At 40.2% G+C, this 144,179-nt stretch overlaps 1 protein-coding gene and 1 long non-coding RNA gene across 4 annotated transcripts; both read right to left on the bottom strand.

Annotated features, from left to right (window-relative positions):
- Positions 1 to 496: 496 nt before the first annotated feature.
- Positions 497 to 75,585, bottom strand: LOC105933382 (nuclear factor of activated T-cells, cytoplasmic 1). 3 transcript variants are annotated; one of them, XM_036129943.1, is made up of 10 exons: positions 75,053 to 75,585; positions 70,475 to 71,564; positions 67,943 to 68,102; positions 52,093 to 52,295; positions 47,276 to 47,448; positions 46,143 to 46,283; positions 36,511 to 36,566; positions 31,911 to 32,043; positions 23,694 to 24,338; positions 497 to 2,126 (listed from the first exon to the last, which is right to left on the bottom strand). In XM_036129943.1, the coding sequence occupies exons 1-10, from the start codon at positions 75,171 to 75,173 to the stop codon at positions 2,071 to 2,073; spliced, it is 2,778 nt and encodes a 925-aa protein (XP_035985836.1). In that variant the 5' UTR covers positions 75,174 to 75,585; the 3' UTR covers positions 497 to 2,070. The 3 variants fall into 3 exon arrangements, with proteins under 3 accessions (XP_035985836.1, XP_035985837.1, XP_035985842.1); XM_036129944.1 differs by lacking the exon at positions 75,053 to 75,585 and adding an exon at positions 72,528 to 72,699; XM_036129949.1 differs by lacking the exon at positions 23,694 to 24,338.
- A 64,962-nt stretch (positions 75,586 to 140,547) lies between these two features.
- Positions 140,548 to 140,756, bottom strand: LOC118559266. Its single transcript, XR_004928737.1, has 2 exons — positions 140,723 to 140,756; positions 140,548 to 140,648 (listed from the first exon to the last, which is right to left on the bottom strand). It is a non-coding gene; the product is annotated as an uncharacterized LOC118559266 (long non-coding RNA).
- Positions 140,757 to 144,179: the final 3,423 nt, after the last annotated feature.

Here is a 144,179-nt window from a genome sequence, read left to right on the forward strand (position 1 = left end):
CAGCCCTCTTGGGTTAAATAAAGTCTGGTTGTTTTTTTTCTAAGCAGTTTCTAATTATGCATCTTTAAAACTTCTCACTACTTTCTCTGATTATACATTTTTAATGGCACACATGGAAAAATTGACCTGGACTTCCTATAATACTAATCCTGTTTTATGAGTCCGTTGGCACATTCAGAATAACCAATCAACTAATGTATTTTCTTTTGTCAAGATTAGTATAGAAGACCTTTTTACAATACTAGTCACAAACATGGTTTGGTACATGCTGATATGTGAAAGACACTAGAACATAGACTATTTGTGGTCACCATTGTGTGATTTATTCATTCATTTTTAGAGAACACATTAATTAAAATCACTTTAAACAAATTAATTTTTTTCATAAATATGTCATATTTAAGAGAAATGTTCCACCTTGTGCCTATAGAGGAAAGCTTTACACAGTTGCAACCATTTTTAAGCCATGGAAGAGAGTAAGGCACAAAATAGAAACTTTTTTTTTTTCATACAGGTTAGTCATGCTAATACAGAATATGTCCAAAAATGTATAAGGAAGCTATTCTGGAAGCTACTATCAGCTAAATGATTCCCAGCAACAGTATGCCGTGCATGCACCATAAGACAGATAACATGAAAAAAGGCTACAGACAAGAAATTATATGCGACACACCAGAATGAATCACTCTACAATGTTTGGCCTGAAGGAAATAAAGTCTGCTGTAAAGTGCATAATATTTGATGTACGAGAAAACCGTGCCACACTCAAAGTCTCATAAAGAAGAAGAAAAAAAAAAGACTTGGGCAATAACTTCGCCAAAGATAAAATCCTTTGGTTTACAAAGATCAATTATTGCCACCTTCTAAATATGTAACAGTCCAGCCAACTCCTCTGTAAAAATCACCCAGATGCTAAACAGAACAGAGCCTGTGGTGCAATTTCAGAAAAAAAAAAAACCCTTAACCTGTTAACAGGCGCGCCTGCAGTGCAAGAAGTAGCAGACAGTTTTCTAAATGCAGCAGGTAAGCATACCGTTGTTCAACAAACTCATCTCTCAAAAAGGTTAGCTCCTGCTAATCAGGAACTTTTAGTAAAAGAGTTGCACTTCATGTTCTCTGATTGTCTTTGCATCAATATGACTTGGTGTGGGACGAGGATTGGAAGACGGAGAAAAGGTGAGTTTTTAAAACAAAAGGCACTAAGGTGAAAAGCAAACAGCAAAAAAAAAAACTGCAGATACAGGAGAGGAACAAAGTGGCTAATGTTGGCGACAGAAGCATAAGGCATACATTTTTTTTTATCAGATATGTTTATACAAAAGAATTATAATACATAACATTCAGCATACATGAAAAACATTAATAAGCATAATTATAGGAAAGCAAGTAAAAAGGGATTATCGTGTATTCAAAGACAGCCAACATAGTTTTAGAACCTTTAACTCTGTTCCTCTGTAAACAAATCGCTGAAATGATACAATAAAATGTCATATAAAAACTTTTGCTTGGGCTTTCATGAACCATATGCACATGACTGCTGCTGCAGTAGGACCGCTGTAAGGCACCAGTTTGGTTGTTGCTGAAGGAATCAAAGTGATGAAGCCTGACACTTACTACACATCTATCCCGTCCATGCATTACTGCAGACTTGAAATGAAGATTGTCACTTTTAGAGGAGTATTTCAGTCTTTTTGAACTGCTAGGTCCACTAATAAAACATCTGCTGTGAATTAAGGCAAGTGTAGTCACATACTTTGCCCCTGATATCACGTCCCTTATTTTTTTATATTTTTTAATACGACATTCACCTCGTTTATTCAAACAGAGCTTGCCGGTGATTGTCAGTTTGAGTCTGCAGAGCCATTCTGAGTAAAAAAAAAACAACAAGCTGACGATGATGACACTCAGTCATGAGATCCTCGCCAAAAACTTCTTTTCTTCATTCTCTAGCTTTTTCGTGTCATCCTTTTGGCTGATGTTTCTGCTGGAGAGTGTGTGTGTGTGTGTGTGTGTGTGTGTGTGTGTGTGTGTGTCGGTAAGGGGGTGCTGCAGCAGAACACATCTGGACGTCTACGCATGAGTGTGCACAGAAATGCTGGAGAGGTCGTTCCTGATGATCTCGTTCACTGTCAAGACAAAGAGAAAAACAGCAGAATGTTAAAAATCTGTTAAAAGTCACATAGTTGAGGCTGTGTAACAGTTATTTTAAACGGCTGGTCAATATATTAGTTTTAGTACCATAGCAAGGCAGTTGCACCGAAACCCTGGAAGCTGGAGTCAGTTTAATTTGTTTCTCCTCCGTTTTCTTTTAATATATCCATTTATAATGGAAGGTGTACTATATCTGAATACCGATTTAAACAGTCTGATTGGAGTTAAAAGGACAATTCAAAGAAAAGTCAAATTATTTCAACAGCGTGTTATAAAAAAATGCATACATAACAAATCTATTTTTCAAGTTAACAGAAATTAGATTACTTATCAATAACTACTTGATGCAGATAGCGCTGAGAAAATAATTTCTTCACATTGTGTATAAACTTGTGACTCTTACTTCGCCCACTTTCATACTTGAAAAATGTGCAGAACGAGGCGGTGTCTGGTGAACCAGGAAACATGCGGGCAGGGGTGAGGGCTGGGTGTGGTCTGGGCTAAAAGTTAAAGCTAAATATGTGCTAAATAAACTAACTGAATGCTAAGCTAAGAAATTGCTAACCTGAAAATCGATAGAAGGGACTGCAAACCTCACTATTAAAACTCCCGTCTCGCTACAGAAGCACAAGACGGAGCTGCGTTCATATCCCACAGCGGGACAGTAGCTCTGTAGGCATGTGACATCACAAAACCTTTTCAACCAATAGCAATACTGATTCGAAATTCATTGCAAGACACCTGCTAAACCTTAGGAAGGCAATCAACTGGCGGTTTTAGACACAAAAGCAGGATTCACACCTTAACTGTGGGAAATGGTATGTTTAGGCCAAGCAACACAGCCCATAACTTGCCACCTTTATCACCTTTGATTGACACACATAAAGCTCTAACACCTATAATTAGTTAATTTGTTATATTCTACCTGTTATAGCAAGTGTAAAGAATACCAGCAATTATCTGAAGCATTTAAATGTGTTTCCACTGACTGTTCACAAGGTAATAAAGAACTGTCAACTTGCCATTAAAATGTAAATTTAAACTTTCTTGGTTGAATAAAAACACCTTTAAAAAACAAATCTGTGTGGCGAGTAAACGAATTAGGGCTTAACTTCTTCAAGGGTTTACATCAGCCCCCAATTGCCTCTATTGTTTAGCGACGAGAAAACGAGTTAATCCAGCCGTCTGAATGTATTTGCAAAGGCTTTGTTCACAAGAGTCCCTGCCTTAAAAACAGCGGAGTCAATGCAAGCAAATAGATGCAAGAAAAACACATGCTCTTTTTGGAGAAAAGCTGAAGGTTTTGGCTGGGTGTGATCACATTCTCTGACACAGTGATACCATGCTAAATACTTGGCATAGGCATTTCCAAGCAGACAAACACATAGATATCAGCAGCTGCCGTCCAAAGATATTGATGTCATTACGAAAGCATATCGGCCTCGCACACACATCTGTGCTTTTAGGCCACCGTCTTGTCTTTCCTGCAACCGGTTCCTGTGCCCGCACTTTTCCCACGGTCGGACAGGCAGGGATCAGTACCCTCGTTTTATCTGCTGTGTTCTCTGGCAAAACAGAGGGAAGTGACTCGGGAAAGATGGCGAGGACCCCGAGACCCGCAAACAGGCAGCTCCGTTCGTCTCGGGGGCATCGGGGGGTGATAACGGCGGCTAAAGTAGACGCGGAGAGAGAAAGACAAACAAGCTGGGTGAGACCAGCGAGAGGAAGTCCACCCACTCTGAGGTTCAAAGGAGGCCTGCAGTTCATTATCAACAGATAGGCTTTAGAAAAACGCTGTGGCATCAGCACATTTTCAGACGAAAACAGCACCAACGCAGTCTGAGTCTGTGTTAATTCAGACTTAGCGCACAGAAATGTCCAACTATCTGTTGCATGAGAATAAATGATATCTAAAAACCTCAAATGAGCTATAATTAAAGGATGTTACTACAAATGAAACCAATCACGGGGTACGGAAGGAAATGTAAAAAAAGAAATAATCTGTGGCATCTAAAAGAGGTGGGTCTCATGCACTTTGCTTTGAATGCAGGCATCCACCTATTTACACACACACACACACACACACATACACACACACACACACACACGCACACACACAGGTTAGTCGGGACTCACCTCCCTCAACGGGAGGAACTCCCTTCGGAAAAATCCAACATGTGCCAACACCGCTAGCTGTTTTCAACCCTGTTCCACTCCGAGGCTAAGCAGGCATTTACACGCTGAGGTTATTTTTAGCTGCACCATTACGGGACATAAAGGAAGTAACAAGCATATGCAACAATGAAATGATCCAGCTTTAGTGCTGCTGCTCAGGTCTGTTTGCAGAGGTGAGAAAACAGCTCCAGGTAACTCTGCACAAAGGCTGGGAAAACCCAACTGTGCAAGAAAGAAACAAAACAAAAAAAAAAGAGCCACAAATGTTCCCCTTTCTTTTTCTCACAACGAACTCCGTTGCTTCCTTTCTTCTTTTCACTCACATTCTTTTTTTAAAAATATGTGACGTCTCGTCCGCCCACGTATTAACGGCGGTGTTATTTTCGAGTTTTATCAACTAATATTTTCCATTGGCAAGTAGTGTGATGTTCCACTCTGAAAAAAAAAAAACAAAAAGAGCCGCATAGAGCTGCTGAAGGTACAACACTGGCCTCTGTGTTGTCATCTTTGTACTCTGTCACCGATGTGAGAATTTTAGAAACAGGATGTGGCCAACTGTGGCACCGCAAGACAACACCGCCGAGCTATTTATAGCTGCTTAATGATGCATCGCGCGTATACTGCTTAGTTGCAACAATTTATGGGAAACTGAGAAATTTTGAAGAACCTGAATGTGTGATCCTCAGGGTTCTTACCTGAACAAAATCTCATCACTGAAAAGGAACCAGCGGGTTTTCTATTTCAATAAATCGTTCATTATCGTTTTTCACTTTTTCCGAAGACTAGATGACAACAAAACTGCTTTTAGACGGACGATAAGCTGAAGAGTAGAGAAAGATTCTTGCTTTTTGCATAATGCGTACGGGCGTAACCTTTGCCCATCACGATGTAAGAGTTTTATGAAAACGGCATTCTGTTTTGTGTCTATTTGCAGCTCTGGAAACTTGTTTTTTCTTTTTCTATTTATTTATTTCTTTTTCTTTCGGGCCAGGTTATTAATGGAAACCTGTAACTGGGAGGGTACGCTCTTGTGAATAAACAAAAAACAGCGGAAAACCGAGCTCCAAATAATCCCCTGCTGAAAAAGGAAAGAAGAAAAAAAAAAAAAAAAGAAACACGTGTCCCGTGAAGCACTAGTTAAACAGAGTGACATCCTTTTATTAGCTGCAATCAGTAAACCGCAGCCCGGACCTGTCAGGACCTATACGTAAGGCTGGGCAGCGGGGAGGTTTATTTTTGGGGCCAGGTAAGAGAGTGACATGAAAATTAAGACTGCACTTTAACTGTGATGCCATCTAAGCTTAACGGCTCAATGGACAATGAGTCTCTTTTGTGTGGCTTTTCTTGGCAGAGAGCTAGAGGCCTGTCCCCACTGGGCGTGACGGCAGGCTGAGTAAATGTTGACCGCGCTAGAATTACCCGTCTGCATCAGCTGTGATGGAAGACGATTTGCTTCAACCTGCCGCGAAGGAAATCAGTGTGCATGCTTCCAAAACACAAGGGGGCAACTGCTGACTTGCAGGGCTGCAGATTCTCGAGTGTAAGAGATGCAAGAGCAAAGATTTGCACCATGCAAATGACCGCAAAATATGTTTAACCATCCAACGGAGGGCAGATAACCCTTATTATTGTAGATTACATATAAGGTTACAGTGGAAAGAAACATTTACTCTCCTGTTTGATGATTTGGACATCTGAACCGAAATTTAGAAGAGCTCTGAATTGAGCTTGTAGACAACCAATAACTCATATCTGTCATACAATCCTCTGCAAAAGTATGCACTCCACTTAAAGGTTTGTGGTTGTGATCACAAACCTTGCTTAGTTTAACGGTATTGTATGTGACAAACCTGGAGTTGTGCACGAGAAATGCCCGAACTTGGTGAGACTGGATGGATTTTCAACTAATGCAACAGGTTCAAACTGATTGAGGTGACTGGATCATTCTAACTTGATCATTCTAACACCAGAGTGTAGTTTTATCTAAACCCATTGTAGCTCTGGAAGTATGCTTATGTTTGCTCGCCCTGCTGCATGGTGAACCTCCCCAGTCTCCAATCTACTGCTGCCTCTAACAGGTTTTCTTCCAGAATCTCCTTGCATGCAAACGTGTATATCTTCACATCAACCCTGATCAGCTTCACTGTCCCTGTACCTGCTGAAGAAAAGCACCACCGCAGCATAATGCTGCCAAGTCCATGTTTTAAGGTGGGGATGGTGTGTTCAGGATGGAGTATACACAGCTAATAGTTGTCCTGTCAACAGATTCCCAGATTTGCAGATTAATTGTATGTTTACCTGAACTTCAGGCACTGGATTTTAATCAGGGGTGTCATAGAAAATCATGGCACACAATTTTACTTTTAAAGCGGAATTAAAAGCCATGTACCTTGCTTCCACTTCACAAATACTATTAAAATGCACAAAATAAGTTGCAGAAATGTGTAGAAATTCAAAGTGATTGCACATTCATTCTAGGTTATAGCATTCAAAGAGGTAAGCATTTACAAAAATAACAATATTAATCATCCATCCATCCATCCTTCCATCCATACATATCTTTTTTAAGCCTATAGGTGGGCACTAAATAAAAGTAAATAAAGATCTGATTATATGAAGAATTTTAGTTTAGCTTCCTAATTTTGATATTGCACTATTAGGGAAGTATCTGAGGGTTGCCAAATTTACTTTACTGTATGAAAACCACTCAGATGCTTCCAACAACCTTTGCTGTCATCGCGACTTTTGAAATGCACTACTAAAAGTAGAATGAGATTTGAATTAGCTTTTTACACATCTCTGTATCTCAATACAGTATTTTTTTCGATTGTGGGGCAAAGGGATTTCAGTCTAGTCCCCAGTTTTAAAAACACTTTTGGATAGTTTTTTGCAAAGATGTATATGTTCTGTATACAGGATGTTTTCTTTTACACAGGAGCAAAGAGATTGCGGTGTTATATTTTCCTCCTTCTTTATACGGTAATGCAGGTAAGGGCATTATGACTTCATTTAGTTACTTTCAGCATGAACCTGACCTGCACTGGGGATTTAGTTAGCATTGGTAGAGGCGGGCGCTGTGCATTGGGGTTCGATAACAGCTGGCTTCCTCAGGGAGCATAGGATGCCCTGTGGTCTGAGATGCCGAGCCCCAAGGCCTGAGAGCCTCTTGGAGGATCAAGCTGTCGTAACACAATCCCCTCGCGTTGGAAGCAGGCCTGACCGGCACACGCCCGGCTGAGACCGACTTCAGCTCCACCCAGGCTTCCCTCAGCCCGCGATCCAAAATGTGACCTCTGAACTTGCGTTTGTAACGGCGGCTTTTGGCCCGCAACTCCTGTTCCCAGCCGTGGTCTCTTGACACTGAAGTAGAGAAGGGCAGCTTCCTGGTTCTTCTCTTACTTTACCAACATGTATTAACCGCAGTTATCCTCAGGTCAAGGACCTTCACAATGAAGCAAAGGGAAATATTTCCTATGCTTACATGTACCACGTCGGCTCTGTGAGAAATAGGAGAGCGCTTCCTTCTATTGTGGCAATCAGAGTTTCTGCTGCATGAGGAAGTTCATCTGAGTCACTGCAATTCTTTCATGTAAACACCAAACACACACACACGCACACACACATCTGTGCAGAGAACAGAAGAGACTAACTGCAAGGTGGACTCAGTAATAAACCTAATCTGAACTCGTGCTTTCATGTGAAATTGATTCGGTTGGGAAGCCGAACCAAAGCTGCAACTTGCTGGAGGGAGACAATTGAATTTCCGGCTGCATATTACTTTTGTTTCCCCCACTATATCAAATCTTCCCTCGGCCTCTGCTCAAACACTTAATGGACAATTTGCCGCCTCCCACACGCGGCTCAAGTGGCTCAGACTGCGTCAGTTATCTTCTGCTCATAAGCAGCGGTGTCAAAAATAGGGAGGGGGTCAGAGGTCAACGCACGTACGCGTGACACAGCACGACACGGGCAAGGGGGATCAAGATGCGGCGGGCGACAGAGAGCGAGCGCAGCGGCAGGCGACGCAGTCATTATTCACGCGGATAAACGCGAATGGAAGGAGACAAAGCGTTCCACTCATTCTTCATCCTGATAAAGTGCTTCATAAATTCATCCGAGCCTCACAGGTCGACAGCTTCTAATCCATAGCAGGGCTCCCTTTGGGCCTAATGATGTGATGATATGTGCAGACAGTATATTTCATCTACACGGCGAGGCTGAAAGTGTGAAGCCTCAGGCTTTCCCATGTGGAACCATCCAGTCTGCAAAACTGACAGATAGGATTAGGAAAAAAAAAAGGCAGCAGAGCTGGAGTTTGTTTTGAGAAACGGTGGGTCTACCTCAAAATGTGAGGTATTACAACAACCTGCAGCAGCCATGCGGGGCTGTCAGTAAACCTTTCACCTTGCTGCGAAGAATGACGACGCTTTGAAACTTGTGAATAAAGACCCGCTGAAGCTGAAGAGTGTGTGTGATGGTAGGTAAGCGTCGACACTCCAAACCGTGCTTGTTCATTCTCTAAGTGCAACAAACAACTAGCCAGTTTTCATTTGGCAAATAAACGCACGGTCAGAGACTTTATTCTTTCTAGACATGCCCTGGGGTTTGATAAAACTGCAACAGAATTGCTGGGCTATATTTAGTAAAGCTACATTTAAAAGAAACATGGGTAAAATTTGCACATAATCATGCAGAGTGGATGTTTGGTTGCAGGAGGGACGGGTGCACTTCACAAAGTGGATTACACCTTGAAGAAAAGACATTAGGTGGAAATCTAAAGAGATCTGGACGGAAATCGAAACCTTGACAATAACCAGTTTGACCCAGTTTTTCAGGTGAAATGGGTAATAAAAATTAAGCAAATGATTGTTTTAGTCATCCCATCTGTCCATCCATCCATTTTCTAACCCGCTTAATCCCTCATGGGGGTGTTTTCAAAATATTCGTAAACTTCTGAATTAGTGGAACGTAAGAAAAAAAAAAAAACATTTAGAAAACAGAAATAACTTTAATTCCAAAACTGAAACCGGAAATGTTTTCGGTCTGATTTGATGTCAGATAAGATAAGGTGCATCATTTTACACAGTGTACATAAATATCTGCTTTCAGCTGTAACCGCAAGTGCATAATGTAAGCTATCTAAGAACCAGCGCGCTTTTTTCATCACTGATGTTAAATAGTCTAAGGCCTTACTGTCACAAAAAAGTCTGCGTAATACAAGGATAAGGTTTGGACAGTATCCACATCATTGCAATAAAAAAAATGCTTCAATCTGTTCTTTAAAAAAAAACTCAGCTTTGCTGTACAGTGATTAAATATTTTGTAGTATGCTCCAAAAACAACAAACAGTTCTCATATTCTTACAACTGCAATCTCAGTTCCCTCATCCGCCATCAGAGGGAGAGCTGGATGGGACTGCTAAAGGTCCTTTCAGAAATCAAACACAGAGGAATGGAGGCATCTAAGTCGCAGAATTCTGAACCGGAACAGAGATACTTCAGTTGTTTACAGACTTGACCAACACAGGAGATGGTTGTTGTACTCATTCTCTTTTAGGCATGGAGTTTCAGGTCAAAAACTGGCAAAACCTCTTCAAATTCCTGTACCTTCACAGATTTGGTTGTTTCACGTCCAACTTTTAACGGACATTTTTTACCGGCCATGTCAATTTTTACCTGACTTTACGTACTCACGTTGTCAAACAATGATGTAAAGAAATCATCTAAAAGCTCCTTCAACTCTGCTGTGAGGAAATTAGGTTACACGACTCCAAGAAATAATTTCTACCTGCAGGTGTTTAATAACGCTCATTTTGGCTTGATTATGGATGATGACTGGCGATTTTACAAAAGAGTCAAACAGTGGTGATCAGAACCATAATCAACGGATACAGGCCATAAGTCTTCTGAATAATAAGTAGTTTAATTCAATGATATGTAAGATTTTGAATGACTATTTAGCTCCATACTTTAATAAAACACTAGACTCAACACAAAAAAGAAACTCATATGTACAAGTCTACGGCCGGCTTTATCTTTTGGATGTTGTGGACGAATCAGATCTGTTACCAAAACAAAATGGCACGAAACCAGCAGTTTCATTGTGTGCCTCACCTGTTCCCCTTAAACAGAGGCAGGTTTTCTAGAAAGGTCAGAGAGCAGTAAAACAGTGGTATCCCAAATTAGAACCATAAAGACAACAACTTTTACTGAAAGCCCCACCACTGATGAGCTTACTTTGGCGCACCACCTTTCCCTTTGATCTTAGGTGGTATGTTCTGCCTCTCCCTATCACTCCACAGTCTGTCTCTCTTTGTGGGCCCGCCGCACGGCCCTCTCCACCTCCTCCTCCTCTCATTTCCTCCCGGGCCCAGTGGGCCACGGGTGTGTGCGCTTGAGGTCGGTCTCCAGGGAGGAAGAAGGGGGAGGTGTTTACATGGAGGTGATCTCCAGCGCCCTTAACAATGACTCTTCTGAATTCATTCTGCGGTCGTCAGAGACCGGATAACTAGCAGTATTTGAAATCCAATTTCATTTTGCAGGGTTTTGAATCGAAATGCTTCACACGTAGTGAATTTCACAGATATCCACAGCGTGGTGCCCTGCAACGTAACGCAGACGGGCAAGAAAAAAGTCACCAAATATAGTGCAGATGTTCCAATTCTCGGTTTGCACATGTTGCGTCAAAAATTTGTGCCTCAGATTTTCGGTTTTACGGAGTTCAGCCCGATGGGCTTAAGTTGTACTCACGCAGCTAAAGAGCGAGAATACCACAACAGAGCTCAACAATCAAAGCGTTTATCAAAAGCACACTCAGAAGTTCGAAGCGAAAGAGCTTCTGTGCGCGCGGATGATGGCTTGATGAAAACAAAAGCTCGGTTTCACACAGCCAGCGAAGCGTAAAGCAAACACGGCACCATTAAAAAGCATCAAACCGAGCAAAATGCACACATCTTAGTGATTGAGATATGAAAGGAGACATTAAAACTCTTTGCACGCCTCATTACCGGTGGCTTTATGGTAAAATAACTCAGGCATCTGATAAAGCTGCAGCGAAGGAGTCTGGACTACGAGTGCTCCTTCGGAGACTGATGTAGACAGCTCGAGATTTTACTGGTTTGGAAGTCTGCACACAATGTGAAAAAAAAAACAAAAAACCCAAAACAGGAGCATACTGAAGCAATCATATTGCTGTAGGCTGCGGTCATTTGGCTGAAATTTGGCTGTGCACCTGTACAGAACACAATTTACTACTGCACTAGTAGCAGGGAGCTTTAAATCAACTTTTGCCTGTTTTAAATTATTTCCCTTTATTTTTTACATAGTTAAGCGATTGTCTCTCTGTCCAAAAAAGGGGTTACGTCATTGCATGCTTTATTGTTCACTATCCATCACACGTAGGTGGTTCCACATAAGCGGCTCCTTCCTGTTTTTTTCGTCCTTTGTTGCTGGTGATGGGTGAATGTAAGGGCATGTCATGGCCTATGGGCAACCCCTCTGTTTTGCCATGCATGAAAATACAAAAACTCCCCACACTGTCATCTGCAGGATACCCATGCATGTTATTTGTCCTTGCTAAAAATAAAATAATAAAAATAAAAATCGGGCCAGCTGTAACAAAAAGCCACTCGTGGCTGTGAGACAATTTTCCATCCAAATCCACAGAGTAAAAAAAACTGCCTAAAGGGGTAGTTCTGATATTTTGAAGTGATGCTCTGTGAAGTTATCAGTAAAATGTACCTTACCTGTGCTATAAAAATGCGATAAAAATGTGATATCGCTGTGATTTTGTAGTAAGGTGAGGAAATAAATTCGAGTAGTAGATGAATGGATAACAGCTTAGCCAGACTGACCCCGCATTTCAGCTGATTCTAATAATTCTATATCCAAGGCATTAAACGTTTTATTGGAAAATATTCAACACTACAATTTGCAACTCTTTTCTTCATCAAACAAGACCCGTGTTAAAATGCTAAAGTTACATTTGTTAAAGCTGCCGGCTGTATGGATCCATCTGATGACCTCTGGATGATCAATTGAAATTTGAAAATAATCCCAAATTATCAGGCAAACTAAAATATCTTGACAGGATAAGGACAGGAAGACAAACTTAAAGGTGCATGTTGCAAGTTTTGAAGTTAAATATTATTTATTTTCTTTCCCATACATACACTTACAATTGCCCGACATCTAAAATGAGTTATCCTCTATTTACCGCAGTGGCTTCTATAGGTCGCTCCGTTAGTCAGTTCATGAGAGAGTGATTCGGGCCAAATGTTGTAGGCGTGCACCTGGGTGTGATGTACTGCGTGCTCTCGTTCACCTGGCTGCTTTGAGGTGCATTAGCGAAAGAACATGGACTAATTTCAATATTTATACATTTTTTACAGCAGAAGAAATTATGCCTCGAAACACAAGAGCTGTGCAGTCGCAGCAGCAGGTGCTTTTCCTCTTCTCCCATTAATATGTGCACAACACTGGTGTCATTACGACTTGTCACCAGAGGGGGCGGGCGTCTACAAAAATCCTGGAACTTACGGTATGCTCCTTTAAAGTTTTATGATTAACATTTTTAATACAGCTTTGTATTCCATAGTTACGAACATTTTCAGATTGAGTTGCCGGAATTGTCTGAGGTCACTGAGCAGATCCAAGTTCAATATCCAATATGGTGGCCATGCCAATAACATGTATTAAAAGCTGCAAATATAAACTATTTATTAGCACTTGTGATAATTTGTACCACATCAAAACAAGCACACAAATAATGCTGCATAAACATTTTTTTTTTCTGCTTAAAATGTGACTTTATTCTAAGTCACATTTCTACTTATCCAGGATGTCAGCTCAACCTTGCGAGTAAACAAGACGTTACTAACTAAGAATGTGTTCTCTCAGTTTACCCTGCAAGTGCACTAGAGCTCCAACTCAATGCTGAAGCCAAGAACCATCTGATTAAGTCTTTCTGCAGAGCGCAGCTTTCACTCGTCAGAGTCTGCAGGGATTGAGAAACACATGGAGAAGGTCTCTTCAGGGCACATCATCAAACTTCTTTGCACACTGGAGGATGGAAGGTGGAGAGAGGCCACTTATCTCCTCTCCAATGTGCTCAACCTCACTTTGATTTCCACAGAGAGCCAGAGCTACCTGCATCTGGACCCTGTTTAGTTCCAGACTGTACGAGTCAGAGGTAAAGAAAGAGCTGCTTTCTCAGACACAGCAGGTTAGACAGAGATGTTTGCTGCCAACTGTATATCAAAAGGATCACATTTTCACCTGCCTTTGTTCGACCTGTTACAAATCCCAGAAATTTAACGGATACTGTAGCTCAGGGGTTGAACTTGCCATGTGTGCACTTTCACAGAAAAAGACCTCCGCTACCGTGCCATGATCCAATTAAAATGCATTAGACATTTTAACATAGATTTAAAGTGTGCAACGCAAGAGCATGTTCTAATGTAATACAGCTTTAAATCAACAGTATCACTGCCTTCAGGGAATCTGTTCAGGAAGTGTTGATAAATTATTTACCAGTGTCTTCTGATCAATTGTAAGCAATCGATACCAGACAAATGGGTTACTTACATATCCCAAAAGCTGCTCTTATTAATAGCTTAAAACCTATAAAATATTAGTAAAAGACTATAGGAAGACATCAGAAAGGCATTGGAAACTTAATGAAATAGCCAAGCCAAAGTATTTCTGTGCTAAATTAGTTATTGTTTCTTTTGCTATTGGCAATTGCCAATTAGACAAATGTGAAATATAGCGTTTATGCGCAGAGCCAAAGTTTAGAACTCTATTCTCCACAACACACTTTAACGCTTAGTTTAGTTCCCTTAAATAAGAGAAACTTTAACAAAAGAAAAATAATGAAATATCACAACTAACTCTTGCAACATCAGATTTTAATTGATGGGACAGTAAATCAAAAAAACCTTAACAGATCTACTCATTAATATAACTGTATTTATCAAAAAAGACATTTTGATTAATAAGGAGTAGGAGGGCGGGTTTACCTGCTACACAAGTGTTCATATCTGTGTCTTACTACAATTTCTGTGTAATATTTCCTTTAATTTCAGTATTCCTCATAGAAACAGTTTTTCCATATTTGATGGCATGTTATTCGAGCTAATCTGAGCTCAGCTGAGTGCAATCAGCGAGTCGAGGGACCAGTTGAAGTTTATACCTGCCATGGGTCATATGTCAACAGTTGGACACTTACAGTTCAGCGGTTCTGTGGATTCCCTCTCCTAACGTAAAACTGTTCACCCACTGTTTGCTAAGTCTCCACGCTGCAAGCGGCCAATAGTGGGAGAGGAAGAAAATGTGATCTTTAACTCCGGCAGTGTTTTTCTTTCTTTGACTTTTGCCGTTTTAGTTTTAACAGCTTTAGGTAAGGAAGAAGTACGTAGGGTCTGTGGGTTTCTCTGTGTGTGTGTGTGTGTGTGTGTGATAGAGAGAGAGAGAGAGAGAGAGAGAGAGAGAGAGAGAGAGAGAAGCACATTTGTTAAGCGCTGCCAGGGAAAATCACTAAGATTGTATGCTACTTTCTTCCACCTCAGATTTTCCTCTCTTTTTCTCTCAGTCTGTCTGTGTCTCTGTCTTCTTTATTTCTATGGCTGACCTGTTTCTCCTCATGCTCACTGAATATTCCTGGATGTGAGGAAAGAATGAGAATCCTCTGATCCCAATATATATATAAAAAAAGATACTTTGACATACAGGACTTTGTGAATTCCTCACCATTTAACTCACCATACACAGACTATAGTTTCACTCTATCTATTTTACATTCTTCATTTTACAGTCTATATATATTCAAAGTCGTCAATGAAGTTTACCTATGTGAAGTTGACCTATGTGAAAAAAAATCTGTAGGTGGTGTGGGTATCAACACAAAAAAGGGTGATATTTACATTATGACTGATTCCATTTTCACTTCTCCAGAGCTCCGTTTTTGTTTCACTCACTTACACTTTCCATCTCTACTTTCTGAGGTATTCCGTACACTGAGCAGACCGTTAGCCCTGCCAACAGCTCCAAAAAACCCAACGGCTTTCCCCATCCCACCAAGCTGGATCAGACCTCTATGTTGACATCCGTCGCTGCAGGATACTGTTTCACTGAGCTAACGAATTTCAGATGGGGAGCTGTTATTAAGTGGTCTGGGCTGGAGACCCACTCCTGTTTACTGTTGCCACAGGTATTTATGCGCTGTAAATACAACAGCTAGAAACAGGAACCTTAGTTTGGTAACCATTCTAATAGAGAATCGCCTCTATGAACCACATTCAACTTTTATAACTGCTTTGTTGTCCATGTTCTAGACACTTCATCAGGAAAAAAAAATATGAGTACTGACCTCGCTATGAAAAGTGCCTTTCATCAAAATAACGGTGCTTATTTTGTACTTTAGGAAAAGACTTGAATTTCCCCACTGAGGGACAATAGAGGATATTTTCCATACAGTGCCATGCAAAAGTATTCATTCCCTTTTTATTACAGTACAACCACAACTTCAATATATTTTAGTAGGATTTCATGATATAGGCGAACACGAAGAAGTTAAGTAAGAGAAAAATGATACATGATTTTCATGTTTGTTTTTTTACAATCCAATATCTGAAATGTGTGGGTAGTTGTAAACAGCAATCATCAACTCAAGCCAACTTTTCCAGGATTGCCTCTGACACGCTTCACTATTCTTGGTGAAGCAAGGCACCCACACTGCATTATGCAACCACCACCATGTATTATAATTGAAATCGTGGGCTCAAAGATTTTTGTTGCCATGCAGGCCAAGAACTTCAGTTTTGGTTCAGCACTGCTTTGTGATAGTCCTTTACATTGAAAATTGTTGTTATGTGACAAAATGTGAAAAAAGTTCACGGGGGTGTGAATACTTTGGCATGATGCTAAAATGGCAGTTGAAATATATATTTATGATTACCGGGAAAATTTCTCTATAGAGAAACATCGATTCAGGCTGCAGCTGCAGCTAATGCATGCAGTAAGTAGTTTAAAAAAGACTAATTTGGTCTGAGACTAAAAACAAATGAATCCAATCCTTTCCAAAGCAACATTTGCAGCCACATGGCTGGCCGTATAAAAGAAATAAAATTGTATAATTTGAACTAGAAAGTGAGCAGATAACTTTCGGAGCTGCGTAGAAAACGAAGCTTGGGCGTCTCTTCTTCCAAGGCGCAGATAACCTCCGAGCTTTGTTGGGAAGAACACTCAGTGATGATTTTGTCAGAACAACGCTGACATTTGTCATAATGTGATTCAGTAATAAGACTGTCTGGCATCACGCGGTCACTCCATGATCACAGATACACAGAGGAAGCTCCCGGCCAAGCCGCAGGCTGTGATTTAGTCCTGACCCGCTGTGATCCACGCGGCTTGGTGGCTTTTCAACGCGTGTCGCCCTAACCTCAGAATGCGAGCCACATAAACCGAGCCTCTAAACGGCTGTGTCAGGAGAAACTATAAGACAAACATTATTTATGATGAGGCAAAGTTATAAAGTTTAAATGAATAGACTTAAATGTGTCTGCGCCACAGGAGAGTTTTATATTTAAGTTCATTTTTTTCTACTATTTATGTATCTTGAATAATGGGGGAAGATCGCTGGATAAAAGTATCTTTATGGCGATTCTCCTTCATACATTTTGTGGCTGTTTGGAAATACAGAGCCCATTTAAAAACTGGTTCAAAGTCTCTCAACTAAGTGTCTCCGTGTGTGGACCTCAGACACAAATGAAACCCAATTTGTTTAGATAATCTCACGGCAGCTTTTCAGCAGACGCATTCTTTCACAGTGACTCTGGATATTATGACGGAGCGACTGAAACCAGACCAGATCTCCTGGCTGAGCCGCCAAGGTCTTTGGTGTGCAGACACATGCAAAAAAAAAAAAAAAAAAAAAAAAAAAAAGGAACAACCTGCCAGAGTGAATGAATCTAATTCTTCCAGATTCATGGTGCTTAACTTTTTAAAACCAATAATGTTCAGAACGGTTTTTACAAAGCTTTAAAATTTAAAGACATGGACCTCAATTCTAGTGCTATCTCTAACTACAAAATCAAATTATTTGCTAAACTGCAAGCGATTTGAGGCAATGTCATCAACAATTGAGTGGATTTTATAATATGTAACAGATAGCTGTGATCAGAACCAGAACCTGAGATGCTCTTATGTTAAGTCACGGGGACAGAGAGAAAGGAATTGGAAAAGGAAACAGAGTGTGCAAAGGTAATTCAGAGGACTTCCGCTAAACAGCAAAGGTATTTTTCCCCTAATGTGAAGACATCACGTAATCTCTTGGTTCCATTAATGTACTTCAGCTGCATCCTCCATCCTTTATATTGCAAATGAATATAGTTTTAAACCACACCAATACTCGCTTTATGGGAATGTTTCCCAACTGAGAGCTTTTAAGTTGTACAAAGGGTTTTTTTTTCCTTCCAGGGAGGTAATGATCCTGATCCCCTTGCTACCTGACAACAATTAACAAGTTTGGGCGATCCAGTAAACACAAGGTGCCTAAAATGCAATAAGCTAATTGATTACTTTGCACAAATAACATCAAAATATCTGCATTGATCTGCATGCTGAATATCTAGCTTCACCACTTCAAGTGTTCATTGAAGTCTGTAGAATTGGATAATGGGCAATAAGAGCCAAAGCTGCTCAATTCACACAGAAGGAGTAATGGTTTTTAATCTCAACGAGAGGAAATTGAAACAAATCTATTGCCAATCCCCGAAGCATAATTGTTGATCCATATTGTTGGCAGTCAACGACTCTCAAAGGCTAACACATGAGTGCACCTACCAATTAATTCTTCCCATGGCTATAAAACTTCCTTCAAGAAGCTCAAACTTTTACTTATACCTCTCCATGAGACGTGCTGCCAGGAAAGCAGATTCCTAATATGAGAAGGCAGTAATAACAACAACAGTAAAATATCCGCATCCTGTCTGAGGTCATAAATAATAAAGAAGCCATCGCGTTTTTTTTCTTGTACCTGTCAATATGTCTACATGTGGAAGGAGACTATGTTCTAGGCATTGCACTTAACCACAAGACGGCGTCTCTTTCCCTACACTATTAGCAGGACTTTGACCTGCTCCGCTCCCTAAAGGCTGGGGGTTCAGAGGTTGAGTGGACTGAAAGTGCACTGTCCCTTACAGTGCTTCTGCATCTAGCCGACTGTTGTATCTTAAAGAGAGACACACACACACCGTCTGCATCCAGGAGCAGCCCTGCTTTTGTAAGTCCCATTAGACACTTCAAACTCCTCTCTAATGAACGCCCTTTGCCCAAAAATCCTCTCATTCTGTTGCCCCCCCCCGCCCCCCCTCCAATCCTGCCTTGCGGCACTCTTCAATGTTAGCTACTCAGCATGTTTTTCAGCGTGTTGTGGATGCGCTTTCAATCATCATTAGGGGTTTTGCGGAGTCCTGGGGTCCAGGCAACTTGCCAGAATGTGTAAAAGTTTCCATGAGGAATGCCTTGAGTTGCCCTCGGAGGCATCAGAACCCGAGTGAAGAGTTTCGAGAAAGTTGGAATCCTGTCTTTGGTGTTGTTGTTGTTGGGAGGAAGGAAAGAGGAAAGGACATATTAACAATATTGCTTCCAGTTTGAGAAAACAAGCCTCTCGGAGTCTCAAATGCGCCGGCTCTGAATTTAACAGGAAACAATCACAAGGAAAACTACATCGTAACACGGGGCAATCAGAGCACATATGTCAAATGTCAAAAAAGTCGGCAGAGGCTGTATTGTGCTTTGTGTTTTTTTTTCTTATTTTGGGGGAATAAGGGCCCTCTGTTTCCTGGAGAGGCAGCTGGTAGAAATCTAGCTCACTGATTAGCTCACGTTCCTTTGCTGTCTGCTGCAAATAACTGCATTTCATGACATCACCCTTCACCAAAGCAGCTAATGAGACAGGACAAACAGTGGCTACCTATTCTAGCTGTTTGAGCCTTACGCTGTTTCTGTGCTCCCCACACCCACACGCACTTGAACACCTATTACCACAGAAATACGTGTTTCTTTTTTGTTTGTTTCATGAGAAAGTAAGACTACAGTACTTTGCAAAATGACCTATCGTTGCGACATTTTTATTGCAAGTTTACGCATCACAGGGATACGGTTTGAGACGTGTCGGGTCCCATCAGAACAACCCTGTCAGACACCAGAACATGTGCAGTCGTTTAAATTGTCTTTTTTTAGACCTAATTAGCACAACTCAACTGTTAATGGTGCATACTCATGTACACTGATGTCAGTTGTCTGCCATTTTTCCAAGTCGTGTGCCTTGTAAAGCACAGATAGTGGGCTGTGAGTAAATAAGCAATGTCTAAAAATTGGTTTTTATGTGAGCCTGACCGTGAGTTGTTTACGACGTTGAGTCAACAATGCAACCAAGCATAGTCTTCTGGCAGCGGGTGTTTCACACTCCTTTGCTTCAGTCTACTAAAGCATGCTGATCTGTGGGTGTACCTCCAGCTAGGAGAAGTAAAACTGTGGTGGAGTGAGCGCCAAGATGCCACTGAGTGAAAGAGTTGAAGCTTAATGCCAATAGGAATCTTCCTCTAGCTCCTCCCTTGCTGCATCGCACAAGTATAATCACCTCCTGCTTTGTGGTGCTTCTATCACAGAGCAGGGAAGACTTTAACAGTTTATGACAGAGAAAGTCTACGGCAGTCTGGGGGCTTTACACCTCCCTGCACACTAACCCTGGTCCTTGCGGTACAGTAGCTCACTGTTGATAACTTGAGGGATTTCTCGGGGGCTGTGTAAAACCCGGACCAGGCCAGAGAGACACATTTCCTCTGGCTGATGAGAGCCGGAGGCCTCAGCGTTCAAGCGTGGGTGGTGCGCCACTCTTGGGGAAGATCAAGTTTGCTCCCGCAGACTCCAAATCACTGGCCTCCCGATTGCTGAGGAGGAGAGCTATTCCACACGGCTGGCGTTAAATCACCGCTACTGTGGTGAGGTCATCCGCCTGTCTTGCTTCACTAATGGAGCACTGACTCGCTAATATAGGGCGGTAATGCGTGTGAACCGGGAGCGGGGCGCCCTGCAAGCCGCCTTCCGATCTTATTTATTTTAGCTTAGGGCTCATTTAAGGGGTTTGGGATGGGGCCAGGCCTGCGAGCAGCAGATGCCATGGCAGGATGGTGTTACCACCGCACACTTACCGGGACTCCAGCAGCTCACCACAGATGCTTGCTCAGACATTAGGTGATGTGAAAAGGCAGCTCACTGAGGTTTTTCAAGGAGCTCCCTCCCTGTCCTTGTTCAATCAAAGCACATTCTGGTGCATCACTAATGCAACGTTGATCACTGGCTGAATATATTTGGCCACCATGCTTGAGAAGGATTGCTAAAGTGACAGAGTTTGAACTTGTGGGGAGACAAAGTACATTTACATGACTTCACTAGTCATGTAGATTTAGTAGATTTGATGTAAGGTCATCCTTTTTCTGAACTGACACAGGTCTGGTCGGATCTTTACAATACTTATCATGAGCATGACTGTCAGAGTGGACCGATACCCTAAATAACTTCATGGAAAAAAAAAAAAGAATTGAGTTCAAAAGTTGGGAACTACATAAGCTACTATTGACATAGTTTTTGAATATTTATACAGAAAACTATAGTAACAAATTCAAGCCTGCATCTTATCTTGAATGTGTCACTTTTCTGAGGGTCTATGTTGAACTTGTTCCTGGTTCCTGGTTATTCTTGAAAACTCTAGCAAATTTCTTTCCTTCAGAAGGTGTTTGTTTGACTTAGGCTGAAACATGGAAAGAAGTTGGTGTTCCATCAGTTTCTGTTAAGATCAGTCTTCACGATTCAACAAAAACTATGAGACTAGGCAAAAATGACATGTATGATAGAGATCCAAGGTGATAACCACTATTGTACAAAAACATTTCAGAAAAAAAGTGTGATGGTCTGCAGTTTCTTTGTTTCTTCAGCAGGACAATAATTCAACATACAACATCATATCTAATTGTCTATTATATGTCTTGAAAAAAATCTATACATTTTGGAGCGGCCTAATGAAAGTCCAAGCTTGAATCTAATTCACAATGGCATGATTTTAAACAGTCTCGTTTTGCTTTAAAACTTTCCAGTTTTGCTGAATTGAAACATTTCTGCAAAGATAAATGGTCCATTATTCCCCCACAGCTACGTAAACTACAAATTTTCATTTTATTGTAAATGCTCGATGGCATTTATTGATGCCACAGGTGGGAAAACCAGTTATTAAGTGTGCTATTTCACATAGGGTCAGGTTGGTTTGGATAGCTTTTTTCCATTAATGAATAAAATCATCATTTGAAAACAATTTTGTGTTTACCCAGTTTAATTCTGCCTGATATTAAATAGATCTGATTATCTAAAACATTTAGGTGTGAAATACGTAAGGGGGCAAAAAAATTGCACTGTAAACACCTTACCAAAATGAAGGATAATAAAAAAAATTTAAATTTACCCAGAAAATGCTCTAATTAAAACATATAATATATATGCCATAGCTATTTAATAAAGAGAAGAAGGATTTAATTTGGATGGTACAATTTAATATTACCAAGAACTGATCTGAATATTCAGGAGTATAAAACAAGGCACATGGGGTTGAAAAGTTTAACACGAGAAAACAGAGCAGTCTTTGTATAGTTTGTTGATGAACTGAGGACTAACGGGACTCATCAGTGCCGACAGAAATGCTGAGCACTGAATTTAATCTCAATTACAGTCCTACAGCAAAACTCCCATGGTCCCCTCATGCCTATCACCCCTCCGGTCCCAGAGCTGTTGAGTGGGGAGTGGATAAAGTGGACGAGCCTGCTCAACAACCACATACACAAACACAATCAGGCAGGATCGGCTCACTTAACAAAAGGTACGCAGGAAGAGCGGTATTCCTGAGTTTAATGAGATGGTGTCTTTGCCCAACCTCCACAAGGATGCAAACGTTTTGGTTTTACTATTCCAGACTGGCATGATGCCAGCGTTACGCTATATGGATATAAATCAAAACAAGTGCAGCTTCTGTTAACATAGATAACAGGTTGCTGACCTGAGAGACCTAATGTGAAATGGACACAAGAGGCAATGAAGCCAACACGGTCCCTTGGGTGTGACTAGTTTCATTTCTAGAGAGAGCGTAGTGACCCCACAGTCTCCCTTGATGACGACAGCCACACTGTGTCGACTCCATGGGGAAAAGACGGGAAAACAAAGCCTCTGCCTTCTGCCTCTCGGCGTCGCTCCCAGAAACGTATGGGGGGGGGGGGGGAGCAGTTCAGTTCAGGAAGCCCCTACCCATTGTTTTGCTTCCTTCATTAGTCGTCGTGTCAACAGTTTGGCTCGTTATGCGTGTGCCACTGTTTTTGTTCTGCTGCACCCCGGCTGACCTTGGTGTTCAGATGTTTTGACAGATTGTTTCAAAATCCCATCAAGGCAGTTTAGCGTTTTGAAGCAAAGCAGCCACTCGGGCCGCTATGAGCTGGGCTGACCGTTCCACCAAAAGCAAATAAATCTGCCGGGTCTAAAATTAAACAAATGTGACGCAAATCTGCTGCCAGAGTTTCATCAGGAAATACTGAGAGGTGCAGCAGGGTGTGGCTATGTGTGAGGACTGGCAGATAAGCGGCCATTTCTGACGGGATTATTAGACTCAGTAAGATAAGGTCTCATTAAAAGTTACTATCCAGTCATTGTGTTCAAAGTATACAAGTTAGGGTCACATATTAACAGATCCAGGAGGAAAACCATCTCAATCCGAGGGATTCGAAGGTATTCACACGCCCTCCTAGTATGTTCTGGGGCTGCCCTGGGTGCTCCATCCACTGTGACATATTCCAAGAGAAGGCACCTAGGAGGCATCTTAATCAGATACCTGAACCTCCTCAACTGATTCCTTTTGATGCAACTGGCAGTGGCTCCAACTTGAGCTCCACCTGGGTCTGGAGCTTCTCACCCTGTCTCAAAGGTTGAGTCCAGCCACCCTACAGTGGATGCTTATTTCTGGTTCTTGTATCCTGAATCTCATTCTTCTGGTCATGATCCATATCACCCAACCATGGGTGAGGGGCAGGTAAATCAAGAAGTTTGCTTTTTGGCTAAAAAAAAACTGATTATAGCAGAGGAGGGACATTTTTCTTTATTTACCGCCCACTCTGTCCCGGTATACCTTGTGAAAAAGATACCAAGATACCATACCTCTACCATTTGAGCCAAACTCTGCCCCCAGAGCCAGGGGGAGAAATCTACCTTGTTCATCGATCATGACATTTACTGTTTTATTTTTTTAGAATAGGTAACTTAGTAGCAACTTACCATCATCAAGATACATCTGATCCAGTTCCTGGGGCTCTTGCTTGATGGTGATGGCCGTTGATGGTGGACTGGTGTCTTCAGTTAGCAGGCTCGCTGGACTCCCTGCAGCCTGGGCTGAGATGCCTGATGCCTCTGCCTGGCTGGGGCTGTATGCTTGAAAAAACGGTGTCTCTGCTGGCCCACCAGGTGTGGAAGGGTCAGAAACCGGGGAAGATGAAGAACTACTGTTGGCATAGACGGAATGGTGGTAACCAAGGGGGCCCGGGCTGCCCTGGGAGTGGAGCATTCCCAGGGAAGAGTTGTGATCTGGTGACGTCGGATGGGGAAGATTAGAGCAGCAAGGAGTCTCCTGAATGGGTGCTACTACATTGCCTGGTGGTACGGTATGAGTTGGGCTGTTGGGGAGGCATTTGTTGAATGTAACGTTGGAAAGATCATGCAGGGTAGGACTTGAGCTGGGAGACAAAGGTGGCATGGCAGCATGGTGAGGTGGGCAAGGAGGGTAGCCACCAACCAGACAGGGGTCAGGTTCAGCAACGGGCATGATGGAGGTCAGCCTGGGCTGCCCATAGTAGGGCTTTGAATGGCGGCCAACACTCCCGACAGAATCAAACTCATCAGCGGGTTCGGTTTTTATTATTGGCACTGGAAAGAAAAAGCAGAAGGAAAGTGGAGACATTAAAAAATAAAAAAGATAGCTCGTGGTGCAGTGAGTGCATGGATAATAACTGTGAGCAAATACAGATTTTGACCCAATACTCTCCCTAATGCCAAACAACTAGTTGATCTCGGCTCAGTATCAACTTGGCTGCGTCTTTTAACGGAGAAATCCTGATCCCCCCCTCCTCCTCCTCCTCAACCGCCATCCTTACCACACCATGAAAAAAGTAACAGAACAGGGAGAAACAAAAATGGATGAGTCATCAGTGTGGAAAGCCACAGCTGGCTCTAATAATGAGTAAGACCTATTTTCCTTGGAATCTCCTCCAACTCTGATATCCAATAAAAGTCCTTTAAGGCACTGGACTGCTGCTGCTCTAGGAGCCCAGGACCCCCAGGTTTTGTCCACACTTTAGAAGTAATTGATTCTCATAGGACCAAAAGATAGGCAGGAAGTGAAAAAAAAAGAGTTGATTTGATTTGGATTAGACTGCCTGAGCAGCATTAGAAGCTGCAGAGCTGAGCCTGTGGTTTCAAGAGCTTCAGACCTCAGCTAATGCAGGAAAGTGCTGTGACCCCACTCGATCATCCTGCTTTCACTATTCAAATTTCGTATGCAGTGCAGTGTGTCTAAACTGCTTCCTGTGAGCCTCTGAGTGACAGGTATCAGGTGTATCACTACACTATAGAGAATAGATTTGTTTTGTTAGTTGAAACTTTGAAGGTCTAACAGAGGTGCGTACTGTACATAGACTAAGCAGAAGGATGGAGCGAGATCAACGTTAGCAGGCTCTCTGCTGAGCTATTATGTAAGCACATATGCACAGACTCTGCCAGGACCAAACTAATTGGCTAGTGTTAAGATACCCTTAAGCATAACAAAGTCTTCATAGCCACAATAGACATACTGTTTGTATTCCTACACATTGCTGAAACATACTAAGGGGTGTGGTGTCAGTCATTAAATGTTTTTGGCTATACACTTGTCACAATGAATAGGGTGTCTGTTTCCAGTGTATGAGATTGTAAACAACAGAACATAAAAGTGATAGTAGCAAGTAAAAGGTACAAGTGAAGTCTTAGTGTGCCACATGACATGTGGCTGTTTTTTATGTTGTTATGATTTTTTTTCTACTATATTCGAAAAGACCTTAATCACATATCCAGCCTCTGGGGTGATAAGCAATAACGCAGAAGGGAACACATTTACGTCATCTCTCTGGGTTTTAAAGGCCAAGGGACCAGGCTTGGTGTGTTGGGGAAAATCGTAAGGCACGTCCCGTGATGCATATGCCTCCTCCCCACAGCTTTGGGAGTAACAAATAAGTCACACGGTCACACTACATCTAAGTCTTCCTCTTCTCTGCCAATTCTTAGTCTGAATGGGTGTTAAAATGTTATTGTGGTTTTTTTTTATATAATTTAGCTTCATCAAAGCAGACACTGGATAACTGATGTGAATTTGATCTTTAGACAATTTAAAACTTGTAAAGTTTAGTAAGGAAAAACTTTTATTTTTTTTGTTCAAATCACTAATCTAGTCCTTAGTTTAAAACCCTGAAATGCTGATCAGAGCAAAGGACAATAATTTTTACCAGCCCTTCCAGTTGGGGAGAATTTATGATAGAAAACCAACTTCAGGAATGACTCAACTTTGTCTATTACAGGCTAAGTTTCTTCCATTGCAACCGACACAAACAAAATTTTCTTCCCCCTGAATTATCTCTGCATTTCCTTTCAACTAAAAAAGATTTCACCAGACAGCTGGCGACTACACTCACCGACAAAAACAGGCAAGCACCCAGGGAAGCATGGTTCAGTTTGGTTTTAATTTGGAGCACATGCAGTTTAGTGATAGGTCTGTAAATTATTCAAATTATAAGGAGGCACATCTAGAAAGGGCACATCCAAAAGCTTCAGATGGCATAAGCACTGGCATCACAAGTGGCAATTGTTGGAGTTTCCATTAGAAGCGAGAGAAGCTCCTTGTAGACGATGCTTTGTGTAGGCATAGATAGCATTGTTAGAAGTTTGATAGAGGTTGAGATGTGGGTTTACTAGAAGCCGGTCAACATGTAGGGTTACATGACGCTAGAGTGGGTAGATGTTACAGCCAGAGGGTATCCACACATGTTGTGAAGGTTCTGGTCACCAAAGAAAGACTATACCAAGTGAGGGTTGTTATATTGTGTGTCAAGCATTATATATCCCTATAATATCTGCACCTGTTATCCTGACCTGCATCCTTTACAACAGCGATTGTTGTCTCACATAATTGTATGCCAGACAACAGGTTCATCAATCTGTCACTACCACCAGAGTAGTTTGCACTTAAAATTGCACCACAACTGGGAGGGTTGGAATAATGCCCACTGGTACCAAATATGGTATAAAAATACACAGCACTCTATGTACTGCACAGCGACCATTGTGTGCATATATTTTTGCACTGAAAAGAACAGACCAATTTTCCACAGGTTCTGGACAGACACATAGCTTCCAAGAAGTGGAAATCCATTGTTTAGCTGACATCTATAGTCAAATTAGGGATCTTGACGGGATAGTGCAACCTATGACCACATGTTTTAAGCTGTCCTGAGCAGCAAATTCTACTTTGGTTCAATTCAATTTTACAACACATGCAGTTTCATTTTATTTGCAACGCTCTATCTGGGTGCATAACGTTATTTGGCAATGAGTGTGTTTCTTCGAAGCCAGTGGGTTATGGCTTGGAGACAATAATACTAATAAGTTTTTCTCCTTCCCTGGTAGGGTTTCCTACTGTCTGCCTGTATTAAACTCATTGGTATGCACTTGTTACTTTACAGAGCCCTTGTTTACTAGAAAACAATAATAGTTAAGATAGACAATTGTCTTTTAAAACCAACTTGGAATTGCAATTCCAGTACTATAATATACCCAAAAAAGGGAAATAATAAGGTCATATTGTTTTAAGGGCAAGGATCTGTGATAATATTAGTAGTGGAGCAGGTGGCAGTTTGTTAACTTGAAGGTCTTTGGCACAACAACAAAGAAATCTGGTCATCCAACTTACTCTGGGGCTTTTAAAAATGTAGGTGGGTCTGACAAAATGTAGCACAGAAGAAATTTCTAAAACAGCTATGTCCTTGTGCACATTTTGGAAAACTGTGACTCTACAAATACTTATAAAAAAGAACAATGTGTAGTTCAGCAACTTTTCCTGTGTATGTGTGTTTGTGTGTGTGTTTGTGTGTGTGTGTTTGAGTGTGTGTGTGTGTGTGTGTGTGAGTGTGTGTGTGTAAGAGAACGTGTTTGTGGCAGTCTTCTCTCCTGCTCCCACCACAAAGCACTGGGGTGGGGTGAAGGCAACTGTTTGCGTTCAGAATAGAACTTGATATTTTAAAAGAATCTCCAAATGGCCTGTAAAAATAAAGGGGTTCCGAGAAGCTCTTTGTCCGAGCCTCGGTTGTTGCCAGCATTTTTCTGGCATTTGTTGTTTAGTGTGGTTGGTGAAAACTGTTTCTTGTTTGAAGACCACCACGTCACATCTCTGCTCAGGCAAGAATGATTGGAAGGGAGCTTGAAATAGAAATGCTCACTAACAGAACCAGACAAGGACAGTTGCATGACATCTCAGCATCATGGACAAATACATGTGCTTGAACTCATATGCTGCTGAGGATATATATGAGCTGAAAATGCCTTTTAGATTTACTGAATGGTAATTTCTGGCATCCTATTTTTATAAAGTCTCCTGTAATAAATCTCCACATATTCAACTTCATTTACTGCTAAATTAAACACGGTCCCTTAAAGAAATATTTCACCAGTTTTTACTTTCCCATACATTTGTTTGTCACTATTCCACAATAACAACAAAGCTTCTGTCATACTTTTTCCCATCTTGTTATGAACACTATCATATCCAAAAATGTTGCATGTAATGTAATATCTATGTGGTGTGTGTGCATTTCGGGATAATGGGGGGAAACTCCCAAGTGTTCTACAGTGTCAAAAATAGGTAGGTAACTTTTTCTATGACACAACGTTTCACAGCTAAACTAGTTTTATTTTCTTACTTAATTATCTGGAGATGAAAGATCAACACCTCTATACACATTCTATGAGGGGTCCTATGTGGTCAAATAATAATCAACTGATTTAATCACAAATTAGGTTGGGCCAGTGGCTGCTTGAGCCATCATAGTTCAACATTCTGAGGTGAGGGGATCTTCATTTGTGCTGACTGAGCATCTGTATGGTGTAGCATGAGCTAAAATTACGTTATTATTAGACAATTACTGCAAAATTTGAATAGCACTTGTTGCAGTTATGAAGTGTGGCAAATATGTGACATCCTGTATACGGAGTATCGGAATTTGCAATGTCCATTGTCGTTTTTTGACACGTCACATTAGGTTGCATAAAGGATCAAATGTGTTGGATTCACCTAGGGCAGTGAATATTCCTATGGCCTTGAAGTGCAGAGCAGACACAGAGTGTGATAGGAGTTTAAAGTTTTCTTTACAACATACTTCTGACTGTACTACTTCACTATCCACAGAGCAGGCAGTGTGAGGCTGAAGAGCTGATGCAATCTGCTGACATCTCCTACACATAATCTCTAGAAGCACTATGTATCAGCAGACAAACTCAACATTTCATTGGCTTTTGCCTTTAATTTTTGACATGTTAAGTTGTTCAAAAGCAGCGGCTGCTGCATTTTCATTAGTGTCAAAGAACAACAAGTGGTCACATGACCTGAATGGAAAATACAGGTGGTTTTTAGCATCTGCGGCCCCGAGAGGGTTAGCTCCATGCTTCCGTTGTTTCAAACAACGGGGTCTATTTTAAGGCTCGGTTTTGCCTTTTTATAGCTGAATAGACACCAGGGTGTGAAAGAAATGTTCTCTCTAAACAACGTCACTGGCCACAACTGTGCTTGAAGTGGGACCATAGGCCGGAAGACTCTTTTCATATGCGCGAGCGAAAAGTGTTGACAAATGTTTGTGTGTGAGTGTGTGAATGTGTGGGTGTCTTCCCTCCCAGCCCACCCGAGTACCTGGCCGCAACGTTGCTTGTTTCACTCACTGTTGACACACAAGCACATACTGAAACCCTCAAAAGCAAACAGCTTCACTCGGATTTCCTCTTTCAGTGTAGCTGTATTGAAACTCTTACAGTCATCATGACTACAAAGGGTCTTCTTTGGCTGATTATAACCTTTATACACGATTCTTTTAAATTAAATATATGGTTTAGGTGTGCTTCTGAGGGGGTATCAGTTTATATTTTAGTAATCTCAAAAACAATTCAGTATATGATAGGTTTCAGTAGTAAAGCAACTTCAAATCAGATGCTATTTGCTATTGAGCTTAATTCAAAGATTTTTTCTTTTATAATTGGCAGTTTTGCAGTATCAAGTGTGACTTCAAAGGAGTGGCAAATCTCTAAATACAATTTGTGATTCATTGGTTATTTGGCTGTAACTCCTATGAGTTAATTATGCATCTTTGAGAATGCACTTGCTCTGCTTGTGTGGTCCACAGCGTGTTTGTGGTTTACTTGGCATCAAAAGGGCAAACACAAAGAGTCTCCTTTTAATAAGAGTTGTGTTTATGCTTAGGGAAATGAATTAGAGGTGCTTGGAGAAGAAGACACAGATCTGTCTTTTGGTGTCAGCCAGTGACTTATATAGTGGCTGGTTTTGTTATCCATAATGTACTTTAGCATCTTTGCCATTTGAGACATTGCGGCCGGAAACTTCAATTTATTAACAAGATTTTATGTAACACAACAACACAAAGTAGTGTATAATTCTGAAGGGGTAAGCATGCTTTTTTTCCAAAAACAAAAACATAAAATATTTAATTAAAAGTGTTTTTTATATATATATATATATAGCCCCCTTTTCTCTGATACCCCCAAATAAAATCCAGTGCAGGCAATTGGCTTTAGAAGTTGCAGAAGCCATCCAAAAATGGAATGAGGTTGTCATAGTTGCAACCACACCAAGACATGGCGAAGCATGAAAACTGATCAAAGAAGCAAATATGAGGTCAATGGTAACTGTAGAGAACATGCACAGATTCACAACTCAGGTGTAATAATCCCTTTACAGAACAACTATAAGTGGGCCGAATTTGAAGATGTTGGTCAACATGCAAAATTCCATGTGTGGTTGGAAATTAACATTGCACATAACCCATTATCATGTTGTTGGGATGCTTTTTTTTTCAGCAGGGACAGGGTCCAACTTGATGTGAAGATGGATGAAGCTAAATATTGGGCAATCTCGAAACAACACCTTTTGGAGACTGCACCAGTCTGAGACAGGTGTTCAGATTACAGAAGGGCAATTGTCATGAACATACAGCTACAATGGAATAGTTTCGATCAACATATAATTCCATAAGTGCTGGAATAGCCCAGTCATTCTAGACCGACACCAAAACCAAATAGCAAATTTAGGGAAGGATTTGAAATTTTATGTTCAAATACATTTACTGTCCAATCTGACCAAGCTTGACCTATTTTGTAGTAAAACTAAAAAGGTTTTCTGTTACTTGATTTGTATCACTGGTCGAGACCCTGTGCAGATAACCTGGTTCTATGTCGTACTGACTCAGGGGGAACTAAATACAAATGCACACACCATTCTGATTTTTATCTGTAAAAAAACCATTCATCTTTTTCACGACAATAACTATTTATCAACCTCTTTGTGATCTCCAGGACCACACTCCACCTGTTCTAAGGGCTCTATTCCTGTTTGCTTATCTCCCATGGCCATCAAATATCTGCTGATAATGTAAATGTCACATCTTATTAACAGCCGCGGACCTAAAACCTGCTGCAGGCTATCTCAGAGGCTTTGGATCCATTAAGCACTGATCAATGAAAATAAGATATCCAGGTTTGGATCTAATGGATTCCACTGGTAATCACGATGTGGCTGTATGTCTAACACAGTCAGTATCTACTCTTCAGCGTTGTCCGGGCACATTTAAGGATACATTGTATAGTTAAAACCTTAAACCTGATATTTTGCCTGTTTTTTGCCTACATCCTAATTATGTCATAAATTCCATCATGAGAGCTTCTGATGCCTACCACACAAGTTAAGCACACAGAGGGGTATTGGTAACCTTTCCGCTCACTACATGAATGACAGGCTTGTGGAGTGCTAGAATGTGTGTGTGTGTGTGTGTTTACATGCATCTATAAGATCATTCCTTTGTTGGGGAACCATGGGGTTATTGTGTGAGGCGGGGTGTAAAAGTCAGGTCCCTGGGAGGTTGAGTCAACTACACTGACAGTACTTGGAGGCTCTGTCACTCAGTGGGTAGAACTCACTGCTGCAGAGCACCACTTCTCTACTGAATAAACACCCCTCTCATCTTCTGTTCAAATGCAATGGCTCAGGCTAACTGTTCCCAGACAGGATGTCATAAAACCCCAGCAATAATGGGCCTCAAATTCTTCATGGCACATTGACAGCTAAAGACAAACTACAGATTATAGATGTCAAGACAGAGATATGTGTTTCTTTAAGAGGATCAGGCTGATGGTTACCGTTTGCAGGCATGTAGGTGAAGCGTTGGTACTGGCTCCTCTTCCTCTTGCCGTTGCAGACGTAGAAGTTAACTTGCACTGGACTGGATATTCTCTGATTCCTGTAGGGTGGTATTTCCACAACAATAGTATTCTAAAAATGCAAACAAGACACAATAAAGTTTTTTTAAATGTACCATCTTTAAACCCTTATCATACCATTGCATATCATTCTTAGGTTTCAAGGAGCATAGGAAGACATGATGACACAGGAACATAATGTTCCTGCTAATCCTAACCCTACACATTTTACATTATAGAATACATAATTTGATAACCAGCTAACCCAGACTGCCAATCATTTTTTAGACAAGTAAAAATGTCATGAGTGCAGCATCTCCCATGTGACATGTATACTGCACATGTGCACTGATGCAAAAGAATCAGTGCAAACACAACACAAACCTTGCAGTAGTAACCGAAAAATAAGATCCCTTTATTTCAAACTACGCTATCCTAATGTGTGACTCACCTCGGCATGCCAGTTGCTTGAAAATGAAAGGCAAACCAATGGCATGACTTGCTTTAAGAGTAATTCAGCAAATAAATATCTGACCACATGGAAGCCCCTATAGAAAAGTGAATTTCTGTTCTGTTATTAAAAAAAAAAGAATCATGTCACAGCAAAAATAATGTTCCCTGTAGTGGAATAACAGTAGGAATTCTACACCTTTGAAACCAGTAAACAAACTATTCAGAACTGGAGTGAATGAAAAGCAACACACATACTTTAGGACATGACAAAACTTGATGTTCCAAAAAATCCATTTAATTTCTTTATATTTAGAAGCATGTAATATGGATTTTTTAAATATACAAGCAAACATGCAAGACTTAAAATATGTATATAAAGTATTTTTAAAAAGTATCTTCTATTGTTTAGAGTGGTAATGGATCATGAGATAATAGTTTTAATTTTGAAAATTTCAGTGGTTAATTAACAGGTATGTATATTTTTTTCCATTTGGCTGCATTTAGGACAGTATTTCCAAGGCACTGGAAAGGGACCTGGTCTAAATAAGAAAGCATGGACTTTGCAGAGGGAACAGTTGGGTCCATGAGGCTCGTCCAAGGCCTGTGTTTCTGAGGAAAACCCTGGGGCTTTGGCTTTTTCCCTGCATATCAGAGCAGAACAGAAACATCAGCTTATTTGTTTGCAGTGCCAAGTCACCTGTAACCTGTAACCTCTCCGGTCACCTAATCTGTTAGATCACAGCAAGTCTGGACGGATATGAACTTTTGACTGCTTTAATTCTGACCGGGAAACATGGAGAAATCTGTCAGGGTGTTTCTGTCTAATTCCTAGGATAGTTGTCACTCTCGTGTGGGTTTCACAGGCAGGAAAACTGACAGGAAGCAGGCTTTTGTCAGTCATCGCTGTGCATGGAGGGAGGGAGGAGGCACAGAGCTGTGTAGAATGGGTAGTTGAACGTAAGATCAGCATTGGTTTGCCTTCCGTGTGATGACAGAGAAGACATGAAGGTGGCTGGCTGAGTGTGTTAAATGCATGCATGCGCACTGCTTTTCCTCTCAATCCCAAGCAACCAAAGTTAGCACGCTCTGGACAGCAATAAAATTACAGTCAGCCAGGCAGACTAGTGCACTTAAAAGTAGTCTGGTTGCAACACATATAACAAGGCCAGTGCTCTCATCCAGTCTTTCTCTGTTTGCAAATATGATAGGCTTTGCAAAAGCATTCAAAATCTTTTAACCTTTTTACTTTTGTCAAATCACAACAGCAGACGCAAATGTAATTTATTCTGAATTTGATGGCATAGGCCAACACAAGTAGTACATAATTGTCAAGTTAAATGACAATCATTTTGTGTCAACTAAAAATTGTGTGCTGTGCATGTTCAGAACTCTTGAAACAAGTCGCAAAATGTAAGGCGTATGGCATAAATGCGAACCTAATAAGACATTACCATCCACTGCTGATCAACTCTGGGGAAGCAGCAGAGATGACTGGTTTGAAGCGAATAAGCCAGGCTACAGTATGAGGTGGACCCCTCGATGATTACAAGTTTCAGCACATCGGCTCTTACAACAAAACATTGCGGGTTACATCCCGGAGAAGAAGAGCCCCAAATCCTGCCCTCAGGTCTATTTTCTAAACTCAGACACACCTCTAATCTTTGAATCTTTGAATCTTTTAAAAGTGTGTCCAAGATTGCTTTCTGCGTGTCTGTTAATGTATGAATAGAAACAGTTAAGCTTTCAATGTTAGTGATGAAGCTTGTTACAGTGAGACTAAATAAGTCTGGTCAATGATTTACTTAGCTTATTCCTTTGTTAATGTAATCTTTTATTTTCCTATGTAATAATTTCCTGTGTAATGTTTTTTTTTCTTTTCATGTACAGCACTTTGAATCGTCATGTTACTGAAAAGTGCTGAATAAATAAAACTGCCCAAAAAGGGGCTCTCCTCACATGATATCTGAAGAAAGAAAGTGTTGTCATGGAGACGTCATCTGTTTTACGACATGTGAATTAGTGTGTGCCTTAAAGCCCTAGTTGGTAATCTTGTTCAGAAACACTTTTTGTTATACTGTGTGAAATTGTCCTTCCATCCTGATGGTAGTCAATACATTATGTATTCAGAAAAAGGAGGTTAACAAATTAGGTCTCTGGGAGAGCTGCAGGCCTGTAAAAACTGTGACCAATCCTGTCATTTGAGCTGAATGGCAGGGATTGGTCAGAGGATTGGTTTTGGGGGTATCGCCTTACCTATTGGTTGTGACATATGGCAATCATTCTGACTTAATACCAATATGTGTGCACGTTCCGTGTTAGTTTGCGCTTGCTGGCTGCGCATGCGCACTTCTAGTGTTTATGTATCCAGTTAGGTTAGAGGTTAGCTTCGGTTTTAGTCATTCATTGTAATTCCGCTGCTCTGACTATATACTTGGAACATGGTTTAGAGTCGCAAGAAGCAAACTGCGTACAAGTTTAGGAAAGAAAGAGGAAGCCCTCAGTAGAAAAAAATAAGACCAAAGTGGATATGGGAGATTTTTTTCACACGATTCCCCTGAGAAGCAGAAAAGCAGTTACTCAAAAAGGGACTCTTTGAATAACTGGCTATATTCTAAATATTCCAAGCATTTAGAATACAGTACCATGATTAAGCAATGTAATGGAATATGTTACAAAGTACATTTTAAAGCAGGTATTCAGTATTCTGTGACTAAATAGATTTAGAAAGTATTCTCCCCAACAATGGTGATGTTACATTCTATTTCGAGAAAGAAATACAATTTTATGCGCGTCATGGGAATATCTGGGAATACGCTGACAGCGGAAGCAGCTGATCAGTCCTGTGAGGTAAACGTTTACTACATTAGAACTTTTTTCGGCAAATGCGTTTTAAACTTATTCTGTAAATTTCCTTTTTTGCACCTTAACTCTTTTTTTTTTTGCAAAATCAGTGAATTTGTGGATGTAAAGTGAACAAAATGTGAACATGTTCAAAGGGTATGAATACTTTTGAAAGGCATTCAGGAATTAGAAACACAGTGGTACTTTGTTTTATCCATATTGCGTCCTTACATCATCACCTCCAGCCTGTCCTTGAGCACCCACATTTTGTCCAGCATCTGGGACTCGGAGTTAAAACACAATTAGCTCTAGGAGTCCATATTTACCCTGCTGATGCAACCCCATCATTTGCTGGCGTGAAATCACAACTGCATGTGAAACCAAATCCTCCAGCAGCTGCATTTAGATACAAGCGCATTAGCTATTTATTTATTTTTATGCATTTTTTTTTCTGTTGGTTTATAAAAAAAATAAAAAAATAGGTAGAGGTCCCACAGATGAAAGGCAACAGCAGTTACAAACATACTATCATCACGGCTGAGCAAACAAGTTTTCCACTCCCCTCCGCTCGGCCCTCCTCTCTGAAAGCAGACCTAACTAACTCGATGAAATCTTAATGAACTCCAGAGCACAAGAAGCTCTCTGTGACACGAAGAACAACATTTACTTCATCCCCGCTGTCGACAATTCCCTTTTGGTCCGTTTTATATTAACACAATCTGAGTATGTGACTGTGCGTCAGTGAAAACGAGCGCCCTGGTTTATTTTCTCATTACAGCCTTGGTGAAAAGCAGCAGGTAGAAACGGGGGTGTGATCCGCTCCTGGCTGCACGCTCACAAGCACAGACGAGGTGTTTAAGCTCAGCTCACCACAACACTTTGCTGTGAACTAAACGTCTGGCTATGCACAGTGGGCTGCTGTGATGGGTGTGTGTGTGTGTATTTGAGCACGTTTCTGCCCGTCTTGATTTAAAAAGAAAAAAAAAAAATGTATGCAACACCACGAGAGAACGCGTTACCTCCAGGACGGCGCAGTGATTTTGTGAAAATTCCATTCAGGATTGCATGGACTAATCAGCGCTGTCTCTGTTTTTCATTTTGTAACACCTTAGCAAAGGTTACATCATTACGAGGGACAAATGAGGAGGAGACCAAAGAAAGGAGAACGTCTCAGAGGGGGGGGGGGGGAGGGAGGCTGAAGAGACAGAGGCATTTCTTGTAGATCATCTCCTTGATGGGTACTTACAGATTTGACGGAGTCCTTGTCGACCTTGGCTTCTGTCTCCCACAAATGGTGGCCATCTATTTGACACAATAAAAAAGACATCTTAAACGGCTATATCATTGTACAATACAAGAGAACGTAAAAAAGCGGGCGACAGAGAGTTGCAGAAGTTAGTCAGAGAAGAAAGTTATTGTGTTTTGGAGATAATAGGATGATTAGTTTGCACTTCAAGATTTGGGTTTGCCTCTAGGCCTAACTCTAGGACTAAGAAAGAGGGCGGAAGACAGTTTGGGACTAAATGGCACATTGACAGCTAAAGACAAACTACAGATTATAGATGTCAAGACAGAGATATGTGTTTCTTTAAGAGGATCAGGCTGATGGTTACCGTTTGCAGGCATGTAGGTGAAGCGTTGGTACTTCACCTACATGGTAAATCAACAAGCTGCAAATATAGATAGAGGAATAAATAAAGAATCTCAGTAACTGAGGGACTTGTCCATCCATCCATCCATCCATCCATCCATCCATCCATCCATCCATCCATCCATCCATCCATCCATCCATCCATCCATCCATCCATCCATCCATCCACCCACTATGGTCCCTCTCATTTGAGATAAAGTTATTGAAGTAAGAAGTCCAGAAGAAAACCCCATGCATCCATCTCCAATCCAGCACCCCCCCCCCCCCCCCCCACACTTTGCTGTAAATGATCCTAAGGCAATGCCGGGCCAGAGGGGACACAAAGTCCCTTTTTAACGAGTCACCCCTGCCAGGCATGTCTGCAGGAAGATGCCGCGGGCTATAAAATCCTGGCAAGCTTTCCCATTTATTTTCTGTGGCCTACAAATCACTGAGGTTTTCTAATAACTTCTTGTCTGTATCCTCTCTTGATGCCAGTTTTCCAGGGGAAACCCCATCGGTGGCGGAAGCCCTGGACAGCATAGGCACCAGGATTATAGGGGACACCGACACTCCTCCACCATGTAAAGGTGTCAATTCTGAAGGATGGATAGGTTAACTGACTTAAAATTAATTAACTTGCGTCTGCAGGTTCTTAGGAAGGTTATGCCCCCTATACATGCTCTCTCACTTGGTGTTTGATGTCAAGTTAGGAAATTATGGTTTGCTTTTTTCTTCTGCAAATAGGAGCAGCCTTTTCTCCCTCTTCTTTTTTTTAAATTTCCATCCTCACTAATAAGCACTAAAACGTCTCTGTGAGCTACTACAGTGGCTGCAAGTCTGTAAAGGTTGAGCTTGAATGCTTTGCCTTTTTTGGGGGGTTGGGGGGGATTTCATGCCACATCTCTTATGAGACGACGTCCTGGATTCTGCTGGGGCAATCAGCAATGACCACGGTGCAGAACTGATGAGTCATTATATCTGTCAGAAGTGGCAGTGAAATGGCGCGGCCTTTGTGTCAGCGACACGCTATGTGAGGTAACAGCACGCTCGCTGCAGCACTCCTGCGATAGGTTAGTGCCAAAATGAACAGAACCTGATATCGGTAGGAAATTCGGCTTTTTGCATTAGAAACAGCAAGCAGAGAGGATCTGTGTCACGTTTTCAGTGTACCGCTATCACAGGTTCGTCAGACCCGGTCAGATCTAAACGCTTTGTTCCAAGAGGACTGTGTTTTTCACATTATGAGTGTGAAATAAAGGATTGCATTCAAACTTGGATCATCATTGTTGGGACGTGGTGGTGGGGGCGGAGGGTCCGCTTTATTGTTCTGAGAGAGAAAAATCGGCCCAGAGATCTTTCCAAAAAACGGCCGTATTAAACACGGCCGACGACAAAAACAGACAGCGCTCAGATTAGATAAGAGCCTCCTCCTGCGGAACCTGGTGAAACCAGATCTGCATATGGAAAAGTGTGCTTCACTGCGATGAAGGGGAATGGTAGCAGGGTCCCGCCTGCAGCACGACCGTTGGCAAATGAAAGCTATCATGCATGTGGCAGGTGAATCAGAGGCACGTCGCAGTATGACGCTGGGAAGCTGAAAGGAGTGGAGCAGGGCAATTAGAGAGGGAGCACAGACACGGGGAAGGTCATAACAAGGGAGAGAGGCAGACAGAGATGAGCATTCCTCATGTTACGTCTAGAGGAACCAAGAGGGAATCTCACCCGCCTACGCTCTGGGAGACTCTCCAAGAGGGAAACCTTAGACTACAACGTCAAAGCGAAGCTCCGGTAGTAAACATGTTTTTCAAACCGTTCCTCTCTCAATCTCCTCGTTCATATTCCCCCCCCCCCTCCATCTGTACCTTTAAATCAGTTCGCTCAAGCACAGTTTTTTTAAAACGCTTTCTCAATCAAACCTGGAAAATCAAGAAAAGCTGCGGTCGGACAGGGACGGGGGCCACTTACTGCCGGAGAGCCGCGTACGACCGATAACCGCAGGACTTTCCATTCGCTCCTTCTTCCCTGCAACATCTGCAAAACGCCTCTGTTCCCGACAACACCTCCTCCTCCTGCAACCAACCTCCGCCCACGCTCAGTGCGCACAAACAGATGCAGACACATGCAAACATGCGACCACAATATCCTTTACCTTTGTTCTGGCTTTCAACTTAGATTATAGGAGGTGGCGAAGCGCGACACAATCGCTGTTGTATACTGAACAATCCTTTTTTTTTGTCCGGAGCTGGGTTGGGATAGTCCAGGGTCGATCTTATAAGATAAATAAATGGACACGTGTTTTTCTACGGTTTGATGCTCATAAGTAAAGCCGTATTCTTGGTTTAGCTATAAGTAACTCCCTTGAGCAAATGAGATTCACAAAGACTAACACCAGGCAGCCTTGACAACAAACTCTTTGGGCAATTAGTCCTTGCAAGGGGTGAGGCGTCTTCAACTCTTCAGCTACAACCCCTATCGACTCTTTACCCAGGCTGTGTACCTGACATTAGTTGCTCCCTCAAACAAATTGTTTTTTTCCCCCCCAGTCATCTTTAATTGAAGTTTGGACAATGATGAAGAGGTGAAGTGAATAAAAGATCTGTATATTACAGATAAACATTCCAGACAGACGCTCTGAATCGCTGCTTCGGTAGACGTGACAGCTGACTGGTGATATATTCAACCCCACGATGAACTTACAGTTTTTGACAGCCAGAGGTGAAATTGCCTTCTAAAAAGCACAGTTTTGTGCGTGGTAGCCTTCGGTGACCGAAAAGAGTTCAATTCGGGGTATTTTGAGGATGGAAAATATGATTCACAAACCTAATTGGGGAGGTTTTCTCGTGAAACAACCCAGATGTATTTTGCAGCCATGTCCTTTTTTCCTTCCCAGATTGGATTTTAAGAAGCATTTCCCCTACTTTCCTGTTTACATATCTCAAGTTTATTTTCCATTTTATTACCTTTCTGCTGCCGCCTCTGCTGCTGCTGCTGCTGCTGTCTTGAATTAAAATGCTTCAGTAATTTTGCACACACTCTCAGGGCAGTCACCTTGCTGCCCGTGGAAATGCGCAGCCAGGAGACTGTGGAGGATTCCCTCATGGCTGATTCCAGAGATGCAGCTGCAATCTCCCCCAAAGCACCTGGCTTCTGCCAGTATAAAAACTGGTCAAAACTGAAGATATAAAGGTCTGATTCAGACCAAGAAGCCTCTGTATAGATTATGGCCTGACAGTGGCTTTATGATGGTTTTAAGTCAGGAACAAAGTTATTTTAGGAGTACAAGAAGAAAGGTATGAGATGACATGACCTGAGACTATAAAGTCTGAAAGAGAGTTTGGACAAAAGTCTGTGTGGAGTTGGACAGGAAAATGATGAGAAGAGGCTGAGTGACTTGACTTGAAAGCTGGTTAGTTTGGCATTATATTTTACAGCCTCACAGGGGTCACAGCAGACTGACTGAAAAGAGAACGCTTTACTTAATTCTACTTTGGCTTTTCTGGACATTGTGTTTCAATATTGTTTGTGCTCACTGTAATAATTTAACCCTTAAGACGTCCTTCAAAATCCTAACCCAAAAATACCAGCTTGATGCAATATTGTATATTACCATAGCCTTGAATATTCTTAAACATTGGTTATATTGGGTGGTTTCAACTCTTTAAAGGCAAGACTGTTCAGTTAACTCCACAATTTTTATAAAAAAAAAAACAACATTTTAATGCATATGTTTTATGCTGACATTTTCTACACTAAAGATAACATTTTGTCAAAACCTTGTCTCGCCACTGTTATTAAGCAGGGTGGTTGCCCTGGGGAACATTCGCACAAGATCCATCCAAAACTGGCATCACAAATCACGCCCTGGTCCACTCAGTCACAGGGTGATGCCAAAGCAGAGTCTGCTGTTTAGACTTGTCCGAGGAAGCTTCTTAAGTCACGTGTGCACCAGCCTTTATATGAACTCTGACTTGTTCTCTGAACAGGAATCGTAACAACCGAGTGGTAATATGGTAAATGATGCTGTCCTAATGCAACGGCACAAACTGCGTGAAGCAGACACGGGAGACACGCCGGTCTTCTCTCTGCTGCAGACCAGGCCGTGTGGCGCTCCGGAGCTGCGGGCAACACTCCAATCCAACAGATTTAAAAACTATCCGGCTCACCAGGGAATTCCCTCCCCTCCCCTCTGAGTCAGAGAGTAGGCTTTCCCCATCGCTCCCTATCTCTCTCTCCCACTCTGTTTATCTGTCTGTGGCTCTATTTTTTTTTTCCCTGCCTCCAGCGCTCATTCCATCTGTGGAAAGCGGGGCAGGCCAGAACACACACGGCAATAGGTGTGCCAGGTATGTCTTCCGTCCCTCGTGCCAGAGGAGCGGTTTGGACAAACTGGCACAGAACAAATAATAGCAACACCATAAAAGCTGAATCCAGCTCAACAAAGCACAAGCCGGTGGAAAGTCTAACAGATGCACGAGCTGCGGCTCTGCAGAATTCCTTTTTTCATCCCAGAAAGAGGGGAAAAAGACAAATCTTGCGGGTGATGAAAAAAAAAAAAGGATTGCTTACATAGGAGCAAAAACAAAGACGTGAAGTCTGGATTTTTGGGAGTTTATCTAGCTATTAGATTCATTTGATTTATGCTCTTCTGTATATGTGGGCAGAAATGTGCTACTAAACAAGTAAGAATATTGATCAGTTGGGACGAAGGGGAAGTATTTGTCAATAATCATGTATTAATCTGATCCCCTGCATAACGTAAAAAACAGTTTTAAAACAAAAATCAGAGCAGGATGTATTCCCTTCCCTTATGCATCTAGGACAGCAATTCTTATGGAGGGAGGGCCGCCCTTTTTCTACCTTTTTCCTTCCTTCTCTTTCTTTCCAAGAGCTTAGGATCAGCTCTTTTCCGCTTCCCCCCCCCCCCCCCCCCCCCTCTACGGGGAATCCTTCGCAGATGACTCACCGAAAACACTTCCTCCTGAACAACACAAACAGGCCCGCGGGCTGGCAGCTGGAGTGGGTACCAGCGTACACAACAGCATCAGCAAACATGCACTCACAGTAGATTCTGACCGTTTGCATCAGTTATCCTGTGGGTGACGGGGGGGGAAGCAGTGGGGACGGATGGGACGTTGAAAAAGAAAGCAATTATTTTCTCATGCTGCATTAAGATTTCCTGCAGCAACAAAAAGAATAGCTCAGTTTATTTGATACTCTGGGTGTCTCAGGGGGTGGGGTGGGAGGGGAAAAACATAAAAAAAACACACACACACACACAAAGAAGGGATGATTGTAATTGTGTGGACAGTTAAAGCAGCTGGTGGTTTTTGTTTATCCCTGAACAGACTTGATTGTTACTTACAGCATCTTGTAAAATAATGCATACCCCTTGAAATGAGACTAAAAATCTAAAAAGTGGATTCTACGACACCTTCTAAAAGTGCAGTCCTGTTGGGACGTGTCTCTGCCAGATGTGTCCACCAACAAACTGACATTGTTGCTCATTCTTCCTTGAAAAAAAATAACTCAAGCTCAGTCGGACTGACCGGAGAGCTTTGTGTGAACATCAGATTTTTAAGTTACTGGATTTAGGTCTGCTCTTTGACTGGTCCATTCTAGCACATGAATGTGCTTTGAGCTATTGCAGCTATGTCTGTATATTTAGAATATATGTCCCTGTCCCAGCTGGAGGAAAAATACAAAAAAATATCTCAGCATCATACTGCCACCACCATGTTTCACAATAGGGTTAGTGCCTTCAGGGTGATGTTCACAGTTAGTTATAGATCACACAACAGGGGGGCTGTGTTCACTAATTAGGGGACCTCTGAAGGTAATTTGACTTTTACTGAGGGGCATCAGAATAAATAGAGCCGAATACAAATGCACTCAATATTTTTCAGATTTTTGGTGCAAAGAATAAAAATGTACCTTTTTTCCTGCTACTTTTCAATCATGACAATACTTTGTTTTATTGGCCTGTCTCATAGAATCCTAACAAATTGTATTAAAGTTTGCAGTTACATAAGGCACTGTAGACTGGGACTGCTTGTTATTTTACAATGATGCAACGTTTAGCACCTAGATTTAAACATTAATCATTATATCTATGTTCATCTGAATATAAATAGTAGATATTTGTTTTAGTTTTTCAATAACCCCTTCAATAAATATCGCTTCAACTATTTTGAAAAATTCTGACTTTTAAAATAAAGAAAATGGTTCAATTATTCTTGCAAGACTCGTAGACATTTGACTGTTTCTTCATTTAACCACTAATTGTTAATGGGACAATTTTGTAAACGTGTATGGCTTTTTAATTCAAATTTCAAATTGGAGCATTTAGCAAAACGCAAGCATTTATGATTTACAGTTTGCCCATTTGAGCTAATGGGCTTTTGAGCTGCCTGTGATCTTGCTCTGACTCAACCTCGATGAGTTTAACTGCGAAGGATTATTAACACGCGTTGGACAGAGACTCCCCAAAATCCGTCTGTTGCTCTTTAGGATTTGTGGAACATTCTGGAAGGTGTTTATTGGAGTCAATTTCGGAAAGTGAGCAGCCATTCTGACCTTCGATGGCAGCGGCAGTAATGGCTGTCACCACTGTGGCAAAAGCGGTGATTGCTTTCTATGCCTTCCAAGGAGTTTGGCTGCGCTCGAATGCGTGTCTCTCTTGGCGTGTAATGGTAACCGTCTGAGAGGAATAATCACTGTGGTGCGACGCTTTCAAGGGCTCATTTAATCATGAACTTTTCCAGCAGAAAATAAAACCAAACTTCTACAGAGAATCTGTAATTTAAGTATAATTTTATGGTATTCTTTAATCATTTCAATGGTGTTACTCTCAATCTAAATGAAGGAAATCTTTCTTTGAAAGTGTATAAAAATAAGATTTTTTTTTAAAGATAGAATGCCAAAATTGAGGCCAAATTTTGCTGCCCTTGCTCCCAGATCGCTGCCATTACTGAATGCGCGCTCACATGTGTGTTTAGAGTGGTTAAGTTGGTATGTCTGTAATGTGCTTTTTAACTCAGAGCAGTAAGTCATTAAAGTTACGAAAAAGAAGTCTAATTAGCAAACAGATAATCCCTCTTCTGATCTATCGCTCTTCATCGAGGGGCCTGAAAACAAACCGTAGAAATATCGAGAGCAGGCCTAAGTGAGGGGATCCCACTGGAGCACAGGACTCCACACTGGCTAATGTCTTTAGCAGGTATCGAGGATAGAGGTAAGAAAAACTGAATATTGAGGAGGGAAAAGAGAGGAACAGAAGCATCCAGGGCTGAAGTAAGAAGAGTGGGTGACAGACAGGAAACACAACCTAGAAAGGGGTCACAGGGCTTAGACAGGAGGGCATGTATGTAGGACTTTTCCTCCCCAGGGATTCCCTAACTCCAACCGCCCCCCCCCATCCCCCCTTCCATGACTAAGTAAATCCAGGAAGAAGAACACCCCATACGACCAATGTTCAATCCCTTCCACTCAACACATCATAGGTTCCTTCCTAAACTACGTTTTTGCAGAGTTGATCTTTCAAACAGGGAGAAGCTCAAATTTTAAGAATATTCAAATAACTACGATTTTTAAACTCATTATGTTCTCCTTGTAAAACCACTCATAAGTGCTGAGATGATCTACCATTATACCGAGTATAAAGGAATTATGAAATTACTTCTATAGAGTGTAATTCAGCAGAAAACCTAGTGTTATATCCTACTATAATGTGAAATACTTTTCTATTAAGTGCTGTCTTTTTCCTCAGGTATGTTTTGCTTTTGTGCTGCATGCCGGCTTGTCTGTCACAAATGGTAAATTCCTTGTACTTATATAGCACTTTATCAAGTCTGACGACCGCTAAGCACTTCCCACTACAGTTAATCACCCATTCACACACACATTCACACCCTGACGGTGGTGAGCTATGTTTATAGCCACAGCTGCCCTGAGGCAGACTGGTGGGGCCACCTGGCCCTCTGACCATCACCAGCAGGCAATGTGGGTGTCTTGCCCAAGGACAGGTGAGATGGTCGGAGCAGGGGATGTATTCTTAGAAACATTTACAAAAGAGGCAACTTTGTTTGTGTGCCTTTTTCTAGTTTAAGCTTTAGCATTAGCATTAGCAAAGTTTTAAAGATGCCTTCTCCTGGTGTTTTGATACTTTCATGACTTTAGCTTTAGATATGTAGTGGTGCTGTCTTTCTGACTCACTACAGAGAAGGCACTACTAGTGACGGAAGTCTCCTCTATAGTGCAACAGTTTACTCCCATCTGTTTGAGTATCACTTTTATTGGTGTTGGCTATAAATATAAAAATAAAAAAATCACCTGATTAAAAAAAAGAGTGCCACAGATAGGCTGTGAATTCAGGAAGAGCTGTTACACAAATATAATATTTATAGACGGTTGAACTCAGCTCTGATTAAATGGCTTGGTTTGGCTGTTGCATCAGTATTGGAGGTATATCTTAAAGCAATGGTGTCCATATGAAAGTAAATATTTGTTTAATTTTCATTAGTTTGTTTTTTTATTTGCAATCCTTATGCTATTATTGATGATTGTGTATGGATGTGTAATCGTTTGAATTCTTCATCAAAAAGGCGGCATTTCTTGACTTTTTAAGACAAATGTAGCTTAAAGGTTTTAGCTATGATAGTCAAGGACTTTAAAGTGGAGATAATGCCAGGAAGTACATGCTTGATTAGATTTTTTTGTTTTGTGTGCAATCAAAGAGTTGTTCATGATCATCACTCAGTCAGAGGCAAACCTAGTTATATGAGTTTCTGCTGTTCCCTCCACCCACCACAGGGAGAGAAAAAAACGAAAAACAAAGCGACTAGAGACGAGCAGCCAGGGTGAACGTCTGGCAAAGTGAGCGAGAGGGTTAACTGTCAGGAACAGGGCAGTAAGTGAAGACAGAACAGCCAGGCAGAAAGGAAAAGTGAGAAAAAGAGATATTGCACATGCCCTGGTTGTAATTCATTCCTTTACTTGTGGCGAGAACCAAAGAACAGGCAATGGAAACTTCAGCAAATGTAAATATGCTTTGGTTAAAAATATAGTGGCCTAATGCGCACCACATGTTGCTCTCTGGCAAGTCTTACTCTATTTTGACGGGAAGCAAAACTAAAAAAACACACGCACACAACTGGAAAAGAGAAGGGCAGAGACATTTGAAAGAGATATTCGGAAAGGGAAATTAAAATGCAGGGAACACAGTCTGGGGAGGCGTGTGTCCAGCTTACCCTGTGCCTTCTCCACGAACACCACCTTGGACTCGGGAAGGAAGTTGAGACCGCCGAGCAGCATCATCTTGCCTCCGGTGGCGGGATAACTCTCCACGCTCTGCTTCTCCACCAAGGGAAGCTCCTGGGCTGAGCGCTGGGCTGCAGAGACGCAAACATTACGCACATGCCTTTCAGCGCTGAGTTCACCATCACTTACTGATCACAATCTACCCTGAGAAGAGCATGACCAGGACACGGCCTGCGAAACAGCAGCTTTTGATTAAGAAAACCAGCTTATCAAATTTATTACGATGATTTCATAACCTCTTGCTAAGAGGTTTTCAGCCAACAGCTGCTTTGAAAAAAAAAAAAAAAAGAAAGAAAGGCGCAGGACGGTTCAGAATAATATGTTCATGGTCAGATCTTCGCTTCATTTTTTCCAGCAAGCAGCCCGTGGCCAACCACCTGTCTCTGCTTTCGTTGAAACGAGGCGAAGCCGGAGCCGACCTCAACCTCTGGAATATACTGACAGGACTCACAGCCAGATGATTAAACTGAATGCTTATTAAACGTGGATTTCATTTATGAATTTACTTCAGTACAAGTTTTCTGAAGCGCTTAAGGTCTCTAACCGTTCAGAGACGATGAAGCCGCTCTGATTAACTCTGACATTCGACCATAAACTCTAACGTCAGCTCTGTCTAAGCATCTTGCTTTGATTAGTTTCTTGGGTGCCAATCACATCACACCTATAGACAGAAATGAATGAAAAAATGAAACAGAAGTTTCTTATGATGAAATCGTTCAACCACGCCAAAACTGGGGCTGGCGAATGACCTTTTGCGGAACCTGTGCTAATGGGTTGTTTTTACCACGGTGACTTGGGCATTCATAAAATGGGAATTTGGTAAAGGTAACATGTGTTTGGCACCAGGAGCAATGCATCTTTTGCCTTGGTGAATACCTTTGATTCCATAAACCTTACTGGGTCCTGAGGTACTGAATTTGTTCCAGTAGGTAATAAAATAGTGGCCCGTTTTATTGCACTGCAACAATAGATCCTACTTTTTTCTTAAGTGGAAAGTTGTTAGACTTTGAAAGTTTGATTCTGCGTGTGTGTGTGTGTGTGTGTGTCAGTGTCTCAGACTTACAGCATTCAATGGGGTTAGAGGCAGCCTGCAGGGACACCGTCCTGCCGTTGGGCTGGTTGATGTGCACACGGAACACCAACCTCACGCGGGTGTTTTTCCGCCCGATGTCTGTTTCTCCTTTGCGCAGTTCGATGTCAGAATTGCGCAGCTTCAGGATTCCGGCACAGTCAATTCTATAGGAGAGGCGGGAGGACAGAAAAAGAGCATTGGATTGTTCATTTGTAAATGATGTTGTTTGCATATAAACAGGAGGTTCATTAGTTTTCTTTTTTCTTTTCTTCAAACTCTAACTGATGCCTCGTTTGTCTCTTGATTTGTTAACCATATGCTGGCACCTAATACTTTTTTGAATATAGTTTCTTGCAAATGTGTATATACCCCTTGCACCTTTTCACATTTTATCATGTTCCAACCACAAAGCTCAATATATTCTATTTACTTTTTTATCTGATAGACCAACACAAAGTAACACATAATAGTAGCTCAAATAAATCATACTGTTTTGAAATGTTGGCCTACATTTGGATTCTGCTACCCTGAGCCATTACTTTTTAGAACTACATTTCACTGCAATTAAACAAAACTCCATTGTTCTTTGCGAAATAGCTAAAGCTCACCATGGAAAATGGAAGAAGACTATTTTCCAGTCAACCCACAGATAACATTAACTGGATTTAATTTTACATCTTTCCATCAAGTCTGAAAGTCCAGGTTTCTGATAAAGAAATGGATCACCACGGCATGATGCCACCATTACCATGTTTCCCAGTGGAAATGGCATTTCCAGTGCAAACTGGCACTGTTACTCTTACCAGAACACGATACGTTTTCTATATGGGCCAACATATCCTGAAAATCCAATGCCCTTATACTTCCGCTTCAGAACCATCCACTACTTGTGTTGGTTCATCACAGATCGTTGTGCCAAAACAGACTTGTTTGTGGCTGTAATGTGATAAAATACAGAAAACTACAATAGGTGCGAATAATGTTTAAAGAAACTGTACAATAGTAGTTGGCATGTAGCAAAATATTATTGATTGAGAGGTAAGATTGCAACACTAAACAAAACCTCCATGCATTTAGGACTAGCAATTATAATATTGTAGTTCACACACTGGAAGATCATTTGGGCATAACTGTTTAAATATTGATTAATAGCTAATGTGCTAGTGTTTTAACTGTGCAAGGCATTGAAAGGATGATTACAATAAGACACCAGTATCACAGAAAGATCCATCAGTATCCAGAGCCACGTTGTCTTTTCAGGCCAGTGGATTTTTTAATTCTGCGTAAAACTGTTGTTAATCATTTCCAAATGCAGCAGCCAACGCTTCCCTGAGCTGTCTCTTTTTATCTATTTCATTTTTACAATTTGGGAGGTAAAGAGCTAAAGTTTCTCTCCCCTCATGTTTGGCGGGAAAAAAAATGTTTTTTTACAGGCATTTATGAATTGAAATAGAACTATTGTGGCTGGTAAAACGCAGTGAAAACAAATGGGATATGCGCTGGCATTTTATTTGCGTTACGCGGTAGACTTTTGGGCAGTACTCGTGGAACACGGCAAATGTCAGGGATTTGAACCATTTTTTTTCTTTCTTTCCGTGCTTTTGGTTTGCACAACACGAACGGGGAAAAACTGAAATGAGAAGTCTAGACAGCCGCTCCTTATCAGATTTGTACAATCTGGTGCTCTGTCAATAAAAAAAAAAAAATCATATGATAGCAATAAAACTATTCAAGTGTGTTTGTCTGAATTCAAAGACCCTAATGGGGAAATTAAATTTGAACTAATTAGACACGGATTAAAACGAAAACCTAAAACCGACTTTCTCACACAATTGCCAGACGATTTCTGCCACCTTTCTGATTAAGTTACGCCTAAGTGTTACACCATGCTCTTTCGTGCACAAACCGACTTCTTTAAAGAGGAAAGTAGGAAAATCGAAGCTTTCAGAAACCGAAGTTTTCCACCTTCTGCATCCCACACAGCAGGCAAATTATCGCTTGCACCAGAGCAGATGGGTGAAGCCTGCCTTATCGAGGTGGCTGGTAAACATCACAGTGGAAAAAGGCAGTAAAAGGCCTTTCTTTATGTTTGATTGTCAGGGGAAGGCAGAGGAAACTTTCACTTCTCTGCTTTCAGCCCTGAGTGTGAACGTCAAAGAGGAAAAGTGACTTCCTTTTCAAAGGTCTGTTTTTTATTGTTAATCAAGCCAGAAGGGACACATTAAGTCAAAGAAATAAGCAGTGCACAGGAGCAATGCAACTGTATAAAGGATACTGTGGTTCTGTTGGACTGGATAGGGGGGGACTAATATTGGTAAAAAAAAAAAAAAGAAAAGAAAACTAGTAAATATCTTTATTCTTTCTGTTATTTCGGCAAACAAAAGCTAGCTGTGGAAGAATTGTTATAACACTTTCTTAGAAAAAACAATACTAACATCTAAATGGCAAGGATAAATATAGTGAGCAGGTAATGACCTTATTTAACATCAGTGGGTTATCCCTAACACAGGCTTCTAGGAACAAGTCCAAAAAAATTCCGATCCTGCCACATGTGAAAGGAGCATTAGGAAGAGCGCTCAAACCTGGACACCACGTAGATCTCTGTTCCGACTTCTTCCCACATCCAAAAAAGTGCATGTCTGCTTATCTAGTGATTCTAAACTGTCCACAGATGTGTTTCTCTCACACAGCTTCAAATATTCAGAGGACCTTGTTATTTAACCCAGCACGTTTCATGCTGTAGGTAATATTTTCACTTTTTTCCTTGCCATCATCTCTTGGGGTAGCAGCGTCAAAGCAACTGACTAAAAGAGGCTCAGCGAGCTAATAAAGAAGGCGACTCAGTTCTGTGGATCCTCCTATAACATCTGGAGATGACAAAGATGGATTCTTCATAAAATGAAGAGCATTCTAAACGACCCTGAGCATCCTCTTCATCAGATAACATACATCCAACAGCAGAGCACCTTCAGTCAGAAGGTGTCTACTGTAGGACAGAGCGCCACAGATGATCCTTCCTGCCCACAGCCATCACCATCTACAACAACTGTTTGGAGACACCTCCATAATATGAGCTACCACATTATTTAGTTTTCCTGTCTGATTAATAAATTATTTCCCAGTTGAATTGAATTGAAATGTTTATATAATTTACAACAGTCGTGACATTGCCAATTGTGGTTCAGAACGTCTGATGTTGACCCACTGTTTGTTAGCAGAGCTATAGTGTGCAGACAACGAGCTAAGAAATCAGCTGACATCCATGACCATCCATAGCGGAAATTAACAATCGGAGAGTCAGTGAGGTGTTTAACATGAAGTCAGAAGAAGAACAAAAGGTGTAAAAAGCTTCTTGAAACAAAAGTGTATCATTTTCTCTATAGTGGTGTCGGTTGTTCAGTCAGGCTGCCAAAACAGTGAATTAGATGTCAGAAAGTCAGATAGTAGGAAGTTGACCACATCATAGCAAAATTAATCTGTTTTGTCAATTTAGCGTCCAATTCTGTCTGCCACGGAACATTCTGGATAAAAAAGTGTTTTTCACTTTTCTCTAATCTCACACATATGCAATTTACACCCACTGTGTGGTTGCTATGACTGGAAAAGTGCTATATAAGATACATCCAGGGACTAGTGGTAGAATTTCTGACTAAGTTAATTGTTAAATAGAAAAGATACTAAAGAGATTAAAGTTTTAAATCTGTAATCACTTTATTGTGTAATGTCTATAAAATCCTGTTTAACTGCAGAGCTGTGTAATGCTGACTGCTCTCTCTCTTACGTAACTTTAACACTGTTCCATATTTAAACACCTAATGGTTGATTACTGAAAGTCTCCTTTAGGGTCATGTAGAGTTAAAATCAATGAATCCACATATCCACTGATTGACTCACCAGGATTCTGTCATTACCCACAACTTCAGTATATAAATTAGTTTCCCTTAGTTCTGCACTGGCTTCATTGGTTTACTCCATGTTCAATATTTTATTGTTTCGATTGCTCAATTTCATAACTTGTTGAGAAAGTAGAAATAAAAGAAATCAGAATCAGCTGAAATCTCAGAGCTTTACAAAATTGGTGAAATGAAATCGGACCTAGAATACACAAATAGCAAATTTGTAATACTGTGTATAAGAGTTCACAGTTCTTTTGCCACATTTTGAATTTCCTGTTGTGTAGAACTTGCAGCTGAATTTGGTTCTGAGAATGCTATTGAATGTGGAAACAAAACACACAAACCAAAAAAAGTTGTCTTTTAAGAGTGCTGTACATTCCACCATATAACCTGCTGGTTATTATGTGTTTGATCAGAAGATGGTTTGATGTGGTAAATGCAAATGGACAGGTATTTTGTAATTGACTTAGATAATATTTAATAATTCACTAAGATTATGTGCTTGGATACGTAATGATATTTGTCCTGTAGTCTTCAATATCTGAGACGCAGAACACCCATGTTGATTCTTCGCTGTCTTACGGCACACACTGTGGTTGTGCTGACAATAAGAGCATGCTACACAGACAGTATTTCATTCAACACGTGTTACTTTGGTCAGATTGTTTTGACACATTCATGTTGCTGTCATATATTAGTACAATGGTTGACAATGTAGTTGAACCACTCTATATGGGTGAAATAGTGACTGTATTTTGCTCTTTACAGTCCCTGTTTATACATGTTGGGCAGAGTTAGTCAGCCTTCAACTAAGTGATAAAAAAAATATATATATATATATATATATATTTATTTATATATACACATTATGTGTTAAGGTTTAGGTCAGGTAACGTGTCTCAAAGCACTCACATGGCTCTCATGTTGTTTTCCGGTAGCAGAGGGATCTCCAGAATCTTGGTGTTGGACTGTATGACTTCGTGGCTGGCAGTGGAGACGGTTTTGCCGGTGATCCGGTGGACCTGGTAGAAAGCATGCGGTCGCAGGAGGCGATCGTCTGCGGTCCCAATGAAAAGCTGCAGGGTGAGCGGCTCGCTTTCCATGTACCCATAAAGCTGGCGGGAGAACAAAGAAGCCGAGGTGAGAGGAAACGCCAGCTGTTAGGACCCTCATCTGAGGCAGCGTCTCATTTAGTTAACAAAATAAATGTGCATCCGCTACTGATACTTAAAAGGCTCTGTACTGGCATTATAATCTTATCTTAGGTGCTCTAATACTGAAGTCCCTTTTTCTTATATTTTCAACAGTCCACATCTTTTGAGATAATTTGCAGTTTTTAAAAACAAATGGCGATTTGTTTTTGTTTTGTTTCTAATTCTCTGTGGAATGAAGGCTCCTTTGGGTCTACAGATATGGACACAGATGAAAAATCTCAGGAGTAACTCTCAGAATTCATTAAAATGTAGAAAGTTTGAAAGTGTAAACACGAAGAAAGAGGCAGCCATCTATCTATCTATCTATCTATCTATCTATCTATCTATCTATCTATCTATCTATCTATCTATCTATCTATCTATCTATCTATCTATCTATCTATCTATCTATCTATCTATCTATCTATCTATCTATCTATCTTTTGAAACGGAATCTGCACACACACAAAAAAAAAAACTGTTGGGTTATTTAACTTAACTCAAATGCTTGCTTTATGCAATTAGGATAGAAGTTAGTTTGCTTTAACTAAACAATAGATCAAATATGTTGACCACATCTGATGGTTTAGAGAACAGGCTAAAAGGAGCCTCATCATTCTTCTCAAACGGCAATTTTGACCTGAACATCTTTCACAGGAAAATTAAAGAAATGGTAAGATAATAAAACGATGCAGCAGGATAATGTCAGTGGGTTGTGTTAAAGACTTTAGTCCAAAGAACTAGTTTTCGGATTAAGATACAATTAGCCATTACCAGCATTAGTAGTTAGCACAAGCTAGTGTTAGCTCTCCTCATCATTTATCCTGTCATCAAGAGACTTTTCATAAAATGAAAATCAGATGTTCATTTTACCAGAAATGTCAAAAAGCTATTTTTCAAGGGAGTCCTGGCCAAGAGCAGCAGTACAATTAAGTTACATGGTTAGACACATGCAAAAAAAACATGAAGAATAAGAATAAGAATAGTTCTTAAGGCTGTTAATTGTCAGTTATTCTGCAACATAGTCTAGGCAAAAGGTACAGCCTTTTTATCCATCTGGGTATGGAAAAATTGAACCGAATACAACATAAAGTCACATAAACGGAAAAACGTGAGGAACAGTAGTTTTCTGTGCAAACAAATTACATTTGTCCGGAGGCAGTAGTCCAAATATCCCCTTTATATATAAAAATAAGCCAGTGACTGATCCTTCTAGTGGCTAGAGCTGACCACCCCACACGAGAGAATAACTCAGTGATGTGTCAGTGCTTTAGTTAGTGATAAACCCGAGAACCACATGATACACAGTGTCATGTGAAGACGGTGAGCAGGAACATTTATATATAAAAAAATATAATCCAATAAAGTTAAAAATGTTGTAGCTACAAGCTGCCATTGCATTGAAAGAAAAATCAAAGTTCTTTTGGAAATAAAAGCCAATTTTAGCCTCTGTTTGTTCACTTGGGGGTTAAAACTGAGGTAGTCATCAATCAAGACACCAAGGTCTTTATTCTTGTGGACTACTTCTATTTCATTTTATTCTATTTTATTCTGGATAACTTCAAAGACGTTTTGCAGTAAATCAATAGCCTAAACAAGAGTTTATGCACAATAGTAAATAACTTTGTCACCAGGATAAAGATGCAAATTGGCATCCGACACATTTAGACCCAGATCATTTAGGTATATTGATAATAAATGGCATTAGACCAAGCACTGAACCTTGAGGCAGCCCACTAATTTAGAAAAAAGACTATCACATTTAATGCATTGAGTTCTGTTAATGAAATAATTTGCAAACCTAGCATTTGCTTTTTCTGAAAGCTCTGAATGTAAAAGCCTAAGTTTTAAAATCACAGTCAATAATTTAAAAACGCTTTTGACATATCTATACAAATTATGCACAATATTATTTCTTATGAGAGGTGTCAGATAACGAAGTACAAATACTTTGCTATCTTAGGAGCATAGCACAAGACCCAGCGTTTTTGCACGATTTTGCCCCCTCTGGTGACAAGTTGCAATGACACCAATGATGTCCACGTGCATGAGAGAAGAGGAAAAGCACCTGCCGCTGCGACTGCACAGGTCTTTTGTTTAGAGGTGTAATGTCTTCTGAGGTAATCAAGTTAGCCCATGTTCTCGCGCTAATGTATCCATTATAGCGGGGACCCAACAAAGTAGCCAGATGAACCAGAGCGCTCAGCAGTCACTCTCTCATGAACTGACTAATGGAGCCAATAGAGGCAATTGCAGTAAATAGAGGAAAACTCATTTTACACGTTGGAAAATTGTGAGGGCATGTATGGGAAAGAAAATAAATAATATTTAACTTCAAAACTGGCACTGGGCACCATTAAGTAGACATTTAGTTTACCCCTACTTTACTGGAGCAATTGTTTTTTAGATGACAATTTACTTCTGCTATTTGCATTCAATTATCAGTACTTTCTACTCCCTACATTTTAAAAATAGCATTGTTGCCGCTACTTAATTTCAGCTTGTTTTCATTCCGGCTTATCATTGCTAAAAAAAAAACCCCAAACAAACAGAAAAAAAAAACCTATCCAGACAAATAGCGCCACCCGAACAGAGTGAATTTGATTGTGGTCGGAGGCTGTATTGCACCAAGTTATTGTTTCCCATGCACCCCCAAAAAATAAATTATAATAATATTAATAATAATAATAATATAAGAAACATATTAACTGTATGTAACTTAATATGAAGATGTCTGTAGCAGAGAGCTACATTTGTGAGCGGAATGTACCAAACAAGCTCTAGTGAGGAGGTTAGTAGCCAAGAACAGCAGGCTCTTATACATCTCTGTAAATATCTAGAAGATTTTTTCAAGATGGTTAGAACTGATGCAAAAAATTTTGGATTAATCATTTACTTTGACAGCACTGTCTACTGTATTGCCATCTTATCATAACAGTATTGTCATCATTTTCCATGGAAATAGGTATTTTTTCGGGGTGGGGTAGTTCACTATAGGCCACCATGGTGCGGGTGGACTAAGCTTTTGTTCTTAATAGCATTTTCTGTCTTAAATTACTTTTACTTTTATGTGTCTGTGTAAATTCTCAATTATCATGGCAACCACAAACAAACTTAAATCGGTCTTTAACTCAGTATTTTCTGAAAACCTTTCAACACCTATTCAGGAGTATTTTTCAGTCCAGGCTGCTTGTTGTACTTCTATGTTTTAAGTATTTTTTTATATAGATATACATGACTAAAGGGTAGCAGTTGATACTTCAACTTCAACAGAAGTGTTTTAAACCCTAGTACCTATACTTCTACTGAGTACCAACTGTGAATACTTTTGACACTTTTGTTTCTTATCAAGTGCACCAAGAATGACATTACCTGCTTTATTGCAGCTGCAATTGTGCTATGTTTTTTTCTAAAGAATGATATCCTGCTAAAATAGTATTAGAGCATAAAAGAAAACCTCTTGTCTTTGCTCACTAACAAGAGCTTCAAGAATTTTAGCCAATGCTGATAGATTGGCTAAATCAACCTGGACCGCTCCATATGTGACCAAGAATGGGGTTCAGACGCTAACCCAAACTGGGTTGCTTTAATCCAACACATTTTTTGAGTGTGAAAGGTGGCAGTAAAACAGCCCCTCCATCCAGTACAACATAATCCTGCCCCTTCTGCCTTCTGGCAGTTATGAACTTGCATTATGATTTCCATTAAAGTTAAGAGACTGTGTCCCACTGTGATGAAAGAGACTTGCGTATCAGTATCACAACTTCAAACAACTACCGCTTCCTCTTGGATGCCTCTATTAGCTGCTACTGCTCAACCAATAAAAAGATCAAAAAATTGTGAAAAGGTAGAGAGAACCTGCTTTGCCATGCAGTTTCAAAATTACTGTCAATTTTTGAGACCACTGCATTTTAAACATAACCTGTGATAATGAAAATGTTTCTTAAGCATCTACCTTAGAATGGCAATGGTTTAAAAGTCACAACTTGGCAATGGCATAACAACATAAATATGAGGACATTGTTTAAAATTTCAAGGACTGTTTGCAAAAAAGTTAGCTATTTTTGAGCAAAATCATTTACCAACTACATGATTTGGTCAAAAGGAGGGCGAAAGGCTCCCAGGCGACATATTTTCACAGCAGTGTAATGTTCTCAGATGACCATAAGCAGGGGCGCTGGGTGCCATTAGGCAGGCCAGGCAATTGCTTGGGGCCCCGAGGGGCCCCCAGAGGGCCGGCACACTATGAACCAATTCAGACCCACAGCAGCAGAAAAGCCGCATTGACTGCGTAGATCTCAGAGTCCCTGACGGAGCCCTCTCCCCTTCCCCCCTTTCACTGAAAGTGTGAGTTCTTAAGTAAACAAACATGAGCCCTCAACTCCGTTAAAATAAAATAAAAAACGTATCTTTTTGTAAGTAAAAAAAACACAGAAAAGACCAAAAAGTGGAAGAAAATAATTTTCAATAAATTTAACACAACAGTGGTGAATGAACCTTGTGGCTTATGGTAATGCTTTAAGCGCTTATTTAACTCAAACTAATGTGGAAGCTAAATAAGGCTATCTTGTTTGCTGCACAAGCACAGGCTGACAGCCGCATCAACTTGTGTCAAAATGAAAAGAAGTGATCCTTCTGGAGGAAAAAGAAACAGAGTAAAAAAAGGAGTAAGAAAAAAAAACAAGACAGTGGTGAGTGTGATAGCTGATTGTGGATTATGTAGCTCAAAGCAATAGATCTTAATGCAGCTTTAACCTCACCAGGCCCATGTTATCTACCTGGCTGTAGGGACTATAACTTGCTTAGCAAGCTTGCTGTAAGTAAAAAAAAAAAATAACAGGTTAAAACATAGTTTTCCATTTTTAACGCATACAAGTTGTTTTCAAACAGCCAAGCTAAGAATGGTAAATGACTGACTAAATATGCCATAAGGATTGCTAATGCAACTAAATTACTGTATGTAGTAGATGTCTGTTGTTGTATTTGGTGTAGGGGGTTTATAGTATTGAAGGTATAGTGGATTATATTTTTCGGCTGCACACTTCTAGTGTTTATGTATCCAGTGAACATCTGCTTCAGCTGTTCATTGTAGAGCCACTGCTCTCACTGTATACTTTGAAAATGGTTGAGAGTCCCAGGAAGCAAAAATGTCTTAGAAATTTATGAGAAGAGGAAGAACTCAGAAGATAGAAATAAGACCAGAGTGTATTTGGAAGATTATTTCACCTGACCCCCTGGTGTGCACATTGTAATAATTAAAATTAAAAGTTTCCATATTTGATGAAACCTTGTCTGAGGGTCCTTTTAGAATTTTTTGCTTGGGGCCCAAACAGACCCTTGCAGCGCCACTGGTCATAAGAGGGTATGTTTATGTCTCCTTAGATATGTCTCCCAGCTGAGAATTGCAGTGAAGCTGCAGAATACATCTGTTACAGTATACCCAAAAAAAAACAAAAAACTAAAAAAAACAAATGAGAGTCCTCTGCCAATATGTGAACCTCCATGGAGCCACACAGGTGGCTTCTTGACCACTTGAAAAATATGCTGCGGGAGATCAGTTACACAAGACCGGGGCCCACAAAAGCTGGGGCACTCTCAGACAAAATCCCACAAATTGGTCAATTACTCTAGCACCCATCAGTGCACTACCTCAGACAAACTGAAAAGAGCAGTAACATAAAATGAAATACCCTAGTTGTTTGTCTTAGTGCAATTATTCATACAGTAATATGCAGACCACAGGTAACGTATGATATAAGCCAATTAATTGATTTACAATTATCTTTTGAGAGGGTTAGGCAGGCACATGGATGTGATGAAGACTGGGGAGACTGGAGAGCTGTCATTTTCAGGTCTTTGAAAAATTAGGGCTACAATTCCACGGACCTGCAATACCTCTGGTTCAGGAACAAATTTGTCTGAGAGGTGAACCTTGCTCTGACACTGAGAAAAAAATGTGTGCTGTCTGAAGTTAATGAGATAGCTTTTGGACGAAGGACAAGTCAGAGCATGCTCCTGTTCTCTTACCAAGTTTCCGAATTAATTACCTTGAATAAAAATAGGGTATTAACAGCCATTCAAGTCAAGTATGTATCCATATGCTTCGGTGATCTAAGCACCAGTCCTGGTCTCTGAATCAGGTCACATCTCTGATTCACGTATCAAGGAATCATATAGCAAGTGGAGAAGCTGAGGCTGTCAGTCATCTCCACTTCCAGCTATTTCTCTCCTCCGCCTGCCGTAGTGTCTCTAGCAGCTGTCTCGATCCGTGAGCTAGTCACACATGCTAGTCATCAGTGAGTTAGGCCGAGGTCGGGGGCTTCTTGAAGTCTTGCCATCCCAAGGGGCCATTTCATCTGCACGGTGATCTCACCGACAGGCCCTACTCGCCTTGTTATATTTTACTTATAGTGTCATCAGCAGCAATTACGCGTACGCACACATGCTACCAGTTACTGGTGCACTGACTTGTGCGAGGGCCACAGTGATGCACAAGCTACAAATCCGAAACACCAGAGTGTTAAATTGCATGACGTTGTGTTTTGGATTAATAAGACGAAGGCAGCTGGACTACAAAACTGTGTTGTCTGTCACATTTTGCATGTGTGGACTTTATTTTGGGGGGGGGGGTTCTCTGTGACCTTAAGCCATTACCTCAGCCTCCACACGGCTGCAGGGTGGCCCACAAGAGAGGCAAGATAACGGGAGGAGTTTGGGTCATGGGGGGGGGGGGGGGATTGGGTGGCTTGTCTTTTCACTCATCCCGTGGTAACGCACAGTGATTCAGGTATCAGGACTCAAAACCTTGTGACCTCGCGGGGGGAGAGGAAGTGATTAATGAGGTCAGGTAGCCCTCTTGGTGACGTTAGCCTAACCGGCAGCTAGAGAAGGCAGTCTAGTCCCACTGGGCGACCGCTTTCAATTCTTTTTCCATATGTACTTCCCCTGACCCTCAGCCTACAGTCTTGCCTCTGCTTCTGCTGAACTCTTGCGATGCTCAGTCAACTACAAATCACAAGTAGAATGGTTCTTTACTTTATTTAAGGATGAAATATGTATTAAACATATTAAATATCCGATGAACATTTTTGCACTTTTTTATGTTAAAAACACCAATGTCACTGCATTTTAACCCACAATGGTACATACTGGAAGGCCAACCATAACCTCGGTCTTTTGTTTTCTTCCCTAATGTTTCTCTACGCTCCTCTATCATTTTCTTTTCAAGTCTGACTAGCTTAAACGTCTGTAGAGAAGCATCCCAGCAGCAAGATTCCCTGGCACCACCATGGGTCATTGTGAAGGAAGGTGCGTTCAGGGTGATGTGCATTGTTGGTTTTCTACCAGATACAGTTACTTGCACATAGTCTAAGAAGTTGGTTTTGGTTATATTCGACCAGGGCCCTCATTTGTAAAGCTTGCGTATGCACAAATTGGGCCTGACACTTATGTTCTTCACTTTCCACGCAAATATTGTGATCAATAAAAAGAAAATAAAAAACCTTGACAGAAAAGTGTGTGGTCCGTAAGGCAACTCTCCCCCATCGCGTACACTCAGTTTAATGGGGGAAATTGCCAACCCAGATGGTAAAGTGGTGAATTGCAGCCACAGCGCATCATGGTTCCTCTCAGATGTTCAATTTTACTATATATCACAATTTAATCACAAATTAACTTTTTGATATGCATTCAAAACAGCAGTGTTAATCATGCGTGCACTGGTGAGCCATAACTATACATAAGGATCTTTCAAATGATTAAAAAAGGACAGTAAGCCAACTTAAATCTTAAATAAAAGTATCTAAAACATTTCAACAGAGTTTTCTATCGTCACATTCCTTTCCCAGATGATCTCTAGGGCGAACGCATACACTGTGACAAGGTGTGAGGCAGTCACTCTGATTGTGGTAAACATCTAAATACCATGGTGACACTCGTGCTTAATGCAACGGTGGATGTATTGGCACTGCTGGGATACCCTGCAAATGGGACAAATAGGAGGAGACGTGTTTTCAGGAAACAAGTTTCTGCCTACTATGTCAATTCAGACTACCTACAGCAGTGGTGTCCAAAGTCAGTCCTCAAGGGCCAGTGCCCTGTATGTTTTAGCTATTGTCCATGTTCATCACAGCTCAACCTAATGAATGCCTAATTAGTAGGTCTCCATAGAGCTTGGTGCTTTTTAGCCTCTTTGTTAGCCAATTAGGTGAGTTCTAAAGGCAACTGTTCGTACTGCAATATATTTATGTGAAAAAGTCCAAAACACACTTTTGCAGAGTACCTCTATGCATCTCTCAATATGATGTAGTTTTGGATTAACAGGTAACATGCAACAGAGCTGGAACTCAAACCAAGCATTACACTTTAGTGGATAATGCATTCACTGACTAATTGTAATCATACTTATCAAAGAGGACGACACAAAGGCTCGCTAAAGCTTTTCAGAGTAGGTTATTCTCTCTTTTCTTTAGTAACAGTGGCATTTGAAATGCTGTCTGCACCTGGCTTAAGCACTGAAGGATAAAGGATTTCAAAATGTTAAATGTAATGACTCAGTGCAAAATTAGTTATGTCTGTCCTGGCTGGAAATTGATTATGAATACACTCCACAAGCAGGCAATGTGCTGCTGTCTCTCCCCCTTCAGTGATTCCTTTCATCACTGCCTGGAGAAATGTCATGACTCGTAGAAGTCCACGTGGCACAGACAATCGGCGAGTGGAGCGCTGGAAGTAGAAGGGGGTTGGGGAGTGGTAAATGTAGCAGTTGATTCAAGCTTTTTCCTATTATCCCAGTCTCTCCTCTGTCAAGTGCTGACACACGCATGTGGCCAGCCTGCGCTGTACCCAATTAAATAGACACTCATCCAAGTTGTCTCTGCTTCCAGACTTTACACCATCACCCGCCTGGCCTACTCACATCTCCCGTGCCCCATAATGAACGCACAGAGCAACATATGCAATCCTTTAATGTGTTTCGTTTCCATGGATGCACATGCCCGTCCATTTATAAGTAACCAAACTTCTATAGCCCTTAAAGTTTTTTTGTGTAACCGAGTACCATAGCGTTATGTCATTGAGGGCAACTTTTCAAGCAAAAGCCCATGTCTAGACAAGTGCGGGTCCAAATTCCCTGTAAAAACAATGGTTTTGTTACCAGAAAAACCTGCCATGAGAAATATCATCCAAACCAACAGAGGCTTTTATAATGGAAATGATGCATTGCTGATGGCTGTTTCTCTTCTAACCAGCCAATAATGCTACCCTCCTGTGTTACGCATCATGAATGTACAGTTTGTCTGGTTATCACTTTAAACCTGTAAAAACAATGCACAACTCTGTGCTTTTTCCACATATTATTAGTTGGTAATTAGTGGTAGCCCGATACTGCTGTAAGGGAAGGAGAACCACAATTTGCGAGTTGCATAAATGGCCCTTTGGGTCACAAATAATAGTACTGACTAAGCTCGTACAGCACCATAGGGTAAACTGAGCCTTTTGAATATCAAACAAGAGGCAGCAGTAGATTTAATGAGCAATTAGGTGCTACAGTATAGTTTGCTGTAGATTGGGAGGGGTTTCTTTGAGACATTACATAGGCACAAAGTACCGGATCCCAAGGTGAAGCCACACATGTGAAAAACCCAGCACGAGCCTGATGAGGTCTTTCATGTCGCCATGGCGAAAGCCTATGGCAAATTTGTTATGTATTAAAGCTGCAGAGCAAGACAGAGATTGGTATTAAGTAATGCACACTTTAAAAGGGACTGTGGCTACATCCTGCAAAAATTACAGCACGTCTGTTTTGCTTTAGGTTTAATGAAAGAGAGCCTGTATGTGTATAGGCCAGTCATTATCCTCCATGAAAAGTCACAAGCATGACTGCCCTGCACAGAACACTCCACAGGTGTTGTTGCCTGTTCCTAAGGGCTAGGTGGGCGTCACTTAGGTTCCATTGCATTATCACCAATTAGACAAAGTATTGCAATACCAGCTAGATCAAATTCTTTGTAATTCACTGAGAACCGGATTTCTTGTCTTGAATATAATTCAAGGGAAACAGTTTTTGCCACAAAAGATTTTCAGTTAGCATATGATTTTAAATTAACGGATGGCAGACCAGGCCACAGGCCCAAGCAAATAACGTCTTGGTTTAAAATACTGCCAGGGTTTCTTGTGTTTAGTTAGCAAGTTCTCCCTTTCCATATCAAGGGTTCTCCCTGAGGGCTCTGGAGACAAAGCTATGTTAATTGGTCACTCTAAAATTGTCTTAATATATGAGTATATTGTTTGTCCTCAATAATCTGGCAACCTGTCCAGTGTCTACTGTGCCTCTTCTTCCCTGACAACTGGAAATAGGTACCAGGCAGTGAACCTGCAAGGAGTAGGCGGGTATAGAAAATGAGATACATGGTAGACCAAGGTTTTTCCTTTGTATGGCTTTGAAAATTCCTTTAGTGTGGTTAAAGTGAACTAGAATAGCATCTGGAACATTCTGAACATCCTCGATGATCAGATTTGGGCAATGGTGTGCTGCCTATAAATAAAGTAAGGCATTGCAGGTGTGTGTGTGGGTAGCAGAAGGTGGAGAACAGGCAGAGAAAAAATGTGGTACAATTCTAATGTGAATGATCAGCAAGTGGTCTGATTAGCAGAGGATATTAGAAAAACTATCTAATATCTACATAATTCTTGCAAGTTCACAGAAGGGTTGTTGCCATTATCTCCAGGAATCAATGGACGAGCGGCAAGGCTGTAGTGCCCAGGCAAGGCACATGCATGAACAGGGAGAACATGCAAACGCCACACAGACGGGTGATAGTTAGAGTTAAATCACAGGATCCTCTTTCTGCTGGTCAGTCATGCAACCAACTGCACCACCATGCAGGCTGTTGTATAAACATTTCATCCTTCCAGGCTGCTTCAGCTTGGTGTTGTTTCACCTGGTGTTGCTTTCCAACACATGTGTCACCATCACTCATGGCACATGTCTGATCATGCATGAGCTAAGAAAACAATAGAGCCCTGCTTGACTGGGACTCAACATGAGGGATGCCTGCTGCTGTGGGTTTGGGAAATCGCTGAAGGATTAGAAGTTCACTAAGAATGACATCTTCAGGTCCTCAAGAGAGGGAGGAAGGGAGAGACACACGGGTGTGAAGGGGAGAGAGGTGGCATCTGAGGGGCCTTGGGATTCTGACTCCTGGATGTCCCCAACCACATCCCCACCTACCGTGCTCAGGCAACCTCAGGGCTACCCGGGTCCTAATCAGCAGGATACAGAACATCTCTAGGGGGCTGCCAAGGCAAGTTCCAGCTGCCTTGTGACTCCCTATGCCCCTTGTCCCTTCTTTCTCTCTGCGTGCTCGAGCCTTAAGCAGTGCACACACAACGCATGCACACATGCTTCCTAGATATGCCCCTGTGTCATTATTGGATCATTCTCCTTGACTGGGCCTCACCCATCCAGCGCAGCCCACTCATTACCGCGGGGCATTTGGGACCACTGAATGCACTTCCTTCAATGTTAATACCATGTCAATGTTTTTTTTTACAACACCTCAACAGGGACAAAGAAAGCGCTAAATTTGTGAGTCAAGTTTAAGAGATTTTGTATCTTGAACTCTAAAAAACACTGAAGTCACCAAACATTTTCTTCAAGGTATAAATTGAGCAATAACACACAATTGGCTCATCTTTATAGATATATCTTTCTGCTCACTGCCTTGCTCGGAGGGGTTTCCAGAGTTATAAAACCTTCAAGATACCCCAGCTAACTGCACAGAAAATGAATCACAGATATAAATCCTCACTTTCCAAAAAGTCTGAAATGTATGCGAAGAAGTGTAAGAGTAACGACACACCGTAATTTGTGTATTACAGTTTTAAAATGTACCTTGAATCATCGAAGTTTCAACATTGGTAGCTTTTGAACTTTTCACATTTTGTCCTGTTACAACCATAAGCTTTTATTTTTTTGTTTTAGTGTGTCCCTCTGGAGGAGCTGCAAAGATCCAGGTGGGAAAATCTGTCAACAGGGCAAGTTTTAACTGTGCATTCCCCACAATCTGGTCTTTATGGAAGAGATACAGGAAGAAAGTCATTGTTGAAAGAAAGCCACACAGAGTATTGTCTAAGGTTTGTAACTAATCATGAAGGCGACACAGTAAGCATGTCCAGCAACCCCTTTCTGTTCTATTCCATATGAAAATCTATCTTGGTACATCATCCTCAACACAGCATATTTAACAGGGTCTCTGGTCAGAGTTGATTGGAAGATTGATTGAGCTACATGACAGGGAGATCCTGGGAAACAATATCCCCTATCCTAGTTGAAACTGGGATTGAGGTTCATCCTCTTGGCAGGACGACCCTAAACATAATGCCAGATGCATAATGGCATTGGTTAGATTACTGCAAACCCCTCTGTATGGTCTACTCAAAGTCCAGACCCAAATCAAATTAACTATCTGTAGCTAGACCAATGGTTAATTTGATTTGTAGCTAAACTGATGTTCACAGATGCTTCCCATATAATCTGACTGGGCTTGGGCTATTTTGCAAATAAGAATATTAAACAAATCTGTCTATATGTGTGCAAACCCCCAAAAGATTGTTAGGAATTGTAACAAAATGGTTTTTACAAAGAATTGACTCAGAGGGATTGAATCTAAACATATATTCAGATTTCAATTTGTAAAAACCATAGAATATCATTCTGACATCGTGTTGGCCTAAGTTAGCAAACTTTGAATACACTGTTTATACACAGTTCTGGAGCTTAACTTGTGGCTTTTTGCTCCGGTTCGTGAAAAGTGAGTCAGACGGCAGTGTAGGCTAAATCAAAGCCGGTCACACCTGCCGCAGCTGTGTATGGCAGGCTTACTGTTGTCACCCTGTCTCTGTGGCATCGGCAGTTGCTAGGCTGAAATGTTGATTCATGCATGTTGATGTACAAAGGTTTTTAATGAAGGGGAATAATGACCTGTATTTACTGAGAAAACCTGCAGGTTTGACAGGGCTGTTTATAACACCGCGCTGGCCAACGACTGTCGAGTGCATTTGACACCGAGTAGACCAGGATGTGCTGACAACATCTATTTACAAAACAGCTCCAGGACATCGCTTACACAGTGCTAACTGTGTGACGCTGTAGGACCACTAACATTACACTGTACTGGGGTAAATACATGTTTCTAAGGGTTTGGTGTTCAAGAAACAGAGCATTCATTAAGTTATGCTTTATTTAACAAACCTATTAAAAATACAACTAGTCAGTTATGCTTTAAATGAATAGTTGAAGGTCACATTTGCCCTCACCTTTAGGGACATGCACAAAGCACTAAATTCCCACCTTGTGTAAACCAAGATGAATGCAGGCTGATGACAGCGCAACACAGACAGGAGTTCTATGCAGTACTGTTGGCAAGACTCACATGTGCTCTTTAAAGGTTTTCCAAGTACAATAGTAAGAGGCGATAATTTGTCGCAATAGTAATTGAGAAAGACTCTGAGCTTTGGGGCACACTGGTAACACAGCAAACAGGAATATGGAGAAAAGTAAAGCCTATGGTCAGGTGAGTATACACACTGTGTTAACGTTACAAGAAAGGCCTCTGCTGGTAGTTAACAGGGTGGGCAAGCTGTGATGAGTGGAAAATATACTATTGATATAATGCTAATTTAGTTTACTATAACATTTCTCACTTTCATCAGAACACACTTGGTTGAGGTTCTTACATACTATAAAGAGATAGTTCAGGGTTTTTAAAGTGATGTTAAAAGGTAAAGCATTTAATAGCATACCTAGATGTTTCTCTGGTTATGTGCATTTAGTATGTGTCCAGACTAGCTAGTCCCAGAGGAAAAACCTAATGGATAGTCTGACAGAGGCCAAGACCAAAGCACATATCTCTGATTTCAGAAACACTAAAGCGGTTTATGTGAATGTAGGGAACGGAACATGTAAAGACCTAATTCATGACTCAAAGTTCACCCTGCAGTCCATTCAACCACGGACCCTATGTGACATAAATTGTATTAACTGTACTTGCACAGTTGGATTTGGTAGGGATTTCCACAGACATCCATGTTCATCCCAGATTTTCCATATTTCATCCCGCACTGACAGCAGTGTTAACAGTTCCTAACAAAATATGGAGTTACACATGCAAATGTCAAAGATAAATACATGTCATATCAAAGCAGCAGAAGAAAAACAACAACGCACGCATGACATGAAAACCTTTTCAAAAGAGATGGAAACAGCAAGAATATTATCATGGTTTAAGGGAAATGCTAATTTATAGATTTTTACACTGCCTTACTTTTTTTTTTTTTACTGTCACTGAAAATAAAATAACTAATTCTCTGCCAGTAGATAGCAGGTGGTTCATTCCTTCCTCCTTTTCCTGTGTAAATGACCAAGGTATTCTTGAGAAATAACTGCCCAATGTGTCTGTGTAAATGGTTTAAAGGTTTATAAAATAGTATATTACATAAAATGACTCTACGTTTTTGGAACTGGAGTTGTCTTAAGACAGTAGAAGACCAATTTATGCTGCATTGGAAGTCAGAATTTCTGACCTCCTAGTGGGAACTTTCAACTGATACACCCCCTAAAGTCAGAATTACGAGTCAGAATGTCAGTGCAATAGGACCATATCCAATTTCCCTATTCATTATGGCTGCTACTTGAAGTAACATTACTTGATTTTAGGAGTTATTTGTTATTTATGTAACATTTAGTCATTCATATAGATGCTTTTCAGTTTTCAAATGACGGGATGTTTATGTGCTGTTTATACGCACAAAATACTGCGTAGAACAGTGTTATTGTCGTGAAGGTTTAGCAATTTTGCAATAAAATGTGACTTTATAAATGCATTCTTAGACTTGGGTTGCCTGTATTTGTACGTTAAAAATGGCTTTTGTGCGAGCGGCCATGTTTTTTCCTACTGTCCGACAAGAGGGAAACTGGAACGCGAGAGGTCGGAGATGACGTAATCTGCGACTTGCTAGTTTCAAGTTCCAAGGTAAATAGAACGCACTATTAATGTATGCCACAAAGTTTGGGGTGCATCCCCTAGCAGTGGTGCAGAGTCAAGTCAAAAAGGACCTGTCTAAGTAAGTGTTTCACGCAGTATAAAAGTTGTAAAAATGCAGATGTGGACAGAAGGAGATGGAAAGTAGAGTCATGATGACAGTTACCTGCCCTTGAAGTTACCATAATGGTTAGAAAAAAACAGACCTGATACTTGTGACACAGAGTTGCTGTGAAGTCTGTTCTTTAGAAGTGTAGGGTTTTTCAACATAACACTGACACTAGTTTCTGTTGGGTCATTTAAAGTAGTTCCACATAACACAGGCTGTTAACTTGAGCCTCCAAGCAGGTAACTGATCTGGATTTGCACTAAGTGAAGACAACAAGAAGGTTTCTTCTTTACAGCTTTTTAACAGAAGTTTCCTAAAACCCAGAATTATTTAATTAAACTCACACAGCAAAGATGTATCTATAGTAAATGCCTCAAAGCTAACATCTAGAAGACATTAGTTTCTTCAGGCTGACTTACCTGAACCACAGGGTGTCCCCCAGAAAGTGCCTTCACTGCTCCTCGGCTTCCCTCTGTCTCATAATGAGCCCTGTGGTGGGACTTAGGTTGCACCTCAATCTGCAGGTTGTACGGTCCGGAGCAGGATGGCAGCTGCCAGTCAAGGGCTGGCAGAGAAGGGCTGCAAAAACAAGTACAAGTTGGTTGCTAGGAGGTGAAAGTTAGCTAAGATTAGATTGCTGTGCATTTATGCATCTCTTTTGTTCTCTGGTATAGTTTTTTATTGAATTTGCCAAGTTTGTACTTGTGAACTTGGATATACTCCACTGTCCTCTAAGCCTGGATCTGAAAATTCCAAGCTTACTTTAAATTAGCCCAATACGGTCCAATTTGGGGCAATCCAACTGGCTTTATCATCCTCCATTTCTTTATTGTCCTAAATCTAATCAACAGCATTATTACCCTGTCGTCTATATTTCTTTGAGTCAGGGTAATGATTAGTTGTCTTTTATGTTAAAAAATATATATATATATGAAAAGCAAATCTGGCCCAGTTTAAGAGCTGTGTGTTTTACATTATGGCATGACAGGTGGAAACAGCTGCAATGAGTTAAGAAAGTGACTGTTTGATGAAAGACGTTTCTGGGCCTCATAAACAAACCTCATACTGACTGGCGTTTAAGCCGTTCCTTAATAGGATTGGATAACATTGAGATTCTACAAAACAAGCCTGTCGGTGAAGAGAGACGACCGAGAAGCACAACCCGTCTTAAGAGTATGGTGTCCCTTTCTCCGAGCTGCAGTTGGCATCCCTCAACATCATTGTTCTCCAGACGGAGAGTCAGAGATTCCCATGTGAACAGCGCAGAGATATCTAAATCAAAACAAACATGTGCAAGACAATATTTCTTGTCGCCGGATGCCTGCTAAACGTAAACCCCTGACCTGAGGGGTGGTTCGACTGAAACCAATCTCTGGCATCTCTGTGTAACTTGCGGGCTGTTTGTTGACCCAAAACAGACTGATTTCCCCCCACAGGGCTTTATCTGCCCAGTCAGTGCATGACATCACATTAACTGCATGGAGAAAAGATGGTCTAATGGCGCGACAGGCCAGCGCAGCGAGCCAGCTGATTAACTCCCAGACCGCTTCCCCTTCAGCCGGGCCTGTCACCGTTACTTCCTGTTGCTCACTATCTTAATCAAACACTTGATTTCCAACAGGAAAGTGTGTTATTGGCTTAGAAAGTTGTGTCACAAAGAAGGGAAAGAGAAGAAACACAAAAGCTCACCTTGTGTGTTTGCCTGAATCTGTGTCCCCACGTTATGTTTGTATGCGGGTTGTTATAGCAACAGCTGCCAACACATGCAGAGCAACTCCACTGTGCAAAATATGATTGATGAAATAGTTCTGATCTTCAAAGGGAGCTTGTTTGGAAGTGAGGAGCATGTATCTTTGATTCTCCGCCTTTTGATACGGCCTTTGAAGATAAAACTGAAACAATATTGTCCTCCCAGAAAAATAAGCAAAACTTAATATAGATGCAAAGAGACAATAAATGACTCAGGCTGGGTTATGGGTTGTGTGCTCAGTGAAACAGCTGTCTGAGGGCAGAACTTTAAGGTTTAAGGTTGTAAAGTTGTGGGTAGTTCTGCTCCTAAAGAATATTATTTTAGTTATGCATAGTGGGCACTTCGTCTAAAAAGGGGGATAGAGGCTTAAAAATACATTGTCTGTTCACATTATTTGTTTTGTTTTAACCTTTTGAAATAGGACTGCAACCCAACTGCTTGTGACAAACCTAACAGATGCTCCTGCCACGAGCTGTGGGTGTTGTGTAGAGGGTGTTCTGTCCTGGGAAGGATTTGTAGATACAGCAATACATATTGTGGGAAATAGGAGTAAGCTACAAATTGTCTATGTGATGTCAGAGACTGAGTTTTGTATTTTTGTATTTTAAAGCAGATACCAACTTTAACAGCATTAGCAGCTAATACTTAGCCTTTCACTGTAGTCCTTTGGTGCTCATAATTAATTTTTATTTTTTATTCCACTCTGTCAACATATCTTATTTTACAGAATACCCCAAATGCTGCCGCACAAACAATTTTAATGTGGTGCTATGTCTTCAGAGTTTATGTAAGAGTTGTAATTCAGGGTGAGTGTGTTATTATTAGTTGACTTCATCCACAACAAAAAACTGCTTTCTTTTATACTTAAAACAAAATGTCAAGCTTAAAGTACATCTGGGACTTATACTAATAGTTAATCCTTAATTCACAGGATGAAGTAACATAGTGATTAAAGTGGCCCTTTGCTAGACAGATTTTAACGAGAAATATCTTGATATTTTAATATTGTGACATCTTGTCCCACCAGATCTCGTTACACCCTTAGACACAACTAACTTCCCATTCATAATTCTCTTTAAATAAGAGGAAATAGAAGATCTAGCCAACCTGGTACAGGACTGGATAAATATAGAAAAAGGATGATTTTGAAAATTCGTTATATAATGATACTTGTGCTTTTGACACAGCAGCAGTAACTTACCCAAGGTAAGGCTTAGGTTTAGGCCAGGAGTATGGATGTTGGGGAACATCCAGGAAGCCGCCACAGTAATTCTCCTTCTTCAAGGTAAGACGGGAAGGATAGTCCTCATGTCGAAGATCCCCTTCTGGACCCAGCTCCTCACCTCCGGGTTCCACCTTCAGACTCATGGATGATGAGAGGTCCAGCATGGTCTTCCGTGTCTTGATTGGGATTCCTTCCCCCATGTCTACCACCCCATCAGTGGTGAGAGCATTAATAGCCGCTACAATGGCTGAGTTGGTGTACTGGTTGGTGTTGGCAAGCCAGTTCTCATCTGTGACGCTGACCCTTGGGGAACCGTGTGAAGATGGGGTGGGTGACTGGTTGGGTGAGCATGGTGTCTGATGGTAAGAGGAGCCACTGAAACTGTACTTTCTCTTCCCCATGCCACCACCGTTGCCTCCGCTAACGCCACTGCAGGAAGGGGAATTCGGCCGGGACCCACGAGGTTGCGCTGGCCATCCTTCCTCTGCCATGGCTCCTATTTGTGGGGAGTTGGAGGGCGAATGGTGAGGAGAGGCTGCAGGGCCGATGGCATGTGGACAAGACAGAAGTGAGGACGCCCTGGGCGAAACGCTGGGAGACTGCCAGGGTGAGTTCTGTGGGGAATTGTCGTAGTTGTAAAAGCCAGACTCATAGGATGAAGCCTCTGAGTTGCAGCTGCGAGAGGATATGCTGCTTGCGGGGCTTAGACAGCTGGGGTCACGGTACACATCAACATTCGGCAACGTAAGTGTGACAATGGAGTTCACCCCTCGTTTGATTATGTGCTCTTCCCTACTGCTGGCTTCTACTTCATCCTCTGGGTATTGGCTATAGGCAGTGATCTCTATGCGAGGGCTTTCTAGAGCTGGAGCTCCATTGCGTCTTAAGCCTTGAGGCAGGTAGTAACCTGACGCTGCATGGTTGTCGTTTTGTGCGATGTACCCAGTCTGGTGGCAGGAGGAAACTGGGATGACAGGACTGGACTGCAAGGTATGGTATTGTGTGGACAGACAAGGGTTCCCCATGCCAACTGGAAGACTGACGTTTGGTGTGTAGTTGTATGCGTCTGAAAACCAAAAAAACAAAACTATTATTTACAACTAATTCAAAGACTTTTTTAAAAATGTTGAATTGAAGATGGCAAATCAATTAAAAATGTCTTAATATAAATAAATAGCGGCAAAGAAATGTCTTTGCAATCACCTCAAAGCAGTTATTACACACGCCTCATAGTCACAAGTAGCACAGTCGCTCTGTATGTTTGATCAGTGCATCTACGGCTCTGTTTGGCACACCCTGCTGTCATATGTACTCAACAGGAATTCCTCCTGCAGCGCTGATTGATGCGCCGTTTGATTGATTGCATCACTCACCAAGCGAATTAGGCCCTCCCCTGTGGACAGCTGACAGCACTCTTGCTTTGCTCGGGGCTTGTGATTAAGTCAAAGAATAGTTGGCTGTAGTGTTATACACACAGATGCAAAACGGCGCATGCACAGAGAGTACGCGCAAGTGAGCTCACTAGGAAATCGTTAGTGCGAGGGAACTACAAAGTTAGAGGAAGCACTTACATGCTGACACACAGCAACACCCGTCGAGGTTTGCTACTTATCTCACACACAACTTTTTGTTAATAATGTCAGCGATACTGAAGGTGGTTCGATATAATACTACTGAGTCTGAAAGACGGTGAAGGGCATTCCCCTTTATGTAGCATGCTATATTTGTGAACCACAACCCTTTGCATCACATGAAATGCCAATACCACATAATGTGTGGGCAGGTGAATTAAAATTAGCTCATGGACCTGCTTTTAGAAACATGCATGCCCAATAGACCAGTAGACATAGAGACAGTGGACACTTAAATCAAAAGCATAAACATAGAGAAACCTTAAAGCCAAAATAGAAAAATACATTTTAGATGACAGTTCAAATGATTTAATGTCAACTTTACAGACTTTCTTAGAAAGAAAAGTACTGTTATAGCTATACATTCACATTCAGCATTACTGCCTCTCACTACCCACCTCTGTCTGGTTCATTCTGGGTACCTTCATTGTCTTCAAACACATAGCTGAAGTCAAACTCCTGCTCTTCATGCTGGAAACTCATTTCTGCCTCTGTCATTGCTCTCTTCTTTGGCATAAAACTCAGTGTGGCCCGGCTCAGTCCTCTCTGATGCTTTTCTCTCTCTTTTCTGGTTTGAACAGATGATGATCCCTTGCTCACTCCACCCTTTGTGAAACTCCTCCTTGAGTCAGGCCTGACTGCTCTTGGTTTGAGCTGCAGCTGATTTTTTTTTTCTGTTACTCTTCTGAAAGTGTGTTTGATCTGTGCACTGTGCTGCAAGCGCACTTGACTCCCTCTAACACCCACTCAAACACATCAAGGCTTTCACTTTTACACACTACATGATCTTGAAACGCGGGTCTTCCGGGTTCACACGTGTGACATCTGCTGAGCGCATAAATCTATTTTGTTTATTCCTTTTAAAGGCACTAAAGTCATTTTTTGTGTGTTTGTGTATGGATGGGGGCGATCGAAAGAAATGTCCGAGGCACAAAGCAGTGCCTCACATTTGTTTGCAGCATGTTTCAAAGTGTTCTGACTATCACACAAATTACAGCGTTCTTTATATGCACAACAATTTTTCTCAATTGCGCTATCACGATCAAAACATTTTCTCCCCACAACTAAACGAGTGCGACTAAGGAGGAGCTTATTCACAGGGATTGTGGTCTAGGCTGGGCTCAGACTGACAGAATCTCACAGTGAGAGATATGTGGTCTATCACAGAAGTCGTCTGCAGCCCATGAAACTAAGAACTCTCGGGCCACTTTTTTTGTGCATGGCTGGCAAACTGCTTTGGCCAGACACCAAGAGGGTCTGTATTTGTGTGGACATCTGGATTTATCTGCGATAGCTTAGTGGCTCATAGTGCATAGTTGAATCTCTGTGTGGTTGCGCATAGCTCCTTGTCAAGTCGGCTACCCCACATCCCACAACGCACAGATCACAGCTCTCTGTCTTAGTTGCAAGCACAGAAACACGCACATGCCTGTTACCAATTATGAGGCTTAGGGCTCAGGGACTGAAATGAATAATAGGCCTGTACCCGTCTGTATGAAACCTCAAAGACTAAATGAGATTTCCAACATCCACAAAAAGCCAGTACCATCAGCACTGAAAATTAAGGCTAAACAGACTGTCAAGAGCTTCTGATAAAATGAATCAAAGTTTGCTAATTTGAATGTGAAAAAGAAGTTCAAATTTGTGTGCCTTCCAGCTGCAAATAGGCACCACAGCACAGCACACCACATGTCAGATAAAAACTATAATACATGGACTGATATGTTTTATATATTGATATTAACGTGGATTTTTTAAAGTAAACAAAATATATTATCTATCAATTATGGGGAAGTGAATAAATTAATCAGGTAGAGAATGCAATATATATATATAGAAAAACATCATGTTCTACAAAAAAAGAATACAGATAATTTAGTGGAAAGCCAATGATATTTTTCCTGATTTTGCTGTGTAGTGTAGAAAGTTGAAAGGTAAAAGTCAATAAAAAAAGAACATACTTGCATTAAGAATTACATATTTTGCCCTACAACCTACGCAGGTACTAATACGTATAAGAAGTTTTGGACACTCAGCAGACCCTAAAGTATATATATATATATATATATATATATATATATATATATATATATATATATATATATATATATATATATATATATATATATAAAGTGTGGAAACATGTGGTGACGATAAAGAGATTCACTTCTGCAGCCAATGCAATTTGGAAACCTGATTTGAGCTGCAAATTAGGTTTGTTTGGTTTACCTGGTGCCAGTGATCCCCAACCAGACCCCGTCCCCCGTCTGAGCAATGTAAGCAGCAGCTTAGTTCGCTTATGTCTCAGGCCGGCTCGGTCTGACAGTTCTCTCTCTGACTCTCTCTCCCTCAAAAAGTTGAAAAGCAATATTATTTCAATGAGGCAAACCAGTACTACAACTTCTGCATAAAAATGTAAAAAAAAAAAAATCTCAATCGTAAAGAATTTCTCAAAGAGGCTCTTCTTTTGTTCCCCCCACCTTCGATCTATTATTTCATTATCATAGCAATCAGAGTTTAGGAATCAGTTCCATCATTCTTTACTGCACAAGAAGAGGTGCACCTGCAAAGACAGCTGGGGACTGGTAAGGGTGTGCGTATAAAGGATGCATGCCCCGTTTCTGCACAATAGATCGTGTGATTCTTTTGTAGAGTTGAAGCAAAACACGTTTTGCGCTGATATTATAACGTTTTAGTCTCACCGTCCTTCAATATTTCTTTCTTTCTTTTTTCCTTTTTTCTTTTTTTTTAGTTCACAAAAGCTGCAGTAACGGTATCGGTGACATATAAATATCATTACAATTGTCCACTTTCTTTAAAAGTACGTTAAAGCTTTGGAATTTGCACATCAGTTTTCGCAGCATTTCATACTAAATTCAATCATTAGAAGAAAAAAAAAAGTGCGAAGCTATATAAATTTTACCTTCGTCTGCAGACTTCATGTCGGCGGCGGTAGAGGCGAGAAGCTGGTGTCTCAGCTCCTGACCGGCTGCTGCTCCGGAGTTGAACTTGGCTTTGACGCACAGGCTGAAGGTGTCCTGCATTCAACAAGCGCGACGCGCAACTTCGTCCGGCTGCGCGGCGTGCAACAACGTAACCACCGATGATAGTGTTCAAGAACGCAGCACTGCCTTTACTTTATGCACCATTGGCCACAGTTCCTTCACAACTGGAGACAAAAGAATGAACTTTGAGGCACGAGCGGGATGAATAAAATGGATCGCAGGGGGAGTGGCAGCTTTTGGGGGGCAATGTTGAGGTGAGTTTGGATCGCTTCGGAGCGGTGAAGGTTGTTTTAGAAGTCTCCAGGGTTGGATGACGCAGCGCGGTTTGTCAGAGGAGCCGGCTCCGGTGCTTTTAAAGCTGGAAAACACCCTCCGTCCTCCCCGTCCGTGCGCCGCCCATCCACGGGATGACGCGGCCGGCTACTGCAACCTCCTGGAGCGCCCGATGATGTCTTCCACCCAGGGAACTCTTCGGGGGAGGTGTGTGTGTGTGTGTGTGTGTGTGTGTGTGTGTGTGTGTGTGTGTGTGTGTGTGTGTGTGTGTGTGTGTGTGTGTGTGTGTGTGTGTGTGTGTGTGCGCGCGCGCGTGTTGTCGAGAGAGAAAGTTACACCAGCATCATTTATGTCAACAGATGATCCGTCTGCGTTATGCTAGATAACCTTGGCGATTCAGTGTGCAGTAGCTCTACTGCCACAGATTTTTTACACGAGTAAATATTTAATTGAATACATGTTTTATATAAAAAACGATTTCTAAAACAAAAGAGTGTGAACGTTTTCTTAAAATGCGAAGATAAATGATTAATTGTATAAATGCAAAAACTGTTATGAGGTCCATTGATGTCACTGATACATTCAGGGAAAACATTTAGTTCTATCAAATCGTTGGGGGACAGAAGATTGCACAAGTTTGACATATTGGAAAGGCGTGTAATTGGATTTAGTTTCTTTACAGGTCTGGATAAGTATCTGGATAAGTGTCTAAATCCTTTTTTCCTTCCTCCCTTCCTTTTTTTCTTATTTCCTTTTGTCCTTTTTTGTTTCTTCCTTTCTTTCCATTCTCCCTAATTTTTTTCTTTCCTGGGTTCTCACTTTTTCCTTCTTTCTAACTTTCCTTTCTTTTTTCCTTTTGTTCTTACCTTCCCTTCTTCCTTTATTGCTTTATCTGCCTATTTGTTTTTTGTTTTTTTATTTTCTTCTTTGTTCACTTGCTTGGTATGTTGCTTTTTTTCCTTGTTTCTGGTTTTCCTTTGTTGCTTCCTTACTCTGATTTTTGCAGGTCTTATATTTAAACTCAGTTTTCTGTAGGAAAAAAAATCAGCTGTAAATTCATAGTTCACATTTAAATTTAAAGTCAACAGAGAACTGGAAATGTGATGCTGAAAAAGTGGATTTGGACATGATCAGGATATGTAAGGCTGTAAAAGATTTATTCATTTCAGAGTATTTTAAATGTCTTGGTGCCAACAAATGTGTTTGTGGCTGCCTTAAACCCCAACTTCTGCAAGTTATCTTTCACCAAGATGTTCTCTTACAATCACAGTTTTGTTAAAATGCTAATGGCCAATGAATAGATTGTAGTAAGCTGTCTTTCTAGATGTTTTGTATACACCTGTCTCAACAGTATCTTTACACACATAGCAACCCATCCTATGAACCCCTCAACATAATGCCAGATGCTGGCTTATGTTCCTTGTGTTGATAACAGCTTTGATGGTCTAGTTCTCTTGTTTGGCTGTATGGAACCCACCATCTGTTTTTTGTTTTTTTGTTTTGTTTTTTCTTACAGTTAGTTAAAATATAAATTCAGTCTGCCACTGAACATTTTTCTATTCTAATTATGTCTTGTTCTACTCATGCCAAAAGAACATAGTGCCAGACATAATATAAGGCATTGTCCAGCTTCACTTTATACTGTGGATGTAGCAGTGAGCTGTTTTAAGTGACTGTAAAATAGTAATATACAATGTAGATGTAAAAAGACTCAAAGCCAGGATGGTGTGGTGTAGTGGTAGACCAAGCACTCATTTATCCGATGATGTAATTACTCTAAGCAGCCGCGCAGGAGTTGAATTTAAACCTTCGACAACTTTGTTGCTTATCTTCACCTTTACTGCAAAATTTACATCAGTGTTACATGGATGTAGAAACAATGACTTAATATTAATATTAGTTGATTCCATGCCCTATTATGCAGGTGCTCTGTCTGCACCAATGAAAAAAATGCAGTTAACTGGGCTTTCCAAATGAATGGAATGGTTCCCGACTGCAGGGGAACTGAACCTAGTTTCTGATTATTTTACCAAGTAAGCGACTGTGAACAGAGCGTCAAACATTCTTTCTGAGTTGACCTTTGGGTACGAAAAAAGGAGAGAAAAAAGATGGTGGCACCATTGAGAAAGGAATTGTGCAGTAGCACGTCAACCAACAACATAAATACAATATACACTGGACACAGAGTAATGTTTCAAAAAAGGCTGTTGATTGCTCCAACTTTTGCTCATGTGGAAAGTGTTTTTAGGCCTGCAGAAACACAACAAAGAAGAATCAGTGTAACATCAGCTTAAATATAAAGCAAAGGTGTAGGCGTATGTTAATTAAATACCCTAGATATCCTCACCTATTTCTAATTGATCTGAAAGATATGAGATATGAGTAGCAAATCAATAATGATAGAAACTATTGCTGAGCACTAAATACTAAAATGAAGAGTCAGCCTGCATTAAGAAATTTTGAAAGGTACATATTCAATGTATTTATAATACCTGCATAGGTTTTCATGTGAGATGTTTTTTTAAAAGCAAGCTAATACAGAGATTTTGACTGTCAACACGTCATCATTAGCTGCCATCATCCTAATTAACAATGGCTTTGACAAGCTACAATGACACTGACTTTGACTGCTGTCCAGGTTGCTTGAAAAAAAGGGAATCTCTTGAGTCTGAAATGTTTCTGGCAAGCTTGAGGATAATCACACATAATCAGAACCAGATTGACTTCTGGGGGAAGGCAAGCAGGCAGAGCTGTGGGGCAATGCTGCCTGCACAAGTAACGGGACGCAGTGTTTTCTTTGCCTACAGAAGCTCTTTGGCGTCAGCTGCGGCTTGGCCGATGAGCATGTGTGAGCTCAAAGATAAAAAAGCAGGATCACGTAGTTCAGGGGATGATTTATTCTAAAAGCCAGCGGTAGGAAAAAAGTAGCTGATGGGCACCAGCCAGCGGGATGGGGCTGCACAACTTGCTGAACAACTTTAAGCTTATCATGATGGGTTCTGTAATGCTGAGTAAAGCAACAGTAGCTACGTTGTGTCAACAGTTGCTGAGGCCCAGTTACAAAGAAGAGAACCACTGGGTATTTGACAGTGAAAAGGATTATTCTACAAGATGGATCAAAATCTTATTTATTATTTTTGAAGAGGATTGTATTTGATAGGTTGCATTCCTACTAGACTTTGCAGTTACTTGCAAAAGTATTAATCCAAATAATTATCATTAAAACCATAAACGACAGTGCATCTTAAACAAGAATAAACACATTTTGTGCTCAGTCAGATTGGATGTGTAGTGTCTGTAAGCACCAATTTTCAAGTATTGCAACATTTGATTTTGATTTAGTCTGATTTTGACTTTGACTAGATCATTCTATTACAATGCGTTGATGTAAATCTTTCCAATGTAGCTGTGGCTGTAAGTTTTGGGTGTTCTGCTGGTAGGTGAAACTGTATTTTTAATAACATTCATCTTCCCTTGAACTCTGTCCAACTTCACTGTCCCTGATGGAGAAAAGCTTCCCCAAAGTATGATGCCACCACCACCATGTTTCACTGCGAGGATAATCTATTCAGGAGCATGAAAAAGTGTTTCTGCCACGCACAAGTCAATATTTTGGTCTCATCTGACCAGATCTCCATGCTCCACAAGTTTTCTGTGTCTCCAACATGACTTGTGACAAATGCCATAAGTGTTCCCTGATCGGCGTAATGCTGTTTGTTCACTAATGTTCTCTAACAAGCCCCAGAGCTCTTCACAGAAGAGCTACACTAATTTTGAGATTAAACAACAGACATTTGGCTTCTATGAAATTATTGTGTGATTGTGGAAGGCAATTAATTGCACTGGATTTTAGTTACAAATCCATCGCACTTTTTTCATGTTTTTATTTGTAAAAAGAAAAAAAAGAAAATAAAATGTTGCAAGGCATACTGTTTTTTTCCTTCCCCTACACCATGAGCTACTTTGTGTAATTGTGCTATGTCTGAGAAGTTAAAAGACTGTGAATAGTTTTGCAAGGTTTTCCAGTGCTAATGTTCACTGATGAGTATTACAAGGTTGTGTCTTTTTACCACGGAGGCCATTTGCATAGCTTACAAAAGGCTAAATATGAGAGTTGATAGGCAAGATTTGATTCCTTGATGTCTTTTTCATTCCACTTATACCAAAATCCTTCCTGAGAGCTTTGTTTGTCTTTAACATCACACAAATCATCAGTAAACTCCTAAGCACTCTGTTCTAAACAAGAATTTGTCTTTTTTTCAAGTCTTTAGTGGAAATACATAATTATGATTTATGGTGTTATTAAATCTGGCCATTCCACATAGCACGCACTGCACAGCCACAACATGTCTGCTGAGAGCATTAGCCATGTAGACTGTCTTGGTTAGAGATATATGAGCGGCTCGCTCCTCGCTCGCGTGTCTTGCAAAAAAACAATCCTTTCGCTACACTTGTGCAATTGTTGCTATGCTGTGTTTTGCATCCTTGAAAAAAAAATTATATTTGCGTTACTCTAATATGTTATGGTGAGCGTAATGCTACTGTAGCTACTTTTTTTTGTGGTTTTCTTGTTTTCATCTTCTGGTGGATTGCTTCAGTGTGATGCATCTTTCCTCAATCTAAACCTTTTTCAGCCGTGCTGATGATATAATAAATGACGAGAGTGAGTTTTGCAGCATAAGTGCTCCTCTTAATGCCAGCAAATATAATATTTACTACCAGTGGTCTGGCACGGCAGTCAGTCTTCATCTTGGCATGGTCGGAGCACATTTCTTAGAACTCCCTGCTCGGAAGATTTACGCATAAAGGTCAGACGAAAAGTTGACAGGTTTAAATAATCAGATCTAACACGTGCCAAGTTCTTAGCTTAGGCCCGTCATATTTGTTTGTCTAGACATCAGGAATGCTTCCATCTGCAGGAGAAAAGGGGGAGCTCGAGGTGAATATCGATATCACTAACAAGACGTCTAAACTCGGAGAAGCGTCCTAACCCAGGAGTAGTTTTGAGATTTTTATTTATTTTTTTAAACTCCAGGGATTCAAACCTAAGCAGGCTTCTTCTTTCATGGCTGTGCAGTTAATCACCTCCTCTTACAACGTATAATTCCTGTTTGACATATCCGGGGAAACGTGTGCACTGACATCCACAGTTCCCAACGCTATAATTATCCATTTTCAGAGTTTTTTTTTTCCCTTTAAGCTAGGATTCAAATCGCAGCTGTAAACATTCATCAAACTGAGCTTCGCTGATTAGTCAACCGCTGTTAACAATACAGAAACAGTGGCAACTACCCGAAAATGATTATTTCATTCATTAACAGCATTTATTTATTCAGTCAGAAGCAAGTTTTAATCTTTGAATGGCTCCTTCCATCCCTTTGGCAGTTGCACAACGTGTACGCTCTTCCCAACTTCTCCTTTTTTCTTTTTAGTCAGGGCGTACGGGCACATGTAAGGGTGTACTTCTAGGCTCACAATGGAGAACTGCTCGGAGCTATCTTAGGCATGTCTGGACAGTGCTGTATGATTAGCAGCAGGCTTTTTTCAGAGATTCCTCTTCTGAACAGGAAGTAACGTACATGTCTGGCTTGTAAAGCCAGGGAGCAGGGCTGTCATTGTCACACGGCATTTGACTAATTTTGTGTTGTAAGAAAAATCAGGAAGAAGCGGCGTGGCTGGCGGTGAGTCTTGGCTGCTGTTGTTAACATGCTGCACCGATGATGATCATTTTCAATAACCTGTGTTCGAAACCACACACGGAGCCTTGTAAACATTTCTTATCTCTTTCACTGTGGTTTAATCAGCATTTTTATGACAAAAGAACACAAAATGTTGGAAATGCTGTGATGTGGGAAGACAAAAGGGTTCAAATCTTTTTCAAAAATAAAGACTTGAAGTGTGTGAAGCTGTACTAGTTTTGGCATTTGTCTTTATTAGGTCACAAAGTTTCAACTCATTGCTCTGTGAAAAACAGCTCAAGCTCAGTTCAATTGAATGAAGACTGTCAATGAACAGCAGCTTGCAAGTCAGATTTACTATTTGATTTATGTACTGTATGGACTTGACTAGGCCATTTTACCATGTGAATGGCCTTTGATCTGACAGCAGGTTATTTGCCGGAAAGTAAACCTCTATCCCTGATACCATTGCAGTTTGTGTGTGTTCTGCTTCATCCATTTTCCCATAAGCTCTGACCAGCTTGCCCGTCCCTCCTGAAGGAAAGCATCCCACATCATGTTGCCGCCACCACCATGTTTCATAGTGAGTGTGTTGTGTTCATGGTGATGAAAGGTGTTGGTTTTTCACCTACATTTTCTTTCATGTGTTTGTTGGATTCTCTACATGGCTTGTGGCAAACCTGACCTTTTATGGACAATCAACAGTGGCCTTCTTCTTAGCACCGTTCCATAATGGTCAGATTTGTGAAGTGCAGCACTCATCGCTGTCCTATCTACAGATTCTCCTACCACTGTTGTGGATGAATACAAATGCAAGCCACGATTTAAAAAAAATATATGTTTGCTTAGTTTTGATTTATCACATACAATCTCAACAAAATCCATTTAAATTTGTAATAAAATATAAAAATAATAATAATAATAATAACAATAGGAAAAAGAAGGCACGGTAATAAAATAAACCTAATGCTCTCTGCTGCTTGTTTTCCTCTTGATTAAACACATCTCAACAGGTTTATAAAATCTACGGTGGTTTTCTTCCTAATGATCCTTTACTGAACTCCTCCTGAGCTGTTTTCTCCTCCGCCTGCTTTTTGCTGACCGTGGATGTTGTGATAAGAGCTCCTTCTTGGCTTCTGTATCTTACCCACATGTGTAGCTAATTCAAGATCTGCGGTAATAACTGTTTCTATGGGTCAAAAGCCCAATACTTATGAGACAATGCTCCTACCCAACTGGTGAGACAGATAATTACAGAGAAAAGAAATCTGATGTGGACCATATTGTCAGTTTGAAACCAAACAGTATGACGTCAGCCCTATTTTCTGTCAACCAACATTTTATCCGTTGAGTTGGGCTACGGTGCCAGTAATGGTTGTGGGCTTACGAGGTTGGATGGTTTCACTTTTCTGCCCCTTGAATGTCACACCAAGGCCTTCTTCAGTGATTAAAACACTAACTTTTATGCCATTTTTACCGTTGGGTTTCTCCAGCCTGGCTGTTCTACGTTAAAAACCATTTAAACAGCCCAGCCCAGCCCGGGTCTTTGTTACGCGACGGGTCACTCCAACATCTGTGCTCAGTCTAAATGCAGTCATCGTGTCCACTTAAAACGAAGAGATGACTTGTCACAGGCAGTCATTGTTTCCACTGTTATTCTATTTAACTACAGTATGACAGAATTGGAGATTTACAAGGAACATCAATACTCCTAACTGAACGCACATGCAGAATTTACAAAGAGAACCAATGATTTTGAGGGTCTGTATCCTGGATAAATGGTCGGGAATTGGTAAGCGTTCTATCGCCCTTCTTTATTCTTTCAGTCTGCAGACAGTCAGGTTTTTTTTTTTTTTTTGCATGGTTTCTTCATCCTTTTATTTTCAGAAAAGAAGATTTATATCTCTGTTCCATCAAATCACGCATGACGCCTTAGGATCGGTCACCGCTGTCTTTAGTTCTGGCAGTCTGGGGAGACATGTAAAACTTGGGTTTGAGTGAAAGCCTGAGAATGTCATACAGCGATTTTTTAAAGATATTTTCTTCTTTAGATCAATAGAGATTCATGTAAAAATTATGAGGATATCTAACTTCCCAATTAACTATTTCATGTTCTTGGCACTTGGACTGTGGTGTTTTGGGGAAATAAGGTCAATTCATGTCTCTATCGCAGCTACGAGACTCCAGGAGGTCACTGCTTCACTCCGAGAAGTTTTGTATGACAGTAAATTTTAAACTGTTTTTATTTTTACTATTTAGCATGACGTTTCGTTTATTCCCCTAGCCCAAGGGTCAGCAGCCTTTCACTGTAGTTTCTGCCGCAAGCCTTTTGGGGGATGTCTACAGCCGATTTGGACATAGAGACAAAATAAAAAAATAAAACAGGGAATCACACTGTAGGATTTTTAATGAATTTGTTTGTAAATTATGGTGGAAAGTATTTGGTCATCCACAAACAAGCAAGATGTCTGGCCCTCACAGACCTGTAACTTCTTCTTTAAGAAGCTCTTCTGTCCTCTACTCGTTACCTTTATTAATGGGACCTGTTTTTAACTCGCTATCTGTATAAAAGACACCTGCACTGAAACAGCTCTGGTGAAGGTCACTAATGATATTCTCATGGCCTCAGATAATGGACTTGTGTCTATACTTGTCCTGTTAGATCTCAGTGCTGCATTTGATACAGTTGATCACAATATTCTCCTACAAAGACTTGAGCATACTGTAGGGATTAAGGGAAAAGCATTAGGCTGGTTTAAATCTTATCTGTCGGACAGATTCCAGTTTGTTCATGTTAATAATAAATCTTCCTCAAACTCTAGGGTCACTTGTGGAGTACCACAGGGTTCAGTCCTTGGACCAATTCTATTTACTATATATATGCTTCCGATTGGCAAAATTATCAGACAGCATGGGATTAATTTCCACTGTTATGCTGATGACACTCAGCTATATTTATCCATAAATCCTGATGAATCCAATCAGTTACTTCGACTGCAGTCATGTCTTGATGACATCAAAAGCTGGATGACTTTAAATTTCCTGCATTTAAATTCTGACAAGACAGAAGTTGTAATCTTTGGGCCAGAGTCTTCAAAAAATAAAGTTCTTAATCAATCCCTTAATCTGGATGGCATTAACTTGGCCTCTGGTAATAAAGTTAAAAATCTTGGTGTTGTTTTCGACCAAGACATGTCATTTAAATCCCATATTAAACAGGTTTCCAGAGTTTCCTCTTTTCACCTCCGGAATATCGCCAAAATTAGAAACATTCTGTCCAGGAGTGATGCTGAAAAACTAGTCCATGCATTTGTTACTTCAAGGCTGGACTATTGTAATTCTTTACTATCAGGAAGTCCACAAAATGCAGTTCGAAGTCTTCAGCTGATTCAAAATGCTGCGGCAAGAGTTCTGATGAAAATCAACAAGAGGGATCATATTTCTCCAATTTTAGCTTCCCTTCATTGGCTTCCTGTTAAATCAAGAATAGAATTTAAAATTCTCCTTCTAACGTATAAAGCCCTTAATAATCAAGCTCCACCATATATCAGAGCTCTGATTACCCCGTATGTTCCTAACAGAGCACTTCGCTCTCAGACTGCAGGTCTGCTGCTGGTTCCTAGAGTCTCTAAAAGTAGAATGGGAGGCAGATCCTTTAGCTATCAGGCTCCTCTCCTGTGGAACCAACTCCCAGTTTTGGTCCGTGAGGCAGACACCCTATCTATTTTTAAGACTAATGGTAAAACTTTCCTTTTTGACAAAGCTTATAGTTAGAGTGGCTCATACCCTGAGCTATCTCTATAGTTGTGCTGTGATAGGCCTAGGCTGCTGGAGGACATCAGGGTCTAATTTTCTCACTCTACTGATTTCTACTGTTCTTCAGTCTACTGTTCTCCAGTTTTGCATTGTATTACATTGAAATGACTGTCGTCATTTCAGCTTTTAACTTTTTGCTCTCTCTCTTTTTCTTCATAGTAGGTACACCTGGTCTGGCGTTCTGTTAACTGTGACATCATCCAGAGAAGACGGCTCACCCGCTACTACCATCTAATGTAGAACAGATTACTAGATCAATGTGTGCTTCTGTGCTTGTTTGTCTGTCTTGTTGTGTCTCTGTTCTGTCTTCTGTAACCCCAGTCGGTCGAGGCAGATGACCGTTCATACTGAGCCCGGTTCTGCCGGAGGTTTTTCCTTCCCGCTAATGGGTGGTTTTTCTTCCCACTGTCGCTTCATGCTTGCTCAGTATGAGGGATTGCAGCAAAGCCATGTACAATGCAGACGACTCTCCCTGTGGCTCTACGGTTCCCCAGGAGTGACTGCTGCTTGTCGGGACTTTGATGCAATCAACTGGTTTCCTTATATAGGACATTTTTGACCAATCTGTATAATCTGACCCAATCTGTATAATATGATTGAACTTGACTTTGTAAAGTGCCTTGAGATGACATGTTTCATGATTTGGCGCTATATAAATAAAATTGAATTGAATTGAATTGAACTGTCCACCGCCTCAAACAGTCAGACTCTAAACTCAATCATGGCCAAGACCAAGGAGCTATTATGGTCACTAGGAAGAAAAATGTAGACCTGCACCGGGCTGGGAAGAGTTAATTTACAATAGGCAAACAGGTTGGTGTGAATAAATCAACTGTGGGAGCAACTGTAGAAAAATTAAAGACATACAAGACGATTGACACAAGATCCCCACACAAGATCTCATCCTTTGGGATCAAAATGATCATGAAAACGGCGGGAAAAGATTCCAGAACTACACGGAGGGACCTGATGAATGATGAATGACCCGCAGAGAGCTGGAGCCAAAGTAACAAAGGCTACCATCAGTAACACACGACGCCTGGAGTAATTCAAGTCCTGCGGTGCCAGGCGTGTCCCCCTGCTAAAGCTAGTATATGTCCAGGCCCGTCTGAAGTTTGCCAGAGAGCATATGGATGATCCAGAAGAGGATTGGGTGATTATCATGTGGTCAGATTAAATCAAAATAGAACTTTTAGGCACAAACTCAACTCGTGGTGTTTAAAGGAAGAAGAATGCTGAGTTGTATGACAAGAACACCACACCTATTGTGAAGCATGGGGGTGGAAACATCATGCTTCGGGTCTGTTTTTCTGCAAAAGGGACAGAACAACGGGTCCATATTAAGGGAAGAATGAACCAGGCCATCTATCGTGAGATTTTAAGCCAAAACCTCCTTCCATCAGTAAAAGCATTGAAGATGGAACATGGTTGGGTCTTCCAGCATGACAATGATCCACACACCGCTCAGGCAACAAAGGAGTGGCTCCGTTAAAAAAAGCATAGCCAGTCTCCAGACCTCAACCGCATAGAACATTTGTGGGCGATGAAAGTCCGTGTTTCCCACCGACAGCCCCAAAACATCACTGCTCTAAAGGAGATCTGCATGGAGGAATGGAGGACCAGCTTCAGAGTGGACAAACCTGGTGATGCCTTAAAGGAAAGTTTTGACATCTGTCATTGCCAACAAAGATTACGCTAAAATGTATTGAATTGAACTTTTGTTACTGATCAAAAACTGTGATTATTTATTCCAAAAAAAGTTAAAAAACAGAGCAACTTTTTTCTGAAGTTTGAAGACGTTTCGCTTCCCATCCAGAAAGCTTTCTCAATTCAAATGAGAAAGTTTCAAGCGAAACTTCTTCAAACTTTGGGAAAATAGTCCAGTTGTTTTGTTTTTTTAACTTTTACTGGAATGATTATGACCTGGATGACCGAGAATCTTGACCAGCATGTACTTATTTACCACCATAATTTAAAAATAAATTCTTTAAAAATCCTTCAATGTGATTTGCTGTTTTTTTTTTTTCTCTCATGTGTCTCTCGTAGTTGACATGTACCTGTGATACAAATTACAGACCTCTCCTCTTTCTAAGTAGGAGAACTTGCTCAAGCAATGGCTGTCTAAATACTTTTTCTGCCCCACTGTATAATCCTACTCAAATACATTGAAGTTTGTGGTTTGAATGTCACCAAATGCGCAAAAGTTTAAAGGGCTTACATTTCTTTTTTCTTCAAAGAACAGTAAATGATACAGTCTTTACTATTCTCTAAAACAAACCATGCTTTGTGTATTCATAACTTAACAAATCAACCTCAAATTTATATATATAATCAAATACATGCAACCAATTCCGCCTTGTCAGTTATTGTTAAACCATGATTAAATCAAAATAGAGAAGTTTCTGAACTAAGCACACCCCTGACACTCATATTCAGAATAATAAAAATAAACTTTGAAGGGGTTGTACGCTCCGTTTTACAATGACTACATGTGGTGAACTCATAATCTTTTTTCCAACAGATTGTGTGACTTACTCACAATCTCCTGGTATTTCCTAGCTGATATCTTCTTTGTAAGAAAAACACTGCGTGAGTGATGTGTACTGTGCTGCTCTTTGTGCAATTTCTTTTGAGATCTTTAGAATCTTTCTTTGGGAAAATTGTACATTTCTAGAATTCTGATGGGAAAGTATGTAAATGTGTTATCCAATGCACTCCAACTACTGAAAAAAATCAATTCAAGAGCATCATTAGTGTAATTGACAGGTGAGTAGGTTAGGTAATTATGGTGACATTTGGTTTTTACTGCACTTTAAGCAAAATGGGGAGTGGATTGAAGTTGGTGTCCTTTGGTACAGATGTACAGTCACGCTTCTCCTCTTAGAAAAGTCTGAAGCAGACGACTGTCACTTCTGTCAGTGGGATTCTCTGACCTGTCCTTGGTGTTGGCATCGACATGTAATAAAAAAGATTTTAAAAAGAGCTCAATCCTGGCTTACAGCGGCTGCAAATCACGGCTAGTTTAAGGACTGTCCCTGCAATCGCTCTGACTTGAAAGTCAGCAAAAACAACCTCCTCATAATGAGGAGGATCAACTGCACTGCTGGAGATGCCTTCTTCCATCATTTTTCCCCCCATTTCCTGTTTCTTGTCAATGCCTTTCCTTTTTTCACGCCGTCTCCGATGGGATTCCTCTTCTGTTTCCTGTTGTTTGTGTGGATTGCTTGGAAACCATGGCAACTGTCCATTTGGCTAGGATTTATTTTCTTTTTACAAGCATGACTTAAGAGGTTAGAGGGTTGCAGGGTCAGCATGTGGGATGGATGCTTCACAGTTTTTTTTTTTTCATATATGTGTTAAAGAAACAGCCAATTCAACAAAATGAGTTGATCCACCTCTTTCCCTTAAAAATTGTTTAAAATACAACATGTGGCGCTGCGGGTAGCGCGACCCATGTACGGAGGCCTCAGTCCTCGATACGGTCGACCCGGGTTCGACTCCGACCCGCAGTCCTTTACCGCATGTCTCTCACCCTCTTCCACTCCCTTCCTGTCAGCCTACTATAATAAAAAGCGAGCCACTAGAGCCACGAAAAATCTAAACAAAAAAAATAAATAACCTACATTATTCAAATGACATAATAATTCAATCTTACTGATATAATTTAATAATACTAGCACACTAATGCAGCAACTAAAAACATATTCAAGTCTGTAATTCATTTCTATCCATTGTTCATCACCTACATTTCATTCTTACTACTGCTGTCTCATAACTTTCTCTATAGTTCTCTATACTCTATACCACATACAGTGGGTACGGAAAGTATTCAGACCCCTTTACATTTTTCACTCTTTGTTTCATTGCAGCCATTTGCTGAAATCCAAAAAGTTCATTTTATTTCTCATTAATGTACACTCAGCATCCCATCTTGACAGAAAAAAAAACAGAATGTTAGAACTTTTTGCAAATTTATTAAAAAAGAATAATGAGTATTCAGACCCTTTGCTCAGTATTGAGTAGAAGCACCGTTTTTACCAAGTACAATCTTCTTGGGAATGATGCAACAAGTTTTTCACACCTGGATTTGGGGATCCTCTGCCAATCTTCCTTGCAGATCCTCTCCAGTTCTGTCAGGTTGTTTAAATGCCAAAAAGGTCAATCTTCGTCTCATCAGACCAGAGAATCTTATTTCTCACAGTCTGGGAGTCCTTCATGTGTTTTTTGGCTAACTCTATGCAGGCTTTCATGTGTCTTGCACTGAGGAGAGGCTTCCGTCTGGCCACTCTGCCATAAAGCCCGACTGGTGGAGGGCTGCAGTGATAGTTGACTTTGTGAAATGTTCTCCCATCTCTTTACTGCATCTCTGGAGCTCAGCCACAGTGATCTTTGGGTTCTTCTTTTCTCACCAAGGCCCTTCTCCCATAACTGCTCAGTTTGGTTGGACGGCCAGGTCTGGGAAGAGTTCTGGTTGTCCCAAACTTCTTCCATTTAAAGAATTATGGAGGCCACTGTGCTCTTAGGAACCTTGAGTGCTGCAGAAATTATTTTGTAATCTTGGCCAGATCTGTGCCTTGCCACAATTCTTGGGCAGTTCCTTCGACCTCATGATTCTCCTTTGCTCTGACATGCACTGTGAACTGTAAGGTCTTATATAGACAGGTGTGTGCCTTTCCTAATCAAGTCCAGTCAGTTGAACTAAACACGGCTGGACTCCAATGAAGGAGAGGATCAGAAGAAATGGACAGTATGTGACTTAAATATGAGTGTCATAGCAAAGGGTCTGAATACTTATGAACATGTGATATTTCAGGTTTTCTTTTTTAATAAATTTGCAAACGTTTCTACATTTCAGTTTTTTTCTGTCAAGATGTTGTGCTGAGTGTACATTACTGAGAAATAAAATGAACTTTTTTGATTTCAGCAAATGGCTGCAATGGAACAGACTGAAAAATGTAAAGGGATGCACACTCTTCAATGATTCTTAAACTGCTTTACTCTTATTTTATTGCTGAAGAAGAAATATTATGCTTCTTCATTCTTCCCATTCACATCGAAATCATTCAGTTGTGGTCTATATTAAGGGGAACTGCGATAATTTGGCCTGAATTCCTCAATAATTTACCCCACGTTTCCCCTTTTCACCCCTGTTCTGAGGTGCGTCTGAGAGCAACTTGTTTTGGTGCTGTCTCTTTAAATCTAAAAGAAGACACAGCCCCTGCTGTTCTGTTAGCTGTGACATCATGCAGGGGGGCAGATCATCTTCCATTACCATATTACATAGAAAGGGTTCCTGGATCAGTGTGTGCGTCTGTGCTTTTGTGTCTCTGCTCTGTCTTCTCTAACCTCCAGTCAGTCGAGGCAGATGGCCGTTCACACTGAGCCTGGTTCTGATGGAGGTTCCTGTTAAAGGGGAGTTTTCCTCTCCACCATCACTATATGCATGCTTGGTCAGAGTTCAGCTTTGACCTCATCTGACCAGACAATTTTCTGCTATTATTTAATAGCTGGTTTAAATCTTTTGCAAAAAACTCAGCATCCTGGCCAAGACAGACAGCAGCAGGATTACATCCCAGTTACAACATTCAGCCAACATACAAAAATACACAATTTCAAAAGTGAAAAAGAATTACAAATACCAATTATCAGAAGCAACACATTTTACTCAAATATGATGGACGCTTTAAGTTCCTGGGATTGTGCCTTCTTCAATTTTCATCCTTTATTGTTTGTTTACTTTTACCTTCTGATTTAGTTACTGGATTCTGTCTATCCATGTTGTATACTTTTTTTGGTATTGTGTTCTGTTAGATTTCTGCGTTTCCTCCCTGTTTACCTGTCATTATCCTCTCTCACCCCCAGCTGCTTGCCTCACCTGCAGTCAGCTGTCATCCATAATCATCTGATTACTTTCACCTGCTCCCTTTGCCTTCACTCTTTACTCTCTCTGTATTTAAACAGTTTGGCTGTCTCCTCTCATTCACTGGTTCCTTTGTCAAACTGGCCGTTTTTCTACCCTCTGACACCTTGCTGCTTCATGTGAACGTCATTCCGGTCCTGTTTAGCAGCATCCTCTATGTTTCCTTGTTTATTTATGATATTCTATCATCATCACATTCTGCATTAGGGTCCTTCTTCAAAAACATCATGTCAATACCATTGTTCAATGCTTTCAAGAGGCTGACAACTTAGATATTTTGATGATGGATTCTCAGGTACTGTATCTTCTCAGGCACCAGATCAAGGCTTTGTTTTTTTTAAATCATTATTATGAAACCCCTCATACCCATCGGCAGTGTACTGTCCATGCAGTTGCACGGCTGCTTTTTAACAAGTCTATGTTTGGGTCTTCAGCTTGCAAAAAATATATATTAGAGCACACAGACTACTTTGTTTTTTGTTTTTTTTTTCATAAATATGGATTTTTACCAAACAACCTAAGGCTTTTTTTTACTTTTTTAAAAAGACGTCCACTGGGATTGTGAGACTTTGCGGGCTGCTATATATTCACGTCTGTCTGTACTGTGTAACTTGCTCCACAAAGCATTGACATATTCACAGATATCCCTCGATGAGAGAGAGAGACAACTGTGCTGAGAGCAGCTGAAACACGAATCATCACATTTTCTGACGTTTTAAGCAAAGCACCAACTTTATAAAGCAGGAGAACAACATTTTTTAAAAGGATATTTCCATACACAAAAAAAGGAAAGTTGATAGCGTGAGTGCTATCTTTGCACTTTAAAGCTATTCCACTTTTAAGCATATACATGGGATTAAATTGATTAACTTTAAAGAATTGTGGTTCATAATGAACCATAATTCTGACTGACTTCAGAATGACTTCATAATGGCAAATTTTTATTCAAAATCTGGGGACATACAATCTGGATCAGGACTCTCCTGCTCTCTTAACTAACACAATCACTTTAGTTATTAGCCTCCTAAACCCTTTTATAAGAACAAACAATTCTAAAATGCACTTATATGCAAGGAAACCAGATGTTTCATGAACAATTGAAAATGCTTGCAACCTTTTCTTTTGTTAAACGTGTGTAGATGCACGTTCTGGCTTTTGGCATTAAAAATTGTGTGATTCACTGAATGATATTAGTCAGCCATCTCCTTTGATTCACCTCCCATCTGGCTCTGATTGCATTCCAGCCTGAATGTATCACATGAGGTGTAAGCTACACGGCCTGTGCTCAAATCCTGGACCGCTCCTTTGAGGCCCCAGATCGGACCTTCATACCTCACACCTGATAGCAGGGGTGGATTTCAATTTAACTTTGGGTTCTGCTTTTACACTCATTCAACAGCAATCATGCACACATTTTGAAAAAGCCCGTGGTCACTTTGCATGAAGGTCATATTAAAATCTTTTGGTCTTAGAGAAAACTCATTTGCTCAGCATGACTCATTGGGGGGCTTGGGTTCACAAACAAACATTTTTGTGCACTGGCCGATTTAAAATGGAGAAATCGCCATTCCCTTTTCTCTCTTTGCTGCAGCTGATTTTAAAACTCTGCCGAAATTGAAACAGACTTTATTAAATCATAGATCCTCAGGGAGAGAACGTGCTGCCTCGCCGTCTATTTCATCTGAAGTCATTTCATTCCAGCCGGGCTGCTTTAAGCGTCTCCCCCCGGTTTGTGGAAACCGGATCTGGTGGTATGTTTTTCAGCTGGATCCAAAAGTGGATTTCCCGACCTCAGACAGCGATCCCAATCAGGAGGAATACCCTGATGCTGCAGTTTGGACCCTGTGTGCTGAAACCAGATAGTATAATTGTGAAATGAGGGCTCCCTCTCCAGGAAACACGCTCTAGTCGGAAAGCTGGCTGCCGTCCCTGCTGATAACTTTCATGGTTTATTATAAAAAGCACACTTTTGGTAAGTAATAGTCTTGATTTACAAATTACCATTTTACAGTCAGATCTTGGATGGGTTTGCGATTCGTTTTTTTTTTTTTTTTTCCTTTTTCTTTGGTTTTAGTATAGACAGCCAGCGATACAGTCATATTTGCAAACCACAGTCAACATAATCTGTTACAACTCTGGCACATTTTTCTACCAGAGTGACTCAAAATATGATGATTCATGAACTTGGATTCTTTTCCAATAAATAAAGACTGACCAGTGTCTGAAAATCTAACCCAGGTTATGGGAATGCTGTGAAGTGAATGAACCACCTGGTAAGCACCTCTGGCTGTATTAGACTAAATGTAGCGCTCTTCTCGTATTCTTATTATGCAATGGAGACTGTTATTTGCGAAAATATAAAAGAAAGCTTATTTGTCCACTCTGCATGTTGTTCAGTGGATGGGGTTCACATATGCTGTTGCGTTTACCAGAACACATGGCAAAAGAATGCCTTACGGTACACAGCTCCGTGATGGGCTTTGGGATTATGACACATTCCCACCAAGGGAAGAGATGCTATTGAGAAATCCTGCGAGCCTTCACGCTTTGTTGGGCTGTCATACCTTGCGGCAGGAGGCGGCGTTACTCAGGATCTCCTGTGTGTCACAACATTGCCCCGATCTTTAAGCCATCACTTCTGAGAAACCGTATGGGCCGCCAACAAACACGTGGCAGTAAAACAAGATCCAGAACCACCGGGCTGCCAAAGGGAGCAAAAATAACCAACTTCTCAAGCATGGAGGGAAATGTACTCGTGTCCGGGAGCAGATCTACGGTGGCTTGCAAAAGTATTTACACCCCTGAAACAGTTTCTGTTGGGCTGTCACGTCAAATCCAATGAGGTTTGTGGTTCAAGCCAAAATACAATAGCTCTCTCTTTTCTTGCAGTTGTGGATGCATGTGTAAACACATCTGGACAATATAATTTCATACATCATTACCTCCGAGCACCTATCCCACAGGTCCGCGGCGCTGTGCGAGAATAAAGGTAAGGCCTTGTCAGAGGGAATTCCTGCGAGCCTGGCTGAGGACATGCACTCCACAGTGGCCCCTCTGACATAATTTTCTTCCAACAACCTTAAAACAGCTCCGACCCACAACTGAGAGTGACTCAGGGTCTCGGTTCTTGCACTTCCCAGAAATGTATGCTAGGCCATGAGTGAGAAGACCTCCAGACTAATGGAGTTTCCCACTTTTCCATTGGTCAGGATCTGGATTGTTCTTCTGTTGGAATATATTATTACAGTGTGGATTTGTGTGTGTGTGCACGTGTGTGTGTGTGTGTGCGTGCGTGTGTATCTGTGAAATACTTTTTCAAGGGGACCTTGTGAGTTAGCATGTTCACCAAGGTGAACGATGATCTCCACCATCTACAGTGCCTTGCAACACACGCTGAATACCTCTTGAACGTTTTGACATTGTATAACGTTACAAACCACAAACTACACCGTACGTCTTTAGGATTTAATGTAACAGTCCAACACAAGGTAGTAGAGCATAACTGTGAAGCTGAAAGAAAGTTTTACATGATATTGAACATATTTTACAAATAAATGTCCAAAATCGTGGTGTGATTTTTTTTTTTTTTTTGTGTGGCACCTCTGAGTCTGCAGAACATTATTTTTGAAGATAGCTTATTCATCTTTATCAGTTTTCAGTTATTTTTGTACATTCCCCACTGAATTTTGCTCTGGACTTTAACTGGACTATAAACCATTCTATGTAGCTTGGGCTGCTTGTTTAGGGTTGTCGTCCTGCTGGGATGTGAACCGCCTTCCCAGTCTCAAGTCTTTTGCAACCTCTGACCTCCATTTTCCTGTATTTAGTTCCATTTGTTTTCCCATCAACTCTGCGTAACAGCAGCATACTCAGGAGGTTGCTGCCACCACCATGCCTCATTCCAAGGACTGTGTATTCATAGTGATGTGCAATATATATATATATATATATATATATATATATATATATTATATTATATATATATATATATATATATATATATATATATATATATATATATGTGTGTGTGTGTGTGTGTGTGTGTGTGTGTGTGTAGCATTTTGTAAATGTCGGCCATAAATTTCCATTTTGGTGTCGTCTCACCAGAGCACCTTCTTCAGCAAGTTTCCTGTGTCCCCTACATGGCTTTTGAGTTCTTTTAGCTTTTTTCAGCAATAGCTTTCTTTGTGACTGCCTTGAAGGCCAGATTTGTATATTGCCATGACTAACAGCTGTTTTCTCGGCAGATTACTTCTCCTGAGCTGTGGACCTCTGCAGCTTCTCCAGAGATACCACAGACCTTTCGGTTGCCTCTCTGATTAATGCTTCTCACAGCAGCCCCATCAGTTCAGTTGGACCTAGAGTGAGATGCCTTGTCAAGCTTTGGATATTGTTTTATAACCTGACCCTCTCTAACAAACCTCCGAGGCCTTCCCAGAACAGCTGGATTTATGCTGAGGTCAAATGAAAGACTAGTTAGGTAACTTCTGAAGGGAATCCATTGTACTGGATTTTATTTAGAGGTATAAAGTAAAGGGGGCTGAATGCAAACGCACACAGCACAATTCATGTTTTTGTTTGTAAGAAATAAAAAAATAAAAATGTTGACAACATGTAACATTTTGCTATTTATAGCCAGGTACTTGTTTGTGTTGGTTTGCCACATAAGATTCTGCTAACACATTTGTGGTCAAAACATGAACCAGTTTAAGGTTTAAAGTATGTATATATGTTTAAATACATACAGATCACTATGTATGTAAATAAGACAGCATATGCCCATCCCTATTTCTTTTGTATTTTTTGTATCCTTTTTGATCCATTGTAAATATGAAGATTCACTGTATATAACTGAATGCACCTTTCCTACTCTGCACCTTCTTGTATGAACCAATGTGGCAAGTGAATTTCTCCATTGTGAGATCAATAAAGCCTATCTTATCTTATCTTATCTTATATCAATTGGGTACAAAGAGGTTGGTTGAAAGTCAGGACCGAATATAGTTTGGCTTTCACAGTGTAATTTCATAGGATGTGGTGCCTCCTGAGTATTAAACACGAGACATGATCTGACGTAACTTTATTATTCAATCATCTTAATAAGGTTCAGGAACTTTTCTCTCACAGTTAATCACCTAGATATATTTATGAAGATTTACACCAGATAAGACCTCTTTGTACTCAATGCTGTCATATGCTCAGATTTGGGATAATTTACATGTTGCTTGGTCAGATAGAAGCCATCATGGTGAGGAATTTCCAAAACACTGAGCATTTATATTGTTTTTTATGGTAGCCAGATAGTTTGGGATTAGTGGACAGTACTCGTGCATGCGTGCATTTCTAAAAGACCCGAGACCTTCCCATGCACTGATTATATCAATGTGTTTAGATAAAAAGGTCCTTAAGCTGATCGCCAAACCAAGTAATGGATCACATTTTTCATATAACATGTTTCACATTAACAACATTTTGCCTTTTAAAATACAAAGGTTCCTCTTACACTAAGTCTTTTGAAACTGGTTTAATTACTTATCAAATTCATGAAAAAAAAATGTAGATTATGTTTTGATGCTCAGCCTCCTTTATGTCTGTTAGTCCAGATGAGATAAGGTTTAAGCTACTCCAATGTTGAAATACATTCAACAGGAAATAAATGCAACACATGGCACCAAGTTTAGATAGTGATGTAGCACTGAATAGTGTTTTATTACACTTGTGTACACAGAGCTAAGAGTTACACAAGATCATGAGATCATCTTCTCTCATTGACAACTGTGTTTAAGCATAGGAGTAAGAAAGTATTTCTGCCCCTCAAAAAGAAGTGCAACTTACCACTGTGTCCATTTAGGAATAGTATGTTGCAGAATAGTGAAAATGTTAAATATATATATTCCTAGTACTGAGAATCAATTTAACTGTGCTGATAATTTGTGATTAAGATCAGAAAGCCCATAATAACCAAGTCAGTGACATAAGCATACAAATATAAATCCTGAGGTCAGGCATTATGATGTATTTTTAACGGATTGCGTTAGAAATCACTGAAGTAAAACGGGCTGCACAACTTTTTTTTGTGAAACGATACTGCCATCTGCTGGTCAATATATGTATTGCAGTATGAATTCATTCCAAAACGTTGTCTTTCTTGCTTTATGTTTTATTTCTATGTTTTATTAATTCAACTAAATGCAAAGTTCTTTCTAAGAGAGGTCTCTCTAAGAGGACAGTAAAACTTCATACAAAAATAACACATAATATTCAGTAAATACACATTGAGTCATGAGAAATACCTGGAAAGAAATCAAAGTATATATCCATATGACTATTTGATCAATGTATCTGTAGAACAATGTAAACATAAACAAATAATATAAACAAACAGGTTTATATAATACAATAAAAAAATATGAAAATCATATAAACTATTTAATATGTGTATTTCTCCACAGCTGTTGTAAACATTTTTAATGTAAAACAGATCATTATAGGATTGTTATGCAAATAAACAGAGATCCAATAACTGTTATGGTATATATCATGATCTTCCACCACCTGGTGATGTATATAGTCATCATTACCTGTCACTGAGATATCATCTGTAAGTTAAATGAGTTTGAATTTGCATTTACCAAGACATGTGTTGCCACGTAGAACCATTTGTCCCAGTGGAGCTGCTAGGATCTGTTTGTCTTCTGGTGCAAACACTGCAGGGACTCTTAGGGTAAATCAATTGAAAATGTCACCGTGTGCTGAACCCTTTCATGCACAAAAAAAAAAAAAAAGCCCCTACTAACTCAGACAGACCAGCCTGTGATTTTCAGGCACTGCAGAAACTGTGCAGCCCTCTCCTGTCTGCTCCTCTCTCAGGCCTAATGCTCAGTGACTGATCCCATTATGCAGCATTATGGCACATTCCTCAGATGCACAGTGTGAGAAGCAAAGGGGGAATTTGATAGTGAAGGAGGGTAAAATGTTTTGCTTGAATGTCAGATCCTGCCATTTCGTAGACTTTAATTAAAAGCAGACTTGGTGATTTCATAGACTGACAGAGAGGGAGGAGCAGAACACATTCAAAGTAGTTTTATAGACGATTAACAATCGTAGTGGGAAGTAGACAATAGACATCATATTCAATTCTAAATTTCCACATTTTAAAGTAATGCCTTGTGATATAAACACACACTTCATAGCACATAGTGAGTATTTTCCCTGTCAGTGGAGCTGCATCTGCTTTTCCAGTTTGATTCATGCCCTAGTCAAGCCTGTTTGCTTCTGAGTGACGACCCTCCTCCCAGGGCACCAGATTGGTCTCTCATGAAGCAACACTAACTGGTAATGAGCATCCGTGTCCATCAGCAGCTCGTCTGATACATGACTAATAAACATGCAGGGGGTGATGCGGGGCTATTTACGGGGCTCCGAAACGGAGGCACTGGGGAGAAGCGGGGTCTTTTTCTTGTCCTGGTGTCAGCCGATGTCAGCCACATCTTGAGGATTTATTAGCATCCCCCGTGCTACCAAACATGCTGTGGGTTTCATGTGTGAAGGCAGACCCAAACTCTTGAGCAAGGGCCTACAGTACACACACGAGGACATGGAAAGTTATACGTTCTTTGCTGCCACCAAGTGGAAAAGACTGGTAACACAGAGGTGCTTTGTCAATGTTGCTCTAATTACTATGATTAATCAGAAGAAGAATATATATATATATATATATATATATATATATATATATATATATATATATACATATATTCATTCTCAATAAGGCAGAATATCATTGAAAAGTCCATATGCACATTATATAGGTTGACACAGACTGTTGATGTTTTAAAGCCTTTATTTCTGTTATTTCTGTTTTTTTTTGCACCTCCAGCTAATAAAAACACAGCATTTAAACATAGAATATTGCATCAGACCATTAAAAAAAGCTAAACTTTTAATGCAGAAACTTTTCATTATGAAGAATACTGAAAAGTTTGTTTAATACCAGCTTAAAGGGAGTTTTTCTTCAAAAGGTGCTTTTAATGATGCAATAGCCTCATATAAATGCACATACTATTTTATTGAACACACATGCATATATATATATATATATATATATATATATATATATATATATATATATATATATATATATATATATATATATATCATTTTTCATTTACATATATATATCAATCATTTTTGAAGTTTCTTTTTAAACATTTTAACATGGAATTGGTTCCATATTTCAGCAGATAAACTGATTTAAAAGAATAAAACAAACAAATAAAAAAAAGAATACACAGCAGAAGAAAGTTACCTCTCTTATCAGAGAAAATTGTATTTCTCTGTGTCTTTGTGAAGTTCTTTGCCATTTAACCCTGATACAGTCTCTTTAAATCAAATTCATCACAAGTGATTACTCTTCAAATCAGTTCATCACAAAAATGAATTATAAAAAAAATCATAATGATGCTACTTGTTGTTTCTTTCAGCTCGTTATACTATTTCACTGGAATATTATCAGGTAATTAAATAATGTTACAGATTAAAAAGCAGCACATGTTACCAGAGTTGCAGATGAAAACCTGAAACTTCAGCTTAGGGCCCAAACAATCTCTGAATAAAGAAAGGTCAAGAAGATGGCATTCTTGAATGTAATCAGCTTGTTTTCCATTTTCATTTGAAATTGTAGTCTCCGGGGTGTCATTTATCACAGTGGTGTATTTGTATTGTTTTTTCTTTTTTATTCCAAAGACATTTATATGTAAATTATGTCTAAACAACATTGCCAAATTAATTATTTTGGTTTGTGACAGGTGTGAGGTTGGGGTATTATTCTTAATTTAAATCAAAAACAATATATACAAAAAAACAAAAAAACTCATTTAGTTATTCATTTATTTTAAGACTTTGCCTAAATGTCAAGTTTACTTTGATTAGAGTAGTTCATTAAGACCTCAGAGAAAATTGGAAAAAATACTTTGTTTTTATTTTTCAAGCATGAGCTTTGGGGTGAATTTGGCCTGAAAGCAGATTTCCTATTCACCCCCCCCCCCTGCTCCCCCCATATGAAAGAATTAAAATTGGTGTCATGTGTGTTTCCATTATCGTCTTCGGCTGATAATCGAACGCCATTTTTCATTCATCCTTACAGTTTGTCAAAACCCAATAAAATCTGTGCCGCGGGGCGTTGCATGGATGCACAAAGAAAAATTCACTGTTATAATTAGCAGTGACAAACCACAAATGGATATTACATTGAACTGTTCATCATTTGCCCCATTATTATAATTATGACATACAGTCTGTATTTGCTCTGGGGGAACAGCCAGCCTAATCACGCTCCTGTATAATAGTGTAATTAAATCAACCTGCCCAGGGCTCGCATTGACTCGCTAATATGGCCAATACAATATCACCGTTATGACCTGCTGCTCTCAGACATCCATCCGAATATGTTGCCCGAGCAATAATTGCTTCGAATGAACAAGCCTGTAATGCATGGGGCATCCTGATAATGATGAAGAGGTGGCTGGCAGGAAGTTAATGTACTCACATGTACGCACGCTATCAGACATACAGTAATTAAAATGAAGAGAAACACAGTGGATACGTCACCTGTGTTTAACATCTGAGCATAAAACAGTCATCGGAGCGCTCCTGCATGAACAGTTGGCAATTTCAACAGTGATCGTAATGCACAGGGATGCTGAAAGCTCATAATCTTTTTAAAGGGCTTAATAAGTACAGTTGTGGCGATAGGGAAACACTGCAGGGCCATCAGAGTACTAAACAGCTCATAGGTAAATAAAATAGATTTACTTTCTGTATGCCTGTGTGATGTTTTAGTCTTTTCCAAGACTAACTTATGTAACAAACAAAAAAGAAAATAATAAACTGGTGATTAACTACAGATGAACAACAGCGAAGTTCTAATTTCACAGAAACAAAATGTGCTGTGGACTGTGGCGTGTATCTGGCTTGGATATGACATAAAGGGATTCATATAGCATAAGGTTGGACTGCAGTTCTGGAGCAGATATAAATTTGGCCGGAATAGTCTTTAATCAAGAAAGTTACAATTTAACATAATAGCAGGGCTACACGTTTATGGAGCACAAATCTTAATTAGAATTATTTTGCTCAAAACCAAAAGTATAATAGTTTAATTGAAAACACACATTATATTACTGTACATAAAAAAAACAAAACCTGATTTTCTTTAGTATCTTTTTTTTTCCTGGTATCCAAATTTTGCAATGCTGGCAATTTCTTTCAACTCATAAAGTGGTTGATATACAGCAAATATAACAATAAAATCACAAAACACCCCCTAAACAACTATTAATAACAGTCCAAGGAAACATAGAACAAAGTTGATTTATTACAACAAAACATTAAATGTAAATCAAACATTATTTTAAAACACATTACCTTGAATATGTGCTTTTCTTAAGAGTGGGGAAAAAAGTCCTTCCTTGGTAAAATGATCCTGATTGGTTTACATAGTGTCCTGTAGTGCTGTTCAGAAGGTCCCTCCTGTCTGTTTTTTGTCCCCACATGACTCTCTGGTCCAGCAAGGGGTCAAAGCAGGTTTCAGAAAGCTGCTGTAATGTCCTGGCAACACTTCATCTAAAACACATGTAGTTTCAATACTTCTTGGTAGAGTCGTCTGTAAACTTGTTCATTGCTGTTAATAAAGATCTGTGTTAAGGGAGCTTCTTGCTTTGGTCGTGTGCTAGCTCACCTCCTAACAGACTCTTTGATAATTCGGCTCATAGCGTGCTTTATCACCAGCTAGCTAGTTCTAACGTCTGGATAAAATGTAGAGAAATACATTTCAACCACGTGAAAAATTAAACACTTTGAATGTTGCAGCTTTGAGGATTAATGTGTTTGCTCTGCAACGTGGTCTGGTCTCTCCCATATGGCTGCAGGCAGGAAGCTGCAGCATCCAATACAGTCACTCTGTTACAGGGTCTTTCCCCCCATTGTGAGCATCTATGTGTGGGATAAAAACAAATGGTTTGTTCCCAAAAAACCTGTCACATGATCACAGAAACGTATTAACACATTTCACCACAATCTGTGTTTTAATGTAGGATTTTTATAGGGCGGCAGAATGATAATTCCCTGATCATAAACATGATTTATTTTTAAGAGGTATTTTGCAATTCTAAATTTGAATAAACTGTGAAAATTCAGCAGAATATTTTCTTTTATTATTTTGATTCATCGCATTTTTTATATTATTAATCTACACAACTAGGCTACTCCATAGGAGAAAATATTATAGATGCAACTTTAATCCGAAGACTGCGCATTCCATGTCACAGTGGAGTTGTCACCTGTGAGGTAAGTTGGAGGGACTTTTACATTCTGCAGGTCTTCCAGTTAAAATGGGATAAGGGAAGAAACGCTCATATATTAAAGGCAAAAGAAAAACGTAAATTACGAAGGCAGGTGAGAGGAAAAACATTTTCCTCTGAGATCATCAGGCTTACAGCTCAGTGCATTGCTTAATCGTGTTTTTAAATCTAATCCTAAAATTAATCCCTAACATAATTAACCACAGAGCAGTTTAGGGGAGAAAAAAAAAATCTGTTTTCTTTCAGAAATATTGTCGCGGTCCTAATCGTTACGGGAAGGAAAGTGGGCAGATTGTGCTCAGAGCCTGATGCAATCCTGACGTCACTTTCGCCTGGATAATTATGAGGGGCCAAAGCTGGGGTCAAATGTCAAACTGCAATTGATGTCACAGAGCTCACATGGCCATGGCTGATGCATGATTAGTTAGATATGTACATTTAGATAATGTGCTTGTCCCCTAATCTATTAGGAGCCGCTCTGCTCTTCGCCCCAAGGCCCTAATGCACTCCAATGTATTTATGGCCAATAATTAAAAGGAAAAAGCATGCATTAAAACCAGTCTCTACTTAACAGATCTTAACTAATGAGATTAGGATAATGAATGGGCCACTTTCCCAGCTTGCTCTGGTACAATGTTCATTTTGCTGACAGGTGCTGAATATGACAAGGTTCGCATCATAAGCCTTTTTCTTGTAAAGAAGGTTTAGTGAATGGATTACTCTAACAGGAACAGTGGAAAGAGGCCAGCCTATTTGTACAAATACAGTAATCCTGCGGGGGGGAAGATAAAAACCTAAACCTTGAGTATTTTTTTTTAATTGGAAAACCATAATTCTACCAAAGGTTGATCCATATTTGTTTTTGGGATCAAAATGCTGCAGAAATGAAAGGCTTATGCTTTCTAAAGTAACTCCTAAAATAGAGCTTTAATTTGGATGAGGAAGCCATAAAACGTTTATTGATTTCAAAAGAATAAATGGCATTATAAACTGTAAGGAGTGGACACCAGCAGAAATCAAAAAGTGTGGCTGCTCTGACCTCTCAAAACTCCACTTCTTTACTGTACCATAAAAACAAACCAGTGGAACTTAATAAATAAAAAACGTGAAACATATATTTTATTTTGGTAAATCTATTAAATAAATTCGGGCCCTAAAGAAAATTCTTATAAACTTGTCAAAACCTTTCTCTGTCATCCACAGCGGAGACTTTTATTGCCAATGAGATAATTCGGGTTTCTTGTGTTATTGGAGACTGACTTAAAAGCACACATTCTGCAGGCCTTTACACACTCCGCTCTCGGCACTGTGAGTCAAGGAACAATCTTCTCTGTTCAGTACAATATTCCTACTGGCCAAGAAATTCCGTACTTCATAAGAACTCAAGAGCAGAGTTCTCATAGGTCCCTCCCACTTTAGCATCTGTCATAGCAGTAGGCTGTCCACTTTTAATTTCTAACCGAGTATCTGACAGCACAGAGGAAAAAGGTTCTGCCTCAATGAACAAGCTCTGAGAACCGTAGAATCAGATAACCGGAGAAACTTTCAACCACACATCGTGCTGCACTTTAAAATATTTATTATATTAAAAAAAAAACCTGCAGCAGTAAGAGCAGAGGTGTTACACCTGGTTTTTGACAACTCATCAAACATTACTTTTTGGTTTACATAAACAAATCTCTTACTGACAAATACTAGTCCCATATTTTGTCTTCCTCTGTTTGGGTCATTGATCCAGGCTTTAACACGATGCACACATTCCTTCACCGATCATAGGCAGCCAGTTGTTAGCTGCCTTGGCCACGGTTTAATCGACATGCAGTGGAAGTTGGAATCAAACTCCCAAGGCTTCTGACTTCAAGACAGTTACACTCCCAACTGAGCCATTTTTACTGGTGTCATGGCCAGCATCTTGTTACTGTCTGACATTTTTTTAAAGTGTGGCTTACCAGGACATTTGACTTTAGCATTATTACAAAAGCTAAATAAAATCTTAAACTAAAAAAACACAGAGATTCTAACAACCACAAGTCTTCTGACAGTTATTATCATTTACTCAGTGTTGATAGTGCAACCCATACAAATACAAAAGCCTCACCTACTACACATTTAGAATGAGAACAATGAGTGACAAAACCATCACCTTTAGTTAAATCTAAAGAGCAACACGCTAGAACTGTTTTTTTAATAACTTTACTAGCTGATATTAAATATCCTCTATTCTTTTTACAGAAACAGCTCCAACAGTTAAACAGTGGAGACAGGAATCAAAAATCAGGAGTCTTTATTGTCATTATGTAACCATCTTGAAATTTTGGTGAGACAAAGGCTCAGAATTCACACATAACACACAGAGACAAATCAAGACGTAAGGCCCGTTTACACTACACTTTTTTAACCGAGCCGAGACCAGTCCGAGCTCGGTAACCGAGAAAACTCTTGTGTGTAAATGGTCCGCAGATTGAACCGGACCGCGCTAAACATAACCGGACCGCACTAACTGCAGACCAGTTCTTGAGCAGGTCTCGGCCTGTTTTTTTTTCTGTCCCAGTTATCTGATAACGAAGAGCACATGAGCAGACCGCGTCATCCCCTTACAGTCAGCTGACTGTCCGCGGGTTTTTCCGGCGTGTCTGGCTGCACGTCCCGATTCACAATCCATTCAGACAAATTTCAGACATTCATAATAATACTAGCTTCCTTACCGTGCCACAGGATTTCCAGTGATGATTCTGCTTAGCAGGATGATGAACCTCAGAGTCTGTCGTTGTTTCCTGCGTCTGTAAATCCTTATTAGACGTTTGTTTGTCTCATCCACTTCCCAAAAGCCGACTCTCTCAAATAAATTCACCTGACTCTCCGCAAACACCGAAATATCACAATATCAAGCATAACATCCTGAATGTTACAGGCGCCGCCGTTTTGTTTTGCTGCTTCCGCCTTCAATCCCAGAGAGCGGTAGTACCGCAGATCGCCACTAGGAGGCGAGGAGCAAGCAAGGAACCTGGATAGTGTGGTGTGTAAACGGTCGTCTAGGCTTGGTTAACTGATCCAAGCTCAGACTGGTCTCGGCTCGGCTCGGTTAAAAAAAGTGTAGTGTGAACGGACCTATAAAGTTCAAGCTGAACGCACCGACAACACCTCCTGAGACGCTAAAGAGCATGCAAATAGTCATTGGCATCGGATAAGATTTAAATGTTCGAGTCGAAAGAGACAGATAGCAGACACTTTAGAGAACAACGTAAATTACTGTGCAACTGTATGAATGTGTCTGTCAAATGAGTAAAAAAGAAAGCGCATACATATGTAGGCTACTAGCCTCATCTCCCTTTTTCTTGGTTGTTCTGTCATAGTTCAGAGGTCCTCGATGTGCCAACTGTGAGCGATCTAAAAGAACCAAAGGGTAAATTCTTAATTTTTACATTGGGGGATTACAATTACATTCTGACCTGCAACTTATATCTCACCTTTAATGCCCTGTCATTTGATTTTGTGATTTTTACCAGCTTCAGTGGTGGGTGGGTGGGGTGGGGGAGATCTGGCAGTAGCCATCTGTTTATTATTTAGCCGCTTCCTGCAAGAGTTGCCTGACTGCATTAGAATGGTGTGTGTGTGTGTGTGTGTGTGTGTGTGTGTGTGTGTGTGTGTGTGTGTGTGTGTGTGTGTGTGTGTGTGTGTGTGTGTGTGTGTGTGTGTAGAGGAACGGCTCTACCTGGCCCTGGTAGGGTCTTTACCGGTCTCTCTGGGCCCATTAAAATCCTGTTAACTTTGATAATCCCTGGCAAGAACTTGGCCTCTGTGGACCTCTGAACAGAAGAAGAATACTTTAAAGTGCCACTGTTAAAGAGGTCACAACATCTTATTAAAGCTGTGTGTGGTGGTGGCCACCGAGGGTCTCTGGGAGGGGAGACAAACGGCAACACGTCAAACAACAAATATGATGTAATGTATATTTTCCACCTGGGAAATCTTTCCTCGCTTAGGTTGGTTGAGTGGTGTCAGGCTCCGCATCGTGTTCTCTCTGCTTCAACGTTGCAGCGGCTTGCAAAAGTATTCTTAGCCCGAGAATATTACTCACATTTTGTTGCATTAAAACCTCTAACGTATTTTATTGGGATTTAATTGGATAGACCAACACAAAGCAGCACACTACTGCGACATGTGGCAAGTGACACGTGCAATTAAAAGAAAACCAAAATCTTCAAATGTTGACATACACTTATTTTTTTTTTGTGGCTATAAAATGAGATTATGTGAAAAAGTTCAAGTGGTATGGATACTTTTTTCAGGTCATCGTAAAGTAGATAGAAAAAAAATACAATATCAATGACTTATGAGGTCCTGTGTTTTTTATTATTATGGTTCAAACCAGAACAGTAAAAAAGAACGTATGTTTACTCAGAAACAGAGTTAATTTAAAATGGCTATAATGACTAAATGTACATTTTCAAACCAATAACACACAAGTGGATGACCACATAATAAAAAAACAACCATTTTTAATCTGAGATGGGGTTTGTTATGTTGTTCTTACTTTTTTAATTCAACCAATTGAAATTATATTTTAATATTTTACCCATGGGTGACTTGTTATGGCCACAGAATTATCGACTGACAGAGGAAGTCGGTGCAGAGTCGGTCCATTCAAGATGTGTTTAGGTGAAATGAACAGAAAAGTGCAGACTGTCTGCAGCTTTTGGTCAACATACATCTCTTGTGTCATGTCTGTGTCTCAACATGTTAAATATTTATCTGGCAATTTGGCGACGGCCTATTTAAAGGGGACATATCATGCTTTTTAATACCATGCTTTTTTTCCCCACATTTAAACCATTCAGTTGTGGTCTATATAAAGTGGAACTGCAATGTTTTGGTCTGAATTCATCGTTGTTTTTGTTGCCCCACAGCCCATCTTTTACCCCTGTTCTGAGGTGCAACTGGTTTTGGTGCTGTCTATTTAAATGCAAAGGAGGCCCATCACACCCTGCTCCCCTCCAGGTTGCAGAGCGTCACACTCCACCCCGTTCTGCCATTTGTGTAGTATGCTGGGGGACAGCGTAATGAACTGTGTGGGTTAATACACCGAGGGTTCCAAGGTGAACATTGCCTCTGACAGAAAAGAGCAGGAAGGCCTCTCTCACATTTGCCTGAAAGAAAAATCACGATGCCCCCCCCCCCCCCCCCTTTGTTTAAATCTGGAGGAAATACAAGTCTGTCAATATTGATGGATATGAGGAAGTAGAAAATTAGACATCCAAATTCTAAGAATCATGGATCTAAACATCCGCAATGAAAGCAATCAAACTAAAACCACAATTAAAAGAAGGCCAGTGAAGGTCAATTCAATTCTACACTTGATATAAAACGTGTGTGAAATGGCTTGTTAATCACGGCAATAAAAGTAAATACATGCATGACTTATATTGAATAAAAATAATTTCAAATCAAGCAACAGATAATTTATTTTTGAATAGCATCATCTCGCAGTAAAAGATTTTGCTGAAGTTCTTTAACAGCGAGATTTGGAAATTGTTGTACCTCTTTGCTTCACTGGATGTGGTGGCAATACAAACATGGGTTTTCATCCAGCTCGGTTAGTCACAGTTCCAACTTTTTAAACAGTTTTTATTATTATTATTGCTCTGACAGTATATCTGTGCAAAGGTGGGCATGTATCTATTCTAATGAAACGTTTTTCTGACATATTAAAGTCAATACACATCTCTTTTACCTGAATTGTATGGTCTGATGCTATTGCCATTTTGAGTTGCTGAAGAAAAATGGGCCTTTTTTAATGTCATATTTCCACTCCAGAAATTGTTAGGGGTGAGGGTAATCTCATAAAATCTATTTATTTTTTTAAAGATTTGTTTTTCCCGTTGATTTATGAACCTAAATCAAAGGATGGATTTTTCTGAAATGTTCCCATGTCCAGTAAGATTAATTTGTTTTCAGGTTTTCTGCACTTACTTGCCAGGGCTGCTAATAAAAACTCAAACAAATGCTATAAAGCGTGACCGAATTTTGTCTGGATTCAGTAAAGATGACATCAACTGATGCGGCTCATCTAAAACAGCTTCTAAATGACTACATCTCACACTGGGAGTAATTCAGGTTGGTTAAGCAGGGCACCCAGAGCAAACGTCTGTGTGGAAGCTAACACGACCCCTAACAGGTGTTGTGGGGGCTCCAACATTAACACCAACACCTGGACCGAAGCCCCAGAGACCACATGCTGCTGGACACAATTAACCAGCTCCGTGGAGTAGAGACAAAAAAAAAAAAAAAAAAAAGATCTTCTGCCACTTTTAAAAGACCCATAAAAGGATAGCTGTTTCTTTTTCCACCCCTTTTTGCCCTCCTGATAAAATTTTATCACTTACTTCAAAGACTCTCGGAAGGATATTTCAAAGTGAGACACGCGTTCTGAGACACAACCAACTTTGCAACGGTAATTCCTCCTCTTTCCGAACGCAGAATCGAAATTCCTCGGCTCAAAGGGAAGCTGAGGGCGCAACGAGCCAGAAACCACCAGCATGTGCGGAGAGATTCCTCGCTTCAATCTGGTGGCGATTACAGAGCAGAGCAGATGGAAGGGGGGCATAATGAGCGTCGTAGTGGCACTACCCTCGATCTGGAGAGAGAAAGAGAGAGAGCGAGAGGCTCAATGGCCTGCAGAACAGAACTATCAGCACCCTTTCATGATCATCTACTGTAAAGAAGGGCTGATAATGTGAGAGGCGAAACCGGGATGGTTCATCTTTCACTGAGGCAACTGTGAGAATGCGCTTTAACCACAGAGAGCCGTTTAACATTCCTTCATAAATTGGCATCTGAGAGTAAAAAAAAAAAAAAAAAAAAAAAAAAAATGCCTTTGTTTTCAGCAACACGTGTTCTCTCCTTTGATGCTGAGATTCTGATTGGTATCAAACCATTTAAAGCTCATTTAACATAAAACGGGAGATTTGGTCTCGTAATCTTTCCAGTGTGTGACTTGTTTAGGTCAAAAGGAGGAAAGGACTCCTTTTTTTTTCTTTTTGTTGGCGTTAAATTTAATGTATGGGTTAATTAAAGAGGGTTCTGGGGTCAAGACAATAATGGCTTATGTCATTGACAACAATTCCCTCTTTTCGAATACATTGACAAATAGACATGATTAGTTGAACCTGACTAAGCAGTTGTCCCAAGGCTTTATCGGCAGGCCCGGGCCCTCCGATTTCTCATTTCGGAGCCACCATTGATGCGTGGTTGTAGCTCAGTCGCTGCTCATACTTTAGTTTGACGGATCAGGCATTAGCTATGAGTCTGCATCTTTTGGTCCTGATGATGGGGTGAGAAAACATGGAACTGCACCTCTTCTTATCCCCTCTGCTCTTTCTCTTATGGTATAAAGCTAATCCTCCTACTCTCCAAGTGAAAAATGGCCCATTGATTAGACTGCTCAGTCATTAAAGGGCATATTCAAGCACTGCACCATGACCATATGGGATCAAAGGTCATCAAGGGGCTGTGTTAAAATCATGGCCTGCTTCCTGTCGGAGCGCAGAACCTCCCTTTATGATCCCTGGTTACAGTTCAGACTAACCCCTTGGTTCTTGCCACAAAGTCCAGAAAGAGCGGGCCCCTCTGCAGAAACAGCGGCTCACACAGAGTAACAGGAGGCGGAAAGGCGACAGCAGAATAGGATAAGACAAGTGACGACGGAGGGATGAGCAAGCGGCCGAAAACTGTGGGGACGAGAGAAAGAAGCCAATATGTGGTGGAAGATATCCCGAGTGTCACTGCAGCCCCCGTCCACCCCTCCGCCCCCAGTCCTCCCCACTTCTTCTCCCAGAAAATTAAATATTGATCAATCTCACAGGCCTACTAACAATGAAGGAGATAAAGAAGAGTATTAAAGGAAATAAATAAATATACACTTGTATCACCTGTCCAAGCTGTGGGGAGGGTGGAGGTTGGAGGGGGGGGTGATTTCCGAGCCTGGGAAATGCAGACCCATCCATCAGCCACACCCTGAACGTGGCAAAGGTTTGCCTGTGTAGGGCTGCACACAGGCTGTGGGCTCTGCTTTATCGTGTCTGCTTCTTGACAGTGAGCAAACAGCGGCTCATCTCTGATCGGCTTTATCGGGGAAGGTTCTGAGACGCCTCAGCCTTTTAAATAATTAACAAGGAGCACATTTCTATAGCTCTCCTGATGAGGGATTTACGTGTGTGGGGGTGGGATGGGGGGGGGGAGGTTTTCTCTCACACATCTTAAATATCAGGGTTTTAATGAGAAACAAATTCACCTTGAATTAAATTTACTAAACTGATTATCAGAAATGACCTTTCAGGAGAGGAACTGTTTTTAGTATTTAAGTTGTACCTGTAGACCAACTTTCAGCTACTCTTGGTGTGCAATGAGAGTAGAATAAAATGACACTGTTAGCAAGAACGATAAACATGCATGCCAGTAGCTAAATTAACAAAGAAATACACAATTTATTCAAACACAGTAAGTTTATTTAATCCTGAGATAAAAATCAGTGGGTGACCAGCACTTGTCGATCATCAGCTCAACTGGTCCTAAATGTCCGGAATTCAAAAATACGTTCTTTTTCTGATCAGTAGTCACACCATTCCACTTGCTAATATGTAACACTGACACAATTGGCACTGTTTGCCTCTTTAAGAATGACTTATTATGTGCTAGTGGGAATTTTTGAGAATTCTGGTTAATAACAAATTAAACACAGTGAGTTAATCCTCTATTTATTTACTACATGTTTGTGATATAGCCAGGGTTTGATATCAAATACTTGGTCTAATAAAAAAAAAAAATAATAATAATAATAATAATTTGAGAAAAGGCTTTTTGAACCCTACAATAATGTTCCTAAAAAGTGTAGTAAGACTTTTGGCCCTCACAAAACAAAGAGCAAGACAAAAATGTTTTTGATAATATTAATACATTTAAATCATTTTTGCACAATATATATTTTTTTTATCTAAACACAATTTCCCACTGCAGCAAGCTTGACCTTTTTGGCTAAATAAAGGACAATTAGTAATCAATTATGTGATTCGTTTTCCACCCAAATGGCAAAATATTTACCAAAGAATATCTGCTATTTCACTGAAATATAAAAAAGTGGAATTTATGCAATTTTTTTGGACAAAATAAAGATTTTAAAATTCTGTAAGTTTTTAATTATGTAACCTATACACAGACCAATTCAATAAATTACAATTCAGAAAAGGCTATTTCATTTTAGTAACTCAATTCACTGAATAATGCACATTTTATAGATGAATTAGCCACTAACTGATGATGACTTTCAACTTAAAGTTAACGAAAATCCAATATTATTACATCTGATGCACATTCTAATTTATTGATTAACACTACATAATTATGTTTCATTCGAATAATGTTTTTTAAATGAAACCGTATGTTTTATTACAACTCTTTAGAGAAAGTAACGCATCATATGACGAAAACAACTCTTTGGTGTTGAGGTTGTTACTGAGTGAAGAAGACTTGATGCTATTTTTGATATTAGGTAGCAAAAATCAAGTCAGATGAAGCAGATATTTAAGATGCTATTAAAAAATAAACAGTAATTTCTACAATATATTGAAACATGCTGTTTGTGTGGATTGCAAGTGACGTGAGAGAAAGCAAAACTTAAAGCTGATAACAGAAAGGGTGCACAGAATTTTATCCTTTTGTTTTTTAAGCCTCTGTCAGTCAATGAACCTGCTGCTTTTAGAAATGTTGGCCGCTTTTTGGAGAACTCAGAGTTAAGGTAAGGATCAACATTTAACCTCATTAAGGTTAACTTTTATCAACCCCTACCATCATTTCTGACACAGAAAATTTGTGTAGGGTTATCTTAGTTTAATACACATTCTTTTGGTATCAATGAATAAGAATTAAATTGCAAAACAATATACGTATACAGATGTTTTTGTAAGTTTTTATATTTAAATATTTAAATTATTATATTACTATGATGTACTCGCAACAATTTTTATCATGTATCCTATTGAAATTAAGCATTTTTTATATAAAAGTACAGTACTTAAAAATGATACTGTTTAGTCTGATCCATAGTTAAATTGTTTGACTGATCTGAAAGACAAAAAAAAATCTTTATTTCGGACAAAAGCAATAATGCTTTCAGCCCAAATTGAAACCTCTAAGTGCATTTTCCACACGAGTCAAAACTTGGACTAAACCAATTTAGTGGGCTTTAGCCTTTACTATTGATCACCAGTGTATTTAATAAGATAAGCATCACCAATCATCACAGCCATGCAGCTCCCTGTTACAATTCTGAAACCCAGTTTGCAGCTTTGACTGTTCTACAAACAAAAGGCCGTTTGGCTTTACTGAATAATGAACTGTTTGAATCCCCCCCGCACCCCCACCCCCTCCCCCTCCTCAGCCCTTCTCGTGCAGCACCAGGATGCAGCTCCTTAAACGAATTATGACAGGAGATCGTCCTCACCAATCGACCTCTGCTGACCTCTTATATTGCTGATATTTATTACACCCCAACCTCTGGGTCTGCTCTGTGTGTGTGTGTGTGTGTGTGTGTGTGTGTGTGTGTGTGTGTGTGTGTGTGTGTGTGTGTGTGTGTGTGTGTGTGTGTGTGTGTGTGTGTGAGTGAGTGAGTGACTGTATGTGTGATGCATTTGCAGCTGAGCGAGAACGATTTTTGCTCATTTTACTACTAAAGTGAGAACTTTGATATAAAGTGAGGACCTTTTGTTGATCATCACGCTTATTCGGTGCTAGGGGTTAGGTTTAGGACTAAGGGGTCAATTAGGTTTAGGTTTAGGTACAAACCAGTTAGGGTTAGGCCATGGAAAGCCTTGAAGATAAATAAAAGTCCATGGAAGACAAGGCACGGTCCTCACTATGTACATTAAACAAGGATGGGCGCGCATATGTTTGTCTGTGTGTGTGTGCATGTGTGTATGAGAGAGAGAGAGAGAGAGAGAGAGAGAGAGAGAGAGAGAGAGAGAGAGGTAGTTAGTAAATTCTTTGGTCCAAGCAGGCAGTGCAGCTGGTCATAAACCGATGCCTTAAGATGTCCACATAAAGAAAAGAAGTGAAACAGCCTTTCTATCCATTCCCATTCCAGCCCCCCCCCCTCCCCTCCCCTCCCCTCCCTCATCCCCAATCCCTCCTCCCTCTCTGCCGCCGTTCTGCTCATGCTCCTGAGAGATGTTATCGCTCCATTTAAGAAAGGGACAAACAAGATTATACTGTAAATTATTCTCGATTATGGTCACAAATCTGGTGCCGGAGCGAGGGGCAGCCGGTGGAGGGTGGGAGGAAGACTGAAAGATGATAAAGTACACTCACAGCGCTTTTCTTTGCCTCCTCTTATCCACCACACAAACTGATTTATGGGATAAAGGAAGGAGCAGCTTTGGCGGACAGTATATCTTTCAAAAAAAAAAAAAAAAAAAAAAAGCAGTCCTGCATTGAGAGGAGCGGAGAAAATGTGACGGTGACATATGTTTCCAGCAGCTCGTGGCTTTTGCTGCTTCAATGTGTGTGATTGTGTGTGTGAGTATGACATAACCCCTCACACTCTTAAACCCAACCTGGCAGAAAGAATGGGTAGGGGGGGGTAGGAGGGGGGGTGAAAAAAAAAATTGAATAAAAATGTCACCTCCTCAGATTGTAAACCGAACGCGCTCCGTCACCCGAGCGGCGGGGTGACACGACGCTTCACGTCTGCGCCGGCCGCACGCCTCTTGACCGCGGCTCGTCATGAAAACGACGGAGCAGAAAAATAAATACGACACCTAGGAGTCTATCGGTGTCATACAGTAGAGCGAGGGGGGGCTTTTCTTCCCCCCTCCGTCACCTCGGCAGCTACAACCATCAATTTGGCTCTGTGGTGGCCAGTCAGCGCCTCTCCGTCCCAGCTGTGTTTGACACTATTTATCTGCTCTAGTGAAGCAGATCATTTTTGATTATTAACCTCCCACCCCCTCTCCCTCCAAAAAAAGAAAAAAAAAGGGGGGGGGGGGGGAATAAAGCTTTCCCTGAAAAGGCCGGGACGCAAAATGACAACATCATATGAGGCAATCATGCCCTTGACTGTAACAGCTGAAGAGCCACTCCATCAAATCTTCCTTTCACAGCAAAACGCACGCAACAGGGTAAGAGCCATCATCCCTCAACATGTTTCCACTCCAGCCTTTTCAGCCCTAAATACGTCTTTCTTCTATCTTTTCATCTGTCTTTCACGTCCATCTTTGTCTTCGTTTTTTTTTTCGTCCCCCTCCCCTTTCTTCACTCCCCCTCTGTCTACATCTCTAGAGCGCCTCTCTGAGTCCATGTGCATACCCTGCCCATTAAATTACAGCCCTCTCTAATAAAAGGTTGAACTTTCTTTACCCACTCATGTGGATGAGGGATCTGCCAGTTTCCCGCTGTTCGAAATTCCTGCTTTGAAATATTCCAACGCACGCGGGGCAGACGCAGCGCAGCGCAAGACGTGTGGCGCGCGGTTCCTCGCAAAAGCGTTCCCACCCCAGGAACCGTTTGGCATTGTATCACATCGCGACCGTGAAGCTCATTGCGCTTTGTTTGGAATTTGTGTGATAGATCAACACAAATGTGAGCATCATTGCGTGAAGAAGATTTTGCATTCCCACTGATCTTTGCACACCAAGAGGTTGAAACATATACTCTTTCTTTGCAAGTCTTGCCACAGCTTCCCATTTGGATTCACGTCTAGGCTTTAACTAGGCCCTTCAGAGACATGATTATGCCTTGATCAAACCGTTCCTTTGTGACTCCGACGTATGTTTATGCTTGCAAACCTCCTCTTCTGTCTAAAGTCTTTTGCTCTATTGCATGGCTTCCCTGTATTTGCTCTATCCACCTTCTCACCAACAATGATCAGCTTTCCTGTCCCTGCTGACGAAAAGCATTCTCACAGCATGATGTTGCCACCACCATGTTTTATGGCAGAGTGGAAGATGGTTAATGTGCTGTGTTAGTTTTCTGGCAGGTAGGAAGAAAAGTTTGTCCCATGTGACCAGGGCATGTTCTTCCTCTCAGGAAGTGCAGTTTTTTGTTTTTTTTTCTTAGGGAGTGTGTCTGGTGCACAATTGCACAGTATTTTGCATCGCTCTGTAAATTGACTGCTATCTGTCTTTTCTAACCTGAATTAGCATTTTATCGGATGCTAAGGAATATTAGCACACGGTTTAGCTTCTCAGGAAGCGTTGTTTTGCACATTTAACATATTTATTGTCCGAATATGCCTCACTATCTAAATAATTGTGCAGTATTTCTCCACACCTGATAAGTCTTTCACTTCTGCTGTACAGCTTGACTTTAGATTAAGCTATTTCTTTTCATAGTGTGTTTCTGCATTTTTGAGGGTCTTCTCTAGGAATGCTCATCCTTCGTTTTTCTATGGATGTCTTTGATTTGTGTATGTGAATTTTTAACTGGGGTTTCACCAAAATCTTATAATGACAATAATGACTCTTGATACTACATGCTCTATGTCTGTCCCAAGAGGGGTTTTCGTCAGTAATGTCCAACTGAGCCGTGGATCTCCCCAGCGCCAACAAAGTTACCATTTACCCTTTGGCTTCTGGTTTGATTAATGCTCTCCTTGGCCATCCTGTGAGTTTTGATGGATGGTCACTTCTTGGTCGGTTTATAGTTGAGTTTTTAAAGTTTGTAATATCGCTTTAAATCCTGCTTTTTTTCCCTCAGACTCATCTGCTGTGTTTCTGGTCATTGTGATGCTGTGTATTCAACCAAAAAGGGAGCGGAATACAAATGAATCACATGTACTTTTCTTGCTGCTGCACAATTATGGACTATTTACTGTGTTGATCTATCTCATGAAAGCCCAAACAACAGGGTTGATCTAACAAGGAAAAATTTTGAAAAGTTCAAGGTACATGAATACTTTTGCAAGGCACTGTAGAAATAATAGTGAACATACATTCACCCAGACACTTGTGCATGCGTCACAATCCCCACTGAATTTGTCACCCCTTCTGAACCTGTTGGTTCCAGCTTATTTCTTCCATGTTTATTCCATGCACACCGGTGCCATTATGCCTGGCCTTCCAATAAATTAAACCCTTTTACTCTTCTGAATGATGTTATGTTTATTGATGCTCATATAATTTAATTTCACACAAATTCCATTAAAGATTATGCTCTCTGTCACAGAGCGGCGCTTCCAGGAGGAGGGAATCTAATCGGGTTATAATGGATCAGAGACATGCATTACAGTTAAGATATACACACAAACACATTGCCCAACACGCAACCCCTTGCGCACAGTTGTCATCTTAATAATGCAAACTCGAGCAAACAGATCAATGATTGCTGCAATGATGCTGTCAAACTGCACTAAGTGACAGGAAGCTTTCAGAGCTCACTATCAAAAGGAAGCAATCTCTGGGGGATTACACTGTTCTCCGGCCCTGCTGGGAATTAAATATGTCACCTCTACGGTATGGCTTCATCAATATTTGCTCGTGCACTCTGAGACACTAAATTAAAAAAACTCTAAACGTCAAGCGCCTGATTCGTTTCAAATATTAAACCATTATGGTACGTTATGGTACGTTAATAATGGTTTCTGAAGTGCACCATTACCGGCTTATGCATTCAATCACAGTTTAGGCTTTCAGTAATAATCAACCTAACAGGTTTTTCAAAAGTGGCTTTTCTGGTTCATCCAATAATCCTTAATGGGATTAGTTACAGTCAGAGGCGAGTAGTAACTTTACTCAGTTACATTTACACTTTTTCACAAAATGTACCTTTAGGAGTAATTTAGTGATGTGTACTTTCTACTTTTTTGAATAACATTATTAAGTATCCCTTCTCTTAAGCAAAATTTTTGTTGTTCTGTAGTTAGGGCCCATCCGATTATCCTTATTGGGTACGGACCCTAGCCAAAGCGGGAGTCCATCAGCGGTCGCCATGAAATTTGCTGTCTGAATAATGCAGTCAGTAAGGAAGGAGGGAGGAATAGGAGCCTGTATGCTTCCTCCAGTGGCTAATTTAGCATAGGAACCTCAGGATGTCCCTTCCCGGCGCAAAAGAGCTAAAAGGAATCCCACATTCATCTGCGTGACATGACATATGAGCAAAGCTCACCTCATGGAAATTAATGAAAATGTCTAGGGAGAGTACAGCGCACACCTTGTAGTTCATTTTAGGAAGGCTGTAGGCCTTGATTTGACTCGCATCGTCCACATGAGTTTATGTCACTTATTGACGAGTAAAAGGCTGTCTGAAATCAGCACAGCAGTCCGAGGCTCCTTTCCTACCCATGACAGAGTTCTTACTATTTACCATATGAAAGGTCAAGGCACAGAAGCTAGGAGCTATTATTAAGGGTATTCGGATGGACACGTAGTCCCTTTCTGCTGAGCTCACCGAGCTGTTTTGAGGTCAAGTGACCATACAGTAATTTATAGATATTGTTAAAGTAAGTACTTTGCTACATTCTAACACACACTAAATTGTATATTAAACTGGATGTTATAACTACTTATTCAATATGTGAGTAGCCTTCCTACCAAATATTTTTTTACTCTTACCTGATTAATTGCTTCCTTTTCCATGAGTAAAAATATGTTTACGTAGTGCTCCTTTTACATGATTAATTATTTAATTTTTGGCTACATGGCCCACCTCTGGTTACAGTTGATTAATAATAACAAAACAAACAAACAAAAAAAAAATAAAACTTGCATGCACACAAAATGGTGCCTGACATTTGTGTACATCTCTTTCCAAGCAAACGATAATCGATAAAGACAAAAAAACTTGATGGAAAAATATACGGTTCTTATGGCAACTCTGACCCATTTTGGAGACAGGGGAAGTTGGCAATGCAGATTATAAAGTGGTGAATTGCAGGCAGACTGCATGATGATTCCTCTCAGACATTCAATTTGACTCACATGTTAATCATAGTTCGACTTTATTTTAGGTATTCAGAACCGCAGTGTTATTCATGCATGTGCTGGTGACAAGTATCCGTAAGGACTTTTCATCCATCCATCCATACATACATACATACATACATACATACATCCATCCATCCATACATCCATCCATCCATACATCCATCCATCCATCCATACATCCATACATCCATCCATTTTCTGACTCCCTTATCCCTCATGGGGTCGCGAGGGGTGCTGGTGCCTATCTCCAGCATTCAATGGGCGAGAGGCGGGGTTCACCCTGGACAGGTCACCAGTCTGTCGCAGGGCAACACAGAGACAAACAGGACAAACAACCATTCTCACACACACTCACACCTAAGGAGAATTTAGAGAGACCAATTAACCTAACAGTCATGTTTTTGGACTGTGGGAGGAAGCCAGAGTACCTGGAGAGAACCCATGCATGCACAGGGAGAACATGCAAACTCCATGCAGAAACTTGAACCCAAAACCTTCTTGCTGCAAGGCAACAGTGCTACCCACTGCGACACTGTGCAGCCCCCAAGGACTTTTCAAATGAATGAAAAAAATGCCCAAAGGCCAACTTAAATCTTAAGATAACAGTTCTCAAAACATTTCATCAGGGTGTTCTTCCATCACATGAGGGGGTTATTCATCGTTAGGGGGTAACTTGGCATTCCTACTGATCTCAACCTCAGAGAAATTTCAACAGGAAGAGCAGCTCCGTGAGGCTTTTCTCTGACTTAAAACTCCAATCAACTTTACTTTTTGAACAATTTATATTAATGTGAAGAGCATATGTAATTTTACCTCTGATTTTCACATATAATAAACTCCTCTCTGTGAAATTTGTCACGGTTTCTTTGCTTTGTCTCTGTGGTTGCCATTTCACCATGAAAAAAAAAACATCAGATGATCTATTTTCAAAACAGATTACCATTCATGAGGTGCTTTGTATTGACCATTTATGATTGAATCATGCTGGGTAGAAGGCAGATTTTTTTTTTTTTTAGCATAGGTAGTTATCAAATTACCCTAAAAAACACAGAAGCAGTATGATGTGTTTGTTTGTCTTCCGAGCACCCAGGCCGAACTTGCACGATGTTCTAATTACGGTTCAAACGTTACTGAGCAAGCAACATTTTTGATCTCTTTTATTTTTTCAAACAGAAAAGTTGTAACGGGAGCCCCGAGAGTTTTGCTTCTCCGACGTATTTCCGCCACTCACCAACACGGAAATATGCCACGTTTACGTCGGGCAGGACATGTGGGTCAGTTTGCCACACGCAGAATAACTTGATGCTGACAGGCGTTTATATCCATGTTGATTGGATTATCAGTCGGCAAAAACCACCCCTCTCTTTCGGAATACAGTTTCTTGCCGATTGAGCTTAATCCGATCATAATATTCCAATTGGTGCGTTTTTACATGACACATTTTTATTCCGATCGGCCCTTTATTCCGATTACTTTTGTCCATGTAAACGTAGCTACTGATCACAGCGAACATTTAGACATCAGTAAGCATGGGTCCATATAAAAAGTGAACGTTTTGAGTAAAAGTCCCACATTGCCACTGTGTAAGATTTATACAAATATTTAAAACAGAAACAAATAATGTGGTAAATTTTTTACTGAAAAAAAAGCAAAAACAAAATAACTATTATTTTGACTGTTGCTAAAATAATTAAACATCTTTAATATTTTTTGTAATGGAGGGAAAGGTATGGTTTTAGGCCGCTGACCAGCAATGCACCGCAACAAGAGGTGCGCTTGAGGAGTCCAGGCCCTTCCCTTCCTGAGGCCAAAAAAAAAAAAAAAACAGTCAGTCCATCAGCATTTTTATTTTCTTTTGGCATCTCATTGAAAGGACTTGTGACAGATGAAATTCTTTTGACGTTTTGTGTCGGCAACTTTCAAAACCCTGGTATAATTATGCATTATGTGTTGTCATTTCTGCTTTAACTTTCTGTTCTCTCTCTTTTTCTTCATAGTAGGTACACCTGGTCTGGCATTCTGTTAACTGTGACATCATCCAGAGAAGACGGATCACCCGCTACTACCATCTAATGTAGAACAGATTACTAGATCAATGTGTGCTTCTGTGCTTTTTTGTTTCTCTTGTTGTGTCTCTGCTCTGTCTTCTCTAACCCACAGTCGGTCGAGGCAGATGACCGTTCATACTGAGCCCGGTTCTGCCGGAGGTTTTTTTTCCCGTTGGTGGGTGGTTTTTCTTCCCACTGTCGCTTCATGCTTGCTCAGTATGAGGGATTGCAGCAAAGCCATGTACAATGCAGATGACTCTTCCTGTGGCTCTACGGTTCCCCAGGAGTGAATGCTGCTTGTCGGGACTTTGATGCAATCAACTGGTTTCCTTGTATAGGACATTTTTGACCAATCTGTATAATCTGACCCAATCTGTATAGTATGATTGAACTTGACTTTGTAAAGTGCCTTGAGATGACATGTTTCATGATTTGGCGCTATATAAATAAAATTGAATTGAATTGAATTGAATAATTTGACACTGTCTGCCGATTATCATGGGTAACTTCATCAAATTTGTCCAGACGAAGTTGTTTCACAGCATCCAGATAAACTAGCTGGATGGTGTGAAAAAAAATACATGAACCAAAAAACAAGGCAAGGCAGCATTGGAGTATTTTAAATGCATAATTAACATAATGTAACAAGACATGTGCTTGTACCAAACTGTCATGGTACAGATGTCACAGACGTCACTTGGAAAGGACTTGCAGATGTTCTCCTACGGGATTGTTTTAAGAGTCAAAGGATTTGATAATCTCATTGGACATGAAATAAACATCACCAACATGTGAGTGTATCCTGGTGGAGGGGGCAGTGTCGAATGAGGCTTTGCTCAGAAAGGGTGGGAGATTTTCAGCTACAAAACTTGTGATCCTGTCATCACACAGAACCAACTCCACTCAACCAATATTTAGTGACTAGAAAGTCCATAGAAAGATGTGATTGTAACAAATGTTAATAGGATTTCACCTGTAAAATCATTTTAAAGGCATTTCCGTGTTCTCCCAGTCTGGAAGGGACAGGCGAGAAGAAAGTGGTGCGATAGTTCCAGTGTGAATTAAACCTTGGTGTGTCAGCTATATCATGTCACAACCATAACACTGAAGAACTGGATTATAATCCTGTCAAAGTGACAGAAATTGTGTAACTTTCAGTAAAAGACTATAAACCACATGTGCAGAGACGCTGCAACAGTTTCAACTTATTTCACAAAAATCAGTTAAGGATCCATAGAACTTATGGTTGTTTTCACTTGTTCATCAGAACATCAACCTATATGAACCCTAAACTATTACTTTAGACAAAGGATTTACTCCTTCCTTCACCACAGACAGTTGTAAACAGGTGGACACACTTAAAACTCTACAGATACAGATAAAGTTAATAGAAAATATAAGCTGTAGACAATTTTGAACTGCTATGACAAGATAAAAAGGATGGCTGGTATGGAATTGAAATTGTATCGTGATATTTTGTGCTATTTAGAGTGATAACTATTAAAGTGATGATAAAAATAGTCCCAGTCCCAGAAACAGTGTGAACACCACAGTGCTCTCAGGATGTATTCTTCAGTAGACCAGTATCACAACTGCACACATTAATTTGATGAATTTTTGATTTTTTCATGTGTCCTGGGCATCTGGATCGATGAGGTGACGGTCGGCAGCTGTTACTTAGTGTTGTGTTCAGAGAGAGAAATAATGACTGACAGCCTGCCGCTGTTTATATGATCCAAAAGTTACTCCGCCACTTTTGTGGCTCTACGTCATCTTATAGGTGGTCGGTCATGATTATTTTTTTCTGCTGTCAATTGAAGGATGTTCACTTGGGCAGAGAAGGTAATTGCCCCTTTCTTCATAGTGAACTTACAAACGTGCAGCGTACAAATAAATTTACTTTCAACTATAATTATTTGCCCCGTACATTTTTTATTAGACCCGGCAAAATGCAATTTCTGGCTACGCCACTAAAAAAAAAAGCAAGAAAGCAACAATTGTCGCAGCTATAGTCAGAGCCAGTAGACTCACTGTAAAGTGACTGCTCAGCGTGGTTGAAGACCAACCCCATCTACAGGCTCAGGGTTTCTTAATTTCTTTCTTTCCGCACCTCTGCTGGGCGTTGCTGACTCGCTCGACTCCATTGCTTCTCCTTATTTACTCATAGTGAGGATGCGCAATATCATACTTCCGGCAACGTGGTTTTGTTTTGGTAAATATTGGGGAAGGCCTTTGTTTACTCACAAACAGAGCCAAAACAAAGTGTACAACACAAAGAGAAAATATAATAAGCCAATGGGGCACAATAATCTATTCAGAACACCTTTGTATGTAACCAGAGTGCGCTACTAGCATAGAAATCTGTAGAGTCATAGGACGTGACTAGGCCCATTTATCTAAGATACTCATGAATGCTGTGTTCACAAAACATTGCGCTGGTTTTAAAAAGGGGTTTGGGGTGAAACAGGTTCCAGAGCTGCAGCTGTTTGATTACATCATATTCTAATTCTCTTGCAATCTACACTTATTTAATTTGAATCTTTTAGACAATGCAAAGCTGTCAACGACATCATTTATCTGAAGTCCTCCTTTTGTTTTTCCGTAACCTAAAATGTAGGTTGCTCATCCCGTATCGGCGAGCTACCCACTAACTCATCATGCAACAAATAAAACATAATAATTACAGCAATTAGCAGCCCCGTTTGACAATTCTGACATCCTGGAGTTTGGCGTCAGCCGTTCCTGACTCACGAACCATAATCTTCCAAAACACGATTTGCCTTTCTCTGTCACGACAGTGAGTAAGGGCTTAATCAGAGAATCGGGGGGAAAAAGCTGAAAAAAAAAAATCAATTTGTATTGTTTAACTGTTCAATAATTTTTTCCTCTTCTTTTGCTCCCCTTTCACACGTTGCAGTAAATATATTGCCATCTATATCAGCACAAAGTAAAATAACAGCATACAGTTAGCTTCCCCATACCGTGTGTAAAGACGGACTCTGTGCTTGGAGCTCCCTTTTTCTCCTGCTTATCCCTGCCTCTGAAAGTGACAGGCTGATAAAGAATACGTTTATCCCACAGTTCCCAATAAGCCATTTGTTAGGTTTGAGGCTGAGTTTATCAAGGGCTTGTAATAAGCGCCATGTAGCCCAGGTCCACTGTGGCTTTGTCTTCATTTACCTGCCTGTACATGTGCTGTATTCAGGATTAATTTGCCGCTTTGATGTATTAAAAAGAGCCACAGGATTTTCAGTGGCATGCTCCCCAAGGTGGACGCCTTTAAAAGGAGCTTTTTCTTCATTCCAGCACTTAGGTTTATTACAGATCCCCAGACTGTCCAATTTTAAAGAAATATGCCCCCAAAATAGCAGGATAATTGTTTTTTTTTTTTTCTTTTTGCCCCCAGGGACTCCTGTAAAGGAAAATCCAACATGGCAACTGGGCTGGACTTTATGAGACCTGAGCTGTGGAGGTGCATAATGGGTAAAAGACTTGTTTTGGTTTTGAGCTGCGGGCCACGCTCGGAGAAGACTTCGGCAATAGCGAGCACATTATCACATGTCGGTGTCCCGTCTCCGCTGACGTCCTGATTGCATGCCGTGTGTATCTCCCTCGTGGAAATGATATTTGTAATTATGGCCTTTCATTATAACCGCAATAACAGACACTTGGATGACTAAACAAGCAGTAATCCAAACATCCACTTATCTGTGTACATCTCCGCGAAAAAAGTTTACAAAATTTGAAAACATAAACAGGGGCAGTAACGTCCATAACCCGAATGTGATGACACATCAAACTGCTCACCAAACAAAGCTGTTCTGTCACATACTTCCTGTTGTTTTATTCGCCTAATTCAGTGTTTATAAGAAGTGGACACAAAGACGAGGGGGCTTGTCGCGCTCAGTACGTGAGAAGGTCTACTAAATGTCTTCAACCACTTGTTTTTTTTTATTTATTTATTTTCATTTTTGCTTCCCTCTTTAAACACGTTTAACGTTAAGGAACAAATCCATAATTATTTTTTTACAGCTTCATCCATCCTCATCCAATCTGCCACCAAACATCCTAACTGGCCAACACATTTTTCATGTCCTCCATATGGCAGTGGGGCTGAAAGTTGCGCAAGACTTTAGAGCTCATTTCTTCCACTAAGAATGTTCTTCAACTACTTACAGCCTTCAGCCCGTCTGTGATCTTAGGAAGGTTATATCTTGGTGTATTGTAAGTCTTTTAAAAACATAATTATCCTGATTCTGATAAAAAGGTATGTCGACCTGTAAGGTTTTTAGTGAGTTGTAGTGAGCTATAAATGATTATTATGTTTCTGACAGCAAAATAAAATTTCAATTAAATAGACTGTGATGGGATCTCATGGAAAGATCTCACAAGATTAAAAAGCTAGGATTTTTTCCATTGAAGTGAAGTCTGCTCCACAAAGCTCTATCCTGTTCTGTCAACATGTAACTTTGTCCAGTTAGATTGACCTGAGGGATCACTTTCAGTCGCGAATATGAGGGTAAGAGCTTTGAAATTGAACCTCTGTTGTGTCTATGTGTGAGGCACTTATTTATGAGTATTTATGATTTGTCTTAGCAGTTGGAGCTTGGATCCGGGAATGACGTCACATTAGAGCATACTGTAGTTGCATGTCAGAAGACCACCTGGACCTGTGCACTGCCTAACTACTTGAGATAATTTACCTAAAATAGTTTTAGTATTTTAAATACTTTCTTCACTTTTATAAACTAGGTGACTTACTGGCTAAAATGTCTGAAAATAGTTCCTTTCTATCATCAGTCATCCAACTTGTCACCGTTGTAAAATAATGACATACGTAATTTTTTGCCAAAAGTAGTTGATATTATTAATAGTATAATTTATAATAATAATAATGATAATAACAATAATTTATGTATTGCCTAAATCGGCGTAATACCTTATTGTCAGGTTATTTTGCATGTTTGCTGCAAAAACGCGGGAAAAAAATTACATAGGCCATTATTTTAGGAAGGTGAAGAAATGCAGAAAAGACTGGTAAGAAACAGAAAATGTTTTTGTTATCATGTACTTAGAGTGATTATAAGTCTGTCTGTATGTTTGTCCATCTTCCCATCCATTCATTTACTTCTCACTGTGGTGTTTGCGGATTTTATATTTATTGCCTGGATACTGTGTAAATACCTGCCATCACATCGTGAAATGTTGAATTAATATCTTATAAGCTACTAAAAATGAACTGAGTCTGTATAAATATGGAACGTCAACATGTGTAGGAACCCTGTCTTTAACCTCAATCTTGGGACAGCACAACAAACACGTAGAAACATATTTTTTTCAATTGGTGACTGTAGGCAACATCAGAAAATAAGTAAGGTGTAACGAGAACCTTGCCATCCATTGGCAAGGTTCAACATAACCCTTGTTCCTGGAGTAATTTTTCTCATGGTGCCATTTAATTTCTATACAAAGCATTAACAATCTTTATAAAAGAATATAATATAATAGAATAGAATAGAATAGAATACAATAGAATACAATAGAATAGAATAGAGAATAAATACCTTTATTTTCCCATAATGGGAAATCACATGGACAGGATACACAACAGTCACAGTAGATTAAGTAATTGAATGAAATGTCTATTTGAATTTAAGTTCTAAAGCAAACGAGAAACAAATTATCAGAAGGGGGAAAAATGAAGATTGTGCAGTTCTTAATTGATAGTACGGCATATTCAGGCGAAAAAGTATACATTACAAAAAAAAAGAAATGCAAGATTTAGGTTAAATAGAAGAAAGACAGCAGCCAGTTTACAGGACAATGTGAGAAAACTATGCAATATGCATGCTTATACAAGCAACAGTTTAGAGTTTCTAAAGTGTACATTAGCATCTGAGACAATGTAAATGATTCTCCGCATATCAAGAACCTGTGCAACCATTAGCATGTTTGTTAACAGTTATTGAGTCTCTTTTGAGCAGCAGAGAACTTAGTCTGGGATGAAGGACCTGTGGAAACGCTCCTTTGAGCATCTGGCATTCAGCAGGCTGACACCGAAAGAGCTCTCCTGCTCTGCGACAGCTCCATGCATGGGTTGGGAGACATTGTCCATCAGCAATGTTAATTTTTTTTACAGAGTCTTTGTCTCCAATCACCCGCACTGGGTCCAGGGGGCGTCTGGGGCCAGAGCTGGGCCTCTTAATAAGTTTATCAAGTCGCATCCTCTCAGCTACAGATAAGCTGTTGCTCCAACAAACCACATCATAGAAGATGGCTGATGCCACCACAGAGTCAAAGAAGGTCTTCAGGAGTGTCCCGTGCATTTCAAAAGACCCCAGTCTCCTGAGGTAGAGTGAGCCCTTACCCTTCATCAGAGAACTTCTGAAGGTGGCACTCTGGTGAGCTGATGGAGAAGTCTGTAGTGCAGAGGGTGAACCCAAACTGTGCCAACACAGTTTCCCATGGTGATTTTGTACTGCAGATCAGCCTTTCAGAGATATTGCTCTGTGTCTTCACACAATGCAGATGACCAGTTAGGTAATCCAAAGTCAACTGCGACAGGTGGTGGTCCACCCCTGGCCGCTCCAGCTTGTTCTTTGGGAATCTTCGTTGGATGGTGTGAAACGCACTGGAAAAGTCAGAGTAAATTATACTCACGGTGCTGCTAGGTTTCTCCAGGCGAGCCAGAGCTCAGTGTAGCAGGTAGGCGACGGCATCACCCACACCAATGCCAGGCTGGTAGGCAAACTGCAGTGGATCCAGTTAGACCACACCAGGGGTTGAAGATTGTTGAGGACCAATCTCTCGAGGGTCTTCAATACATGTGATGTTAGCACCACCGGTCTGCAACTATTTAGATCCTTTGGGTGTGCAGGTCTTTGCAAAGTAAACACGTAAATCATAATTCCTGCAAACATTATGTGCCTAAACAGCTGCCTAATAAATCATACATCTTAGAAGTCTTGTGGTATCTGCTGGATTTGCTGCTGCTTGCATACAGTTAATAATCCTACGGACGTCCACAATACTGACACTTTTTGCCACTTTGCCAAACTCAAAACCCACTTGTTCAAGAATGCCTTCTCACTGTAATTGCCTGCTCATTTTAACTTTTTAGTGTGTGTTGTTTTTATCACGAGTTATTGTTGTTACTCTGTTGAAATTATCCAGTATCCTTGAGTGCGCTAAAAGGCACCTTAAAACACATTGTATTATTATTATTATTATTATTACTGAGTCAGATATTGCTCTTCCAACATAAAAGGGGTGTAAACACTTCAGCTCAGGCATTAACTCGCAATGCTGTTTTCCTGACATGGAAACTTGACTGTAAAATGTTAAAAGGTAATAAATAGTTCTAAAAATGCTACTAAACAATTTTCAGTTTTTGTATAAGTCTGATAAGCTTCTGAACTCGGCAACCGAGATTCAGAGAAAATAGTCAATATGAGACTTTGTGCCGCTTCCTTTTTACACCGCTCTCAGGTGGTAGTCTCCACATGAATCTCCTAGCAGGTCATCAATAACTGGTGCATATCTGCATCTAAGCATCATTAGTTCATCTGCCACAGCAGGTCAGTGTCAATACGCCTGGCATGCTCTCACTTAACAGATGTTGCGTGTTGTCCAACGTACCCACGTGCCTTGCTTTATTCTTAATGCACCAGTGGACACCGATTCCCGTCACTATGGTAACCCCACTCATCTGCAAATCTCACCGGAAACGCATTGAAACCCCCCACCCCCACCACCACCACCGACGCCACTGCCGCCACCATTCCAATCAAACCTAATTATACCATATTGCTTTTCTTGTTCGACAATAAGGAAGGTTGCTGGGGGTGGATGAGACGGAGAGATCTAATGTAATTATTGAGACATTTCTTTCTCTGCTCGGCCTGGCAAGAGTGAGATTCACCGTGATGGACGCTGCTTGTCAAAATGCCTATTGATGAAGCGCAAAAACCCAATTTGCAGTCATAAGGCAACTACCTTCCAATTATGTTAGTGCCAGAGCATTCCTCAAGCCCAGCAACTCCAATCCTTCTCTCTTTTCTGAGTGGCTAGACCATTGCCCTTGGCAGACAGGTACCAAATGGGCTGCTCTCTGCATGCTACCTTTAATGTTATATTGATTTGCTTAGCATATGCCCTGATTCAACTCACACACTCCAACACTATTGCCCTTTGTACTCACAGCCTGACCTACCCCACATGAAAATTACGTTATTGAAATATGTTAAATGGGCCACCCCCTCAGTATCCACACCCTTTTGAAGAATATCTCACCTTTTGATAGATCTTTCAGAGGCTAGCAGATTAGTAATCTTAGATTCCCCTCAACTTAATGACTTCTATTACAATTTAATCTTGGCCTGTACCGATCAATCATATAAATTTAGTAACATACCAAACCCATGAACAAAATCCAAAGAGATTTACGAGATGGTATCCAGTTTTTACTATTTTTATTTATTTTTTTGTTAGCCGCAAAACAGAATTTAAAAAGCAAGAGGCACCACTCAAGCGTTAGTCTGTTGATTAACGCTTGAGAAGGAGAAGGAGAAATGGAGCAAACATTTGAAAAGAGAGTTGTGGAGTTAATGAGCAAAGAAAATGTCACCCGCACAACAAATAAGATGCAACAACATTGAGTCTTCAATTTTCTCATCCCACTTAATAGGAGTGCTCACAATCATCATTCACTTGACTGCAGGGGATCCAATTACCTCAATCTGAAGATGGCATCAGTGAGCAAAAGAGTCAGACAAATATTTCCTGTAAAAGCAAGCATATATAGCAATATATATATATATATATATATATATATATATATATATATATATATATATATATATATATATATATACATTTATATAAAACAATGCTTGCCTACACTTGAAATTGTATTTCAGCATGAATGTGTGTGTGTGTGTGTGTGTGTGTGTGTGTGTGTGTGTGTACATGCATTGTGGTGCAGATGTTGATGATGAATATGTGTCTGCCATGTCCCCGCACTCCCCAAGCAGAGAAATCGGCCCTCCGACAGAATACACAACAGGGATAGAGACGGCTTATTCCCAGACAATGTCAATAGCTCAAGGGTAAAATCATTTGTCACCACGGTGAAATCCCTCTAAATGTATACATTTATTATTGTCGTGCTTTAATTGATCGTAGGGAGCCAAGAGAAATACCAAGGGTCCGTAATACTCACCTATCTCATTTACAAATCACACTTTGCAAAGCTCAAGGACATGTGAGGCTCCTCTAAGACAAAGAGAGAAGGAATACGTGTTTCCAGCCTTCGATATTGTAAAGTTACACATTAATCAGGCCGTTCCTTTTCAAAGACATTAAAGCATTGCAGAACACAGGAAACCACTAATATGTTAGAAGATGAAACAGTGGTTTTTTTGTTCTAATGCAGTATTTCATAACACAGAGAGGTTGGTATCATGCAAATCCTGCAGAGCTTTTGGTCAATAGTGCAGAGCAGCAAATTGGTAAAAAAAAAAGAGAGTAAAAATTCCCTGAAGGAATTTAAGAGAATTATTTCCTGAATTGACTCGCTGTTAGTGGGAAAACTAATTGAAATGTGCTTTGAATTTGTTTTATTACACTGAAAATTTGCCATGAATCTGTCTCTAAACAACTTTTTTGGCAGGTAACAGTTAAGATGGTAAGGTAGATCAGTAAATGAAACATTACAAACAGGAGTTTACTTGTTCAGGCCATGTGCTGTATGTTTTGCGGATCTGAAGAGAGCTTTTGACCACTTCACTGAGGAATTATATCAGGGATGCGCTTTTTAACAAGGTTTCTGATACTTTGACGGCTGATCTGATCTTTGAATAACCAAAGCAAGAGCTGTCTCCACATTCTCAATATGAGGTGCGGCTTGTTCCCAGTGCTGGTTGGACTGGGACCTGGGCTGTCCCTTTAACCGATCCTTTTTTCGTGTTCTTATAGGATACCAAGGCATAGTTGTGGAGAGCAGGGGGTCTGGTTAGAGAACTCCAGGATCTCATTTTAGATGTTTACAGATTATATGGTTTCTTGACAACTTCAAGCTGTACCTTTTAAGTGGACAATGGGATGGTGTGTGGCTGTAATCTACTGGTAAAAAAGCATCTTTCCCGCACTCAGATACTGTAGTTACAGGTTTGACTCCAGGTTCCCCCAGCATATATGGAAGGGTTCCATGGCAGAACACTTAACTCTGAGTCACTTACCGATATGCCTTTCAGTGTATGAATCTTTCTGCATTTTGGCGTGGAAATGCATGAATGTGACTTGTTGTGTAAAAGCACTCTGGGTGAGGAATTCAAGTGTCTTGGGTTCTTGTTCCTGTGGTGGTGGGTAGGAATGGTGGATTGCTAGTCAGCATGGGCCCAGGTCTGTAGTAATGCAGGTGTTGCTCTCGCCTTCTGTCTCAACTTGGAGTAGAGCATCTGTTCCTTTGCTTCATACGGAGTCTTTTGTGGTGATTTTGGCACCTAAGCAGGATACCATCAGGGCACCTCCTTTTGGATGCACTTTCCACTGGGAGGCGGAGGTAGCGGTCCTGCTGCAGGAACGTTGCTCTCCTACGGCCTCCTCCACAGCTCCTGATGTACTGGCCTGTCTCCTGGTAGCGCCTCCATGCTCTGCACTCTACGCTGACAGACACAGTAAACCTTCTTACCACAGCTCACATTGATGTGCCATCCTGGATGAGCTGCACTACCTGAGCCACTTGTGTGGATTGTAGACTCTGTCTCATGCTACCACTAGAGTGAGAATCATCTTCATCATCTTCATTGCAGAGTTTAGGGAGATCAACCTTAGCTGAATTAAGTAAGCTCAAGTAATTTCAGAACAAAATAAATTACCTTATCCCTGGACTTGTTTCAGTGCCGGTTGGACTCTACCAGAGCTGCTCCATGTCACTGAACCTGTTTGTGGTGTTCATGGAGAGGATCTAAAGGCAAAACAACTGAAAGGAGGGAGTGTCAATGTCTTAGCTTTGCTTTTGATGAGGTTCTGTTGGTGTCTTCTGGTTCTGGTGTACTCTACTCTACTCTACTCTACTCTACTCTACTCTACTCTACTCTATCCTGCATACCCAGAACCAGAACTAAACATGGAGAAACTTCCTATGGTCTGTAAATCAGCCGAAACACTGAGTTCATTTAAATCAAGACTGAAAACCCACCTGTTTAGAGTTGCTTTCGGCTCATAAAAACAGCAACATTGACCAACGTGTTTGATGTGTATTGATGTTTTCACTTGATACAATTTAATGTTTGTTGATGGTCTCACAACCAGTGACTGTTTCGATGTGTTTATGAGGTTTTGGAGTTTTCATGATGTAAAACATTTTGAACTGCCTTGCTGCTCGAATATTTTATACAAATAAACTAGACTTGACTTGACTTCAAGCTGTGATGGCCACCATGCACTCAGGCAGCTCACAGCAGAGTGTAAAGCTGGCGGGATGACAGTCATTTCCTTCAATTCCCAGGCCATGGTTCTCAACCAAATAAGCGTGGATAGTTTCCTCCAGGTAGAGGGGTCAGTTTCTGACTTAAGCAGCAGGGTTGACGTATCATGTTGTGTGAATGATATGAGGATGCAGTGGGAGATGGATGGACAGATTGAAAGTATGTCTGGGGCAGTTTCATGGCGAATAAAGAGCTCAGCAAAAAAAAAAAAAAAGCTAAGCTGCTGATATTCCAACCTGCCTGCACTAGTTATGATATATGGCTGATAAACAAATGAACGAAATCCCACATACAAGCTGCTGAAATGAGCTTTCATTGCAGAGTTGCAAGGCTCGGAGTGAGATATTGGGTATGGAGCTCCTTCTTACAGTCCAAGTAGGGCCATTGCTCCTCTACAGCAAAGGAGTCAGCTGGGGTGGTCCGGGCATCTGATCTGTAAACTCAGATTTTGGAAAAGACAACTTATGAACATCTCTGGTAGGCTCTACCTTTTTACTGTAGACACATTTGCATAACTGAGGATAGAAATGCTAATTAGATCATCATTTTATCTTTCTTTTTTATGGCAGTTTTCTCTGCTTGATTTGGAAGAAAAAAAACCCACCTTATGCCATTAATTACAAAAGTGTCACTCGAATATGTTTTAAAAGTATAGAACTAACTGTACATTAAACCCATGTTGTTTAGCATGGGGTTTTATTGTGTCATCCCTATTTTCTTCATGTCTTATTTTAAGCGTTTTTGTACCAGTGAAACTGAACGGAGAAGTTGCGCTTATTTAAGTTACAGTTCATTCTTCCTCTTGAATTTCAAGAAACGATTGCCCCATCAAAGCACTGCAGTAATCATCCCTAGCATGTTTCCGGTAATGTCTGTGCTAAACAATAATGCGTCTGACATGTTATGTGCAGGCTGACATCTGTTCATGAGCCATTCATGAACCATGCAACATCCCTTATGATATTCCTCCGTTCTGTTCTATCATTTGTAATTGATTCTTTGTGAGTCGTTTTAAATCTAATAGCTTGTGAGCAGCGCAATGAAGAGAGGACCTGTGGGAGAAGGTGCCCTGACTGACACGAGAGTCAAAGAGGAGACGCACAAACGTCGACCCCAAAGGGATGCAGGCAGAACAGAGTGATCAACAATCTGCTGAAATTTCTGCATAGCAGACTGCAATCACACAGCTCTTGTCCATGATTAGATTCTAAAGTGCCAATTATGTCGTGTCAAAAAACTAAAATGGCACGTTGACACTCTACAATAAAGCAAATAATTTCCAGTTGGGGGAACAGAAAATGTTAATATGAGGGCTGGAAGATGGGGTGAGGAGGATCTCAGATTAAGGAAGTAGCTAATAAGGTTTAATGGTGCGTGTCAGGAAGCCACAGTATGCAAGGGAAACACAGCTGGCTTCATTTTGTAAACTATTTGATATAGACATCTATCCCGCTCATAATTATCAACTGCTCCCAAACCATTGGGGACAGCTTAGGGACTCCAATCAGCAACATTTCTCCAGGGTATTCAATTGTCATAAAGATGCTTTTATGCTGAATACAAGTTTAAATTTGTGGTGTGCTAATATACACTTAATTTTCAAGCCCAATGAAAAGTATAAGGTATTATCACAAACTGAAGAAAAAAGAAAGATGCTGAAGATAAAAAAGATGGATCAAAACAGTATATACATTTTAAAGAATAACCTTTGTTTGCAACACAACAACAGAAAAGGATGCCCCCTGCTGGTGTTTACATGTTCATACTCTCCAAATAAAGTCCATGGAAAGCTATGAATGCGTGGTTCAGCACAGAGCTGGTGAAGATTCTCAGGCTATCCGACAAACTTCTTGGTCAGGTAGGGGATCCCGTTCAGACGAAGCAGCCGCAAAGCCAACAACATTTGAAACCTGATCCTAGAGTGAGGAAGTTTAAAGCTACCCCCTGTGGTGGCTGCGTCTGGAGACCCTTATCTGCATAACTGGCTAAAAACTGTCTTGTTTCCACATATGAGCCAACATACACCTTGCCTCTCCCTAAACATGCATTTGCTAACACAAATTGTGTTTTGTTTCAGACACGATTCACTTTATTGTGGATGTTATTCTAACACGTTTTGAATTTGTGTGCATGGCCTTTTCATTGGTCCACACAACACCTCTTTTCGCTCTCCTCCTGTGTTTGTTGTTTTTCCTGGCTCTTCTTCTCTACTTCTGTGGCACTGGTATTACAACACATATTATAGCTCCTCTGGAGCACTTTTCGTGTCATTCTTCAGCAAATCAAATTCATTTACTATGCATGTCAATCGGGCACCCTAGATATACGAACGTGAATGTCTTTTAACGATACAAATGTAAACGGTACAGTCAAAGAACAACACAAACAAGAAAGGGGGGGCAGTCAATCGAAAGCCTGACGTTCATTTAAAAAATAATAATTTAACAAGGCTTCCAACAATAGGTAAGTGGTCGTAGATGAATTTATGTTCAAGTAGAGTTTATTGTTGTGTTGTTATCCCTGACCCATAGTGTGTCCCCATATTTTTCATTTCACTTTTTTTTATTACTAGCCACCACTTATTTACACTCACATTTTTGAGAAAAAAAAGCAAGTTGTCAGAGTGAAAACACACAATCTTCTGCATTACTGGTGGTAAAAGGATACAAAATCAACTGCAAAATATTTATTGTTCTGTTTTAATTAATTTTAAATGAAATGAGACAGCAGTCTAAGATGAGTTTTAGAGTTGATAATGATATCTGCTGTTTTTGTCAGTTTTTGCATTTTAATATTTTTTATTAATTAATTGTTTTTAATTTTCCTATTTTTTTATTGTTGTTTTGGTATTTTTGAGAATGTTTGGATTGCTTGAGCTATGGTGTGTTGTGGGTATGTCTTTCGTCTGATTGAATCCTTCCCCAGCTTTTGTATTGGGCTGTGAATTGTGTATTACATTCAGCTGGACCTGAGATACAATTCTTGGACAGGCATTTGAACTATGAATTAGAAGATACAATCAGAGATTGATTTAGATGGACAGTGATACTTTTATTAAATCTTCTCCTGCAAGTGGACAGAAATGTCAGATCCCTGTGCTTCTCAATGGTCCTGGGTTCACCATGGCATAATGACCCCAAGGCTTAGGAAGCTTGGAATTGTTTTAAAGCCCTCAGTGGACCAACATCACTAGCTTTCAACTTAGAGACAATTTTTACGTTCACATTTCAAAATCCATGTTTTCTCATGAGATTGTCACAACTTCAGTGAGCTGATTGGTAAACATGTTCTCATGATGTTAGCAGTTTACATATCTCTGTGATCTGTTTTACTTCTATATGTCTGATCAGTTACTCTTTCAAGGCAAAGAATACATATGAGACCATCGAACAAGATTTTACCTATTTTGCTTTAAAAGCAGAGTGGACTATTTTTCCAGAAATGTAGATAAGAAAGGCCCAATTTACTTTTTCAATAACTGCGCATGAACGAGACTGCATGAAAGAATCTCCCAAATACATTCTAGTCTTCCTCTTCTTCTCATGAACTTGTGAGCACTTTGCTTCTTGCGACTCTCAGTCATCTTCAAAGTATACGGTGAGAGCAGGGCAGCTACAATGAACGGCTGAAACCGAAGCTAAGCGGATACATAAACACTAGAAGTGCGCGGCCAGCATGAGGAAGCTAGCAAGGAATGTTACGGGAGCACATCACAATGATTGGCATGTGGGGCAAACGAAAGATAAGCTGATACCCCCGGAACAAAAAGCCGATAAAGAAAGTCCCCTATAACTTTAAGAAAATCACTGGATCATGACACTTATTTTCTGACTCTCCCCCTTGTGTTCTTGGTCAAAGGTGTCTCAAAGACAGTGGAAAACAGGTGTGAGACATACTACACCAGTTGCCAGTGCATCAAAGGGCCATCACACTGAAACATGGAATGGATCAGGCATACAGATCCTCCTATGGTCGATTCAAAATGCACATATTTTTCAAAAGTGCACAAATAAATTGTTCAGAGAACAGGTAACCTCCACAGGACAAGTCTCATTCTTGAGAACCCTATATGTATTATCTCACATTCTGAGCTGGATTACCCCCACATAAACAGTAAGTGGGAAAAAAAACAAGAGCTAACATACCTTCAACATAATAAAATATATTAAGTAATTAACAAATTTTTCTTTGGAAAGAACTCATGCTGCCAAGCACTGTAATGAAAGTTTAAGAAACTATGAAACAAATGTGCATATAGCACATCGGGATATATTGGATTATGACTTTTCCCAAATCAAAGCATATTTTTAAAAATCGAGCTCATTGCTATCTTATAAACCCTCATACAAGAATATCTTAATTTATTACATTTAAAAAAATTCTCCACCATCTGCAGTGTGTAGTTATTTTTTATTCTCTTTTTTCTTTTTTCATCAGTAACTTTAACTGCCCGATGAGTGTCAAATAACTGTCAGTCACTAGCAGATAAAGTGGCTGAGTTACTGGACGATAAACCTCCTAACAGAGCCAAACTTATATTCTCTGGCTGGGAGGATTTACTGCGGAAAGGATACAGCCATCATTAAATTATTATGATTGCAACCTTTGACTCCAGAGGACTCCTTTTTCCTTTTTTTTCCCCCACCCCGTATTCTTAACCCACCACAGCGTGTGAAACGAGTATTTTTTTTTATTTTATTTATTTTATTTATTCGAACATGATACAAATATAAAAATAAAATAGTGCACAGTAACAAGAAGTGCATAAGAAAGAAGAGAAAATACAGATTTTTGTTTCAGTTAACATATCATGCTCAAAACGGGGTAGGAAGAAGTGAGAACTTATAAACTCCTACCCCTAAACACTTGAGACTTTAGAGTCCTACTGTCATTAGAAAAAAAAATCAAAATCAAAGTGGCAGTTTGAAGTAACCGTTACTAATATTTACCTATACATTTTCCCATTTTATGCTGGTTTATCTTTCTAAACCCTTACACCAAGTTATTATCTTCAATACACACCTTATTGCTTTCTGTCCCCATGTGTATATCTATTGAAAATTACCTCTTTGTACCTTCTTTTGAATTGTGTTAAACTATTGCTTTGTTTTAAATCTTCATGTAACTTATTCCATAACTTTACACCTTTAATTGAAATACAGAAGCTTTTCCTTGTTGTTCTAAAATTGCGGATCTTGAAGATTGAGTGACCCCTTAAGTTATACCCCCCTTCTCTTTCAGAAAACGTGCTCTGTATGTGCTCAGGTAACAACTTCTTTGATACCTTGAACATAAATTGAGCCATTTTAAATTCTACAAGGTCGTCAAATTTGAGAATTCTGGATATTATGAAGAGCGGGTTTGTGTGCTCATAATAACCGACATTATGGATGATTCTAATGGCTCGTTTCTGTAGGACGGTTACCGGATGTAAAGAGCTCTTGTAATTAACTCCCCACACTTCACAGCAATATGATAAATATGGTAAAATCAGAGAGTTATATAGAGTATGAAGTGATTTAGCATTCAATACATGTCTAGCTCTGGCCAATATGGATATACTTCTACTGAGTTTACTCTGTAAATGTTGAATATGAGGTTTCCAACTGATTTTGTCATCTATTATTAAACCGAGGAACTTATTAGCAAAAACCCTTTCTAGAGTTACGTCCTCTATTTGAACTTGAATTTCAATATTTTTATAACAGTTCCCAAAGACCATGAATTTCGTCTTGTCCAAATTTAGGGATAATTTGTTATGGTCAAACCATATCTTTAACTTACTAATCTCTGAAGTGACTGTTGAGAGAAGATGCTCTAAATTATCTCCTGAGGCTAGAATATTTGTGTCATCAGCGAATAAGATAAATTTTAATGCATTGGACACTTTACTGATATCATTTATATAAAGATTAAATAAAATTGGTCCCAATACTGATCCTTGTGGTACTCCACAGACAGTCTCCTGCCAATCAGATTCCACATCTCCCAATTTCACAAATTGTTTCCGGCTCTTTAAATAACTCCTCATCCAGTCAGAAACTACTCCCCTAATTCCATAGCGTTCTAATTTTTTAAGTAGGATTTCATGATTTATTGTATCAAAAGCTTTCTTTAAATCTATAAATATCCCTACTGCCAGTTTCTTACTATCTATTGCGTTGGTTATTTCTTCTATTAAGTCAGTTACGGCCAGCGATGTTGACCGGTTTGCTCTGAATCCATATTGACTGCTGATAAGTAGCGAATGTTTTTCTATGAATTGTTCCAGTCTTTTCTTAAAGAGTTTTTCCAGGATTTTAGAAAATTGTGGGAGAAGAGAAACAGGCCTGTAGTTAGTGAAGAGGTGTTTGTTGCCAGTTTTATACATTGGTTTGACCTTCGCTATTTTCATTTTGTTGGGAAATGATCCTGTTTGAAATGATAAATTGCAAATATAAGTTAGTGGTTTAGAGATTCCTTTAATTACTATTTTAATAGTTTTCATGTCCAGATCATCACAGTCAGTGGAAGTCTTATTTGTACAGTTATTCACAATGTTTATGATTTCTTCTTCTAGTACAGGGTTGAGATATAAGGAGCTGGGATTATTCTCAATTAGATATTGCTGAGTTGCAGTTTTTGTAGTCGGTATTTTTTCTGCTAGTTGAGGTCCTATATTAACAAAAAATCTATTAAATTTATTGACGACACTTTTCAAATCAGTTATATTCTGTTCATTATCTATAAAATAGTCTGGATATTTGTTATTGTTAACTTTTCTAATGACTCTATTTAAAATATTCCATGTTTCCTTAATATTGTTTTTATTCCTATCCAGTAATTTATAATAATAGTCCTTTTTACATGTTTTTATAATATTAGTTAACTTATTTTTATATTTCTTATATTTGTTTTCTGATTCAGACGTTCTATGTTTTAGAAATTCTCTATAAAGTTTGTTTTTCTTTTTACATGCCTTTTGTATTCCTTTTGTGATCCACTGTTCATTTTTTTGATTGCTTTTCCTGTTATATTGTTTGATTGGGCAGTGCTTGTTATATAATATTTTAAATATTTTTAAAAATTCATCATATGCTGAATTCACATCATTCATTTTATATATTAATCTCCAATCATAGGCCAACAACTCGGCTTCTAGAGCTCTTAGTGTCTCTTCAGACGTAACCCGTTTGTAATGCGTCTCTATTTTTTGATTGTCTGTTTTGCACTTACAGTCGTAGACTATGAACACTGGTAAGTGATCGGTTATGTCATTCATTAATATTCCACTAGTTAAATTATTTTCCAGCACATTTGTAAAAATATTATCAATTAAGGTAGCGCAGTGCGATGTAATGCGACTGGGCCTGGTGATTTTAGGATACAAGCTTAAACTGAACATGGTGTTAATAAATTCTTCAGTCATTCTATGTCTATTTGGATTGAGAAGGTCAATATTGAAATCCCCACAGAAAAATATTATTTTTTGATTAATTGTTATAAATTTTTCTTCTATCCAGTTGTTGAATACTTCAATGTTTGATCCAGGGGCTCTATAAATGCAACTCACTAAGACATTTTTCCTTTTTTCCATGAGTATTTCTATAGTCACACATTCAAACATGTTGTCCATCACAGTTGACATTGTTTCAATCAACTTATAATTAATCTTCTTATCAACATATAAAGCTACTCCTCCTCCATTTTTGTTTTCTCTGTTCTTACAAACCATTTCATAACCATTGATTTCAAAGTCTATGCCCTTATCACTATTGAGCCAAGTTTCTGATAAGGCAATAACATTGAATGTCTGTGAAAGTTGTTGGAGGTATTGTTTGATGCTGTCAAAATTTGCATAGAGGCTTCTGCTATTAAAGTGAATTATTGACAGCTTTTGTTCCATTTTAATGCTGTTATTGAACTGATCATCACTGTAATAGTGACAACTATCATTGCTGACATTATAGAAGTTGTTATCAGGATCAATGTCAATTTCAATATCTTGCTGATGATAGTTTCTGTGTTGGAATACGGGTAGCTCTATATCCTCATAGGCCGTGATATGTTGCATGTTTCTCATTCAGAAGTGAACGTCAGCTATGTCTGGCTGTCTGTCATACATTGTTGGATAATTTAGGGGTACTAGTACGTGGATGGGTGATCAACTTATCATAACGTAGGTAAGCAATGTCCCCTCTTTGACGTGCTGCTTTTAAGTCCGGCATTAGTTCCGCCCTCCTTTTCCTTACTGCATCCGTGAAGTCTTCGTTAATAAAAATCTTAGATCCCTTAAGTGCCTTGGTGCTCTGCAGAATAGTTGATCTGTCCTTGTATCGTAAAAATTTGACAACAATGGGCCTGGGTCTGTCTCCTCTATGTTTACCGGTGCGGTGAGCTCTCTCAATGTCAACCTTATGTTGAAAGTTTAGCTTTTCATTTAAAATAGTTTTCACTTTCTCCTCAGTCTCAGCCCAAGTCTCATTTGGTGATTCAGGAATTCCATCAAAAACCAAATTATTTCTTCTTGATTGCCCCTCAAGGTACTCCATTTTATCCGTGATAGTCATCATACCCTCACATACTTTAAATATGTCTGACTGCACCGTGTCATTTCGGTCCTTGTGCTTAGCACTTTCTACTTTAATGTCGTCAATGTCTTTCTGTGTAAATTGCAGACTGGTTTTAATGTCCTGTAGTTCTCGTGTCATTGCGTCCATTCTGGTGTTAGTAGTGTCCACAATGATTTTAACAAAACCCTTAAAATTGTCCTGTTGTTGTTGGAGTAACTCCATATACATTTGCTTTTGCTGGCTCAGCAACTCTTTGACTTGCGTGAGTGATACATAGTCCTCATCTTGTCTCCCGTCGGTCTTGGATCCTTTTGGAGGCATTATTTCGCTTCTTTTTGCCTGTCGCTTCCTTAAGGCTCCTGCTCAGCAGTTGGAGGCCACTGCGCTGTCTCTCTGTGAACACAGACACCCTGGGCCAGACGCGTTGTTCAAGCACAGCCGATCTCTCGCTGTTCAGCTAACTGTGGTGAGTAGCGGTACTTACGGACAAGGCAGAGTTTTACCTCTGCCTGTTGTCAATCCAACACGTCGTTTTCCACTGGTTGTTTTCTCTGTTAGGTCGGTTAGCTGCCGGACGTTGGTATCGTAAACTTCAAAAATTGGATCTTGTCTAACAAGGCTCTTGGCTTTGATGTGCCTAATTTAAACTATTATGTTCTTGTGGTTTCCAGATCCCATTATAAATATTTGAAGGGAAGTATTTATCACTGAGATACTGCGTATCAGCAGAGATGGATTTCCTGTGCAAGCAAAGGTCAGTGATTTAGACACATAAACATGTTTATGGGAATTCCTCAGTGCCTTGACCCGAAAATTATAGCAGTAATGACAAACAGGAGATGTAATAGAATGCCGTTAATATTAAAGGGATACTTCAGACGTTTTAAAGTGTTGTCCTGAGAGATTAATATTTCCTTACCTGTTGTATAAAGATATCGTGCTGCTGTGAGTTTGAAGAAAATGTTAAATTAAGGCTAAATTAATGAAAATGAGCTGTCCACACTTTTACACAAGAGTATTGTTGGATTTGTTGCTTTTTTATCAGCTGAATGTGTTTGTTGCTACCCAAAGTCACGTTGGTTGAATGCTTTTGGCTGTACCAGTCAAAACTACAAGACCCAGAAAAGCACAGAAACATGTGTTTAATCCTGTTCCATTTATTTACATTGTACCAATTCACAACAATGTCATCCCAAGGCACTTTGCAAAAACAGTCAGTTCAATCCAGTTCAACAGACAGATTCACATTGATTCTAGTTACCAAACAATGCAGACTTCAATTGCCATTGCACAAGTGACAGCCCGTCTGCGGTGTTGCTGACTTTTCAGTAAAAGTAAAGCACTGTAGCTCCTGGCTGTTCTAAAAGTCGCGCAAATTCACTTGGCCTTGTAGACGTAATTGTAATGGATGGTTTAGGAGATACAATGGTGAGTTAAAAACACTGTGAATATATTTTGGGCTAAATTAGGTTTCTTCTGTTGATTCTTGCTTTTTAATGTCATTTTTTCCAACCTTCCTAGTTTATCCAGGATTGAAAGTGGCAAGCATAACCCAATAGAGAAATTCTAGAGGAAATACTTTTTTATTTTTTTTATTTACTTATTTATAAGGTGGTGGTTTAATTTTATATGCTTGTCTTGGTTTTAAACCAGATCGTGCACTCAGAAACATAAAAAAAAATCCAGGTAGCAGCATTTTTATGTACACTACTTATTTGCAGTCTGGATAGGGAGGTGCTCATACTGCAACTGGGAAGCACTGCTGTCTCAAAAAAGTCTAAAAATAACACACAAAAGGCCTTATTTATTGTTAGTTGGTGTTTTTTTTTTAGGGATGATAGAAGATATTGAATACTTCCTTAGTCAGGAAGTTGGTAGCATCCTTTGTTTCAGAATCAGAAAGGTTAATCCACTCACAACATATTTTCGAGCCGTAACATGAACAATGTTTTGCTGAAAAAAAACTGTTGCAAACTTAAATGGTTGATCTGGATTATAATGTTTTTTTTGGGCCAGAGTGATCTGCAACTCAAGCCTCATGCTCTTTAGTTTAACTGAATAACCTCCTTTTGTTTCCATGTGGAGTTAATGTTAGTTGATCCCAGGCTTTACTAATCCAGATGAGCTGCGACTAGCCCCTCCGCTCCAGCTTCGCTCCAGAACAGAGTCAATTTCAGTTTTTTTTTTTTAGCAGTTGCGCAACAGCATCAACGATGGTATGCTACTACGATCTCAAGCTTTCGCGTGTTTCAGTTGTTAATTAACATCAACAGTGGATTAGCCAAACCAGCTGATGATTTGACATAGCACACGCCTACTTAGCTTATTCACCACTCCGAAGATTTACTTAACTTTCCAACAAGCTCATGAAGATATGACGCTTTGCTACAACAGGTAAAAGAGTTATTACTGAAAACAACTTTATATAAAAAAAAAAAAAAACTTTTACCAATTTTGGATTTTGTAAGAGTGCCGATGTTTAATATCATATTTTAGAGCTTCTTTTCCCACCAGGCATGTGAACATTTCCGTTTTGAGTCGTTTAAAATGGCAAAAATCAACCAAAACCAACAGTTTGCTTTCCACCTCTTCCCAGAGCGAGGCATATAGATGTGGCCTGAGTGATCTGACTTGCCAACCCTCACGCTTACCAGTTCGCTGGAAGCCTACAGAAGCATTGCAAATGCTGCAGCAAGCCACCGGCAACAGCAAGTGTTTATCGCACTGCACACGGTGCAGGTGGCAGTAATTGTCAACAGGTGACAGTGGCAGCCCCCAATGTGGACCAGATGGCGATACAAGGGTCAGGCACGTAAAGCCCCAGGGGGAAGGAGACATGCTGGAGGCCAGTAACGCTAAGATAAAGGCAGGAGGAGGTGACAATATAGACACATCAGGAGACTCGTTGGAGAGGATACATGCTCCCTGTCAGGGTGAAACTACAAAACAGAGGCATCATTTTGAACCTGATAGGAGCCACAGGAGGAGAAAGAACAGGCGACGCTTCACTTGGCATCGTGCTTATCAGAGCATCACCTGTAGTTAGATGAACTCGCTCAATGCACTTCGAAAGTTTGGTTTTTGTACAACTGCCAGCTTCCTGTTGAGGACATGTGCCCTGCATGCCACGTTAGCTCTCAAAGCCGGTGCTCAGTCTGTGTAAAGGCTCACATATACAAACACATATGCAAGGAGCTATACGGCGACAGTCATGGCCACTCAGGCAGACATGTGATCAAAACCGCACAAAAGTGGCAGCCACAGTTTGGAGGTAATTGGGGGTGCAGGGTACATTAATGGCTATTAATATGGTACTTCAGTCACAGATAACAGGATGTGGGCTTCCTGTGACTTCGTTGGAGTTTGTGTGTTTTGCTCTCCAGGTTTCCTTTACAAACAGTTGATGCTGGATTTCCATAAATACTAACTGAAGTGTTTTGTCTGTATTCTCTGAGGTTTAGCTAAAATGGAGAGGGGAGGGGGGGGTTGCTGAAAAGTGCTAATACGTGTGGAGCATTTTTCATTTTTACATTATACTATTAAGATCATGCCATTGTTTATATTTTGCTGTGAAAACAAGAATTTGTTGGACTGATTTAAAAAAAATATGTAAAGGAATATATATAAAAAAAATATGTTTGTACAATGGTACAATGATCTTGGTACCGTATATTTATGGAAGCTGTTGATATTATAGTTTAACACATTCATGTCTGCCTTCAAAGAGCTCAGGAACTGTACACCGAATTAAAAACGTGATACTGTGACTGTTCTTTCCATTGGATTAGATGTCTCGTTAAATGCCACTCGAAAACCCCCATTAGTTCATTTCCCTCTTGGTTAATTAACATCTGGTCCTGACCTTTCCAATGGATAGGTGCAACTTTATCTTGAAAGTCAAGGTTACACAACTATGCATCAAAGCAGACTGATTACTGATC

This window comes from Fundulus heteroclitus, chromosome 3 (genome assembly GCF_011125445.2).
Source record: "Fundulus heteroclitus isolate FHET01 chromosome 3, MU-UCD_Fhet_4.1, whole genome shotgun sequence".
NCBI classification, from domain to species: Eukaryota; Metazoa; Chordata; class Actinopteri; order Cyprinodontiformes; family Fundulidae; genus Fundulus; species Fundulus heteroclitus.

Bases quoted from the DNA above. Each gene is read 5' to 3' on its own strand.
- LOC105933382 (XM_036129943.1), bottom strand. From the start codon at position 75,173: ATGCAGGACACCTTCAGCCTGTGCGTCAAAGCCAAGTTCAACTCCGGA. The intron at 52,296-67,942 runs GTAAGTCAGCCT...TTCTCCCGCCAG, and splicing joins GGGGACACCCTGTGGTTCAG to CTTTATGGGTACATGGAAAG. The intron at 46,284-47,275 runs GTAAGTCTGAGA...GCGTCTCTGCAG, and splicing joins CTCTAACCCCATTGAATGCT to CCCAGCGCTCAGCCCAGGAG.